This window comes from Trachypithecus francoisi, unplaced genomic scaffold (genome assembly GCF_009764315.1).
Source record: "Trachypithecus francoisi isolate TF-2019V2 unplaced genomic scaffold, Tfra_2.0 Lachesis_group8, whole genome shotgun sequence".
NCBI lineage: Eukaryota > Metazoa > Chordata > Mammalia > Primates > Cercopithecidae > Trachypithecus > Trachypithecus francoisi.
The window spans coordinates 83,971,750-84,093,645 of NW_022681473.1; the positions used below are offsets into that span (position 1 = coordinate 83,971,750).

A 121,896-nucleotide genomic window follows, 5' to 3' on the forward strand; every position below is an offset into this window, starting at 1 on the left:
CATGTTAGCCAGCCTGGTCTCAAACTCCTGACCACAAGTGATCTGCCCACCTCAGTCTCAAAAGTGCTGAGATTACAGGCGTGAGCCACCATACCTAGCCAAATATTTATTTACTATTGCTCCACACACAACAAATTGAATGTAGAAGTAGATATGAGAATCCACATATCATATATTTAAGCCAGGCATTAAAGAGATTTATAAAATACAAAATGCTAACCTTTTCACTAATTGTTTTGTTTGGAAATCATGGTTATTTTCTTAAACATATGCTATCTATGTTGGGATGTATGGATTTACTTATTTTTAAATGAATTAATAATATTTTTTAAAGTATCAGTTTTAATTTTTAATAGGTCAATATTAAAAATTATTAAATAGATTAAAGCCACATAAAGAAGAGCCCTTTGGGGTCATCAATACTTTCTGAGTGTAAAGGGATCCTGAGACCAAAATGTTGAAGGACTTTTGCTTTCTTGGATGGTTCTTGCATGTAGGGGTTTTTCTGATGGATGCCCTTGGTGTTGACAAGAGATTATCAAGGTCTTCACTGGTATCACCAGAACACTGAGCATTCTATATACTCCAGCTGCTTGCCTTTCCCTCTGTCTATTCCATCCTTAGACTGGTAAAACTTATCTCTGCTAAGCCTGGTGTAGTCTTGTTCTTCTTATGCCCAGGATGGGGCAGTTTGTAAAACAAAGTTTTTGTCCTTCAAGGGATAAAAACTCTTTGAATAGAACTCAGAGGGGTTCTATCTTCATCCAACTTCTGGATCCTAGGGTTTGTTTTGTAGTGGGTCTTCAGGATGAGTACCAGGAGGTGTCCTGGGTTGTGAGGAAAATTTTCTTGCGCTAAGCTGCCTGATACCAGGAAATAATCGAGTAAAACCATGCTTGAGGTCCTGTGTCTTTGTTCATGAGGCCTCCTTACCATTTAGTATCCCTTATTTCCATTAACATTGTTCTTATCAAGCTGAATTGTGATAAGAGCTGGTTCCTGCTCAATTTCTTTATTCTCCCTAGACTGGGAGCTCTGTGGGAATAGAGTCACATCAGTTTTCCTCCTTTCTGTAGCCTCTGTCCCTAGAACAGAACCTGACACATTGATGAGACTCGATACCTCTTCCTTGAATAAATGAATAAGGAAGAATGCCTTTGAACTAATTTATAAAGATTTTTTGTTCTAACACCATATTAACTCAGTACTTGCATTAAAAAGCAAATTACAAAGAATAATTACAATAGAAGAAACTAATAATTTTGAGAAATTGCTAATGCTATGTAGTAAGGGGTTGCTTTTGACATGGAGAAAAGCTAAGTAGTCTTTCAGACAGAATGCTAACAGCTCTGCCTGTACAAATGGCTTCTTTAAAACCAAGAGGACTTTATTGTAAAATGCTTTGGGCAAATGAACACTTTGATGAAGGTGTGTCCCTTCCACAAATGGTGTGAAAGATGACATGCCAGATGAGATCTCAGACCACATGAAAAACATGTGTAGGAAGAAGTATCCACATGTGAAAACTCTGTTCTCTGTCTATATGCCTCTTTCATTAGGGTTTATTGTGGTATTGACAGTTTATTCACAGGCATTTATTAAGCACTGCAGAGGTGTTGTTGGGGGATATAAAACATTGAGCAGGCATGACACCTGTTCTACAGGAGCTTGCTGGAGAGTTGGGGACACAAGTCCTGGGCACAGGGCAGCTCACACACAAACGATTGCATGGGAGTTGGACCCATTGTCAAGAGTAACATTCCATGGAAAAAACTGAGGGCCAAGTAATTTGGGATCTGGAAAAAGGGAGGCAGAACTGATATTATTATGGGAAATATTTGTAGAAGAGCTGGATTTAGATACATTCCTTGAAAAAGTGGAAGCTGCAGAAGGAAGAAAAATGATGGAATTTGAAGAAACTCTGTTGCAGAAAGGAACAGGAGTATAGAACACTAATGTGGAATTGACAAAACATCTGTTTGGCTAGAACATAGGCAGCATGGTAGGAAATAAATATGAGATTACAGAGATGTGGGCTGTGCAGAGGTGTGGCCTGCGTAGTTGGAGAGTCTTGACTACAAACTGAGAAGCTTAGATTGGATACAACAGGTAACTGGGAGGCACTAAGTGGAACACTGCCATGTGAAAAACAGAGGTTAAGAAGGATCTTCCTGGCACAGAAAAAAAAAAAAAAAGAGCAAAGCTTGGGAATACTGGAGTTTGGAGACCAATTTGGAAGTTGTGATTGTTTTAGAGCAGAGCTGTCCAATAGAAATATAACGCAGGCCACATGTATAATTGTAGATTTTCTTATAGAAAAGTTGAAATAGTCAAAGAGAAAACATGAAATTAATTTAAATAACATATTTATTATCATATCCCAGTTTTATCCCAGTGTTTAAAAATAAAAGGTAAACATGTAATCAATATACAAATTATTAATACAATATTTAACATGATTTCATATGAAGTCTTTGAATTCCAGTGTGTATTTATACTTACAACACATCTCAACTTGGATTTTAAATTTTTGGTGGAAATGCTTGATCTGTGTTTAGATAAAATTTATAAAATTTACAGTTGAAAAAGTAGATTCACATACTTAGGTTGTATCAAACATACTGAAACATTTCCCAATAACTGAATTGGATATCAGTTATTAAATTTAAGTTAATTAGAGACAAAAATTCAGTTTCTCCATTATACTAGCCATATTTTAAGAGCTCATCTAGCCCCATGTGGCCAGTGGTCACCATACTGAACACTCAGATTTAGAAGCTTGTCTTGGGGTGTTAGAAAGGAATAAGTGCTTAAGTGGAGGAAGTTTCCAATCAGATTGTGCCTATCTTGATGCACTCAAGAGCAGAGGGAGTAAATTCAGTCAGACAGAGAATAAAGACAGTCTATTTGTGTCTTTTTTTTTTTTTTTTTTTTTGAGACGGAGTCTCGCTCTGCCGCCCAGGCTGGAGTGCAGTGGCCGGGTCTCAGCTCACTGCAAGCTCCGCCTCCTGGGTTCACGCCATTCTCCTGCCTCAGCCTCCCAAGCAGCTGGGACTACAGGCGCCCGCCATGTCGCCCGGCTAGTTTTTTTGTATTTTTTAGTAGAGACGGGGTTTCACCATGTTAGCCAGGATGGTCTCGATCTCCTGACCTCGTGATCCGCCCATCTCGGCCTCCCAAAGTGCTGGGATTACAGGCTTGAGCCACCGCGCCCGGCCCTATTTGTGTCTTAAAAGGTTATATCATAAGTTTCCTGAAGACACAGACACAGAGTTCTGTTCACAGTGTTTTAATCTTTACCCAGCACAGCACTTGAAATGTTTGTAAGATACTAACTAACCTAAGGAAACCATTTCAATGTAACTCTTGAATTCTTTTCAGCCTTCTCAGAACACAGTAGTTTGTTCATATGTGTCTGAATTTACAAATCCATGTTTATCTTCTAGTCATTGTCAGCATCTGATTGCAGAGAAGGTATGAAAGTATATTTGATTTCACAGTTTCTGCCTGACTCTGAAGGGCCCTAAATTAGAGAACGTTGAGCAGAGTTTCAGAAAAGCAGGCCAAACAGAGCTTGAGTTGTATGTTCTTTCCTTTTTGCCTCTTCTAGTCCTTCTTCCATTCCTACCCTGTTTCTTCCTCCTTTGTGTTATGATTAATTTCTGCAATAAATGCATAACATTGTCTCACAGCTTTATAGAAGTCTAAGAACTTCTGATCTTATCCTATTATTTCTGCAGAGAGCCTTGACCACTGCTCTGTGAGAGGGCAACAGTAAGATCCTGACCCTGCAGAAGGTCCCTCTAACTCCTTTCTCGGTGTATTTGTCAGGGTTCTCTTGAGGGACAGAGCTAATGGTGTGTGTGTGTGTGTGTGTGTGTGTGTGTGGTGTGTGTGTGTGGGTATGTATATGTATATATGGTGTATATATGGTGGCTAATGGTGTATATATGTATATGTATATATATGGTATATATATACACATATATACTGTATATATATACACGTATATATATGGTGTGTGTGTGTATATATATATATGAGTTTATTAGGTATTAACTCACATGATCACTAAGTCCCACAATAGGCCATCTGCAGGCTGAGGAGCAAGGAGAGTCTGTCCAAATTCCAAAACTGAAGAACTTGAAGTCTGATCTTCAAGGGCAGGAAGCATCCAGCATGGGAGAAAGATGTAGGCTGGGAGGCTAGGACAGTCTCTCTTTTCACATTTTTCTTCCTGCTTATATTCTAGCCACACTGGCAACGGATTAGACTGTGCCCACCCAGATTAAGGGTGGGTCTGCCTTTCCCAGCCCACTGACTCAAATGTTAATCTCCTTTGGCAACACCCTCACAGATATGCTCAGGATCAATACTTTGTATCCTTCAATCCAATCAAGTTGACACTCAAGATTAACCATCACACTCAGTGACTAAAAAGAGTGGATGGGTGGCCCTGACACTCCTGCCAGGCCATTACATCCACTGTTGGGCCCAATTAAATAACTACTACCTGGGGCCTGCTATTGGCATTCACTAACCGGTTTCCAAGGCAAGCCTCATGGATGATATATATATATATATATATATATATTTTTTTTTTTTTTTTTTTTGAGACGGAGTCTGGCTCTGTCGCCCAGGCTGGAGTGCGGTGGCTGGATCTCAGCTCACTGCAAGCTCCGCCTCCCAGGTTTACGCCATTCTCCTGCCTCCGCCTCCCAAGTAGCTGGGACTACAGGCACCTGCCTCGTCACCCGGCTAGTTTTTTGTATTCTTTAGTAGAGACGGGGTTTCACCGGATGGTCTCTATCTCCTGACCTTGTGATCCACCGGTCTCGGCCTCCCAAAGTGCTGGGATTACAGGCTTGAGCCACCGCGCCTGGCCAGATATATATTTTTGTACTCTTTTTTCAAGGTTTTTTTTTAAACATAGGTTTGAATTTATAGAAAAATTGAATAAGCAGCACACAGAGTTTCATAAACCAACCTCCCTCTTTCCCTTACCTCCAGCACACAGTTTCCCCTATCCACATCTTGTAGTATTGTGATACGTTTGTTAAAACTAATCAATATTAATAAGTTAGTAATTATCAGCTAAAGTCCATAGTTTACCTTAGGGTTCACTCTTTGTGTTTTATGGTTCTATGGATTTTGACAAATGTGTAGTAACATATATTCATCATTACAGTCTCATCCAGAAGAACTCCACCTCATTGAAATCACCAGTGCCTCACTTTTTCAAAAAGCCAAAAGGACACTAATATTTCATGACATGTGAAAAGTACATGAAATTCAAATTACAATGTCTATAAATAAAGTATATTGGGATGCAGTCACACCCATTTGTTTACACATTGTGTATGGCTGCTTTCACTCTACAACACAATTAAGTAGTTGCACCAGAGACCATCTAGCCTGAAAAGCTGAAAATACCTACTATCTAGCCCTTTACAGAAAAAATTTATTGACCCCTGATCTAGACCATAAGTTCTGGAAAGTTCTAGTTGTCATCTCTCAGCACTTACCAAGGGGATTTGAACATAGTAGGTTTCTACTCTATTCTGATTGATTTAAGATACAGTGTCCCCTTGGAAATGTTAGCAATTATTTCCATAACCAATTTTCTCCTGGGATCCTAGAATCTCTTCTACCACTTTGCCGATGTGTCTTTATCACTTATGTCTTGATTTTTAAAAATGAGTCTTTAACAAGAGGTGTGTAGTTTATATATTCATAAATCATAATATTGTGGATCAAAGAATTCATTCATTTGTTCATATATTGTCCCTCCCTCCCTCTGAGAGTTTTTTAGTATTGGCTTTTTGCTGTGTGCAGTGCTGGGTAACAGAGAGGCAAAAAGCAGCCCTAGTCTTTAGGGAGGTCAGAAATGAGTATGGGTAACAGAATAAATAACAGCTATAACACAATGTGGTAGGTGCTGTAATAAGGCTCATGCACCAGGTAATGGAATCATAAGTCCAAAATCATAGAGCCACCAGTCATTTATTTAACAAGTATTAATATTTAGTAGGTACCTATTGAATGCCAGGCACTATGCTGGGTGTTGGGAATATGATGGCGGGGCAAGACAGATCTTAAAGAGCTTTCAATCCTAGCTTATATTTCTCATAAATTATTTAGGAGGAATTTTTGAGGCTGTCTGATACAATTTTCTTATCTGACAAAAAAATTCTTGCTACAATTCCCTTGGCAAGTGGCATTTACATTAATGTGGTCTATCACCAGTGATATGAAACTCATGGATTAATTTATATCTAATGTCGAACATTTGTAAATGTTGGTTATTCTGCTTTGTTTTGAGTGAAACTGAAGTAAAGATTATGTATTTCAGGGCTGAAAAGTGCCTGCTAGAAAACTTCAACTCATTTTTTTTTTCATGTGACCAAAAGATGCATTGACATTCACTAAAACATAAGCTTCAGGAGGATGAGATTTTGTCTTTTGTTCATGACTTTACTCACAATATCTACCCTAGACTAGAGTTAGGCACATATATTAGGATTAGTCTCTGAAATGAACATAGGAAGCTTTCTTTTTTTGTAGAGACAGGGTCTCACTGTGTTTCCTAGGCTGCCTGTAACTCCTGAGCTAAAGAAATCCTCCCACCCCAGCCTCCCAAAATCCTGGGATTACAGGTGTGAGCTATTGCACCTGGTTGAAGGCTTTTAAAAAGAAATCTAGGCACTTCTAATCAGCAGAGAGCCAGACATAGTAATTTATTATTTCTATTAATAAATAATGAAGTACACGCATGTGTGTGTGAACGAGTGAATAATAATAATCATATATTGTGCATAGAGTATGCATTAGGTTCTTTACATAATTTATCTCATTTTCTTCTCACAATAATAGAAAGTATTTGTTAATTCCCATTCTACTGATAGGTTGACTGCTATTTAAATAATTTGTCAAGGCTAACAGATTTGTCAAGTATTAAAGCTTAGGCTACAGCATTCTTTGCACCTTTTCGTCGCCAGTTGTTATTCTTGCCTGTATGCTGGAGATTTTAGGGTGTGTGGGCATTCCACAGGTTTGCTTCCACTGGGACAGGAGGGTAACTGGACAAGCACAGATAAAGGTTCACTGAGGAAATAGTCAAGCAAAAGTTGAACAATCTTTGTGGCACTATTGAGCTGGGGGGTCAATCCGGGGGGCCAATTGTAAGCATGCCGCATATGTTATTATAATAAGTATAGTAACACTGCTGTGGTAACAGACTATGGAGACGAATTCTTTGTTCACTTTACCGTACTTTACCTTACCCTTGCCCTTTTATGTATGGTAGAGAACTACATTTCCCCAAGTATTTTGTCCACTGGCTTCTGGGTGGCGAGCCCAGTAGGATGCATTGACCAAGATATTTCTGCCTCTCCTGATTAGCTTTGGGTGGCACTTCTGGCAGTGGATGCCTCCTCTGGGCCCCAACTTCTGCAAGATTGCCTCTCACTTTGTGATCCCAACTCTGACTGGCAGCTCCCACTGTGGTTGTAGCTCCAGCCAGACCATGCCAGTGTTTGAATTCTGACACCACCACCTCTCCTGTTGTCTATCAGGGCGTAGAGAGGGAACAGTATTCTGTTGCTAATCGCAGGTCTGCCTCAGCCATTTCATGGTTGGTTTCCAAGCCCTTTCATCTTTTGTATAACCAATTCCTTGTATTAAATCCCTCTGTTGAAAGACTTAGCTTAGAGTTGCTTCTCTTCCCTGGTTAGATTGACCTGACTAATATAAATTAAGCACCCGAATTTCAAGGGCTTAGTACAATACAAGTTTGTTTTTTGTGTTCATTGGGCAGCCTTCTACATGGTTCAGGGCCCAGGATCCTTGTCATCGTGACTCTACCTTTCTTTAGGGCCTTAGAACTCTCTCTTTTGCTCTGATAACAGAGGGGAGAGTGTAACAATCTCACTAAGGAGGGTTTTATAGGCCAATTCTGGAAGTGGTGATAATTATTCTGTTCAGATTCTGTTGGCCAGAACTTTGAGGGAGGCTGATACATGTAATCTTGCTGTGGGTCCAGGAGGAGAAGGAGACAGGTTAGGTGTCAGGGACAGTGAGTGTGTATTTACTGCATTGGGATGCTGAGAAGACTGTCTGAGTATCTGGTCGAATTGGCCTGTGGATGTGTAGATTGCTCTCTACTCCTTATTTGCCCTGTTTGCCTTTCTCATCTTGCTTTGTTCATACATAGCACAATTGAAATATACTTATTGAAATCTAGTACAGAGGGATGCCTACTCTCTGGGGGTGGGGATAAGTGTATATGAGTATGTCCTGAACCAATAAGTCAGACCAAAACATGCCTCCCAAGGTCTAAGAAATTGATACTTGATTAATAATATCTAGAATATCCTTTCATATACTCCACCAACTAGTGTAAGAAATACTCCTCTGTGCATTGGTGTGGTGCATGCTTTGCTACTCAGAGTGAATTCCATCAATCAGCAACATCTGGGAGCTTGCTAGAAAGGCAGAATTTCAGGCTCCAGTCCAGCTTCCCTGAATCAGAACCTGCAGTTTAACAAGACCCCAATGTGATTTGCATGCATATTAAAGTTTGAAAAGCATTAGTGCAATTCATAAAGTTAAGGCTTTGCTCAGCTAGTGTCACAAGCTTTATATGAGACACACTGTGCTAATTCCTGGTTTAGGGAAATTTTGTCCGAGTTCTCATAGTACAAGCTCATCCTGCTCTCTCTCTCTCTCTCTCCTCTCTCTCTCTCTCTCGCTCTCTCGCTCTCTCGCTCTCTCGCTCTCTCGCTCTCTCGCTCTCTCTCTCTGAGACAGGACCTTGCTCTGTCACTCAGGCTGGAGTACAGTGGCACAATCATGACTCACTGCAGCTTTGACCTCCCAGGCTCAAGTGATCCTCCCACCTCAGCCTCCCAAGTAGCAGCTGGGATGACTAATTTTTAATTTTTTTTGTAGAGAATAGTCTCACCATTTTCTCAGGTGGTTCTCAAACTCCTGGGCTCAAGCGATTTTCACGCCTCAGCCTCCCCAGAGGGCTGGGATTACAGGCATGAACCACTGTGACTGCCTGCTTTATCTCTTTAACAAGCTAAGAAATTGGACAACTGGAACATGCTTTTAGTATTTGTAATAACAGAAAGATGCAAGAAAGAAAAAGAAAAGGAGAGAGAGACAAAAGAAAAAGAAAGAAAGAAAGAAGAGAAGGAGGCAGGCAGGCTGGCCAAGTTCATCTAGCCAGAGTGGGACCTGGGCCAGAAATTCCCAAACTGTCCAGAGATAGAACTCACTGGGCAACTTCCCTCCTCTGAGGTCAACCCTTTGCACAAAGCTAATGCAGCTCTGGGCTCTATGCTTAAGTAACTTCAAACTGCCTATCTCTTGCTGCCAGATTTGGGCTGTGGGCCATGGGCCAATTCTTGCCCAACTGTCAAAAATTCTGATTTTAATTTCTTCCTGCCTTCTCTGCCTGCATGCAAAGTCCTACTTATCTTTTAACTTAACCTAAAAGCCGACTCTCTTGTAATTCTCTGAATCTAAAGCTTACCCCAGGCCTTCAGTACCCTTCTAAGTTTACTTGGCAGGGCATGAACCTCTAATCAGTCTTCCACTGCTTGTCTCCTCTTCCCCCTTTTTTTTTTTTTTTTTTTTTTTTGAGACGGAGTCTCGCTCTGTCGCCCGGGCTGGAGTGCAGTGGCCGGATCTCAGCTCCGCCTCCCGGGTTTACGCCATTCTCCTGCCTCAGCCTCCTGAGTAGCTGGGACCACAGACGCCCGCCACCTTGCCCGGCTAGTTTTTTGTATTTTTTAGTAGAGACGGGGTTTCACCGTGTTAGCCAGGATGGTCTCGATCTCCTGACCTCGTGATCCGCCCATCTTGGCCTCCCAAAGTGCTGGGATTACAGGCTTGAGCCACCGCGCCTGGTCCCTCTGCTCCTTCTTATAATCCAGGCTGGCCACTCATTCTTTCCCCTCTTTGCAGAGAGAAAGGTGCCAACCAGAATTCACCAGATGAATGCATCGCTCTTAGATGCTGTGTAGACAGCATAAAAGAGGGTCTGAAGAAGAACACAGGTGCTTTATTAGAGGCTTTTTGGAACCCTTAATGAAGTTCAGTAAGTACTTCAAGGAAGGCTTCTGTACAAGTAGAGAGAAGCAGTGAGCAATGAAGCAAATAATTCCATTCTTGTGCTGCTAGGCAGCCACCTTCTCTGCCTGTGTGCAGTACTTTGTTACATGCAAGATTAATTTGGCAAAGACAGGATTCTTTCCTAGTCTGTGTCTCCCGCAGGTGGCTTGGGGCAATAATACATTTATCCTATGGCTGTGTACATGAAAGATAAGGAAGAGCTCTAAAAATTGTAGCTGTCAATTCAGGGGATGGGGTTGGGGGTAAGGCAGCTGTGTGTGTGTGTGTGTGTGTATGCGCGCGCACACACATGCACACACACCCACAAGTGCATTCCAAATCTTATGGGCTAGAGCAGGAGGTCTAATGGGCTTACATATTTCAAGAAAGATTCCTTTGTGTTTCTAATTCATTTGCCTGCTGATAACTGCCTTAAAATATAGTAAAACCAGTTTCTTTCATTCATTCATTAAAACATTCATTTACACAGCAAATGTATTATGTCCTGCACACATAGAGATTAATAAAACAGTTCCTATCCTGCTTATAGACCTCACAGTCCTGCTTGCTTCAGCCTTACTCATTTATGAATTTGTCCAATTTTGCCTGTCCTGCCTGCATGCCACTCCTACCCTGTGAGGACTCTGAAGCCCCCTTTTTCCCTTAAATTAATAGACTTTATTTTTTATGTTTTGGAGAAGTTTTAGGTTCACAGAAAAATTGAGCAGAAAGAATAGAGAGTTCTCATATTCTCCTTCATTCTCTACTCAGCTTCTCCTATTATTAACATCTTGCATGAGTGTGGTACATTTGTTGCAAGTGATGAGTCAATATTGATGCATTATTATTATCTAAAGTCCATAGTTTACATTTGCATGCTTTGTCTTGTACATTCTGAGGATTTTGACAAATATATAATGTATCCACCATTATAATAGCATATAGAACTTCTCGCTGCCCTAAAAATCGGTCTGCAGCCCCTTTGCTGTCTTGCTCTGTCTCCATGCCTCCCCTGTCCACGCAATAATAAAGGAAGGTTACACTCACTTGGATTGAAATCAAAGTCTAGCATATATTTAGGTTACTTTGCTCCACCCCAGGATCTAGGCTGACTTATCACCCAGACACCACTAAATCTTCACCGAACTTGAGAGGAACTCTACCCTGCCTCGCCAGTAGAAAGACCCAGAAGGAGATGAGAAGCTGTGTCTCTAGGTTCAGAAAGTTACAAAGAATTCAATTCACTAACAGGGCAATTTAATTTCCTGCTGAGCTGCCCCAGGGAATTCAGGATTTTAGAAATGGCCTTTCTTTAATCTTCATGACTCATTCCTCCTGAACAAACCTAAGTTCTTTAATGGAGCGTTTTGTGTACATAATTTTACTGGTGCTACAATGTGTCTAATAAAGTGGTAATTTGTGGATGTACAAGGTATATGAGGCAACAGCAGGGGCCAGTTTGGCAAGCACCGAAGCCAAGCCAGACATTAACCTGATTTAGAAGCTGCACATTTCCCAGGCCTGGCTCAGCTAACTGCTGCACGCTGGGCACTGGGAAACCTGTGGTTGGAAGAGCCCTAATGATACATTTTATTTCCTTTTTAAAAAATCTTTAAAATCATTGTTCCAGGAAGGTCATAGTAATCATTCCAGCTTGCAAAATTGTATCTGAATTTGCTGACAACAGGTACTTCTGAGGTTAGGAGTGGAGAAGCCCTTCTGCAGAAGGGCATTGGTCTTTGGAAGAAAATGATAAAGCAAGATTCCCCATGGTCTGCAGGGCCACCCCTGGTGACTGTCTAGGAAGCCAAGACTGTCCTTGGTTCTCATCCAAGAGCTCCTCTGATGATGTTCTGCCCCCATTCCAGATGCCAGTGAGCCACCATCTGATCCCTTCTCTGTGCCTCCCCTACATGCCCCTGGCAGTAGGTACTCCCCCCATCATGGAGCTTGTTGTACTGATTGCAATCGTCTCCTCACTTGTTCATCATCCCCACTGCACTGTAAGTTCCTTACTCACTGAGTTCTTGTCAGTCCCTACAACAAGACCAGGCAAAGTACACAGGTTAGACGAATGAATGAATGAACTGAATGGTTGTGGTTGCTCTTTATCTCCCTCAATGGCATCCCTTGTGAAACAGAAGTCTCAATGCTATTCTTACTTCTTCCCTCTTCTGCATGTGCTCATTCTAGTCACCAAGTCCTATCTATTCTAATCCTAAAATGTGTGTGGAATCCTCATTGTTTTTTTTTTTTGTCTCTTCCTATGTTGAGACTTGGGCATCTCTTGTCAGGGTTGTCAAATAAAATACAAGATGCCGAGTTACATGTTAATTTCAGAAAAACAAATAATTTTTTAGTATATGTCCCAAATATTGTATGGGACATTCTTATGCTAAAAATTATTTGTTGCTTATTTGAATTTCAAATGTATTAAATTTTTTTATTGTGATAACATATTCATCATATTCATAAAATAAAAACTGACCATTTTAACCATCTTTAATTGTACAATTCAGAATTCAGTGGCATTAAATATATTCACAATGTTGTACAACAATCACCACTATCCACTTCCAGAACTTTTTTTTATCATCCCAAATAGAAACCCTGTGCTCTTTAAAAATAATTCCTCACTCTCCCCTATCTGTATCTTCTAGTAACAGCTGTTATATTTTCTGTCTCTATGAATATGCCTATTCTGATACCAATAAGGTATTCTTAATAGGAATCTTTGATGTCACTTAATTTGGCAAAAAAGAAATCTCTTCTCAAGGGAACTTTAATACTATTTTAATATTATTTTCCATGGATTTTATTTTCACAAACACCAAACTATAGAAATTTGCCAGCAAATAACTTTCATCACAGGAAATAACTTTTATTATATGAGAATATTGGCCTGGGAATATCAAAATCTATGCATGGGCACTATAAGAAAACTGTAAAATGATTTATATGTAAAATGACATTATATGAAATAAAATAAGCCAGCCACAGAAGGACAAATACTACATGAGTCCACTTATATGAGGTATCAAAATAGTCAGACTCATAGACACAGAGCAGAATGGTGGTTGCCAGGGGCTGGGGGCAAGGGAAAATGGGAAGTTGCTGTTCAGCAGGCATAAAGTTTCAAACAGACAAGATTATTGAATAAGTTCTGGAGGTCTGCTCTACAACATTGTGCCTATGGTTAATAGTACTGCATTTTGTGCTTACAAACTTAAGAGGGTAGATCTCACGTTATATTATTATCACAATTTTAAAAAACGACCAAGAGGATTTTAAAAAGAATATATTCCTCCTCTAAGTAGACTATGGCTAGATGAGAGGCATGTAGGTAGAACTGTAGACAGTGACACAAAAGTTGTATAGAGTAGGAAAAAAGACAAAAGAGAGCTCCTCCCATTACTCCCTCCCCATATTGTGGATGGGAGAATAAGGAAAAGGGACTCCTGTTGTGCTGGGTTGGTCAAATGTTTAAGCAGAGGCCAAACGGTCATCTATCAGAGATACTGGAGTAGGTTTACTGCACAGGGTGAAATGATGAAAAGATCCTATCAGCCTGGATGGATCCTGGCAGAGGGTTTGCATGCACAGACTTTAATGAAAGGACTACTTACAGCAGCATGGCAAGATAAGGAACAAACTAGAGAAGCTGAGGCACCAGAGACTAGCAATGTGAGAAGCACTTACCTCTGTCAGAGCCAAAGAGATGGTAGAAAAAAATAATTACCAGAGCCCAGGAAGAGCTGGGACTGAGTATGAAGAGTAGAGAATGAATTCGGTGTGGGCAAGCAGACAATAACAGCCTCAGCTTCTAGGAGTCTAACTCTTAAGTTTTAAGGACTACACATTCCAAGGCAAATAATTTATCCTTATCTTTCAAGCTTAAAATGGGGCCAGGAATATTTCGTGAACCATATTAGAGTGTGACAAAAGTTGTAACCATAGGTTTAGGGTTATTTTGTGGGTTAACCTCATTCCTGTCTGTAAGCATATGATAAAGTCACAATTTCAAGTCTCAGAAGGAATGGAGGCTCTAGAACCACAAATGTCAGCCACATATGTAAAAGTTTAGTAGTCACATTAAAAAAGTAAAAACAAGCAAAGTTAATTTTACTAGTATATGCTCTTTAACATAATATAGCTAAAATATTACCATTTCAATATGTAACCAATGTAAAATTATTAAGATTTAAAAAAATCATTCTTATTATTTTAAAAAATTTTCAGCACACCAGGGTTGCCAAGTAGATATTTTATATTCTTTTTTCTTTTTTTTTTTTTTTTTTTTTTTGTAATGAAAATTAAAGTTTAATTTGTTTTTCCCTGTCTCTGCACAATTTATTTCAGTGGGAGAGGTTTTCCTCAGATGTGGATCACCTTTAGTTAACAGTCTTTGCAATCACTTTAAGTAGCAAAACATACTCTCGGTTGAGAAATATATTAACACATCAGCTTTCATCATTGGTAAGAATCTCTCTACCCCACAGCTAGGGTCAACAGAGCCAGCCAGCTCGCCTCTGTGAAAGAGGGGTAGTTGGCTTCTCTCCTGTTGCTACACTGATATTTCTAGGAATGGGGCAGAATGAAGAAGGAGGGATATTCTTTTTTCATACTGAGCCTTTACATTTTATACTTACGGCACATGTCAGTTCAGACTAGCCACATTTCCAGTGCTCTAAAGCCACATGTGGCCAGTGGCTACCATACTGGACAGAGAAGCTCCAGATCCTGCCTTCTCTAGATTCCACAGAGAAGCTATGAGCAGGATTCTAAGAAGTTAGAGCTCAGACCTCAGACATTTCCTAGTGATCGGTTTGTTTTAATAAACTTTTTATTGATGTATAACATGCATGCCGAGAAGAGCACAAACCATGAGTGTGCAACTAGAATTTTCACAAACACACCTGTGTAATCAGCTCTAAGATGAAGAAAAAGAAAATTACCCACAGTCCAGAAGCGTCCCTTATGTTCACTACTGGTCACTTCTCAGGTCACTTCTCACCCACTTCCACCAGGATAAGCACCACTCTGACTTCTAACACTATATATTTGTTTAGATTGCCTTTTAAGTTCGTGTGTAATGGAAACTGAACATTGTTTTCTTTCTGGCTTTTTTGTGCTCAGCAATATGCTTGTTGTTGTGTATGTTCTATTGCTGTGTCACATTTCATTGTATGACTCTACCTCCATGTTTTTACCCATTGTATAAAGAGCATTTGGGTTGTTTCTGGTACTGCCATGAACATTCTTCCATATGACTTTTGGAGAACATAGGTAGATCCTGACTGCTTTTCTGTTACAAGAAATGGAGCCTTGCCATTGTCTGCTCTCCTGTCTTTTCTCTTAGGGTTTAAAACTGCAGTTAGTCTTTGTTAAGCTAATGGCAGCAATACTTGTTTTTGTAGAAAGTAACTGTGTCTCTCATGTTGTGTATATTTTCTTTCTTTTTTTTAGGTGGTAATTGTTTTGGAATTTATTAATTTGTGTTTAAAAAGAACTGCCAGGGGAGTCACAATAAGTTTTATTATATTTTATAGGCAACTTTCAGAAGAATAAATAAACAAAATGAACTGCTGGAAAAGGTTCACAGTAATAATCTGAACAGCTAGGAAAATACAGTTGACACTACTGAAACACTACCAAAATAATTCCAGGACGTACGTTTACTCCACAAAACAAAACCTGTTAGATGCTGTCACTGATGTGAACACTTAACTGCTTCTTACTTTTCTAAACACATAGTGGTATAATTAACAATATTGAATCACTTCTGTTCTTTCCTGAATATATATGTGTGTGTGTGTGTATATATATGTATGATACCATTACAAACTAATATATCTTCTCCTTAAATGCTTCTTACAGATACAACTTTAATATTTTCATTCAATAGTAGTGTAGTTTAAGAGATTTTTTCCATTCACAAGTTAAATGACAATCCACCCAAAGGAAATGATAGGTGATAGACTCGTGGTGCAAGTAAAGAGTTCGGGAATGCAGCAATGGACATTTTAAAAATACAAAACAAATCCCAGCACTTTGGGAGGCTGAGACGGGTGGATCACAAGGTCAGGAGATCGAGACCATCCTGGCTAACACAGTGAAACCCCGTCTCTACTAAAAAATACAAAAAAAACTAGCCGGGCGAGGTGGCAGGCGCCTGTAGTCCCAGCTACTCGGGAGGCTGAGGCAGGAGAATGGTGTAAACCAGGGAGGCGGAGCTTGCAGTGAGCTGAGATCCGGCCACTGCACTCCAGCCTGGGCGACAGAGCAAGACTCCATCTCAAAAAACAAAAAACAAAACAGATAAAATTCTTAGGAGGTGCAACAAAAGCTTTACTAAGCAGATAGACACAGAACTAGAATGTTTGGTATTTTACTGGTGATATCAATGGGACTCTAGATGTTTTCAAACTGAACTTGAACTCTCATTTTAGGCTTTGTATTCTGCTTTTTCCTATTTCATTAATGACGCAAACATGCTTCAGATCCCTGAAATATTCATTATAGTGATAACCTACAGGTCACACTTAAAACACTTCCAAATTTACTGCTGGGGAAGGTCTTATGATTCATGGCTTACATCCTGTTCCCAGGTAAAAAAAATCTTACAATTTTCTCAAACTGTTGATGTACTGATTAATACATAACCTACTGACATGGAAAAGGACACTTATTTGTTTCTAAATCATGAAATTTTACTGAGTGTAAACTTCATGATTCTATGTGAATGTCCTCCATTGCACATAGAACATTTTGGCTTGTATGTTGTCATCTGTAACCAATGAACGTAACCTCTGAATTATACCTTCCAATGAAAAAGGACAACTGTGATATGAGGAGCCCCCTTCTCCTAAACTTTCTTATTAAAACATTTCAAGTTGTTGGTCTGGGTGCTGTGGCTCATGCCTGTAATCCCAGCATTTTGGAAGGCTGAGGCCAGCAGATAGCTTGAGATCAGGAGTTCAAGACAAACCTGACCAACATGGTGAAACCCCATTGCTACTAAATACAAAAGTTAGCTGGGCATTAGCCAGGTGTGGTGGTGTACACCTGTAATCCCAGCTATTCAGGAGGCTGAGGCACAAGACTTGCTTGAACCTGGGAGGTTGAGATTGCAGTGAGCCAAGATCACACCACTGTACTCCAGCCTGGGTAACAGAGCAAGACCCTATTTCAAACAGACTTCAGAGTGTGCCTAACTTTTTTGGTGTGTCTTCCTGGGTTGATCTTCACATTTGACTTTCCAATAAACCTTAACCAAGTTATTTCTGCCCTAATAGCCTTAATTTTGATCAACAAAATGGTATCATGGGAAGGATTTTGGAATGACCTCCCTGGACCACCCAGCCAATTTCCAATCTTTGTGCAGGTCACAGAAATGAACTCATTGCATTTCCAAACTTGGATTCCCTTGCTGGATGCTACAGATGAGTTCTTCCCAAAATTAATGAACGTCCTGTCTTAGCCAAAGCTCTGGTTTATTGAAGCTAGTTTCCTGTTTGGCTAGGAAGTACAATGACTCTCCCGGAATGAGAGTTACTGCTGCAAATTCAACCTAAGGGTTTTTGTTGAATTCTAAGACAGGCTAAAATAGTCTGTAAATTGTTTTCCAAGAGGCTTGGGGCAAGATACCTTTTCCTTAATGGTCACATGAGGACACTTTTGCTCCACTACATAGCTCGTCTCACTCAAAACAACCAAAATGGAAAATGGGTCATAAGAATGAGGATGCACCAGCTGGGTTTACATAAAATATATACAGTCCTTCTACTTAAATAAGTGGATTAACCTAACCCGGGATGTTTATAAGCAATAATAGCCAGAGTAGGGATCTTTTAGATATGCCTAAAACAACTTCTTTACATACAAAATTAAAAAGAAAAAACGTGGTTTTAGAACAACACAAATTATATGTGAGACTTATTTCCAATAGCACCTAAAAGCCTCTAAACTTCCAACTGTTCCCCCTCCTTCTATGTATTATCTAAACTCATTCCTTTCAGTTTATTCCCTTGGCTACTATACATCTCTTAGGCAGAAACTTTGAAATTTCACAATGCACACATTTTCTTCTCTGAAAATCGCAAAGCACATTTAAATTTAAAACAAAATGAACAAAGAGAACAAAAATCTCTTGTTAAATTGTAACTGCCAGTGTTGGAAAAATGGTCTGGTGGGAGATGATTGGATCGTGGGCGTGGACTTTCTCCTTGCTGTTGTCATGATAGTGAGAGAGTTCTCACAATATCTGGTTGTTTAAAAGTGTGTAGTACCTCTTCCTTCTTTTTCTTCCTCTTGCTCCAGCTGTGTAAGACGTGCCTCCTTCCTTTTCCCTGTTTGCCATGATTGTAAGTTTCCTGAGACCTTCCCAGCCAATCTTTCTGTAAAGCTTGTGAAACTATGAGTCAATTACACCTCTTTTCTTTATAAATTACCCAATCTCAAGCAGTTCTTTATAGCAATGCAAGAATGGACTAATACAACATGCATTATTTTATATGTCATGTCTATATGGTGCCAAGTTGACTAGGTTCATGCTATAATCCCAGCACTTTGGGAGGCCAAGATGAGAGAATCACTGGAGCCCAAGAGTTTGACCCTAGCCTAGGCAAGATGGTGAGACCCTGTCTCTACAAAATATTTAAAAATTAGCTGGGGGGGTAGTGTGCAACTGTAGTCCCAGCTACTTAGGAGGCTAAGGTAGGTAGATCTCTTGAACCCAGGAGTTCAAGGCTGCATTGAGCTATGATCACACCATTACATTCCAGCCTGGGTGACCCTGCCTCTAAAAACAATAATACTAATTAAATGAATGAATAAATAAATAAATAAATGCTCACAAACTAGTAAGCCCAAATATTTTCCAGGTTCACATGACTTAAACCTTTACTAAACTAATTCTAAAACTTTTGGTAAAATAAAAACGTCTTTAAAATTGTTAACCTATATTTTTGCCTGGATTTATTAGTCAGATAGTTTTATATTTGTCTCTACTAGATATTTTAAGGTATCAGGGTTTGACATAAAAGTTACAAAACCTTAAGCCCAGAAAAAAAAAACCAAAATAATCTTTGTGTAATTTTTTGGTAGGTAAGACTTATTTAGAATTGTTGGTTTAATAAAAACAGCTGTATTTTCTAAGTCATTGACAACATGCCTGCATATTTCAAGTTCTTACTTAAGTAAACACCTGATATTTACAGGCTATAAAACTGGCTAACAGAAAAATAAAATAATGACTAGCTTTGTCTAATATCTCAGTTCTTATAAGTAACCTAGTTAAACTATTAAATTAGGTAAATATAAATGGAGTAAATGTTTGTAAACTTTTAATGTAATTTTAAATCTTTGAGTTATGTTAAATTAAATAAGATACCCATTAAATGTCTGGGTCATTTCCAGTTAAAAATTATGTTATAAGGAAATATGTTTCTAAAAATTATAAAATGGTTCTCATCTATAAATACCAACATGTGATGATAGACAAGTCAAGATTTCTTGCTTTCCTTTCTAGGAGTTGAGGTTTCCTTCAGAAGAAGAAAGTCTTTGTTTTGAGACAAAGTAATGGAGTTTATCAGATAGACAAGTGGAAGGAAATGCATTCCAGGCTGGGGGATCTTCAACCCCCATGTTGAAAAGCTCCTAAGCCCCACTGTACATGGTGGATTTGGAAACATACAAAGAGCACTTCGTGGTGGAGGATAAAGTTGAAGAGGTGTGAGGCTGGTTAGGTCCTCAGGGGCTGGATTAGGAAGGGTCATTTATGGCACAAAGAAGGCTGCAGGAGGTGGATCATCAAAAGATTTGTGTAAGAGAAAGATTACTCAGGAGCAGCATGGAGCCATGATGGAGGGGACTGGAGGTGCCATGAGACCAGTGAAGACATGGGGGCCATCTCCACACATGAGATAATGGCTGTCTTGATCAGCAGCTGTTGCAGTGAAGAGAAATGGAGCCAGAGCTGTCAAAGGAGCTAGCAATGATGAATGTGGCAGAAATTAAGGGGAGGGCATGTAAGAGGAAGCCAGGTTTCCAGCCTAGGCTCCTGGTGGTGGTACCCATTACTAAGATGGACACAGGAGGAGCAGGTTTGGGAACTGAGATACTAATTTAGGTAACATGAACCCCAATGTCACTCTTTGATAACCCCAGTGCTAGTGTTACTTATGCCAGTCTTTGGTGGTGGAACAACTCAAGTCAGACCAATCCTTGATGCAATATGAAGGAGTCACATCTCAAGGCCCCACTTTCCAATTTTTTCTAACAAGTAAAAATGGTGCCCATTCACTTTTTTCTTTTTTAATTACACAACTTATACATGACTATATGCTTGTTGGAAAAATTCAAGTAAAATAATTTACCCTTGCTTGGTTTATTAAATTAGTAATTCTCAAACTTTTGAACTCAGGACCTCCTTATACTCTTAAAAATTACTGGAGACCCCAAATAACTTCAGTTTATATACAGCTTTTGATATTTATCACTTTAGAAGTTAAAATTGAGAAGTTTAAAAAATACTTATTAATTCATTTTAAAAGAAGAATAATGTTAACATAAAACCCATTAAATGTTAGCATAACATTTTTATTTTATTTTTATTTTTTCCTTTCTTTTTTTTTTTTAATTATACTTTAAGTTCTGGGGTACATGTGCAGAATGTGCAGTTGTGTTACGTAAGTATACATTTGCCATGGTGGTTTGCTGCACCCATCAACCGATCACCTACATTAGGTATTTCTCCTAATGTTATCCCTCCCCTAGCCCCCCACCTCCTGACAGGCCCCAGAGTGTGATGTTTCCCTCCCTATGTCCATGTGTTCTCATTGTTCAGCTCTCACTTGTGAGTGAGAACATACGGTGTTGGGTTTTCTGTTCCTGTGATAGTTTGCTAAGAATGATGGTTTCCAACTTCATCCATGTTCCTGCAAAGGACATGAACTCATCCTTTTTTTTGGCTGCATAGTATTCCATGGTGTATATGTGCCACATTTTCTTTATCCAGTCCGTCATTGATGGGCATTTGGGTTGGTTCCAAGTATTTGCTATTCTGAACAGTGCTGCAATAAACATACGTGTGCATGTGTCTTTACAGTAGAATGACTTATAATCCTTTGGGTATATACCCAGTAATGAGATTGCTGGATCAAATGGTATTTCTGGTTCTAGATCCTTGAGAAATCACCACACTATATTCCACAATGGTTGAACGAATTTACACTCCCACCAACAGTGTAAAAGCATTCCTATTTCTCCACATCCTCTCCAGCATCTCTTTCCTGAGTTTTTAATGATCGCCATTCTAACTGGTGTGAGATGGTATCTCATTGTAGTTTTGATTTGAATTTCTCTAATGACCAGGGATGATGAGCTTTTCCCATGTGTTTGTTGGCCACATAAATATCTTCTTTTGCGAAGTGTCAGTTCATATCCTTGTACATTTGTTTAAGTTCTTTGTAGATTCTAGATATTAGCCCTTTGTCAGATGGATAGATTGCAAAAATTTTCCCCCATTCTGTAGGTTGCCTGTTCACTCTGATGGTAGTTTCTTTTGTTGTCCAGAAGCTCTTTAGTTTAATTAGATCCCATTTGTCAATTTTGGCTTTTGTTGTCATTGCTTTTGGTGTTTTAGACATGAAGTCTTTGCCCATGCCTGTGTCCTGAATGGTATTGCCCAGGTTTTCTTCTAGGATTTTATGGTCCTAGGTCTTAGGTTTAAGTCTTTGATCCATCTTGAGTTAATTTTGTATAAGGTGTTAGGAAGGAGTCCAGTTTCAGTTTTCTGCATATGGCTAGCCAGTTTTCCCAACACCATTTTTTAAATAGGGAATCATTTCCCCATTGCTTGTTTTTGTCAGGTCTGTCAAAGATCAGATGGTTGTAGATGTGTGGTGTTATTTCTGAGGCCTCTGTTCTGTTCCATCGGTCTATATCTCTGTTTTGGTACCAGTACCATACTGGTTTCGTTACTGTAGCCTTGTAGTATAGATTGAAGTCAGGTAGCATGATGCCTTCAGCTTTGTTCTTCTTGCCTAGGATTGTCTTGGATATGCGGGCTCTTTTTTGGTTCCACATGAAGTTTAAAGTAGTTTTTCCCAATTCTGTGAAGAAAGTCAGTGGTAGCTTGATGGGGATAACATTGAATCTATAAATTACTTTGGGCAGTATGGCCATTTTCACGATATTGATTCTTCCTATCCATGAGCATGGAATGTTCTTCCATTTGTTTGTGTCCTTTCTTATTTCCTTGAGCAGTGGTTTGTAGTTCTCCTTGAAGAGGTCCTTCACATCCCTTGTAAGCTGTATTCCTAGGTATTTTATTCTCTTAGTAGCAATTGTGAATGGGAGTTCACTCATGATTTGACTCTCTGTTTGTCTGTTACTGGTATATAGGTATGCTTGTGATTTTTGCACGTTGATTTTGTATTCTGAGATTTTGCTGGAGTTGCTTATCAGCTTAAGGAGATTTTGGCTGAGATGATTGCGATTTTCTGAATATAAAATCATGTCTTCTTCAAACAGAGACAATTTGACTTCCTCTCTTCCTATTTGAATACTCTTTATTTCTTTCTCTTGCTTGATTGCCCTGGCCAGAACTTCCAATACTGTGTTGAATAGGAGTGGTGAGAGAGGTCATCCTTGTCTTGTGGTGGTTTTCAAAGGGAATGCTTCCAGCTTTTGCCCATTCAGTATGATATTGGCTATGGGTTTGTCATAAGTAGCTCTTATTATTTTGAGATACATTCCATCGATACCTAGTTTATTGAGAGTTTTTGGCATGAAGGGGTGTTGAATTTTGTCAAAGGCCTTTTCTGCATCTGTTGAGATAATCATGTGGTTTTTGTTGGTTCTGTTTATGTGATGGATTATGTTTATTGATTTGCATATGTTGAACCAGCCTTGCATCCCAGGTATAAAGCTGACTTGATCATGGTGGATAAGCTTTTTGATGTGCTGCTGGATTTGGTTTGCCAATATTTTATTGAGGATTTTCACATCAATGTTCATCAGGGATATTGGTCTGAAATTTTCTTTTTTTGTTGTGTCTCTGACAGGCTTTGGTATCAGGATGATGCTGGCCTCATAAATGAGTTAGGGAGGAGTCCCTCTTTTTCTATTGTTTGAAATAGTTTCAGAAGGAATGGTACCAGCTCCACTTTGGGCCTCTAGTAGAATTTGGCTGTGAATCCGTCTGGTCCTGGACTTTTTTGGTTGGTAGGCTATTAATTACTGCCTCAATATCAGAACTTTTTATTTGTTTATTCAGGGATTCAACTCCTTCCTGATTTAAACTTGGGAGAGTGTATGTGTCCAGGAATTTATCCATTTCTTCCAGATTTTCTAGTTTATTTGTGTAGAGGTGTTTATTGTATTCCCTGATGGTAGTTTGTATTTCTGAGAGATCAGTGGTGATATCCCCTATATGATTTTTTATTGTGTCTATTTGATTCTTCTTTCTTTTCTTCTTTAGTAGTCTGGCTAGCAGTCTATCTATTTTGTTGATCTTTTCAAAAAACCAGCTCCTGGATTCATTTAGTTTTTGAAGGGCTTCTTGTGTCTCTACCTCCTTCCGTTCCTCTCTGATCTTAGTAATTTCTTGTCTTCTACTAGATTTTGAATTTGTTTGCTGTTCCTTCTCTAGTTCTTTTAATGTTAGAGTGCCAATTTTAGATCTTTCCTTCTTGCTCTTGTGGGCATTTAGTGCTATAAATTTCCCTCTACACACTGCTTTAAATGTGTCCCAGAGATTCTAGTATGTTGTGTCTTCCTTCTCATTGGTTTCAAAGAACATCTTTATTTCTGCCTTCATTTTGTTATTTACCCAGTAGTCATTCAGGAGCAGGTTGCTCAGTTTCCATGTAGTTGTGCGGTTTTGAGTGAGTTTCTTAATCCTGAGTTCTAATTTGATTGCACTGTGGTCTGAGAGACTGTTTGTTATGATTTCCGTTCTTTTGCATTTACTGAGGAGTGTTTTACTTCCAATTATGTTGGCAATTTTAGAATAAGTGCAATGAGGTGCTGAGAATAATGTATATTCTGTTGATTTGGAGTGGTGAGTTCTGCAGATGTCTTTTAGGTCAGCTTGGTCCAGAGCTGAATTCAAGTCCTGAATATCCTTGTTAATTTTCTGTCTTGTTGACCTAATATTGACAGTGGGGTGTTAAAGTCTCCCTCTATCATTGTGTGGGAGTCTAAGTCTCTTTGTAGGTCTCTAAGAACTTGCTTTATGAATCTAGGTGCTCTTGTATTGGGTGCATATATTTAGGATAGTTAGCTCTTCCTGCTGCATTGATCCTTTTACCATTATGTAAAGGCCTTCTTTGTCTCTTTTGATCTTTGTTGGTTTAAAGTCTGTTTTATCAGAGATTACAATTGCAACTCCTTTTTTTTTTTGCTTTCCATTTGCTTGGTAGATCTTCCTCCATCCCTTTATTTTGAACCTAGGTGTGTCTTTGCATGTGAGATGGGTCTCCTGAATATAGCACACTGATGGGTCTTGACTTTTTATCCAATTTGTCAGTCTATATCTTTTAATTGGGCATTTAGCCCGTTTGCATTTAAGGTTAATATTATTATGTATGTGTGAATTTGATCCTGTCATTATGATGCTAGTTGGTTGTTTTGCCTGTTAGTTAATGCAGTTTCTTCATAGTGTTGATGTTCTTTACAATTTGATATGTTTTTGCAATGGCTGGTACCAGTTGTTCCTTTCCATGTTTAGTGCTTCCTCCAGGAGCTCTTGTAAGGCAGGCCTGGTGGTGACAAAATCTCTCAGCATTTGCTTGTCTGTAAAGGATTTTATTTCTCCTTTGTTTATGAAGCTTAGTTGGCTGGATATGAAATTCTGGATTGAAAATTCTTTTCTTTAAGAATGTTGGATATTGGCCCCCACTCTCTTCTGGCCTGTAGGGTTTCTGCAGAGAGATCTGCTGTTAGTCTGATGGGCTTCCTTTTGTGGGTAACACGACCTTTCTCTCTGGCTGCCCTTAACAATTTTCCTTCATTTCAACCTTGGTGAATCTGACGATTATGTGTCTTGGGATTGCTCTTCTCGAGGAGTATCTTTGTGGTGTTCTGTGTTTCCTGAATTAGAATGTTGACTTGTCTTGCTAGGTTGGGGAAATTCTCCTGAATAATATCCTGAATAGTGTTTCCAACTTGGTTCCATTCTCCTCATCACTTTCAGGTACACCAATCAAATGTAGGTTTGGTGTTTTCACATAGTCCCATCTTTCTTGGAGGCTTTGTTTGTTCCTTTTTATTCTTTTTTCTCTAATATTGTCTTCTCGCTTTATTTCATTAAGTTGATCTTCAATCACTGATATCCTTCTTCTGCTTGATCAATTTGGCTATTGATACTTGTGTATGCTTCATGAAGTTCTCATGCTGTGTTTTTCAGCTCCATCAAGTCATTTATGTTCTTCTCTATACCGCTTATTCTAGTTAGCAATTCATCTAACCTTTTTTCAAGGTTCTTAGCCTCCTTGCATTGGGTTAGAACATGCTCCTTTAGCTTGGAGGAGTTTGTTATTACCCACCTGTTGAAGCCTACTTCTGTCAATTCATCAAACTCATTCTCCACCCAGTTTTGTTCCCTTGATGGTGAGGAATTGTGATCCTTTGGAAGAGAAGAGGTGTTCTGGTATTTGGAATTTTCAGCTTTTTTTTGTGCTGGTTTCTCCCCAACTTTGTGGATTTATCTACCTTTGGTCTTTGATGTTGGTGACCTTTGGATGGGGTCTTTGAGTGGACATGCTATTCCTTTCTGTTTGTTAGTTTTCCTTCTGAAAGTCAGGCCCCTCTGCTGCTGGTCTGCTGGAGTTTGTTGGAGGTCCACTCCTGACCCCGTTTGCCTGGGCTGCAGAACAGCAAAGATTACTGCCTGTTCCTTCTTCTGGAAGCTTCGTCCCAGAGAGGCACCTGTCAGACGCCAGCCAAAGCTCTTCTGTATGAGGTGTCTGTCTGCCCCTACTGGGAGGTGTCTCCCAGTCAGGATACACGGGGTTCAGGGTCCCACTTGAGGAGGCAGTCTGACCCTTAACAGAGTTCAAACGCTGTGCTGGGAGGTCTGCTGTTTTCTTCAGAGCCGTCAGGCAAGGACGTTTCATTCTGCTGAAGCTGCATAGCCACAGCCACCCCTTTTACCAGGTGCTCTGTCCCAGGGAGATGGGGGTTTTATTTATAAGTCCCTGACAGGGCTGCCACCTTTTTTTCAGAGATGCCCTGCCAAGAGAAGAGAAATCTGGCAGTCTGGCCACAGGAGCCTTGCTGAGCTGCAGTGGCCTCCACCCAGGTCAAACTTGCCAGTGACTTTGTTTACACTGCAAGGGTAAAACCTTCTACTCAAGCCTCAGCAATGGCGGACACCCCTCCCCTCAATAAGCTCAAGTGTCCCTGGTCAATCTCAGACTGCTACTGTGCTGGCAGTGAGAATTTCAAGCTAGTGGATCTTAGTTTGCTGGCCTCTGTGGGGGTGGGACCCACCAAGCCAGACCACTTGGCTCCTTGGCTTCAGCACCCCTTTCCAGGGCAGTGAACGGTTCTCTCTCTGGCGTTCCAGGCACCACTGGGGTATGGAAAAAAAGAACTCCTACAGCTAGCTCAGTGTCTGCCTAAATGGCTGCCCGGTTTTGTGCTTGAAACCCAGGGCCCTGGTGGAGCAGGCACCATAGGGAATCTCCTGGTTTGTGGGTTGCAAAGACCGTGGGACAAGTGCAGTATTTGTGCGGGAGTTCCTCAGGCTCAGTCCCTCATGGATTCCCTTGGGTAGGGGAGAAAATTCCCCAACCCCCTGTGCTTCCCAGGTGAGGTGACATCCCACCCTGCTTAGGCTCGCCCTCCATGGGCTGCACCCACTGTCCAACCAGTCCCAGTGAGATGAACCAGGTACGTAAGTTGGAAATGCAGAAATCACCTGCCTTCTGCATCGATCTTTCTGGGAGCTGCAGACTGGAGCTATTCCTATTCGGCCATCTTGCCAGCAATCTCCAACTAACATTTTTTAAATTAAAATTTTCCAAAAAACATTTAGTGAGAAGAGTGGCACAGTTAAACAATGGTGCAAACCTGTCCAAAGGTTTACCTCTGTCTTCAGCTTCTTGTGATGTCACGTGTCATATGCCTCTGGAAAACTTCAATGTACATTTGTGAGAGAATGAGAGTAACAAAAGAAGCAAATCATAGCTTTGTATCATTATGAAACTTTTTCTATGGGGGACAGGGTCTTGCTTTTTTGGCCAGGCTGGAATGTAGTGTGACTTCGACTCACTGCAGCCTCAACCTCCTGGGCTGAAGCAATCCTCCCATCTCAGCCTACAGAGTCGCTGGGACTACAGGCCACCGTGCTCGGCTAGTGTTTTGTGTGTGTGTGTGTGTGTGTGTGTGTGTGTGTGCGTGCGTATTTTTTGTAGAGATGGTGTCTCGCTATGTTTCCCAGGCTGGTCTTGAGCTCCTGAGCTCAAGAGATCCTCCTGTCTCAGCCTTGCAAAGTGTTGAGATTATAGGTGTGAGCCTCTGCGTTGGGTCATGAAACAATTCTGACTTTACATGTCCCCTGAAAGGATCTTGGGGACCTCAGGACCCCTGGACTGTACTATGAGAATCATTAAACGGTTTCATTAGGGGAGTGCTGTGGTCAGACTTCAGTAATTGGATTTCCATGGGATGCAGGGTAGCCTCAAGTGAGACAGCCAAGTCTGGCCCCCTGGTTCCTCACGAAATGTAGTTCTGCCTTGGAGCAGCTTTGTGGTGAGCAAGTCAGGCAGCTCTCTGGACCTCAGTGACATCACCTGGGAAATGAAGCGGTCAGACTAGAACATCTCCAAGTTCTCTTCCTGCTCTAAAATTCTATGCATTTATGAGCCTACTTGTGGTACATGCCCAGCACATATTTTTTTAATGAATGTATGAATAAATAAAGAATACATAATATTGTTGAAAGGGCTTTTGCATTTTATGGAAAACTGGACTAGAATGCAGAGGTCAACAACTCACATACCTGCAGGCTGGGTGCCCTGAACAAATGCAGCAGACTGTTGTGAGACTGTGGACTGTGGGGTCTGCGATGAACTGGAGGGATCATAGCCTTATTAAGGAAATGAAATTCAGATTTTTGTTTTTTATTAGATACTGCTTTAGACCAACAAAACAGGCTAGAGTTGGCCTGTGGGCTGTAAATTGGAACTTCTAAACTAGGTGGTTGCTTAGGTTCCCTCTGACTTGTAGCAGAGTCTTACTGGTATCTCTTCCTGAAAGACCAGGTGCCTCATGCTCCCTCTGTTCCTCCTTCCAGTCTTCACCTATTCATGGAAAAGCACCTAATAAACTCATCCATTGAAGGCAGCTGCAACCAATGAGACCAATGCCATGAGATACTTGCATTTTTACAGGGTTAGTCTTAAGCCAAAATTAGGACGCTATGACAGTGGAATTCAGGCATCAGGGATCAGGCCAGAGCAAGGAGCCTTGGCCATGCTCCAAAATCCATACTACATGTGTACATGCCCAAACCTGGGAGCTGAAGCCACCTATAAAGCTCTTCTCTGTAGCATGGCTGTGTACTTTGATCATCAGAAGCACTGCTTCTGGGATTCTATGCCCCAGGGAAGTCTCACCTAAGCAGCTCCCACCTGGAGCCAGAGACCTCATTTCTAACAGGAATTCACCTCCTGCAGCTACCCACACCCAGAAATGTGCTACAGTTAATCAGCATCGTTGATGCCATATAACAAGATTCCCCAAAGAGCTCTGCTCCTCAGGGTGGGATTTTAAAAAAGTGCTGGTGAACAGCCTGGTACCTTCCCAGAAAACAGGTTGGGAGTCTGTAAACTCCTTCCTGGGTGCCCTGTCCAGCTCATCTGTATTCTGCCAGTCTAGGTCACTGAAGTGTACTAAGCACAGCCCTATTGAGCCATTAGTAAAAGAACCACAGAAGGCTGGGAGAAAGAAGAGGGATGCTTTCAACTTCAAAGGGATGATCTAGAGTTTGGATTGATCTTCAACCAACCAGTCCTAGAAAGCGCCCTGATTTGCCAAATGCCTCCACACAGACATCACACTGAAACCTGCAGGTCTCAAAGAGAACTCACTTTGTCTTTAAGACTTTTTCTCTGGTCACTAACAATAAGCAGAAATGGAGATGTCTCCACTAGTACAAATGAATGTGAGTACAATCAAGGTCAATACAAAACAAGCTTCAAGGATCAGGGAGGACCCACCTATTTTAATAGAGTATTGGATACACACACAAAATTCTAGGTTCAACAAAAGAATTCTGAGAGTTCTAATGCAATGGAAATTGACCTGTACTGATCACCCACATATGCCTTCTTTGTTTCTGATAGGAAGTCTCAGGAGCAGTTTTTTGTTTGTTTTGTTTTGTTTTGCTTTGTTTTGTTTTGAAATAGGGGTCTCCAACTCTTGGCCTCAAGTGATCCTCCTGTCTCAGCATCCTATAGTGCTGGGATGGCAGCATGAGCCACCACTCCTGGTCATCTCGAAAACTTTTGGTTACTGGATTTAGGAGAAGTTATGACTATATGTCATGTACCCAAGTAACAGCACAGCTGGTTGTGAGGTTTGAGCATGGAGGGTGGCAGGGCATATTTAGGGTATGAGGGGGATCATGAAGGGGATCCCTGTCCAATGGAGGAGTGAATGAATGCCTGACCCTTTAGTCATAGAAAGAGGTAGTTGTGAGTCTCTGGGATCTTTCCTCCCCTTTGCTCTGGTTTCTCTCTTTGAATGAGAAACACAGAGTGCCACCCTAAAGAGTCCAGAGGTGTCACGCATGAAACACAATGGGAAAACCCTATGTCTCGACCACAGTGGCCAGATTGTGCCCACGTCTCCCGTTTCTCCCCCAACAAAACCCCCAGACTCTGGAGCCAAGATAAGAGCTAGATGCCTGAACCCAGTATTGCCCTGAGACCTGGGCAATAGGGCCCCTGTGCCAAGCCACAGCCCTCAGAGGGTCTTTTGTTTAAAGTGCTGCCCTGAAAGATGGTTTCCTTCTGAGCTCTGGGACTGTCTGGGCTCCTCTGGGCAGATTACCCTGAGACCAGACAGCAACCTTCCTAGGCCTTTGAAGATCTCCAGTAGCATTTTCCCCCTTTGGGGTGCTCTCTAACCCTCTAGCTTGTGCATGGGGAGGTGGTCATCCAGATGCCCTAGGAGCTCTAGGACTTGTGTTATTGGGTTGTTCAAGGGCCCTCTAGGCAGCTCCAGTTCCAGGAGGGTGGCCTTGTTGGCGGACGATTACTACTGGCAGACATGATATTTCTTTTGTAAGATTGGGCTACCAGAACTGTGCTCAGGTTGCTTATATTCACCTCCCACTCCTAGAGGTGGCTCTTCCAAGATCAAGGATCCTATAGTGCTGGGATGACAGGTATGTCATCCCAGAATAAGATCCACAGAACAAAGAGCACTGGGGGCTTGAATCACCTCCTGGGCTGGGAAGGGAGGGGAAGACAGAGGAGCATGAGGAGAGAGTGGAGGGAAGCCAGTTTCCTCTGTTCTTCTTTTCACTGTATCCATGATTGAAGGCTGGCTTTTCTGAGTCTCTGACACCAGAGTTCGCTTCAGGCTTGTGGGAGGTGAGGCATCATCAGGTACTTTCCAAGTGGAGGAAAAAAATGAATGCCTGAGAGTGGATGTTCCCCCTGGGCAGAGGTGTGGCTTCTTAACTTTTCTCAGAGAACTCAACCAAAGTGTCTTTCAGGACCACCCTGAGTTGTCCTGTTTTTTGTTGTTGCTGTTGATGATGACGGGTGAGGTTTCTAGGGATGGGACTTCTATACGCTCTATTTCACCTTGTAAAATATAAGCATGCTTCAGAACAGGCTGCTGGGCCACCTTCCCAGACACCTCCTGGGTGCGGTCTTGAGGTTCTCCCCGCATCATTCACCTTGGGTTTAACTTGAACTTTGCTGCAGTCATCACAATATGTAATTAATCTAGAAAACTTATTTGTGGTTTACAATTTATGTTCTTCACTAGATTATGAACTCTTCAAGGACAGGGACTGTCTGTCTCATTACCAGTTGACTAGAAAGGTGTTTGGCACAAGGCAGATGCTTGGTAAATATTCTCAAACAATTAAATACATTATTTCATCACAGCACTTTTATTTGTTGGGTGTTTGCCCATGTGCAGTCTCTGTGCTGTGCCTTTGCAATTCTTAGGTCCTGGTTATGTTGGAGGAAACCTCTTGTATGATGCTTATGTTTCCTTCCTTGAAAGGGCCTCCTGAGCTGGCACTGGCTTTCTGGTTAGCCCAGTTCCACTAATGCCCGCCAAGTGTGGAGCTCTGGTGTGTAGGCTTTGGAGTCAGAAAGACCTGGGTTTGAATCCTGGCCAACCATTTTCTAGCTGTGTGACTTCAGGCAAGTTATTAACCTTCCCAAACCTTAGTTTCCTCTTCTGTAAAACAAGGACAATAACATCTACCTCATAGGGTATTCTGGTTACAGAATAAAAGTGATACTATATGTAAAACAGCATGCCTGCTGACATACTGTAAATGCTACAGTTGTTAATATTATTTCCTCAGGGCCTGCTGAGCACCTGGTTCTATAATAACCACTACACAAAGAAGAACAAGATAATCCCCTGATCCAGATAAGAAATGGCTTAAGCTCCAGACCTGGGTGTGATGGTGAGGCAGCCTGGCCCTCAGACCTCAAATCTTGGAGCAGAGGCTCTTGGTAAGAGCAAGAGTTTAAAAACTGGGGATCCAGGGTACAGGCAACAGAGGCTGGAGCAGCCCCTGAGCTGCAGATTCTTTTAATAAATTCTTGAGACAGATGTAGTGGGAGGGTGGTGTGAAGACCTGGTCAGATGCTATTCTCAAGGAGTTTAGGATCTTTTAAAGGAGACTAACAGGTAAGCAAACAATAACATAAACAGGGATAGGCGTGTGGGCAGAGTACAGAGGAAGCACAGAGAAGGGAGTGATTAATTGCCAGGGGCTGGGCCTCCAGGAGGGTGTGGTGGGTGTGGCAGGAACCAAGGAAGGCTTCAGAGAGGAAAAGCCCAGGATGATTTGGGAGGATGAGAAGGAATTTAGTGGGGGTGGAGACTGGGGAGCACGTGAGGCAGGGGTGGAGGGTCGGGACACAAAATAGAGGAATGAAACAAAATGGTATGTTTGGGTGTTTTAAGGTTCTGTAATTAGTGTTTTATCTGGACTGTCTGGGTGGATGGGCTAAGCTGGAGGGGCATTTTGGAATCCTCCTCCAGTAAACCAGTCCTTCAACATCCCTGGCCCATATTCCTTTGCAGAGCATGGGTCCCACTCTGCAGCATGAAGCAGGTGACCATGGTCTCTAGGCCCCCCACCAATCCCCATTTTCCTCGTCTGGATGGGTTCTGTAGGGATGCTGGTTTTAGAGTCTTACCTCCACTATTTGCCAGTTGTGGGGCATTGAGAAAATAATCCGAATTTTCTAAATCTCAGCTTCCTCATTTGTAAAATAGGGGTAAAACTTGTGCACACCCTGAAAGGGCTGTTGTAATAATAAAATGAAATAAAGATCTAGTGCAGAGACTGCTACATAACATAGAGCCAGTGTACATTTGCAAGCGTCTTATATTCATTTGTTCATTCAGTCATTCATTTGCACTTGCCTTAGTTCGCCATTTCTCCAGTGCCTTTGATGTGTCAGATCTTGGGGACACAGGAGTGAACAAGACCCAGCCCCCGTCCATGAAAAGCCTGTGTTGAGTGTGTAGGGGAGAGCAGATGAAGAGGTGGTCACTGTACTGTGTGATGGGCTATGGCAGAGGCATGCACAGCACTGGTGGGAGCTCAGAGGAAGGGCACAACCATGATGATGACTAAATGTTGAGGAGTGACCCCAGTTCCCAGAAGTCAAATCAGGACCATCTCTAAAAGTTAAGTCAAGACCATTAGTCCTTACCCTAAAGGCCAGAGAAAACCATTGAAAACTCTCAAGCAGTGGAGAGACCTGGTCCTGTCTATAATCGGTAAGGTCACTCTAGCACCAGTCAGAGCAGTAGAGAAGCCACAGGGCTCCAGGTGGGGAATAACAAGGTACCATCAAGGGACTAGGGGCCCCAATGAGGTTTGAGAGCCATGATTTACTGTAGCAGGGCAGGGAGAGTGCTGGGCTGATGGAAGCTTGCAGTCACAGTTTGGGATATCAGAAGTCTTTTAAGGAGAATTGAACATATCTCTCAAAAAAGCAAAAAGTCTGAAGAATAGGAGAATCAATTTTGTCTCTTCCATTTTACTTATTTTAGAAAATGACACTTCAGCTAAGGCTAAGTAGAATATTATTCATTTGAATTGACTTCTCCCAGATCTAGCTAAGATAAATTTTTATTTAAATAGCCTGTATATAAATAAATTGGGAAAATGACACCCTATCCAATAAATGGTGCTGGGAAAACTGGTAAGCCACATGCAGAATAATGAAACTGGATCTTCATCTCTCACCTTATATAAAAATCAACTCAAGATGGATCAAAGACTTAAATCTAAGACCTGAAACCATAAAAATTCTAGAAGATAACATTGGAAAAACTCTTCTAGACATTGGCTTAGATAAGTAATTCATGAATAAGACCCCAAAAGCGACAAAAACAAAAATAAATAAATGGACCTAATGAAACTAAAAAACTTCTGCACACACACAAAAATAATTAGCAGAATAAACAGACAACCCACAGAATGGGAGAAAATATTTTCAATTTATGCATCTGACAAAGGACTAATATCTAGAATCTGTAAGGAATTCAAACAAATCAGCAAGGTAAAACCAAATAATCCTATCAAAAAGTGAGCAAAGGACATGAATAGATAATTCTCAGAAGAAGATATACAGACAGCCAACAAACATATGAAAAAGTGCTCTAGGCCGGGCACGGTGGCTCAAGCCTGTAATCCCAGCACTTTGGGAGGCTGAGATGGTTGGATCACGAGGTCAGGAGATCGAGACCATCCTGGCTAACATGGTGAAACCCCGTCTCTACTAAAAAAAAATACGAAAAACTAGCCGGGCGAGGTGGCGGGCGCCTGTAGTCCCAGCTACTCCAGAGGCTGAGGCAGGAGAATGGCGTAAACCCGGGAGGCGGAGCTTGCAGTGAGCTGAGATCGGGCCACTGCACTCCAGCCTGGGCGACAGAGTGAGACTCCATCTCAAAAAAAAAAAAAAAAAAAAGAAAGAAAAAGTGCTCTACCTCACTAATTACCGAAGAAATGCAAATTAAAAGCACAATGAGATACCACCTTATTCCTGCAAGAATGGCCATAATTAAAAAGTTAAAAAAAAAAAAAAAAAGATGCTGGTGTGAATGTGGTAAAAGAACATTTATACACTGCTGATGGGAATGTAAATTAGTACAGCCTCTATGGAAAACGAAAGGAAATTCCTTAAAGAACTAAAAGTAGAGCTACCATTTGATCCACAATCCCACTACTGGGCATCTACCCAGAGGAAAACAAATCATTACATGAAAAAGACACAGGCATATGCATATTTATAGCAGCACAATTCACAATTGCAAAGATATGGAACCAACCTAAGTGTGCATCAACTGAGTGGATAAAGAAAGTGTGCTGTAGATACACCATGGAATACTACTCAGCCATGTAAAGGAATGAAATAATGTCTTTTGCAGCAACTTGGATGGAGCTGGAGGCCATTATTCTAAGTGAAGTAACTCAGGAATGGAAAACCAAATACAGTGTGTTCTCACTTATAAGTAGGAGCTAGGCTATGAGGATGCAAAAACATAAGAATGATATAATGGACTTAGGGAATTGGAGCCAGAAGCTTGGGAGGGAGGTGAGGAATAAAAGACTACATATTCAGTGCAGTGTGCACTGCTTGGATGACGGGCGCAGTAAAATATCAGAAATCACCACTAAAAACTTACCCATGTAACCAAAAAGCACCTGTATCCCCAAACCTATTGAAATAAAAATAGAAGTTAATTTAAAAACATAGCCTACACAGGCCCACCTTGTCCTATTGCCCTTCGTGTCATTGCACTTCACAGATATTGCGCCTTTTGCAAATTGAAGGTTTGTGGTAACCCTGAGTCGAGTGTGAGCTGACAGAAGTTTGCAGTCAGAGTTTGGGATCTCTCAAAATGTATTTCTCAGTCTATTTGTGCCATATTTCCAACAACATGTGCTTACTTCATATCTCTGTGTCACATTTTGTTGATTCTCATAATATTTTAAACTTTTCATTACCATTATATCTGTTACGTTGATCTGTGATCAGTGATCTTTGATGTTACCATTGTAATTGTTTGGGGGCACCACACGCCATGCTCATATACAACAGCAAACTTAAGTGATAGATGTGTGTGAGATGACTGTGCCACTGTTGGGAACAGGCCCCCAAATTTGGCCATAAACTGGCCCCAAAACTGGCCATAAACAAAATCTCTGCAGCACTGTGACACGTTCATGATGGCCACGACGCCCACGCTGGAAGGTTGTGGGCTTACTGGAATGAGGGCAAGGAACACTTGGCCTACCCAGGGCGGAAAACCGCTTAAAGGCATTCTTAAACCATAAATAATAGTATGAGCGATCTGTGCCTTAAGGACATGTTCCTGCTGCAGATAACTAGCCAGACCCATCCCTTTACTTCAGCCCATTCCTTTATTTCCCATAAGGAATACTTTTAGTTAATCTATAATCTATAGAAACAATGCTTATCACTAGCTTGCTGTCCATAAATATGTGGGTAAATCTCTGTTCAAGGGTCTCAGCTCTGAAGGCGGTGAGACCCCTGATTTCTCACTCCACATTCTATATTTCTGAGAGTGTGTCTTTAATTCCTCTAGCGCTACTGAGTTAGGTTCTCCACAACGGAGCTGGTCTTGGCACTCAATTGACTGCCATTCTCCTGTCACTCTCTCTCCTCGGGCCTCTCTATTCCCTGAGACACAACAATGTCAAAATTAGGCCAATTTAATAACTCTACAAAGGTCTTTATGTGTTCAAGTGAAAGAGTCGCACATCTCTTACTTTAAATCAAAAGCTAGAAATGAGTAAGCATAGTGAGAAAGTCATGGTGAAAGTTGAGACAGGCTGAAAGCTAGGCCTCTTGTGCCCAACAGTTAGCAAAGTTGCAAATGCAAGAAACATTCTTGAAAGAAATTAAAAATGTTACTTCAGTGAACATATGAATGCTAAGAAAGTGAAACAGCCTTATTGATGATATGGAGAAAATTTTAGCCATCTGAGTAGAAGACCAAATCAGTCACGATATTCCTTTAAACCAAAGCCCAATTCAGAGTGAGGTCCTAACTCTTTTCAATTCTTTGAAGGCTGAGAGAGATGAAGATGTAGCAGAAGAAAAGTCTGAAGCTAGCAGAAGTTGATTCATGAGGGCTGAGGAAAGAAGCCATCTCCATAACACAGAAGTGAAGATGAGGCAGCGAGTGCTGATGGAGAATCTGCAGCAAGTTTTCTGGAGGGTCTAGCTAAGATAACTGATGAAGGTGGCTAAAATATACAATACATTTTTTTTTCTTTCTTTTCATTTCTTTTTTTCTTTTGAGACAGGATCTCACTCTGCCTCCCAGGCTGGGTGCAGTGGCAGGATCTTGGCTTACTGCAATCTCAGCCTCTTGGGTTCAAGTGATTCTCCCAGCTCAGCCTCTGGAGTCGCTGAAATTACAGGCGTGTGCCACCACGTTTCGTGAATTTTTGTATTTTTTGGTAGAGATGGGTTTCACCATGTTGGCTAAGCTGGTCTTGAACTCCTGACTTCAAGTGATCTGCCCACCTTGGCTTCCCAGAGTGCTGGGATTACAGGCATGAGCCACCACACTAGGCCAATAAATTTTCAATGTAGACCAAACATCCTTATAGTAGAAGAAGAGGACAAGTCAATGCCTGGTTTTAAAGCTTCAAAGGATAGGCTCACTCGTTTTTGTTTTTACAAGATGGGGTCTCACCATCTTGCCCAGGCTGGTCTCAAACTCCTGCACTCAAGTGATCCTCCCACCTCAGCCTCCCAAGGTGCTGGGATTACAGGCATGAGCCACTGTGCTTGGCCCAAGGATAGGCTAATTCTCCTAGTAGGTGCTAATGCAGCTGGCGACTTTAAGTTGAAGCCAGTGCTCATTTACCATTCCAAATATCCCAGGACTCCTAAGAATTATGCACAATCTACTCTACCTATGCTCCCTAGATGGAATAATAATGCCTGGACAGTGGTACATCTGTTTTGCAGCATGGTTTACTGAATATTTTAAGCCCAGGGCGGAGACTTACTGCTAAGAAAAAAAAAATTCTTTCAAAATATTGCTGCTTATTAACAATGCACCTAGTGACCCAAGAGCTCTGATGGAAATGTATTATGAAATGAATGTTGTTTTCATGTCTGCTAACACAACATCCATTCGGTTTCTCATAGATCAAGGAGTAATTTTGAATTTCAAGTCTCATTATTTAAGAAATACCTTTCTTGGCTGGGCGCGGTGGCTCAAGCCTGTAATCCCAGCACTTTGGGAGGCCGAGATGGGTGGATCACGAGGTCAGGAGATCGAGACCATCCTGGCTAACACGGTGAAACCCCCTCTCTACTAAAAATACAAAAAACTAGCCGGGCGAGGTGGCGGGTGCCTGTAGTCCCAGCTACTCCGGAGGCTGAGGCGGGAGAATGGTGTGAACCCGGGAGGCGGAGCTTGCAGTGAGCTGAGATCCGGCCACTGCACTCCAGCCTGGGCGACAGAGCAAGACTCCATCTCAAAAAAAAAAAAAAAAAAAAGAAATACCTTTCTTAAGGCTATAGGTGCCATAGATAATAATTCCTCTGATGAATCTGGGCAAAGTAAATTGAAAACCTTCCAGAAAGAATTCACCATTCTAAATGCTATTAAAAATATTTGTGATTCATGAGAGAAGGTCAAAATATCAACATTAACAGGAGTTTGGAAGAAGTTGATTCAAACCCTTATGGATGACTTTGAGAGGTTCAAGACTTCAGTGAAGGAAGTACCTGCAGATGTTGTAGAAATAGCAAGTGAACTACAATTAGAAGTGGAGCCTGAATATGTGACTGACTTGCTGCAATCTCACAATAATATTTACATGAATAAGGTGTTGCTTCTTATAGATGAACAAAGCTAGTGGTTTCTTGAAATGGAATCTACTGGTGAAGATGCTGTGAATATTGTAGAAATGACGACAAAGGATTCAGCATATTACATAAACTTAGCTGATAAAGCAGGAGCAGGGCTGGGAAAATTTATTCCGATTTTGAAAGAAGTTCTTTTGTTGGTAAAATACCATTAAACAGCATCGTGGGTTACAGAGTAATCTTTCATGAAAGGAAATCAATTGATGTGTCAAACTTTATTGTTCTTATTTTAAGAAATTGCCACAGCCACCTCAACCTTCAGTGACCACCATCCTGATCAGTCAGCAGCCATCCACATTGAGGCAAGACCCTCCACAGCAAAAAGATTGACTCACTGAAGACTCAGATGATTGTTAGCATTTTTAAAAAATAAGCTGTTTTAAATTAAGGTATGTACATTTTTTAGACATAATGCAATTGCATACACACTTACTAGACTATAATATTGTGTAAACATAACTTTATTTTATTTTTTTTTTTAGATAAGGTCTCACTCTGTCACCCAGGCTGGAGTGCAGTGGTGTGATCTTGGCATACTACAGCCTCGACCTCCTGGGCTCAAATGATCCCCCCTACCTCAGTCCCTTGAGTAGCTGGGACTATAGGTGCACCCCACCATGCTTGGCTAATTTTTTGTATTTTTTATGGTGACAAGGTTTTGCCGTGTTGCCCAGGCTGGTCTCAAACTTCTGACCTCAAGTGATCCTCTCACCTTGGCCTCCCAAAGTGCTGGGATTACACCTGTGAGCCACTGTACGTGGCCTAAGCATAAGTTTTATATGCACTGGAAAACCAAAAAATCCATATGATTCAACTTTATTTTGATATTCGCTTTATCGTGGTGGTCTGGAACCACACTTGCAATATCTTTGAGGTATGTCTGTACCATAATTTCAAATAAATATGATTTAACCCAGGATTATCTTTCTCTGCTATTGATGCATGGCGTCAAATTTACCATATCTGAAAACTGGTGAATGTTTTGAGGAATGGAGTGAATATCTAGAACTGGCCATCTCACGTAATAAATGCTTGATAAATGGGTTTCTCAACTTTAAAAAACATGTCAGAATAGTGTTCAACGGACTTGGAAGTATTTGTTAACATTATTACTTACACAGGTTACTTAATCAAATTTTAGACATTGTCAAACATTTCTTGTATGTAACTGCGCGTTTTCAAAAATGAAGGTTGACATTATAATTCACAGGTTTCCTAATAAAATTTAGACACTATCAAACACATTGGGCACGGAACTGTGGACTTTCCGAAATGAGTATTACAGAACACTGCATTGTCTCATACCAGTTTCTTTTCTTTAGCTCCTATGGCATTCAAATGCTCTTTGAGTAACACCTTTATTGTCCTAGGATAAGGAAGAATTTGAAAGAGCTTTCCAGAACCCTATTTCCTTGTTTTTGATAAACTCTTTCCCCTCCTTTGGCCCTCAGTAAGGAAGTTCTCTGCTACGAACAGAGTAAATGCACTGACTTCATCTGCTACAGTGACTCAGATTTCTTGACCTGATCTATTCTGCAGATCTAGTTTTTGAATCAGAAGTTAGGTAATGCCTTCTTCTGGGTTTTAATTACACGCCTTCAGTATCTTGGGCAGGAAAGTTAACTCTTTTGTCTCTTTGAGCTGTATCACTTATACCTTTTTTTTCTTCTGTGCAAAAAGGGGAGAATATGTCCTAACAATGCTTTTGATAGGCCCCAAACAGCCAGCTTCTCTGGGATATAAGCAACAAGATATTTGATGTGGGACATTTCCAAATTCCCCAAACTTTTTTTTTTTTATGTGAGACAGTCTCGCTCTGTCATCCAGGCTAGAGTGCAGTGGTGTGATCTTGGCTCATTGCAACCTCCACCTCCCAGGTTCAAGCAATTCTTCTGCCTCAGCCTCCCAAGTAACTGGGGTTACAGGTGCCTGCCACCACGCCCGGCTAATTTTTGTATTTTTTAGCACAGACAGGGTTTCACCATGTTGGCCAGGCTGGTCTCGAACTTGTGACCACAGGTGATCCGCCTGCCCTGGCTTCCCAAAGTGCTAGGATTATAGGCCTGAGCCACTGTGCCTGGCCTATTATTAATTAAGATGAATGTTAATGCAAACTGTGCTATGGGACATTTATAGGGTAGCTATAGTTTAAAGAAAAAGAATTCTCTTACTTGAGACAGGTAGAAGGCATGGCAGATAGGACTTTGGCAAAGAATAGTGGCAAGAAAGCCGAAGACTGTGGGGAAATGCAAGTCTGTGGATACACAGGTTGATACAGTCTCTCTTAGAGGGCGTGAATGAGGAAGAAGGACTTTAACACTTATTTAGTACCTACCCTATGCTAGGGACTAGGATAGGCACTTTGCAGACATCATCATTTAAAAAGTTCCTTAAGAATCCCTCAATCCTTCTTCTACAGTCTCTAGCTCAATGATGTTAAGTGATTCCTCCATGCCACTAAATTAGAAAGTGGTAGGAACTCACATTCAAACCCAGGTCTGACCAACTTCAAAGGCCAGGAGGCTGTTTCCTTCATTCCATGGCTGCTCCCTCAAGAGTAACTCTACATGGGGATCAACCTCTCTTCCAAGGTTGATCAAGGTCTCTATCAATACTGAGATTCTGGGACACAGATTAGAAGACACAGAAGAATGGCCCAGCCTTTTTCACCTGTTACTGAATTTTGTCTCCATGTGTCTGAAGGGTACTCCCCCATCATCATTTTCGTTTATCCCAAGAAAGGCAGCTCCCTGTGTGGAGGTGGTGGCCGCTAACATTTTGGCTGAACTGAGCAGTCAACCTTCTCATTTTTGCTGGTAGGATTTGAGAGAATATGGGGGAGATGGCACACGAGCCAATGAAGGATTAGTAGGGTTTTATGTTGTTGTGATGAACTTTGTGATGTTAGTTTGTGGTTTCATGTAGCCTCATAAAACAAGCTGGATGGTGATTATGTCACTTCCTCTACCGTCCCGGCAGAGATGAGGCCTTCTTTACTGCCTGGAGTATTTCCTGATGCTCCACTCAGGCCAGCTCACTTTTCAGATTTTAATGTGCTCCTGTAAGAGATGTGGAAAAGAAAAGAAGAAGAAGGGGTGGGGGAAAGCCATCAGCCCAAGTTGTCATACTGTCATCCTGGCTGACAAATGACTGATGTCAGAGCACGGTACCGAAACTTACAGAAACAGGCCTGTTGGCTTGGGCAGTAAATAAATAAGCCAGTTACACATTTCTTGGATGGCTGGTAAAAGTGTTGTTGTCAAAGCAACACCCCCATTGAGCTTGCTTTGCTTATGCAAGTCCTCAACCTCTGCCTCTGCCCCAACCCCAAGCTACCTGAGGAGGAGGAGCTGAGTGAGGGGGAGGGACCAACAGATTTGTCCCCTGTGCAGGCTGCCTGCCTGCTTGAGTTACATCCACAAATGCCTCCGAAGCAGCCGGCTGGCTGCATCTTTCTCCTCACATTCCTGGGTCTGTCTGGGCTGGTTGGCGCAGTTACCAGAACATACTACATTGGGATTGTGGAAGAATACTGGAACTATGTACCCCAAGGGAAGAATGTTATTACTGGGAAAAGTTTCACGGAAGACAAGTGAGTGAACTTAGGGTCCTCTTTGACTCCCAGGTTTGGCCTCTTTTTGACTCTGCATGGGGAAGGTTGTATTTCTTGGATACTTGTAATTGGGGTGAGTTTATCTAGACCAAGAGAAGATGTTTTGTTTTTTTTGCTTGAAGAGCCCTAGTATGGATGGGTATGAAATTTGGAAGGGATATTCATAGCTCCATATATTTGTTGAGCCACCTATTAACAGCCTTGCCTGCGAAGAGGCATATACACAACCAGGTGTTTGACAATTTTCACCAGGCACTATTAGTAACTTCTGGGGGATTCTGTTTGTTTATTTGTTTTTGTTTTTAAATGACAACACTTGGGATGAAGATTTGAGAAATTTCAAGAATTCCTTACTGTTAAAACACAGTGTTTTCTTAGTTTGTATTTTTGGAATGAAACATCATAATTGAAGATAAGTATGCTAAGCCATGTTTTTCAATATTTAAAAGAGAGGGAAGTCACAGAAGATTTGCCTGCTATTTTCAGAGTTTCCTTGAGTCTACTTAGAGATAGCTCTTTCACTGGTAAAAAGTTTATTCCAGCTCCAAGTCATTCATGCTAAGGGCAATATCTTATCCCAGAACCCATAGCATAGCTAGGTGAGATGGCGCCACGGTATTCTGTGTTCCTGATTTTTAATTTGGGGCAGAAAATAACCCTTGTTCCCTGCCCCCTCCAGGGCCTAATATCTTAACTATCTAGTTTGTTTCATGGATCTCCCTCTGAAGTCACCTCCTGACTCCAGAAGCTGCCATGCTATTTTCAACTTTGTGGTTAGTAGAACATCTTTTGAGATATTTTGGCAACCTCTGTTGGATATTTGAATGCCTGCTTCTTTTCTGATAGGGAGAACCCATTGCATTCAGCATCCATGTTCCATTTCCTAAAGATGAGTTTAGTTGATAAAATTCAGGAACAGCACAGGGCCTACCAATAAGTCTTTAAGAGCCAGGGCCCCTTGTCTTTGAGGAAAGACCAAAGATCCAGTTGGCTTGGAAATACAGCTTCCAAGTTTTCTAACAACACAAAGGTGGTATAGTCATGTTTTGTTTACCAAAGATAAAGCCTATGCCAGACAAGCTGCCAAGGAAGACTTTCCCTCAAGCTTTGTACCAGGAAATATAATGTCTGCAGGGCTATTTCCAAAGGAAACTCTTGTTTGCTTTCAATCCCACATCTGCTGACCATTGGTGGTGGTGTCTTTACTGTGATGAATAGCTATGGGATTGAAAGGGTACCCAAAATGCCAGGAGCCTTCTCTACAAATAGAGCTCTGCTATTCTCAGAGATGGCTCAGTAGGAAACGGTCAATGTGAGCAGCTACTGGGGATAAGAATGTTGAAAATGTATACACTGAGTGTAATGAATATAGTGTTTAAATGTGATACTGGATTGCCTTTCCATAAGATTAACATGCACAGAAATTCTGTCTTCTTCCTAAAATGCCCATGTCACTATAACTGTGTATGGGCATTTGTTTTGACCCAAAAATTCTATGAGGGATTTTTCAGTTCATTACTGCTTGCAGATATTTTTCTCATTTTATGAACCAGGAACCAAGGCTCTGAGGTTAAATACTTGCCAGAGTTTATAGAGTAAATGGTAGCACCAAACTCACATTGCTTTGGTTCCACAGCCTATATTTCTTTTCACCACACAACCTGTTTCTTGGTAAAGGTGATCCTTCCCCAGTAACTTAAAGCAACTTTCAGGGAAGCCAGGGATCACAGTAATAAGAACTTTCCAGAAAGTCCTAATTTTTGCCAAAGGCACATTTAGTCTCTTTTGTCACTCTTCCTAGAAGCATATTGAAAGGGATCACTGGCAGTCAGTGACCAAACAAGTTATCTGGGGTCATTCAAAACACCAAAGAATCATAAATACTCAAATACCACAATGCTGTTTTCACAAAGTGGGTTGCTGGAAGAAGTTGGGGCCTCTTTTGATCATTGCAACCAGAAGATGGTGCTTTGATGAAAGTACAATAAAACATAAAATTTGCTGTGGTGAAAAATAGGCATGATGAAAACAGATGGTTTGGCATCAGATTTGAGTGAGATGATGTCAAAATACATGGTCCCATATGAGAGTGCATTTGTTCTAAGAGGCGACTGGTGTGCTAAGGTGTCATATCTAGAATGCCAAGGTCCCCAAACATTTCTTTCTGGTATACAAAGGGACAGAGTTTGTGTCAGACTGACTGCTAACTCTTGGAAGGGAAATCCAGGTGAGTATGCAGTGGATATTGGCTTTTATCAGTGATCCCATCAGGATACTTGTTTTTATCAGCAATCCCATCAGTGCTAGTGGTCGTGGTAGGTGGCTCAGGCAAGTTCCTAAAAAGGTAGGGCTGTCATAGGTGGCTGACTTTGCTTGCGGACCACAAGATACACATCCTGGGTGTATGTGAAGATGCTGTGACTGGGACATAAGTGGAGTTCAGTGTGTGTGCTCTGTGTTGTGCCATTTCCTGAGGAGCAGCAAGGAGCCATCGTGGATGATGTAATCATGCCGCTCACTCAGCCTCCTGGAGGGTGAATAGGCTGCCTTTCCGAGGACAATCTGCTGTTTGGGATATTCACACTTGGACAAATGTCTGATATTTAAAGGACCAGGAGAGCCAGGTGCTCAGAATTCCACCATGAGTGGAAAGAACCTGAAATAGAAATCTGGAGACCTGACTTCTAGCACTTACTTTGCCCAACTTGGTGTGTAATCTTGAACATGTCACATAATCTCTCTGAATATCACTTTCTTTAATCTGTGTAAGAAGGGAGTTGAAATGTAATCCATAGAGTCACTTGAGAAGTGTAACGCCAAAGCATTAGAAATAATTTTGAAACTGAATGAAAAATATCTTACCTGACTTGCCAGTTCTAGAAAGATGTTTGCAATGGTGAATGAAAGGAGAGAGATGATTTGCAAATGTTCAGTCCTAGAAATTAGAGTTAGAGAAGACGTGGGACTGATTGTGGACCTATGTGACAATTTTTGAAGTAATCTGTATTTTTCTTTCTCCATTTTTTCCCCTGTCCTTTAAGAATCTCCAATTCCTCACTTCATACATGAAGCTTTCCCCCATGACCCTGGCTTGTTCTGATCTGTTTCCTTCCTAACCACTCATGGAGCTTGGGGTCTTTATCATGAACTTAGACACTACATTTTCTTCCCTCTGCATTGCCCTCTAATTGCTTGATGCACATCAGTCATGTCTGCAGCTGCAGTAAAACACCATGATGATAGATAAGAAGTTTGGGCATAAATTTAATAATCCCCCTTCCCTACATGAGCTTTGTCATTGACAGTATCCCTTGGAGGATCTAGCACAGGGCAGGCATTCAAAATCATTGAAGTAAAAACAAATCACCTTATCAAATGAGTTGTTCTGGTTGCTTCATCTTTGAATAAGGGGAATGGGCAAAAATCTGGGGAAAAAGATGGTGGGTGCCAAAGTTTCGGTAATGTAAAAACATTTGGAAACCAAAGTTACGCACATCCTGATGCACAAGGATGAGATCAGAAATGAATTGAAATCATTTCACTGAGACTCTGTAGCCCTTAGATGGTGCAATTTAACTTTCCTACTTGGCACCTTTGCTTGATTATAGGGTTCAAAAATATAATTGAGTCTATAATCACTAATGTTTCCTAGAAAGTATAGGATTTAGGAGTTAGATTCTATTTAGAAATATTTTCTCCAGATAAATATACTTCTCCTCCTCCCTGGAGTAAATGGGGGCACCAGGCTCCTTTGAGTTGCCTGGGGATGGTGTCAGTATTTTGATCTATTTATACCAGTCCTGCTCAGGCTCATAAAGTGCTTAATTAAAGTGTGCGTTTGGTGGTGAAACCTGGTCTTTAATGGAACTAGAGTGGGGTCATCTTATTTAAAGCCACAGTTCTTACCATAGACCCCATTAGACAATCAACACACATTCTGGCATTTTCTTCCCAGTGAAATGCAGGGTTTTCACAGATGCTAACTCATGGGTGGAACTGCGCTTAAACATAAATGAGGCTAGCCCCTGTTCAAACCCCAAGTTTGTAGGGTCTGTTAGTTGACCCAGCCACATCACTGCATCAGCCCAGTGGGTGGCAAGGGGCTTTGACTATTCTAAGAAGCAGGCCCTAGGACGGGTGTGAGAGAGAACTCACACATCTATCTGAAGAAGGACCAACTGAGGGGAAGCAGGGAGGAGACAGAGGTTTTTGTGAGCTTTGAAATAAAGAAAAGAATATCATCTGGTTAGTGCATAGTCTAAACAAATGGTAACTTTCAAACCTCAACTTCTGTCTTATCAGCACCAAAAATATTTTGTTTAGACTGATGCCATATGAATCTCTTGGAGCTGCTGTTATACCCTATATCAGTGAGTGATTGTTTCTAGCTGCCACTAGAGACTGGAGTATAATGTCTTTAACAAATTAGGATTTTGTATTCATTTGTAGAAGAATCCAGAGGTGGGCAGTCCAAGGCTGGTGGGATAGATGGTATAATAGGATCTCAGGGGCTTTCTATATTTCTGATCCACCATCCTTAGTTTATGTGCTTTAAATCCTATGTGGTTTCCCTCCTCAAGCACATTCATGGTCACAAGATTGCTGCTGGATCTCCAGCCGTCATGTCTATATTCCAGGGAGAAAGAGAGGAAGGGAAAAGGTAGAAGCAGAACAATTTTTGCTGCATCTGCCTTTTAAAGGGTTCTCACTGAAACCCTACCCAACTGATTTTACTTACATCTCATTGGATATGCATAGCCACAAAGAGAACTTGAAAAAATATAATCTTTCAGCTGTGTGCTTTTCTGCCTGAATAAAGATAGAATTTGCCTCTGACACTAAGAAAGAAGAGGAGCATGAATATCGCAAGGCAGCTGGCAGTCCCTGCTACCCTCCTGTACCTCAGTTCTCCCCTGTTTTCCAGGATTCACAGGCATCCTGTTAGTCCCTGTCTTCCTTTTCCCACCTCCATATGATGGGCCCCCAAGGCCTGGTTAGCAGGATCTGAAAGATAACTCATTGACAGTATAATAAGTTAGCTAAGTGTCACTGAGTATTTACTATGCTCCATGCATTGCTTTAAAAGGTTAGCACATCATGAAGTGGGGTGACCAATCTTCCGTACCTGAGAGGGAGATCAGGGGGCATCGGGAGGATTTCCCCAGCCAAGTGTAGCCCAGCCTTGGTCTGAGGGAGATGCCGTGGCAGACCAGTTTGCTGGTAAAGTATAGGGCTCTGGCATCAACTGTTACATTTAAAATTCTTGTCCTACTTTATGGGTGAGTAATTCAATCACTCTTTGCCTCAGTTTTCTCATCAGTAAAACAGGGATAGCGATAGTACTTGCTTTGAGAGTGTATTAGTTTCCTGTGGCTGCTATAACATATTACCACAAACTAGGTGACTTCAAACAAGAGCAATTTATTCTCCCCCAGTTATGGAGGCCAGAAGTCTGAACTGAACGTGCTGGCAGGGCCACACTGCCTCTGGAGGTTCTAAGGGAGGGGCCATTCATTGACTTTACCAGGTTCTGGCATCTGCCAGCATTCCTTGGCTGTGGCTGCATCACTCTGATCTCTGCTTCCATTTTCATATCATCTTGTTCTCTGTGTGTGTGTCTAGCCTATCTTTGCCTCTTACTTATAAGGACCCTTTTGATGGCATTTAGGGCCCACCCAGCTAACCCAGGATGATCTCCCCATCTCAAGATCCTTAACTTAATCACATCTGCAAAGACCCATTTTTCCAATAAGTTTCTGTGGATGAAGACTGTGGAGTTATCTTTGGGACTTAGGATCTGCAGATACTCAGACACAGTGCCTGCCGCTTGAGAGCACTTGATCAGCTCTCATGGTAGCTCTGCTGTCTCACAGGGTTCTCTGGAGAGCAGGTGCCCCGGGGAAAAGATGTTGGTTAGTCACATTTTCCTCTTTTCTAACAAAGCTTTACACTTGACCAGAAATAATCATAAATGTCATTGATTCAGCACCACTCTCCCCGTTGCTGCGTGTGGGGCTCCACTTCTTCTCACTGAATCCTTATGATAGCTCTACCGCGGTCACCAGTTTACAGCAGAGGAAACTGGGTTCAGAGAGGTTAAGTCTCTTCCCCATTTCACAACCAGCAAGTGAGAGAGTTGGGATTCAAGTTCATTCTCCTTCTCCCTCATCATGCCATTTGTTTTGAAAATGCCTTGTGTATGCGCTGAAGGGCTTCTGTGGAAATGAAGAGTGAAAAGCAAGGACCCAAGACATAGGTGGTGCCAGGGGACCCAGAGTGAAAGAATGTATATAGAAGCACATCATCCAGATGCTATTAAAAATTGTTAATCTAATAGGGAGGGTGCAGCTTCACCAAATTGAATGTGCAATCTCTGTCTCCACCCTTCCTTTTGACAAGTGGCACTTGTCTCAATCTCATCCTTTTTTCTCCTTGGTGAAGAATGTTCCTTCTCAAGCTCAGACAATATTTCTTGTCCTTATTGTGACATCTTATGATCTCACAGGTTGGCTCTGACCACACTCTCTGCTAACGTTATTTTGCAGTTTATCTTCATCCTGTATTTCCCTGCCCTCTCCACAGACATGTGGGCTCTGGACAGTAGAGTTGGCAGTTAACATTGTAAAACTGTGTGTTTATTGTCAAATGCCTATGTTTTGTTTCCCAACTAGATGGTAAAACTCTTGCATGCAGGGACTGAGATTAATACATCTCGGCCCCAGCTTCTAGTTTTATGTTCCAGACATAGTAGATGATCAGCAATTGCTCCAAGGAAGCGATCGGAAAACATCCCTCTGAAAGATGCAGGGGTCATGGGATTGCTGGTGTGGTTTACACCCCTGCAAGCTACGAACTCCTGAGAATCTAACCTGGAAGTCCAACTCTGCACTGTGTAGGGGATTCCCAAGGGCAGGTTTGTTCTGATAATGAGTAATGTCCCCTGCTTTTGGAAGATATCTCCCTCCACAGGATTTGCCCCAGGCACTTGGCAATGTAACGTTCCAAGTCCCCATCTTGTCTTTAAGGCAGTTGCTAATGTTAACCTTCCTGGACTCACTGGATTCCTTTGCAGCAGGAAGTAGACACCTCCTTAGCTTGAGTCAAGATGTTAGAATGCAGATTGAAAATATTCTTGAGGGATAGTGATTGCTCAGCCCCTCGCTATGGCTACGCAATGAACAACTGATGGCTCACCAATGTGACATTCTAATGAATATACTCCATTTAAAATGGAGGCTGCTTCATGGGGATGGCTCCCTTGAAGTTACTTCCTTACTTTGTTTCTCGGGCAAATTTGCATTTTATAGAACTCAAAGGAGCTGGAGTTTCTGTTCTACTGTTACAAATGCATAATATGTTCTCAATGGCTGGTTTGCTGTGTAGACACTAAAACAAACTGCTTTCTCTTCTCTTACTTCTATCCCTTCCCACTTCTTTTTTTTACTTTCAAGGTTTTTTCTCCTATTAGCTAAAAAAGAATAGAGACAGGATCTCACTATATTGCCCAGGCTAGTCTTAAACTCCTAGCCTTAAGTGATCCTCCTGCCTTGGCCTCCCAAAATGCTGGGATTAGGCGTGAGCCACCACACCCAGCCTCAATAAACTTTTATCAGTTACTGTAGTTTTTGTTTTGTGTTAAGTATCTTCCTAGGGCACCTTCACGGGTCAACCCTGTCCTACTTTTGATGTGGAGTCAGTGAAGGGGAAGAAGTTCTGGGACAAGGAGGAAGCTATGGGTTCTCTTCACTGTCTAAGCAGGAGGCTCCTCCCGCAGTAAAGGAGGACAGTGTCTTGCAATAATAATTAAATGCCCCGACCCAGAAGTGACACATAGCATTTCCACTCATAGCCCATTTGCCAGAACACTACGGCCCATCTAACTTGCAAAAGCAGAATCATTGTGGTCTTCTTTGGTTAGGAGGAAAGAAGAATTAGAATAGGCAAGCCCTGAAAAGTTCTACTACAGGAATCATTTGGTGATCTTAGGAAAAATACAGATGCCATGGTCTTGCCAGTAGAAAGTCTGATTCCATCGCCTGAGAATAAAAATTTGGCAAATGTTCCAAATGATTTTGATGCAAGTGGTATATGGGTGGACATTTGGGAACCACTGCTTTAGAAAACCCAACCCCAGGCCAGGCGCGGTGGCTCAAGCCTGTAATCCCAGCACTTTGGGAGGCCGAGACGGGCAGATCACGAGGTCAGAAGATCGAGACCATCCTGGCTAACCCGGTGAAACCCCGTCTCTACTAAAAAACACAAAAAAACTAGCCGGGCGAGGTGGCGGGCGCCTGTAGTCCCAGCTACTCGGGAGGCTGAGGCAGGAGAATGGCCTGAACCGGGGAGGCGGAGCTTGCAGTGAGCTGAGATCCAGCCACTGCACCCCAGCCTGGGCGACAGAGTGAGACTCAGTCTCAAAAAAAAAAAGAAAACCCAATTCCCCCTTGGGATGACTATTGGCTGTATAGGTGATAAGACTGATACATGTACAGGAATATGAAAAACAGTCAATGTATAACTCAGTGCCAAAATATGAAGCATATATAATAAATGCTGCAGTCCCTACAGGGACTCAGCAAACACTTCACTGCCCCTCCTGATACTTATTTTGTCTCTTATTTGGGTGTCTTTGCCAAATAACTCATGGTAAGACCTAGTCTTGTGGAGGTGATGGAGAAAGGTCTTGGGCAGAGGTGGGGTCAGGACATTTTAGCAGATTAAAAGCAGCAGTACGTATGTGAAGATGTGAGATGTGTGCTCCACATGCATTTGCATGTGTGTGTACTTTTGTGTCTTCATGTGCGTGGTGGGAGAACAGGGTAGAGAAGTAGAGTCCAATGTCCATCCTTCCCTGCAGGGCCTGTTGGAATGATAAGATCCTATGAATAATAGTTTTATATTATAGCTTTTTATACATCAGGCTGAACCCAGAGAGCATACCAGAGATTCTGAATTAATCCTTGCTGTGCCACCTTACTGGGTGACCCATTGTCAGCTATAAAACTGGGCAAATCTGAGGCTTATTACCAAGCTTGGGGATGACTCAATTCTTCCTCTGCCTCTTCCTCTTCCTCTTCCTTCTCCTTTTGAACAGCCTCTTTAATCAGGAGTTGTATTTAGGTACTTGTTAACAGAATCCTAAAAAACAGAAGTGGTTTAAATCGATTAAAGATTTATTATTAAAAGCCGGGCGCGGTGGCTCAAGCCTGTAATCCCAGCACTTTGGGAGGCTGAGACGGGCGGATCACGAGGTCAGGAGATCGAGACCATCCTGGCCAAAATGGTGAAACCCCGTCTCTACTAAAAAAATACAAAACCTAGCCGGGCGAGGTGGTGGGCGCCTGTAGTCCCAGCTACTAGGGAGGCTGAGGCAGGAGAATGGCGTAAACCCGGGAGGCGGAGCTTGCAGTGAGCTGAGATCCGGCCACTGCACTCCAGCCTGGGCGACAGAGTGAGACTCCGTCTCAAAAAAAAAAAAAAAAAAAAAAAAGATTTATTATTACTGCTTACATAAAAGAGAGCCAGAGGTTGGCAATCATCTGGGTCCCAGGTTCCTTTTGGCTTTCACTTGACCATCCCTAGGGTGTGATCCTCTTCCTCATTATCTCAAGATGGCTGCTGGAGCTCCAGTCATCATATCTACATTTCAGGCATGAATAAAGGGAAGAGAAGAGGATAAAAAGGGTGTCTTCCAGCTACACCTGGAGAAGTATCATTGAATGACTTCTGCTTAGATCTGATTGCCTACAATTATGTCACACGACTATTCCAAGTTGCAAGCAAGGACTGAGAAATGTAACAGCCTCTATTATAAAGGTCCAGGGTCAGGCATCCCAACTTTTATATCCCATTCTCTTGCACAGGGAGGTGTAAGTCTTTGCCTTATAGAATGGGAGAGGGCTAACTCTTGCTCCTGGGTAGACACATGCAGGCTTGGTGGATGCTTGGATACAAGAGACCCAAAGTGTTGATAGACAGGCCCAAGGCTTCAGCCTCAATGCCTGAGAGGAGAGTTGGCAAGCCAGAGACTGAGCAGGGATTCTCTTCCCTCCAACTCAGTGAGCAGATGCCATGCTCTCTGCTCCAGAGGCCAATCCCCTTGCAGAGCACAACTCAATCCAATAACACCCTTTGTTGTGGCAGTTTTGTTTTTAGAAATAGAAGGCATGCAAGAGAATGTTGGCCCCTTGGTGGCCAAACAGCCTGGGACTTCTTTTTTTCAATAAAATATGAGCTTGTTTTTAGTATTGAATTTGTAGGTACAGAATAACTGCCTCTCCCATCACAACAGTATAAAAGAGAATGAATGAAAGTAAAATTCTCATCTGTCCTCCCTCCTACCTGTGGCTTCAGTCTCATAATCTGGAGGCAACACTTTGTTTCCCTGGTCACTTTCCAGATGTATTGTTTGCATATAGGTAAATGTGCATCGTTACACACACACACACACACGGGATAATACTTTACATACGGCTCTGCAATTTGCTTTTTTTTTATTAGCGTCTTGGTGATCATGCCATATTAGTACTTGTAGACCACCTTATTCTTTTCTTATGGGTATGTGGCATGAATGCCATCATTTATTTACCCAGCTGCAGTTGAAGAACATTTTGGTCTTTCCAGGCTTTTGCTATCAAAACCATTCTCTAATTTTTAAAACAGGATTCCTGTCTTGATCACATTGTTTGGATTGGAAGCTGAACCTAGTAGTTGGGGGAGAGAAAGCATTGCTGCTGCCTCTGGGAGGTCTTGCCCCATGATTCCTGGGGTTCTTCTCTAGTCAGGCCCATCTCTGGCTTCTCCATGGGGGTTCTACACCCATGGGTTCCTTCTTGTCCCAGGACCTCCTCCCTACCACGGACTCCACATCAAGGGTGGGATAGGGTTAACCCTGGGAAGGTTAATAATTGGGTGCTTTGGGCAGATAAATAGCATGGATCTCCTTCATCTATAGGAGAGGCTGAGTACTGAGGAGAGGAGAAAGTGGCCTGGTGGTGGCCGTTCTTACCTCCCTTTGGCTGCAAGCAAAAAGCAGTCCACTCTACAGTTCACTGGACCAATTATCCTTGGAACAGATTTTTGTGGCCACCTGTTAGTATTCGAGCATAACCTTTGGGGTCTCTTTACCCACCTCCCAAACCCCATCTCAAACAGCTAACCAAAGCCTCCTTTCCAATGACATACAATGCTTACCCCACAGAAGTTCCAGAGGTTGCAATTTTCTCCACCTTCAATGTCATTTCCAGTGAATTTTATTCACCCTGCAATGCTTCCAGCTCCCCAGTGATGTTCCAGTACCCTTTAGATCTAAGACCCAACTGCTCTACCCCTTAATCTGGCTCAGCTGAAGACCCTGGGGGATTCTCCAACCTCTGAGGCCAGGGTCTGCTTCATTAAAAGAGGCTTTGTTGCTGATAGTTTTGACCTGGCTTATGGTTTTATTAGGTGGTTTGGGGCAGGCTGGATACCTCAGCTGGTTAGAGAGTGGGAGTGATAATCACTTTTTAGCTTGACTTTTAAACCTTGCTGTGCTCGCTTTAAATTCTTTTCTTTTTAATTTTGCTGTGCTGTAAGCTTCAGTTTACAAATTAGAAAATGTCAAAGTGGCTGTAAACCCCATTTGTTAGCAGGTCCCAACAGTTTTTGGGAGGCATACCCAGCAAACTGAAGCCTATAAGATTGTTATAATAGCCGGGCTCAGTGGCTCAAGCCTGTAATCCCAGAACTTTGGGAGGCCGAGACGGGCGGATCACGAGGTCAGGAGATCGAGACCATCCTGGCTAACACGGTGAAACCCCATCTCTACTAAAACATACAAAAAAACTAGCCGGGCAAGGTGGCGGGCGCCTGTAGTCCCAGCTACTCAGGAGGCTGAGGCAGGAGAATGGCCTGAACCCGGGAGGCAGAGCTTGCAGTGAGCTGAGATCCGGCCACTGCACTCCAGCCTGGGTGACAGAGCAAGACTCCATCTCAAAAAAAAAAAAAAAAAAAAAAAGATTGTTATAATAGGTAGCTAGTCAGGCATGAGCAGGGCAGGAGAGGGGTCTGCCTGACCAGGAATGTTAGGTAACCATCAGGCGATGGGCAGGCAGTTGTTAACTGTCTCTCTAAAATAATAATTGGTCACAGTCAGTGCCAGGGAAAGGCAGTCTCCGTATAGATAGAAGAAACCTGAAACTGGTGATCAGCAGCTTCCTGATAAGATCTCAGGAGTTAGGCAAATGGGCTCAAGCAAGTTCATTGAGGGGCAAAATAGCAGAGTTTAACTGGTATATGACCTTCCAGGGACATTCCACCGGTAAGGGAAGAATGCCTCACGTGAGCATGCGTACAGCTCTGGCAAACACACTGCACATGCTCATCTCCCAAGTGCTGGCAGGCCACTGCATATATGGACAACCCATGCCAAGGGAAGAATCAGGGGAGAAGGGACTCAAGAGCCTGGAAGTATGCCAACGTATAAAACCCCAAGTCAAAAGGTCAAACTGCGCGCTTGTCTTTCAAGTTGCCCGCTTGCCCCTCTTCCAAGTGTACTTTCTTTCCTTTTGTTCCTACTCTAAAGCTTGTTAATAAATTTTCATTCCTGCTCTAAAATTTGCCCCGGTCTCTCCTTCTGCGTTATGCCCCTTCGTTGAATTCTTTCTTCTGAGGAGGCAAGGATTTAGGTTGCTGCAGGCCCGTATGAATTTGCTGCTGGTAACAAGGTTCATATGTTGAATTTCTGAGAGATGTTCACTGGATATTTTCTGATGGGCATAAACTGTACCCTGGACCCAGGAATCATTAGATAAATACTTTATGTATTTTGGTTATAAGGAGGGCCTAGTAAATGAATATGGGTGGCTTATTCCCTAACCGTTGCCACTATGAGAAAACAATTCAGTGTGTGTTCTCCCCGTAGTAAGATATGGTGTCATCCAGGTGTAGAGAGGACTCGAAGACTCTGGAGTACTGTGTGGCCTGACCATTTGTGTAGGGCAAGAAGAGCAACTATATGCCTGGAGTGCCCCCAGCCTCATATCCACAGGAGACATCTAGTGTGGATCATGGCATTCTTCTCTCAGTGAACTCAACCTTGACTTCTTTTCTAAGCAATTGCCACCAATCAGATTTGGTGCACAAGGTAAAATTTATTGGCTATCCTGGACCTAGAGGGTATTCAAATATGGCAATCTATGCTTTTCAGCAAATAGAGTTTGCAACACTATCCCAGCTTTAGCTTACCAATATGGGGACAAACTCACACTTGTTTGTTTGCTTTTGAGTGCCAAAGCCATTAAACACCAACTCTGCCAGGCAAGTTGCTGGGGCTTAGGAATAAAAAGGATGTTTAAAGGGGTTTTGTCTTCAATGAGCTCACAAACCGGAGATGTGCATAACTCACTGTAACACACTTTGGTGAGTACCATTATTAGCACATGAACAGAGCACTGTGTATGTAGACAGGAGGAAAAGAGGAAGAGTGTGAACCTACCTCAAAGGGTGCTTGGCAAGTAGAGAATGAGGAAGACCATGGAGGCCCAGGAAAAAGAATGTGCAGAAGTCTTAAAATGCTGAAAGGACATGGTGTGTACCAAGAAGAAAGTGTCTGATCTGGCAGAAGCACGGGGACCTGGCAGTTGGGGCAAACAGGGAGGAAATGAGGCTGGAGAGAAAAGCTGTTGCTTCAAAGAGGACTTTTTCTGCTTTGGTTTGAACCTGTGGATCCTTCTCCCCAGCTTGACTCAGGTGCCCTTTCCTCCGTCTGCCTAAGTGATTCTTCCACCTTCTAGGGTTGTTCCCGTCTTCTGCTCCATGCAGGGATGGATTCCAGGCTACTCCACACGTTGACCTCTAGCTCTATCATCCCGAAAACCTGCAGGGTGGGAAAAGCCACCATTTATTACTAAGACTGCTTAGGAACTTTGGAGTAGCAGCTGCTTCGGAGTTTGTGCCTGAGTCATTGTATACTAACGTGATCATCTCTTTGAGGAAATGCAGATGAAGCCCTGAAAAGATCTCTTTATCTTTTGGATCTATAGTGTTTTTCCCAATCTTAATGAAGCTAACAAAGATTCATTATTTAATACAAGGGCTATCAGACCTGGCGTGACTCCATCAACAGAGGAATGTGGCTGTAAACCCTATTTGTCAGCAGGTCTGCACCTTGTCAGAAAGAAGGGAGAGAAATGCAGAAAAGATGACATTTAGGTAAAGAAAGATAATAAAACTTCACCAAAGAAAGTCCCAGACTAGACAGGCAAGTAGATGCCACCCTGGGTCACTGGGAGTAGGAGGCCCAGCTGAATCAGATACTAAGGAATAACACCCTCCCCCTGAAATCAGGCATGAAGTTAAACAGAGCCCTTCTGAGCATACAGATGTAATGACTCAGTGTTCAGAGGTGGAGGGGAAGGAAGGGGCTTGATCCAGTGAGCAGAAGCAGATGAGAAAAATCATGTGGGCAGGTATGATGAAGAGGAATCAGATATGGGATCCTTACAAAATTATCTTCCCAAGACACAGATCTGGTCAAATACATCAGTTTAAGAATCTTCAGTAGCTCTTAGTTGAAGATATAATTATATCTAAATGCCTTAGCCCAGCACTCAAATTTCTCCACAGTTTCACTCTTAGCAAATTTTCTGGTCCTATAAAGCTGCCTGGGACTTCCTGAACTGACCTCTAATTCTCTCACTTCAACACCTTTCTCAAGCTGTTCCTTCTACTTGAGCAAGGTATTGAGGTGTCTCTCCCTCTGTCCTAAATATCCATAACATGTTCTGTTCCTACAATTCTTAGCGTTTCCTTTGTGCAGGTAACGAAGGCTTTGTTCCTCTTGACTACAAACATACTTATTTAGAGATTGTACCTTTTTCATTATTGCACTCAAAACATCTGGCCCAGTACTCTGCACGCTATAAATCCTCAATCTGTACTTGTTGAAAGTCAGCAGAATGGTTTTCAAGCTTAACCAAGACTGAAACAGAGGCAATGCCCATGGGATCTTCTGGCAGAGTTCTTAAAGGAGTCATGCAGGGTGATGGGGGCAGCCAGAGTCTATGACAAAGGTAGGCAGAGCCTTCCCGTTGATCCCTCTCCAGAGTGGTCATGAAAGTATCTTTTAAATTTAATTTTATTTATTACTTTTCTTTTATACCACCACTGAAATGCCTGAAGTTCACGGAAGCCCTCAAGGGCTTGTTTCATTAGGGTGACACAATCATACATGAGTACAAACTTTATATACTTTGGTCCAGGAAATATGTCCACCTCAGAAGGAGCACTGTCCCTGGGTCTGTCTCTGGACAGAATAGGAATGCAACTGAGGTACAGTTAAAGGCTGAACCCCAAGGGTCAATAAGTTTATAGCTCCACCTGCTGATGTCTGAGGCTGGGGCTTGGGACTAGACAAGGGTGCCTGACCAAGGCATCTGCCTAGGATTCTGACTTGGAGAAGGGAGAGAAGAATCAGAGAGGATCATTGTGCCCTATGCTGAGGGAGGTGAGGGATGGGAAGAGTTGGTGCAGGACACTCTAGAGGAATTTGGGAAGCCTGAGTCATCTCACAGCTTTTCAGGCTCCAATGCCATAGAATAGAGCTTCTACAGTCTTCTAGATCCAACGGTCTACCCACCTTAGAATTACCCGAACACTCACGGTGGACCTGGAATGAACAGAACTGCATGAATTGCTCATTCTGGCCCAGAGTGGGTGGCTTGAATACTCTGTTAGACATTAATTCCTTTGGGAAAGGCTGGGATAGGTTTCCTTTGAAAACAATTGGGAAGGAGAAAAGAAAAACAGAAAAAATATTAGGGGCACAGAAAAGTAGAAAAGAGAAGAGCTTCCCGATAGGTGCTTAACACAGTTTTTGAATAAATTATACGAATGATTAAATTCTTGGAACTGAGTGAAAGAATAGAAAGTGAAAGAAAATAAAATAAAAACAGAAAAAAAATGAAAAGAAACAGTCATACGATGATGAAAACAAGTAGGAGTTGATTAGAGGGGAAAAAGTCAATAGCGAAATTTAAGAGATTAGAGAAACAAACAACTCTCAGATAAACTTCCTTCTATGGTGACCTGAAGCTCCAGACTCATGTCCCAGTTCCAAGTACACAAGAAAGAGATGCTTCACAAGTCCCTGAATTTTCTCGGATTTAACCAACCAGACACTGTGGCTGTCCCTGAACTAATCATGGTGGCCCAGAGTAGGCTGGCTGGGGGATGAATGATATCAATTGGCCTGGATCACAATTCTTGCCCTAACAACAGCTTATTAGAGAAACTTGGCATGCTCCTGGGCTAGCCTGAGGCACTTGCTCCATCGGTGGGACTGGGGGATGGAGCACCACCCAAAGCACAGAGAACGAGTGTGGGAAAGGTGTGTTCTCCCACTCTCGGCACACTCCTCACTCCTCAAAGAGTGGAGTGTGGGTGCCAAGTTGCCAAAACTTTAAAATGTCTTCTACATCAACTTTTTCTTTCTTTTCTTTTCTTTTCTCTTCTCTTCCTTCCTTCCTTCCTTTCTCTCTCTCTCTTTCTTTCTTTCTTTTTCTTTCTTTCTTTTCTTTTCTTTCTTTCTTTCTTTCTTTCTTTTTCTTTCTTTCTTTCTTTTCTTTTCTTTCTTTTTCTTTCTTTTACTTGAGTAACTCTTCTTTGAAAGTATACTGAAGCATTATTTCCTTAAGGAAACCTCCCCTGACCTATCTTTGACTCCAGATTAGAAGCCCCAGAACGTAATCTGTGTTCTCATAACTCTCCCTTCCAGAATAGGGGCTCCTTCAAGGCAGGGCTTTGTCTTTTTTCCTCCATATCCCTAGTACTGAGGTCAGGGCTTGATATAATTAATGTTTGTTGGATAACTGAGAGAGACTAAATGCACGGACACTTGTAGGAGTGTGTCTCAGAGTAAGATGTGGCCTCTTGCCCCCAAAAGGGACACAGCTACATTGGGATGACTGCACCCAGGAGTGCTGGAGCTTTTGCTCAAGCAGAAGCCAGTATTTACAGAGCTGGAGCTAGGATGGGAGCTCCATGCTAAGCACATAGACTGAGAGTGGGGAAGGGGGCTTCACCTCTCCAGGAGAAGATTGTCTAGCAACTCCCAAGCAGTGCTATTGTTTCACGCTCCCAGACACCAGGGACTGAGTCTGCCCTACATCCAGGTTCTCAGGAGGGCACCTGGTCATCTCAAGTCTTAGAATTCTGTTTTTCTCATGTCCACTCCTTTTCTTCTATTGCACCACCCCCTTCTGGTCTCATAACAGTCTCTCTGCCCCTCAACTTTGCTCTGCCTTTTGCTCAACTCCTCTAAAACTTGCACACCACTGCCATAGAATGGTCCTTAAACACGTGATTATCATGTCACCCATTTTGTGAAAAACCTCAGTGAGTCTCAGTGCTTCCAAGATAAATTTTAAATTCTCCAACCCGGAATTAAACTTGTCAGTCTATCTCTGGAACTTACATGCATCCTTATCTCTCATTCCTCACCTCCTAGACCTGTGCATCAGCCTATAATCTGCTCTTCCCATTCCATCTGTACTGCTTCCTCCTCACTGTACATCCGTTGTCCCACTTAGTGTCCTCAGTTTTCCCTTTCGTTATCCAATCCTACTTCTCCTTAATTCTTGCAATTGTCTGACCTCTTGTACCCATAGCATTCTTTTCCTTCTCCAAACCATTTTTTTTTTTTGAGACAGGATCTTGCTCTTGTCATCCAGGCTGGAGTGCAGTAGTGCAGTCTTGGCTCATCGCAGGCTTAACTTCCCGGGCTCAAGTGATCCTCCCACCTTGGCCTCCCAAAGTGGGATTACAAGCATGAGCCACTATGCCTGACTTTCTGCTTTTTTTAAAAATGGAGTCTTGCTCCGTCACTCAGGCTGGCATGATCATGGCTCACTGCAGCCTCGACTTCTCAGGCTTAAGTGATCCTTGTGCCTCAACATCCCAGGTAGCTGGGACTACAGGCGGCCCACCACAATGCCTGGCTGTTTTTTTGTTTTTTCTTTTGTTTGTTTGTTTGTTTTTGCAGAAACAGGGTCTCACTATGTTGCTCAGGCTGGTCTCAAACTCCTAGGCTCAAGAGATCTGCCTGCCTTGGCCTCTCAGTGTGGGGATTACAGGTGTGGATCACTATGCCTGGCCTCCCTGAGCTATTATGTTCCTAGAAATGTTGAGCCTATATCTGTTGTATCAATCATTCACTTGACGCTTAATCATCTAAGCCCATTATTTGATTACAAACTTTTTACACCATCTAGCCACATGCTGGGAATGCAGTAAATGTGCAATGAGTGTTAGTTAAATGAAAAAGCAAAGGGGAACACGTTGAGTGGAAAGTGGCAAATGTGTAGTGTGGCTTTAGAGTTCTTTGGATTTGTTTTAGTTTGGTTGTGAATACTACTCGTGCCCTTTGGCGTACCACTTAATTGCTGAATCTCATTTCCACATTAGTAAATTGAGGTTAATCTTTCCAGCCCTACAGAGATTACAGGTTATGGGGAACACCAAATGAGAGGTCATACATGCAATGCTTTATAAACTCCTAATGGTAAGCTATTAGGGCTTCTCTTTTCATTTCGATTACAAAATATTTTTCTTCTTACTTTTAGACTTGCAACCTTATTTCTCGAAAGAGGGCCCAACAGGATAGGTGGTATTTACAAGAAGGCTGTTTACAGACACTTCACGGATGGAACTTACTCCATAGAGATCCCCAAACCTCCCTGGCTTGGATTCCTGGGCCCCATCTTGAGGGCTGAAGTGGGTGATGTGATTGTCATTCATTTAAAGAACTTTGCTTCTCGACCTTACTCTCTGCATCCACATGGCGTTTTCTACAACAAAGATTCGGAAGGTAAATATCAATCCTCTATTATTGCGGTCTTGTCTCTATTTCATAAGTAAGGTAACTGTCAGAGTTAAAGAGATTTTAGGAGCACAATGATTACATGGATATGTTTGCCTCCTCTCTGTCTCCTGCATCCATCTGTCTACCTATTCTGTCTCACTCCTTTCTTGCTTTTTTTGTTTTTTGTTTTTCAGAGGTGTTCTCACTCTGTTGCCCAGGCTGGAGTGCAGTGGCATGATATCAGCTTACTACAACCTCTGTCTCCCTGGTTCTAGATATTCTCCTGCCTCAGCCTCTGTAGTAGCTGGGATTGCAGATGTGTACCACCATGCCCAGCTAATTTTTTTTTTATTTTTAGTAGAGAAAATATGGTTTCACCATGTTGGCCAGGCTGGTCTCGACCTCCTGACCTCAAATGATCCGCCCGCCTCGGCCTCTCAATGTGCTGGAATTACCGGCGTGAGCCACCGTGCCTGGCTCCCCTTCATGCTTTTTCTTTCCCTTATTTCCTCTCTCTCCTCTTCCTTGCTCTTCTTTATGTTGACACAAAACTCCTCAGTACCTGCTCCACCATGCCCCAGAAGCACACTAGCTTTCTTCCTTGTCACTTACTCATGCCTGATTTGCACATTGGATAAAGGGCAACATGCTCCTATCACCAAGGTGGGTACGGTTTTATCAACAGAAGCTGATCCCCACTCCTTGCTTCAGGCTGCTATTTTTGGTGCTGCCTTTGTGAAGCAGTCCTGTCTTCCTTCTTGTGTGTACTTTAGGTGTTTCATTAGGGCAGTTTCTGGATTCCTCCCTAATTGAAAAATATTAAACAACTTTCTTAGACTTTTGAGACACAAGTATTTCTCCAACATCAAAAATAATTTTTGCATCCTGTATTTCATTCTTGCTCATGACCTGGTGGAATGAGTCGAAAGGTGCTGTACCTGCTAGGTGACTGCTTCTGGGAAATGTGCCAGCACAGTGCCATTAACTCTGAGGCAAATCACATTATCATCAAAGGGGAGTTTCTGGGCATTAACAAATATTCCAAGGCAGCCTAACTTGTGTGGCAGCTGCCCCAGCCATGTCTCTGTAAGCAGCCAGAGGAGAGAACTCTGATGGTGAACATACAACTGGGATTGCCCTTTGTTCTGGACTCTCTTTTCCTCCACCTGGAGTGCAGCCAAGATTTGGTAGTTCTTAGTTGTTGAGGATGAGCACAAAAATTGTGCCAGGTGAACTTTAAGGTGTAACTGTGAATGCATTTTCTTTAATACAGTTTTTTTAACTTTTATTTTCTGTTCGGGGTATATGTGCAGGTGTGTTACATGGGTAAACTTGTGTCATGGGGATTTGTTGTAAAGATTATTTCATCACCCAGGCATTCAGCCTAGTACCCACCAGTTATTTTTCCGGATCCTCTCCCTCCTCCAACCCTCCACCCTCTGCTAGTTGTGTGTTGTTCCCCTTTATGTGTCCATGTGTTCTCATAATTTAGCCCCCACTTATAAGTGAGAACATGCGATATTTGGTTTTCTCTTCCTGTGTTAGTTTGCTAAGGATAATGGCCTCCAACTTTATCCAAGTTCCTGCAAAGGACATCATCTCATTCTTTTTATGGCTGCATAGTATTCCAAGGTGTATATGCATGACATTTTCTTTATCCAGTTTATCACTGATGGGCGTTCAGGTTGACTCCATGTGTCTTATTTATACTGCAGGTAGAAAGTAAAGCTGTACCAAGATAGTTGTTCCTGACTTTTCAAATATGGAGAAAATAGGGGCATCTTTAAGTCTAATGGTTGTCTTCTTTCCTCCGTACGTTTCTGGAGAGCATACCTTAATAGAGCTAATGGTGTCCTGAAAAATCATTTAGGCCAGTGATTCTAAAGCTTTATAGGGCCACAAATTCTTTTTTCAAAAAAATTGTGATAAAACATATGAACATAAAATTTACCATTTTAACCATTTTCAAGTGTTCAATTCAGTGGCATTAATTACATCCACAAGATTGTACAATCATCACCATGATCTATTTCCACAACATTTTCATCATCCCAAACTGAAGCTATAAAGCCATTAATCAGTACCTCTCCATTCCTCCCTTTTGTTGCCCCACTGGCAACTTCTATTCTAATTTCTATGTCTATGAATTTGCCTATTCTAGGTACCTCATATAGGTGGAATCATACAATATTTGTCCTTTTGTGTCTGGCTTATTTCACTTAGCATAATATTTTCAAGGCTTAGTCATACTATAGTATGCATCGCAATGTAATTCCTTTTAAGGCTGAATAATATTCAATTGCATGTATATACCACACTTTGTTTATCCATTCATCTGTTGATGGATGCTTTGGTTGTTTCCACATCATGGCTATTGTGAATAATACTGCTATAAACACTGGTGCACCACAGATCTTTCTGACCATCTGTGAGAGCCATGAGCCCTTGCACCAGAAAAATATGTATGTGCACAATTTTCTTTTTGAGATGGGGTCTTGCTGTCACTCAGACTGGGGTGCAGTAGTGCAATCATGGTTCATTGCAGCCTTGAACTCCTGGGCTCAAGTGATCCTCCTGCCTCGGCCTCCCAAGTAGCTGGGACCACAGGCACCTGCCACTACACCCAGCTAATTTTTCAAATTTTTTTTGTAGAGATGAGATCTTGCTATGTTGTCCAGGCTGGTCTCAAATTCCTGGCCTCAAGCAAACCTCCTGCCTTGGCCTCTCAAAGTGCAGGGATAACAGTCATGAGCCACTGTGCCCAGCCTGTGGACAAAATTTTGAACCCACTTTAAAGAGGTTCTCAGGGTCCCTGAAAACATTCTCAGGGTCCTTAAATTAAGAACATTTCAAATGTTGCTTACCCAGGAAACCTTCTCTCTATCCTGTCTGTAGGACTCTCCCATTTCAGAAGTGTGTTGGTTTATCTCCTAACACTTAATACTGGCCAGGCGTGGTGGCTTATGCCTGTAATCCCAGCACTTTGGGAGGCCAAGGTGAGTGGATCACCTGAGGTCAGGCATTTGAGACCAGCCTGGCCAACAGGCGAAACCCAGTCTCTACTAAAAATACAAAAAATTAGCCAGGAGTCGTGGCACATGCCTGTAACCCCAGCTATTTGGGAGGCTGAGGCAGGAGAGTCACTTGAACCTGGGAGATGGAGGTTGCAGTGAGTCGAGATCATGCCATTGCACTCCAGCCTGGGCAACAGAGCAAGACTCCATCTCAAAAAAAAAAAAAAAACCAAAACCAAAACAAAAGCAAACCCCACTTAATACTGGTATAGTAGACATACAAATGGCCAACAGGTATATTTAAAAAATGCTCAACATCACTAATCATTGGGGAAATGCAAATCAGAACTACAATGAGATCTCATCTTACCCGAGCCAAAATGGCTATGATCAAAAAGACAATAAAATGCCCTCCCCCAAAACACAAAACACAAACAACCAGATACTGGCAAAGACACAAAGAAAAGAGAACACTTATACACTGTTGGTGGGAATGTAAATTAGTACAGTCACTATGGAAAACAGTATGGAGATTCTTCAAAAAATGAAAAATAGAACTACCATATGACCCAGCAGTCCCACTACTGGGTATTTATTCAAAGGAAAGGAAATCAGTCTATCAAAAGGATATCTGCACCCCCATGTTTATTGCAGCACTATTCGCAATGGCTAAGATATGGAATCAAACTAAGTGTCCATCAGTGGATGAATAGATAAAGAAAATGTGGTATATATACACAACAGAATACTATTTGGCCATAAAAAGCATGAAATCATGTCATTTGCAGCAACATGTATGGAACTGGAGGTCATCATGTTAAGTGAAATAAGCTAGGCACAGAAAGACATATATAGCATGTTCTCACTCATATATGAGAGCTAAAAAAAGTGGATTTCATGAAGACGGAGAGTAGAGTGATAGATAACAGCAGGTTGGGAAGGGTGTGTGTGGTAGGGGGATGAAGAGAGGTTTGCTAATGGGTACAAACATATGGTTAGATAGAAGGAATAAGTTCTAATGTTCAATAGCGCCATAGGGTGACTATAGTTAACAACAATGTATTGTATATTTCAAAATAGCTAGAAACGAGGACTTGAGATGTTCCGAACACAAAGAAATGACAAATACTCAAGGTGATGGATACCCTAAATACCCTGACTTGATCATTTCACCTTCTATGCATGTAACAGAATATCACATGTACCCCATACATATATACACACATTATATATCAGTTTTTAAGAACTGGTACAGTAAAGGGGACCTTTTCTGTTTGCTTCCTCGTGTGTGTCTGTCTCTAAATTAGATTGTAGGGTTCCAGGAGCAGGGACCATCTTGGATCTTGCTGGGCATTGCTTCCCAGTACCTGGCCTAATGCTTGGCATGTGGTAAGTGCTCTCTCAACACTTTTTGTGTGCTTCCCAGATCTAGCCCAAGTTCATCAATACTCAGAGAGGAAATGTGCTTGGACCAAAATCTTACAGTTGATTAGGAGCTGAGTTGGGATAGACACAGGCTATTCATTACTATTCTATCTACCATTCTAGGGCTCTCTCCACTGTTCCACACTGCGCCTTTGCCTGTGCAGGCAGTTAAGCAGCACTGCCCATCCTGTGTGCAGATCTCAGCAGGCCACTGGGAAGTCTTGATTTTCAACCTTCCTGGGTCTGCCAGAGGGCTTCTTGTGAAAGTTTAGAGCAATGGCCAGGTCTTTAGTTATAGGCATGAGGGACCCTTGATTTGCTTCTTCTCACCACCATATATACTTTTTCAAAAGGTCTGTATTCATTGATAAACCTTTCATTGAGCACCCACCAGGTGCCAGACACTGATTCTGGGTCCCGAGGATAAAAGATGAATGAATCATAGGCTGTAGTAAAAAGAAAAAAATCAATAACCATAAGTATAAGGAGTTAATTTCAGTGCTCTTAATTCTGCTCCATTGATCTATATACTTATCCTTGGACCATTGCCACAATGTCTTGATTACTGTGAACTTCTAGTTAGTTTTGAAATGCAGTCGCATAAATCCTTCAACTTTGTTATTCTTTTCAAGGCTTTTTTGCTATTTAGGTTCTTTGCCTCCATATATATATTTGATCAGCTTATTAATTTTTACCAAAAAAAAATCAGCTAGGATTTTGATAGCACTTGCTTCGCATTAATTTGGTTGATAAATTGTAGGAAAATTCCATCTGCATTTAAAAAACAAATGGTGATCTTGCCAATATTGAGTCTTTCAATCCATGAACATGGAATTTAGGTCTTTAATTTCTCTCAATAATGTTTTAGTTTTTAGTTTACAAGATTTGCATTTCTTTTTTTAAATTTATTCCAAAGTATTTTATTTTTTCTGTTGATATTATGAATGGAATAGTTTTCTTAATTTCATTTTTGGATTGTTTGGTGTTAGTGCATAGAAATAGAATTAAGTTTTGTGTGTTGAAGTTATATTCTACTTCCTTACTAAACTTGTTTCTTAGTAGATGTTTAGTAGATTTGTTGGAATTTTCTGCATATGGACTTACACCATTGTGAATGAAGAGAGTTTTAATTCTTCCTTACCAATCTGTATACCTTTAATTTTTTTCTTTTGACTTATTACATGGCTATAACCTTTAGGAAAATATTTAATATTAGTAGTGAGACCAGATATTCTTACCTTTTTCCCAATCTTAGGAAGAAAGCATTTTGTCTTCCTCCATAAGCATGAGGCTAGCTGTGCATTTTTTCCAGATAGCTTTTTATCAGAAAGAAAGTTTCTTTCTTTTTTTAAATTTTGAATTTTTGTGGGAACATAGTAGATGTATATATTTATGGGTTACATGAGATATTTTGATACAAGCATGCAATGCATAATAATAACATCACAGTACATGGAGTATCCATCACCTCAAGCATTTATCCTTTGTGTTTCAGACAATCCAGTTATACTCTCGTTATTCTAAAATGTACAATTAAATTATTTTTGACTATTGTCACCCTGTTGTGCTAGCAAATAATAGGTCTTATTAATTCTTTCTGTTTTTTATATCCATTAACCATCCCCACTTCCTCCTACCTTTCCACTACCCTTCCTGGCCTCTGGTATCCATCCTTCTATTCTCTATTAGTTCAATTGTTCTAATTTTTAGTTCCCACAAATAAGTGAGAACATGTGAAGTTTGTCTTTCTGTGCTTAGCTTATTTCACTTAACATAATGACCTCCAGTTCCATCCACATGGTTGCAAATGACAGGATCTCATTCTTTCTTGTGACTGAATAGTACTCCATTGTGTATATGTACCACATCTTCTTTATCCATTTGTCTGCTGATAGACACAGCTGGCTTCCAAATCTTGGCTGCTATGAATAGTGCTGCAGTAAACATGGAAGTGCAGATATCTGATTTCCCTTTTTGGGGGTACATTAAAATGGGGTGTGTACCCATACCAGTGGGATTGCTGGATTGTATGATAGCTCTAGTTTTAGTTGTCTGAGGAAATTTCAAACTGGTCTCCATAGTGGTTGTACTAATTTATATTCCCACCAACAATGTACAAGGATTCCCTTTTCTCCACATCCTCACTGGAATTTTTTATTGCCTGTCTTTCGAATAAAAGTCATTTTAACTGGGTTAGGAGAATATCTCATTGTAGTTTTGATTTACATTTCTCTGATGACCAATAATGTTGGGCACTTTTTCATACACTTGTTTACCATTTGTATGTCTTCTTTTGAGAAATAGCTATTCAGATCTTTTGCCCATTTTTAAACCTGGTAATTAGATTTTTTTCCTATAGAGTTCCTTGTATATTCTGGTTATTAACCCCAGATAGGTAGTTTGCAAATATTTTCTCCCATTTTATGGATTGTCTCTTCACTTTGTTGATTGTTTCCTTTGCTGTGTAGAAACGTTTTAACGTAATGTGATCCCATTTGTCCACTTTTGCTTTGGTTGCCTGTGCTTATGGGGTATTACTCAAGAAATCTTTGCTGAGACTAATGTCCTGGAGAGTTTCCCCAATATTTTCTTGTTGTAGTTTTATAGTTTAAGGCCTTAAAGTTTTTAATCCATTTTGATTTTATTTGATTTTTGTTTATGATGAGAGATAGGAGTCTAGTTTTATTCTTCTGCATATGGATATCCAGTTTTCCCAGTACCATTTATTAAAGAGATTGTCTTTTCCCCAATGTATGTTCTTGGCACCTTTGTTAAAAATGAGTTCACTGTAGATGTATGGATTTATTTCCAGGTTCTCTATTCTGTTCCATTTGTCTATGTATCTGTTTTTATGCCAGTACCATGCCATTTGGGTTACTATAGCTCTGTAGTATAATTTGAAGTCAGGTAATGTGATTCCTCCAGTTTTGTCCTTTTTGCTTAGGATGGCTTTGGCTATTCTAGTTTTTTTGTGGTTCCATATAAATTTTAGGAATGTTTTTTCAATTTCTGTGTTGACTGTCCTTGGTATTTTGATAGGGATTGCTTTGGACAGTATGAACATTTTAACAATATCGATTCTTCCAATCCATGAACATGAAATGTTTTTCCATTTTTTTGTCCTCTTCAATTTCTTTCATCAGTGTTTTATAGTTTTCATTATGGAGATCCTTCACTGCCTTAGTTAAGTTAATTTCTAGGTATTTAACTTTATTTGTAGCTACTGTAAATGGAATTAATTTCTTGATTTCTTTTTCAGATTATTCACTGTTGTCATATGAAATGCTACTGATTTTGTATGTTGATTTTGTATCCTGCAACTTTACTAAATTTGTAAGTTATAATAGTTTTTGGTGAAGTCTTTAGGTTTTTCCAAATATAAGATTATATCATCTGCAAATAAGGATAACTTGACTTTTTCCTGGCCAATCTGGATGTCCTTATTTCTTCCTCTTATCTGATTGCTCTAACTAGGACTGGAGGAAATTCTTTTCTATTCCCAGTCTGTTGAGAGTTTTTCACTAAGTAAGTACTGGATTTTGTTTATTACTTTTCTATATCTGTTGAGATGGTCATGTGGCTTTTCTATATCTATTGAGATATATTATTACATTAACTAATTTTTGGATGTTAAGCCAACTTGGCAATCGTGAGATAAATCCCATTTGGCCATGGCATACAATCCTTTGTATATGCTGATGAATGCGATTTACTAATATTTTGTTAAGAATTTTTGTGTCTAAGTCATGAGGGTTATTGGTCTGTAGTTTTCTTGCGATGTCTGTATCTGATTTTGTTGTCAAGGCAATACTTGCCTCATAGAATGAATTGGAAAATCTCCACTCTTCTATTTTCTGAAAGATTTTGTAAAGTATTGGGATGGATTTTTCTTAGTATTTGATAGAATTTTTATATAAAACCATCTAAACCTGAATTTACTTTCAGGGAGGATTTTTAGTTACTAATTCAATTTCTTGTTATAGGTATATTCCAATTTTTTATTTTTATATTTTAGTTAGTTTTAGTAACTTGTGTCTTTCTAGAAATTTGTGTGTTTCATCTCAGTTGTCTAATATTTTGGCAGAAAGTTGCCTATATTTCCTTATGATACTTTTAATTTCTTTATAGTCAGTTATATCACCTCTTTCATTCCTGACTTTGGCAATTAGTGTTCTCTTTCTCTCTTGGCCAGTCTAAATAAAGTTGTCTCAATTTTGTTGATCTTTTCTAAGTACCAACTTTTGGTTTCATCTATTTTGTTTTTTCTGTTTTCTTTTTCATTGATTTCTGTTCCAATCTTTATTTCTTCTTTCTGCTTGCTTTGGATTTGTTTTTCTCTTCTTTTTCTAGTTTCTTAAGATGAAAGCTTAGGTTATTGATTTGAGAGGTTTTTAAATTTCTGAGATAGATGATTTAAAATCTAAATTTACTTTTTAAGCATGGCTTTACCTGTATCTCATACATTTTGATATTTTTGTCTTCATTTTAATTCAGTTCAAAATATTTTACAATTTCCCTTGTGATTTGTTCTTTGACCTGTGGGTTACTTAGAAGTGTATCATTTTATTTCCAAATATTTAGATGATTTCAAAGATTTCTTTCTGTCGATATTTAATTTAATTCCATTGTGATTGAAAAATACGCTTTGTGTGATAGTAATCCTTTTCAATGTATTGAAACTTACTTTATGCCTAGTATATGCTCTACTCTGGAGAACCATCCATGTGCTCTGTAATGAAGGTATATTCTACAGTCATTGGGTGCAATGTTCCAGAGACATCATTTAGGTATAATTGGTTCATAGTGTTGTTCAAGTCTCCTATATCCTTGCTGATTTTCTGGTTAGGTGTTCTATCAGTTATTGAGAGTTGAATATTGAAATCTTCAACAATTATTGTTGAGTTGTCTATTTGTCCATTTTTTGGGGGGAAGGTCTGAGTGTCACTTATTAACAGCAGTTTATACAGATCTGTTTTCAAAGTTCAGGCACAGAACCCTGGAGAAGAACAGTCTGTGAACAAGGAAGCCAGGAACACAGGATGTACACATCTTTGGCAGGCATGTTTAGCCCCAGAAGGATTCAATACTTCAAGTAGAATTCCACTGGATATTTGAAAGGGACCAAAGTTGAGGGTAGAAAGAAGTCTTCAGCAGGGCTCAGATCTCTGTTTAGGGCTCCTCTTGCACTGTCTAAGTCTATCCAAGTATTAGGACCCTGGGGGGCAAGAATCAGGCCAACCCATTTCAACAGAAGCAGATTCTTCAATCTGCACTCAGTTAGTTCACACTTGTTTCCACTGGTCCCACAGTTAAAGAGAATTGGCCTTATAGTAAGAGACAGACCACTTTCTCTCTGACCCTCTCTAGCACCTCACTTCAGCTGCATCTGTGCAGGAACTGCTGGGAAAATTGAGACCTGCCTTTTCAATTCAGCTGCATGTGCCTTTACCCTTAAATCTTCAATCAATGACAGGATGGAGGCTACCTGTGAACTCAGGCTGACAACTGTTCTCCCCAGTCCATCACACACATTGCCCTACCTTAGTTCTGCCAATTGCAGTACCTAGGCTGGAGCTACAGTAGACCTCAAATTGGGACCTAAAGCCAGTCTGCATAGGCACTTGGGAATTTTTCGTAGCAGGTGTGGATAAAAAAGTAAATGAATGTGATAATGTGAGAAGAGTGAAAGAGCTTCATTTGATAACTAGACATCTGAAGTGATTTTACTTTTATTTTATTCACTTTAAGCCAATCATGAAATTTCACAGTGATTTCTCAGGTAGGAGCAGAAGGAAGACAGTGTTAAGAATCAATGGGGCTGTGGCCCAGTTGGCCTGAGGAGGTACAGGCAGGGTGGGTCCTCACTGGGGCAGCTGGAGGGGCACAGACTGCCCTGCTAGAAGGTAGATGATGTTATGAGAGTGTGAGAACTGGTATGCAATGTCATCTGCACCTTCCGGCTTGTGCAGCTCAATCTGGCCATCACCTGTGGTGGCCAGTGAGTTGGCACTCAGCTCAGCTGCCTTGGAGACTCCCTTGGCAGAGAAGATGGCCCCCTTTTTCTGCTGCTCAGATTTTTCCACCACGAATCTGGCCCTCTCTGATTCCTGCTGAGCCACTGGTTTCACTCCTACCACTTCTGTGAACTCCTTCCCAAAGGTCAGATGTGTTAAGGATACATCATCCAAGATGAACTCAAAGGTGGTTGCTTAGTCTGTAAGGTCGTTGCTAACCTGCCTTGGAGACCAGCTCTCTCTGGGTGATCAGTTCTCCAGCATCAAAGTAAGCCATCAGTAACATGAGGATATTTTCACATCATCTAGGATGAGCTTAAAGGTGGCTGCTTGCTCCATAAGGTCATTGTTAACCTGCCTGGAGACTAGCTCTCTCTGGGTGATCAGTTCTCCAGTATCAAAGTAAGCAATCAGTAATGCACGGATCTCTTAGTGATGTACAGCAGCACACACTCATCATAGTCCTCTCCAATGCCGGTGAAGATGTGAGGAAGCTGGCTAGTGACAGGCTGGAAGACAATGTGCACTGTAATCTTGACATTCTGTAAATCTTCACTACCAGTGATGACTGGTGTGTTATGTGATCAAGAGTAGCAGTCAATGATAATTGGTTTCTGTACCAATAGGATGAGAAAGTGAGTTCCTTTCCCTACTGCGATGTCCTGTACTCCATGGAATCTGCCAGAGATTTAGCTCTGTGCTCAGTATCCACATAATATAAGGCAGAGCTCACCATGCCTCCTGTAACAGCTAAGACCAGGCTAAACTTGCCAATGGACTCTAATACTTTGGCAGCCATGTTTCCTTCTGCTGGACTCTTTCACAGCCAGCTTCTATTCCCTGTTCTTTAAATTAAGTCAGTTTTTCCTTCATGTATTTTGATGCATGTTTGTTAGATATGAATACATTTATAACTGTTATATTTTCCTGATATATTGACCCTTTTATCGCAACAAAATATCTTTGTCTCTAATAATATTTCTTGTCTTAAAATCTATTTTGTCTGTTATTGATACAGCATCTTACTTTTGCTATTTCAATTTTTTACTTTCAACCTATTTGTGTCTTTGAATGTAAGACACAATAAAAGCAGCATATAGTTGAATCTTGCTTTTTTCCCCCAGTGTGACAATCTCTGCATTTTGATTATGGTGTTAGACTTTTCACACTTAATGTAATTATTTATTAGTTTGATTTATATTTGTCATTTTGCTAATTATTTTCTATATGTCTTATGTCTTTTTTGTTCCTCTGGTCCTCTTTTACTGCCTTCTTTTGTGTTGAACAAATATTTCTTAGAATAATATTTTAATTTCTGTTTATTTTTTAGCCTATATATCATTGAGTCATTTTCTTATTGGTTTGCCTCGGGATTGTAATATGCACCCTAGTTGATCACTTTTACCAACTAAATTCTGGCAAAATGTAGAAGCTTTGCTCCATAAAGTTCCATTCTCTCCCCCTCCTTTGTGCTATTATTGATATCTATCTATCTATCTATCTATCTATAACACCCTTCTCTAAATAAATCCAACAATATATTGTTATATACTTGGTGCTTTATATTACTTTATGACTTTTAAAAAATAAAGAAAATAAAGGAAAATATATTTATAGAACCTCTTATATTAAGTCATATATTTCCCATTTCTGGTGCTTTTCATTTCTTCCTGTGAATTCAAGTTACTCTTTGGTGACATTTCCATTTATTATGGAGGTTGATCGTCCTTTAGTATTCCTTGTAAGGGAGTTCTGCTAGTAACAAACTCATTCAGTCTTCATTTATCTAGAATGTCTTGCCTTTAGTTTTGAGGGATAGTTTTGCTGGATATAGCATTCTTGGCTAACATTTCCTTTCTGGCACTTTGGGTATATCATCTCATTGTCTTCTGGTTTCAAATGTTCAGATGAGAAGTCAACCATTAATCATGCTGATGCTGCCTTGTACGTAATGAGTCGTTTTTCTCTATCTGGTTTCAATATTACCTTTTTCTCTTTCTTTACACTTTCCATAGTTTAACAATGATGTATCTGTTTGTGGACCTCTTTGTATTTATCAAATTTTGACTCATTAGGCTTCTTTGATGTGTAGGTTAATGTTTTTCATCACATTTGGGAAATTTTTGGCCATTATTTCTTCAAATATTTATCCCATACTTTTTTTGTTGTTCTCCCCTCTTTCTGAAGACAACTGTTATACACATGTTAGTAAATACATTGTCCCACTGGTCTCTGAGGTTCTATCCATTTTCTTCTATTTCTCCCACTCTCTTTTTCAGATAGGATAATTTCTATTGATCTATCTTCAAGGTCACTGATACTTTCTTTTGTCTTCTTGAATCTATTGTTGAGCTCCTCTAGTGAGTATTTTATTTAACGTATTGTGCTTTTCAATGCCAAAATTCCAATTTGATTCTTTTTATTATTTCTATTTGCTTATTAAGATTCTCTCTTTGTTGAGTTGTCTTTCCCACTTTTCTTTAACTCTTTACACATAATTCCTTTTAGTTGTTTGAATGTATTATTATAGCTGCTTTGAAGTCTTTCTCTGCTAAATTCAACCTCTAAGGACATAAAGAGAGATAGTTTCCACTGGCTGCCTTTTTTTCTCTGACTATTAATCACACTTGCCTGTTTCTTTGTGTTTCTCATATTTTTGTTGTTCTTGAAAACTGGATTTTTTAAAGAATGTAATGTAGCAACTCTGGATTCTCATTCCTTCATCAATTCTAGGTTATTTGTTGTTGTTTGCTTGCTTCTTTGTTTAGTAACCTGCGGGCTAAATCTGTAGATTATCTTTCCTATGGTGTGTGGCCACTGAGATTTCTGCTTTTTTTGTTATTTATTTTTATTTTTAAGTCTGGCTTCTGAGAGGTCATTCCTATGTGTGCTTAGCTCAGTGGTCAGCAAATGATTGGAAGCAGTTGTGCCTAAGCATCTTGAGCCAATAAATCTTATATTCTCTGCTAGTGGATCTGTGAGTGGTTAGAAAAACAATGCTGTAGAATCCTACTCTTCTTAGCTGATGTTCAGCAGTTTCAAGCATAAACATTGCTAAATGTTTTTATTCAATTTCTAGATACCAGAATGGTTTGTTATTTTTTAAATCAATTTTGTCTAACTTTATAGTTGCTTTTTTTGGGAAGAGAATTTGCTGACTTCTTTGCTCTCCTTTAATGAGGTTTTGTCTTTGCTATAGCTATAAGCTTGAAAGTCTTAAAGTCTCTGCTTAATTCAGCTTAGTGTTTGCTGTGAGCCAGACACAATGCTGGGTTGTGAAGAAGAGTAAATATACAGTTGTTGCTTCCAAGATATCATCCTAGGGAGGGGTAGAGAATGGAACTTAGAAGTAGGTTGAGCAGGTGGGGCTAACATTAGTTGAGAAACTATTTTATGTTAATGCCTGTGCCAGAGGTCTTATATACATTCCTTCATTTAATGATAAAATGAACTAGTGCTTTCTTGACCTACATCTGAAATATGCTTAAGTATTAGGAATTATTTAAAAATAAATTTTATTGGTTTTTAAATTTTATTTTTTATTTTATTTGTTTTATTTTTATAGAGATGGGGTCTCGCTATGTTGTCTAGACTAGTCTCAAACTCTTGGCCTCAGGCAGTCCTCACACCTTGGCATCTCAAAGTGCTCATATTACAAGTGTGAGCCACTGCATCTGGACTGGTTTTTGCTTTAATATAAAAAAGTATAAAGCAGGGGAAAATTGCACACAATCTGATTCTTTACATACTCACTAAAATTAGTTCAAAATAGAAAATTAAAGAGAAAGTACCCTATGAACATGGTTAGAAGTTCTTGGCTGGGCGCGGTGGCTCAAGCCTGTAATCCCAGCACTTTGGGAGGCCGAGACGGGCGGATCACGAGGTCAGGAGATCGAGACCATCCTGGCTAACATGGTGAAACCCCGTCTCTACTAAAAAATACAAAAAACTAGCCGGGCGAGGTGGTGGGCGCCTGTAGTCCCAACTACTTGGGAGGCTGAGGCAGAAGAATGGAGTAAACCTGGGAGGCAGAGCTTGTAGTGAGCTGAGATCTGGCCACTGCACTCCAGCCTGGGCCACAGAGCGAGACTCTGTCTCAAAAAAAAAAGAAGTTCTTAAGAGTAACGAGGTATAAGAAGAAAAGTTAAAGCCCTGCTTGCTTGTCTTTCACTCCAAAGGCAATAATCTTAAACAATTTCTATAAATTTTTCACAGACTTTTTTTCTATACATGTATTAGCATGTATGTATGTGTATATTCTTGCTCATTTATATAATAGGGATTATGTCATAACACTTTCTGTTTTTCACTTTTTACTTTGTCTTGGAGATTTTCTCATATTAGTACATACAGTGAGACTTCCATTTAACAATTGTGCAGTATCCCATCATATGAACGTATCAGTTCAGTATTGATAATTATTTAGGTTGCTTCCAGTTCATGTAATTTGAAAAAGGTTTTCAAGTATGTTTCTACAATACATTATTACAAATAAAATTGCTGGTTTTATATACTTTCTTTGAATAGGAATTGGCAAGCTGTCTTCTGAAAAATTGCATATTTTACTCTTCTGCCGTTTGTTTATGAATGAGCTTCATTCTCCCACGACCCCATCAATCCTCAAAATTCTCAAACCTGATGGGTAAAACAATTGTGTGAATTTTAAAAGCTCACACAGCCTAGAACATATATAAGCAAATAAATAGTGTTTTATACTTTCATACTGTTGATGTTATCATTGGTCAAAATCCATAATAAATTCTTTTGAAAATGACTTTCAGAACAACTTAATATGCTACCTATCTCCAAATCACTTCTTCCTTTCTATTTATACTTTATTTTTGATTCCCAATGATATTCTTCAACTTGAGTAGTGACACAAAGGCTCTGTTTGGGGATTCTCTCTCCTCATTTCAATAATAGCCTTCAATAACTCCTAATAATAATAAAAACAAGACCCATTAAGTAAATTGTGAACATAAGAATTTCTAGAACAATTGTTATTTATATTGATTTGTATCATATAATCAATTCAAAATAAGTGATCTCAATAGAAACTTCAAGACAAGTCCACTCTCACTCAACTCCTGACCCTCTGTATATAAATCTCTCCATATAGAAAAGAATCTTCCAAGACATGCATTTTATGCATAGGGCTTTGAACAAAGGCAGTGTAACGTAATGCCACTCAGTCATATTTTATGGGGTAGGTCTTAAAGATACAACCATGAGCAAAAAGAAGCCTGGTATTTGCTTTAATGCAGCTTACAGTCTAACATGAGATAGAGACATTAATCAAGCAATCATACACACACACACACGATATTTATATATGTGTGTGTATATGTATACACATATACGTACTATATATGTGTGTAAATATATATATAGTGTGTGCATATATACACATACATACATATACACATGTATAATTAAAAACCTAGGTAAATGCTATAAATAAATAAAATAGCTTAATAAAAGGCTACTATATATTAGGCACTGTGATAAGTGCTTTATAGATATTATATCCTACAAGTCTCAACAACTCTTAAGAGGTAGGAATTTATGATTATCACCACCTAACAGATAAGAAGCTAAGAGTCATAGAAGAGAAGGAAATTGCCCAAGCTGCGTACCTAACAAGTGATGGAGGTAGGATTCCTTTCCAGGCAGTCTAATTTTAGTGGCTGTGAGCTTAACCACTGGCTCTACTGCCCTTCTCTCAGAGTGAATGCATTTTAGAAAACTGACCCAGTCCAGGGAGTTCAGGATTGCCTGAGCCAGACCATGCTGGACCTTCTAATCTACATTAAACACATTTGACCTTCATCCCAACACTGATGGGAAGCCATGAAATGATTTTAAACAGGAAACAATAGAATTATATTTAAGATTTGAAAAGATCACTCTTGTGGTAGCTTGGAAAATGGATTAGAAAGGCAAGAGGAAGGGAAGCCAACTAGGAGGTTACTACAAAGTCCAGGTGAGAGACGATGGTAGTTCAGACTACGGATGTGATGATGGAAATCAACATAAATAAATGGATGAATTTGAGAAGAAGCAGAGATAGGACCCTGTGGTATTTTGGAAATGGAAAGAGAGGAGGAGGAAGAAAAATGCTTCCTTTTTGTTTCTGGCTTGTGGCTGAATATTGGTAGTGCCTTTTACTGGGAGTAGTGGCAGTGGCTGAGGACCGAGCTTGGGAGAGGAGAGCTAACACTCCCTGGGAAAGGTTGCATTTGCAATCTTCTTGAAGTTTACAAGTAGGGATGTCAAACAGACAGCTGAATGTCAGTGTCAAGTACAGAGGTGAAGTCCTGGCTGGAGATAAACATGGGGGTTACTTGTGCGTGGCTGATTGGTGGCACTGTGGGGATGAGCACTATCAGCTGGGGAGAAAGCACAAGGCATGGAAGGAAGAAGCCAGGATTATACTTTGAGGATTTCTGACCAAAAAATGGCAGATACAAGAGAGTGAACTGGAAAAGTGGACTGAAAAAAAGTGGTCAAAGCGTATGGTGTGATGCCACATGAGTCAAGGAGGGAGGGAGCTGACAATAGTATCAAATGCCGCTGAGATAACACAATTGTTTTAAATGTCATTTGAATTTAGTGGATGAGGGGCAGCTCTCTGGAGTTTTTTTCCTATGTCCTGTTCCTCTATCACATTAGATAAGTATCAAGTTAGAAAGCAGCAAACTACATTAATTTAACTTTAAGTACAAAGTTAGTTCTGTTCAAAACACTCTGTATACATTGCCTCATTTAGTTATTATATACACTGTAGGATAGATATCAACATTTCAGTTTTACTGATAGACAACAGAGACATTGAGAATTTAAGTAACTTGCCTCAAGTCCTATAGCAAATGAATTTTAATTCAGTTATGTTTGATTCCAAAGCTCTGGCCCTCTCTACTATAGCATGTGATCTCTGTGTTTTAACTACGTTTTATCTTTTTTTTTGGAAGGAGCCCTATACCCAGATGGAACATCTGGAAGGAACAAAAATGATGACATGGTTCCTCCTGGGAAAAACTACACCTACGTCTGGCCGGTGAGAGAAGAATATGCACCTGCTCCAGCCGATGCCAACTGCCTGACTTGGGTGTACCATTCGCACATCGACGCCCCTAAGGACATCTGCTCTGGGCTAATTGGTCCCCTGCTGGTCTGCAAGGAAGGTAAAGAACTTTGTTTCCAGGTAACTAGGGTGTTGAAGTGTGAATAAGATTCAGGTCTTATTTTGCCTACCTCCTTTGCTCCACACAGAATGTGCCTCTTCTTCCAATTTTCTTTAGAAATTCTAACATGGAAGATTAATCTGACACCATAGCAGAGGGCAATAATTCAGATTTTTGTCTAAGAATCATCACAGCATTCTGAGACTTTATAGTTATTTTTTAAAAATGATATTTCATAACACAATGTATAGAAAAGTGAGAAATTTAGTCAAATGACCAGGGATGCCTTTTGCTTCATTATTTCACCCAAATAATCATTTGCTATTTTATACCTTATTATTTGACTTAGCATGTCTATACTTTGTCAATAAAATGAACTCCCTTTAGAGATAGCCAGGCTTCCAAGGATGCGATTATGAAGATTTCTGTTTTATGGCTTTTCTATGGCTCTGTCATTTCTGTTAAAGCCTTTTGCTGATTTTATATTGTGGGTTATCCTTGTAGGTATAGGTCTTCACCGAACTTCACACTTACCTGACACTATTGGAAGGAAGCAAAGCTCATCTTGATTTAGTTCTTTCTCTCTACTCTTTTGAATGTGCCTGATAGGTATCCTGAATAGATATTCAGGGACACGGAATGATGTGGATCGAGAGTTTGTTATAATGTTTACTCTTGTGGATGAGAATCAAAGCTGGTACCTCGATGAAAATATCAAACATTTCTGCACGGACCCTGATTCAGTTGACAAGAAAGATGCTGTTTTCCAGAGGAGTAACAAAATGCATGGTGAGTACCTCCCATGTTCCCAAACATATACCAGGCCTTTTATACTATAAGGTACTACAACGGATACAAAATACACAGAAATGTTGATCTGAGTTTGGCAAGATTTATAACTCAGTGATGACCATGGTTACAAAGTGATACAATACATGGCACATGTTTGAACCTGAAACAATCTGAGGGGGACAAAGCAGTGGATACATGCTAAATTGGGCATGCAGTGTGGACAAAGCCATAGAGCTTTGGAGAAATGGAGGGATCAATGTTATATTGTAATTGGAAAAGAATTGGTGCCTGAGATGAGCCCAGAGCATGGGTGGGCTTAGACTGACTGGAAGGAGAAAGGAGAATGAAATCATCATCCTATAATAATCCTCTGTTTTGCAACATTGTGCTTTATCCAGTAACCATTATCTGAGCCGCTGCTAAATTTTAAGAACTGAATTATACATGGGGTTTAAATAAGCACTATGAATTCATTACATTTCCCAGGCATTCTTTACATCAACAAAATTTATTGAGCCTATACTATACATTGGACTCTGTATTTGTTCAAAATAGTGAACTTCTATAGTTACTTCATTAGTTGAGACAGGGCACTTACTCATGCCTGTTTTGCAAAGCAGTAGCTTAATGTAGCATTTTAAGATTTTCTTAGAGAGTTCTAGTGAACATAAAGGAAACAGTCAACCTACATATCCCATCTTATTTACTGACATATCTTCTCCTTCTATTGCTTGTCTCTCTCTCATAATTGTTCTAACCAAGTTATCCTCAATATAGTCATAAAATCGTAAGAGAAATAGAAGGAGCTGACGATCATCTGACATCTCCATTTTACAGAAGAGAAACTGAGGTCAAGAGACTATCTATGACTTGTTTAAGGTCAAAGTGATCATTAGTGCCCGACAGTTTCCTGAGAGAAGTCCCATAGCAAATAAATATAAATTTGGCCATGTTTTATTCCAAAGCACATCAAGGCATGATTGTCAGTATGTTGACTATTTCCATTGTATTGCATGCCTTCTCTTTTCCTTCTAGTGGTATTTTGGCAACCTTGTGTGTAGTGATTCTAGGAAAATATTTTAGGAGGAAAGGAAGTAAGGGAGAGAAAGAAAGGGGAAGGCAGGGAGGCAGAGAAAACAATGAAGGATGGAGTCAATGAAGACATAAATTCAAATCATTGCTGTGACCAGTTGTAATTCATAACCTTTACAAAATGGGAGTGATGATCTCAAATATTACAGAAAACTACTAACTGTGATTATTTAAGACTCACCTGCCCAAATAATTCCTGTTACTCTGTATTTATTCTTTTGAAGTGAAAATGTCCAACAAAATGAAATGAATTACATAAGCAAACATAGATTACATGTATCATAAAAAGAAGCCTGTCCAGGCACAATGGCTCATGCCTATAATCCCAGCACTTTGAGAAGCAGGTATGGGAGGATTGCTTGAGGCCAGAAGTTCAAAACCAGACTGGACAACATAGGGAGATCTGTTCTCTACAAAAAAAAAAATTCAAACAACAACAAAAAAGTGAGCTGGGCATAGTGGCACATGCCTGTGGTCCTAGCTACTTGTGATGCTGAGGTCAGAGGATTGCATTAGCCCGGGAGTTTGAGGCTGTAGTGAACTAAGTGCCACTGCACCCCAGCCTGGGTGACAGAGCAAGATCCTGTCTCAAAAAACAAAAACAAAAAACCCTAGTCTGTATGCTGAAGTAGATGTGTGTTTGCAAACAATCCTTCAAGACTGGAAAAGGGCCAGGTATGGTGGCTTATGCCTGTAATCCCAGCACTTTGGGAGGCCGAGGTGGGTGGATCACTTGAGGCCAGGAGTTTGAGACCAGCCTGGCCAACATGGCAAAACCTCTCTCTACTAAAAATACAAAAATTAGCTGGGCATGGTGGTGGGCACCTGTAATCTCAGCTACTGGGGAGGCAGAGGCAGGAGAATCTTTTGAACCCAGGAGGCAGAGGTTGTGCCACTGTACCTCAGCCTGGGTGTGACACAGCAAGACTCCATCTCAAAAGAAAAAAAAAAGAGAGAGAGAGCCTGGAAAAGGAGACCTAATCAAGTAAAGAAAAAAATTTTATTAAAAAAAATCTAGCCTATGGAAGATAATTAAGATGTACAAGATTTATTGATCAATTTATTTAAATTTACTAAAATAATTTAGAATTAATTTCAGCAACAATTGCCTTTTAACTCAGTTTGAACTTAAGAAGGGATGTTGTGCCTTTTTAAAGCCCTGAATCAAGTTCTTTTCTGAACTTGGTCAAGTCGCAGCTGCCATTTAGATGGTTTTAAAGTATTTGGTCCTGGACTTACGCCATAAACTTAATAAGATTCTGCCCCAGCAACATGTAGTAAAAACTGTTTTTCTCTTGGCTTTTTAAAGTAAACAAAACAGTTCTCATAAATCCCTTTTAATCAGTTCCTTTTCTTTCTATCTCACTACATGATTTTGACACTTCATTAAGTAGATACTATGTGCCAGTTTTTTTGCTAGGTCCTGATAACTGTTAAGATGAATAAAACAGGGTTTCTAGTTCCAAGGAGCACAAAATCTGGTGGAGACAGCAGATATGCCAGTGAAGGATTAGGACAGAAGGTGACTGAGCCTCCTGTAAATATGAGAAGCACTCTGTTTTCTTCTGATCTCATTATTGCGTTCTCACAGCAGCTCTGAGGCTGTTTTCAGTGTGTGCTGATCTTCGCTTTCATTGAGTGTTTTTTCTGGAAAAAGGCCAATAAAAACATTTCATTTCTCTTTTGGACAATATATATTTCTAAGAGCCAGGTTTTTCTGCACCAAAACCTTACAACAAATGGTCTGCACTGGTTTTCCAGCCATACTCAAGTATGTATTACCAACATTTCTGGTCCTGGTCGCCTCTGCAGGGGAGTCTCTTCCACTAGTGTGTTTCTATTTCCAGCCCTCAATGGATACCTCTTTGGAAACTTCCCTGAGCCTGATATGTGTGTTGGTGAATCTGTGTCCTGGCACCTATTTGGAATGGGGAATGAGATAGACATCCATTCCATCTATTTCTATGGTAACACCTTCATCAGCAGAGGGCATCGGACTGATGTTGTCAACCTGTTCCCAGCCACCTTCCTTACAACAGAAATGATAGCCGAGAATCCTGGGAAGTGGATGATAACCTGCCAGGTCAGCGACCACCTACAAGGTAAAAAGGACAAAGACCAGTTGATATGTTTAGAATGGTACAATAAAACCACACAGTCACCAGTGCTCATCCAATGCCTACTGTTAAATAGAGTCTTGTATGTATTGTATTTAATTAGGTAATAAATATACAGGAAAATATAATGGTCATCTCTTTGATATTCTATCAACAGGTATTTATTGACCACTCTGTATGAAAAAGGTGGAGAAGTGATTAAAACTTGATGAGACCTTCAAGGAACCTATAATCTAGTAGTTAGACATAGTTAGACACTCACAAAATGAATAAAATTTAAGGCAGAATGAGACAAACGCTCTTTGGGGGTTGTAATCACTACTCTGGAGCAATCACATGGGCTTCCTGAGGAGCTGGCTCCTAATATGAGCCTTGAAATATGAGTAGGAACTGAATAAATAAAGGAGGAAAGACTTTCAGATAGAGGAAGCAAAATGAACTGGGAAAAACACATGTTCTCTTTGAGCAACTGTAAGTAGAGTAATAAAGTTTTAGCACTGGAAAGGACTTTCTGAATAATAAGGACCGATCGCCCCTCCAATTATTTAATTTCCTTTTGAACATCTCTTGTGAGTAGTTATAGCAGCTCACCTCATCTCTGGACTGCTCTATTGGAATGTTCTTCCTCAAATTGAGATAAAATCCATTGACCTGTAGCTTCCTTCATGGCCTATCACAGGTGCATGATAAACATTTGTTGGCTTACATGCCTGTTGAATGACCTGGTCCTGGTTTCTTGGGACACCATACACTATGTCCTTTCTTAGCTGGACCATAATGTTCCTTACAGAGAAGTGATGACAGAAGAGCCTGGGGAGGCTCATCAGGCCCCTTAGCAAAGCTAAGGAGGTGGGGCTGTGTGATCCTTAGCTCTTTAGGCATACTAGTGACATAATCAGTGCAGTTATTTAGGAAGATAAATGTATGCATGCAAGAAGGACTTGATAGAGGAATTCTGGTCACTGGATGCTAGTTAAGAAGCATTTGACAGCATTAGAGTTCTAACATATAAAGGGTCTGCCCTCAGATGGTGAAATCAAGACAAAAAAAATATGTTAATGGAATAGACACAGAAGAAACAATGTCTGATTAAATTTGGATACTAACTTCACCTAGTCACTAATAGGTGCAAAGATCCAGCTGCTCAGGGCTGCTTTGATAACACATTCTTGTTCCTGTCCACCTTCCACAGTGAATCATAGCATTAGTCAACTGCAGTATCCCAATTACATTCAACTGAAAAATTAATCAGTTAATATGTACTAGATGCTCTTCTGGAAAAATAAAGATTAACAAGACAAGGTTTGTATTCTCAAAGAGTCTCATGCTGTTAAATCTGGGAAGAAACTGTAGATTTAAAATCAAGGTATTAGCAGCCATTTGAGACTAGTAAGATTGCTAAATTAGCCCAATAGTTGTGGACATAAGCTGGTATTTATACGTTCACTGAAATACAATATTTCTAAATTGCCCATGCCTTCAGAAAAAAGTTATTCTAAAAAATTAGAAAATATATATAATTGGAGGTTTTTTTAACAAGTAGAGACAGAGTCTCACTATGTTGCCCAGGCTGGTCTCAAGCTCCTGGGCCCAAGCAATCCTCCTACCTTAGCCTTTCAAAGCGCTGGGATTATAGGCATGAACCACTGGATCTGTCCCCTATACATTGATTTTAAAATCGGTAGTCCCATAATAGATATATTTTACATTCACATTTTGGTGAATATCTTCCCTATTTTCTATTTCTTAATATGTAAATATGTATGTATTTTGTAAAATGAAATCAGTCTATTGATACCGCACTGTAGCTAACTTTTCTCATTTACAAATATATCAGAAACACATTTTCATGTCGATGAATATAGAGCTTAGGTCATCATTGTTAATACTTTCAGTGTCCATTATAAGGAGATTACAACTTACTAAATCAACACTCCATTGCTTAACGCTTATGTTTCCCACCAATTTTTTTGCTATTATAAACAGTACTGATGACTATTATTTATAGATGTTTGCACTTTTGTCTGAAGATTTCCTTAGAAAAACTCCTAGATTTAGAATTCCTGGGTCAAAGAGTTTGATTTTTTTTTTAAAAGCTATGGACACACATTGCCACATTCTCTTTTGGAAATTGTTATTCTTCTACCCGAAGTGTACGAGTATGGCTCTTTCCCCATTCATCTACCAACCTGAGAATTATTAGTCTTTCTAATCTTTACTAATCAATGAACATAGTATCATTTGAATACTGTTAAGGTTTGAGTACTATTAAGGTTGAACTTTTTTTTTCCGTTTGTTTATTGGTCAATGTTATTGCTTTCGTGAATAAACATTTCTGTTCCTTGCTCATTTTCTACTGGAGATTTACTTGTTTTCATCTTTATTTGTAAAAGTGATTTACATATTAATGTTTTGTCATATGTGTCACAAATATCCCTCCTGTTGCCATTTATCCTTTTTAAAAAAACGTTCTTTATGGTCTAATTTTCTGTACAAAAGTCTAAATGTTCAATAGTCAAATCTATCAATGTTTTCCTCTATGATTCCTTTTGTGACATTTATGCCTCAGCTTGTGGTTTTCCTCTGTTCTGCAGCTGGTATGCTGGGGCAATACAACGTTGCTAACTGCAAAAGTGATATTTTCTACCCCAAGATGAAGGGTCAACAGAGGCGCTACTTTATAGCAGCTGAAAAAATTCTTTGGGATTATGCTCCTCAAGGCTATAACAAATTCAGTGGTCTTCCTCTAAATGCCTCTGGCAGGTAAGCACTCTTTGCTGGTGTTTCTAAGCCTCTGGTCAGAGAAGCATGTGTTAGGCTTTCTTTGTGATCTCATTTGCATTCCAACCACTGCTCTGATGAGCTCATACTGCATGGATGGCATAGTGCTGCAAAAGCACTGCTGAGAACTGGTAGAATATTTCTTGTTTTGTGACTTGCTGGCTAAATCAAAACACTAGATCATTCATTCATTCATTGATCAGAATTTCTTGAGTAGGTACTATGTGCAAACTCCAGTGCAAAGTACTGTTAGAAATCCTTTGACTCCTGATTTGAATGAATCATGTTCTCTCTGCGCTCCCATAGAATATACTATTTAAAAAATTAAATATAGCAATTTATTAGATGGATCTGGACTCCTGTGACTTGTTACTATATAACCATATGCAAAGATGTCTGTGAAGATATTAGAAAATGTACAGTATGATATTAAGAATCCTTTTTTATATTTAAGTGAATGTTTAAAAAATTCTCTTTGTGATCAATCAAACATCATTTGCTTCCTTAATTGTACATTTTATTCATTCATTCATTTATTCATCCATACATTCACTAATTATTCCACCAAACTGATGCACTTGAACCCTGCCTAAAGAATTTGTGTGAACCATATGTGAAAGACTCTGATATCAACATTCTCTGTTGACTAGTATTTCTCCATAAACAGAATAATGAGAATTAGCATTCAAAATTGTCTTAGAGGCCTTGTAGAATTCTGAAGTGCCTTCTGAAATATGAAAGATTAAACTATATTCAATCAATATTTAATGTGATATATGAAAGCACAACGTGCAAGATGACATGAGGGATACAAGGATATCTAAAGCAATAAAAAGCAGAGGGAGAAGTTGGGTTCACAGGAGTAGAGAGGTAACTGCAAGTTACAAATAAGAATGAGGTGAGTTGTCCTGGTAGTGAGTTATCTGGGTGTTCAGAGAGAGCTAAGCTAGTCATAGAGGAAGTGAGACTTCAGCAAGATCTTGAGGAGTGATATAATTTATCTAACTGAATAGGGAAGAAGGGAATTTTAGATGCAGAGGGTGATGCAAAACACCTATGGCATGGGGGGAATGAACAGATGAGACTGCAGTAACAATTTGCATAGAAGAACGGGCATTTGCACAGAGAAATAGAGAATTGGGGTAAACGGGGTATCAATTGCAGAGGTCCTTTAATCTTTTTGAACATTATTTGATTGGCAATTGGAAGCAATTGAAGATTTTGGAGCAGGTAAATGACAATTAAAATTACCATTTTGGAGATTAATATTGTATTAAGTGAAAAAGTAAGTGCAGTCTTGGCCATTAAAACTAATTTGTAATCACAGTCTTGGACATTATGACCATTTGGCTTACTTTTGCACTAATCTAATAGTTGTGTGTATATATGCTGAGAAGAAAAGTAAATGAGCCAGTATCAGATAGAGGATACAGTTCAGAAGTTCATATAATGGGCCACACCCAGTGTGATTAGGACATGAACTGGGGTCATGGTAGTGGGAAGAAAGGAAAAGAAAAGATGCACAAGGAGAGTAGAAAAGGAAGAGTGCCAGAAAATTTTACAAAGTAAGGATGAATGAGTTAAGGGAATGAAGGAGAAAAAGAAAATCTACATGGCTGCAGGAGTGATGGTACCATTAACAGAAATAAGGTAGTATAAAGACAGTATTAGTCAGAATTTATATTCTCATATTCATGACTTGGAAATTTGGCATTTCATGTATATGGTTTATATGGTAGCTCTCCATTAATTACACTATTTGATTGACTAGACACTCCATTTCTTAATAATGCCAGATGTCAAAGAGCTTACTAGATGCAGAGACTATTCATATTAACATCAGCAAGAGAGAGAGGGATGCTTATTCTGCAGAGAAACCGGTTAGCTCTTTGTTACTCTGTAGAACACCATTCTGGGACTCTAATATTGGTAAACAAGGAGTTTACTTGTGCCTGTTTCAGTTGCTGGACCTCTGGGGAAGAAAGTACAATGGCTAAGAGAGAAATGAGCTTGAGTATCATCCAGCCCTTTAGGGCTGGTTGACTATTCCTGGGAACTCTGTCGAAGCCTTTACTGTCTTTTCTGGGGAGAAGGGTGGGTGAGTGGACTAAAAGTGATAGAATGAAGCTCCATAATTAAAGCATTTGGTGGATATGTTGAGAAGTGTCCTCAATCGGGTTCCTATGTCTTTTCAGTGACTCTGATCTCTACTTTACACAAGGGGACAACAGAATAGGAGGAAAATACTGGAAGGTTCGGTATACTGAATTTGTTGATGCAACTTTTACTAAAAGAAAGAGACTGTCTGCTGCAGAAGCCCATCTTGGAATTCTTGGTACAGTAAAACTATCCCCCATGCATTGAATCCAGGGAGATGTTTTAGTGGGGCATATACATCCGCACAGAGTGACTCTTCTGCTCTACTTCTTTCTGTCTCTTTTCATTCTCTTCTCTCTCTTCTACTTGATATTTTTCAGGCCCAGTCATCAAGGCAGAGGTGGGTGATACCCTGTTAGTGACCTTTGCCAACAAAGCTGACAAGGTCTATAGCATTTTGCCCCATGGCGTGATCTATGACAAGGCATCTGATGCAGCCCCAAACCTAGATGGTAAGTCTCACTCTGGACTTAGGGAGCAAACAGGATGGGTTAGCAAAGCACTTAGAAATAAACAGATCTGCTTCAAATCCTGGTCCCTTCCCTTACCTGTCCTGAGTGCTTGGGCAATCACTTAAACTTTCTGAACCTAATTCTCTCCTGTCAAATGCAGATAACAATACTCACCTCATAGGGCTTTGGAAAGGGAGGGAAATAACTTAGGACAAGGTCTGGCCCATAGTAGGTTCTTAGGGAATGTTCATTTCTTTCTTTTTTTCTCAATAATATAGTAAATTGCAAAAGTGAGCTGCTTTCACAATCACTTCTTTTTCTCCAAGATGGAGAGCTTTTCAGTTGCAGGTTGCATAGGATTTTGCAGGTAAAGGCTGAAGGGAAAACCTGATTTCTAATGGTTTGTTGACATCAACATCTTACACATGGTCTTTGCTCTGTATCAAATCAACAAATATATTTATAAAAAATAGTAATATGTGCTTATCATCTGATATGGCCTCTCCCCATCACAGAGTACATGGCACAGGTTCTCTAAATGTAAGAAAGGTAGCTGTTGCCCATTGGCTGTGGGAACTCTAATCCATTCATGATACTGCTCTTGGGAAACTTCTAGTTCCTTGGTACTCATCCCTGTCACTGCAGCAGACACCCTGGATTCCTGGGATACTCTTAACACTCGAGTGTGATGCCAGTTGAGAATAGGTTTTGTGGTGATGGTGAGGGGACAGAGGAGAAAGGAATGGAAGAGAATTCCCTCTCCCTGGACCCATCCTCACCCTCTCTTGCTGCGGTAACAATTCCTATACCTGTCCTCTCCTCCTTCGTCAAAATACTCAAAATGGCTGGGTGCAGTGGGTCATGCTTGTAAGCCCAGCAATTTGGAAGGCTAAGGCAAGAGGATCTCTTGAGCCTGGGAATTCAAGATTACAGTTATAATCATGCCAGTGTACTCCAGCCTGGATGACACAGCAAGACCCTGTCTCTTAAAAAAATAAAAGAAAAAAAATGCTCAGAATGATTGTGTGTTTGTGTGTGCAGAAAGAACACTAGAACAGACAAAATGCTTGTGAACTCAGCAAACATATTCGGCACCTTTTTGCAGAGCACTGGATAAAATGCAGAGTGAGCCTCTGGCCTTGTCTAGTAGGAAAGATTCAATGTGTTTTTTGGCAGTATGGTGTAAGGGTTAAGTTCACAGTCTTTGGAATCAGACAAAAACTGAGTTTGAATCCCAGATTTGCATTTATCGTCTTTGTAACCTTGGGCATTCACTAAACTCCTCTATCTTGTAGTTATTTGGATGATTTCAGAGTTCAGTCTCCTATATTTCAAACTCTTTAAAGATAGGTTTCTTGCTTAATTCTTTTGGGTATCTTCTGCAAGACCAAGTATAATATATTCTACATAGAAAGCATTCCAGTGATATTTTATGAATTTTCACTAATTGTTGAATGGGCCACTATCAGTCTTTTAATATTTGTTAAGGCTGGCATTTGAGTCAGAAACTGTATGGGATTTATTAAGAAGATAATCCTTTGATTTAAACTTTCACCTCAATAAGCCAGCAGACTGTGGCAGTGGCCTCCTCTGGTAGGATACACAAGAGAAAAACACTCTCCTGGTACAAAATTCTTCATCATCAGAGGGAGACACCCAGGGTTGGAAGACCCAGTCTGACCAATATAATGTTCTTGCCTGTTGCTTTGAATAATTGTTTTGTTTATATCCTCAGGATTTGTGAAACCAGGGGCGCATGTTAAACCAGGTGAAACCTTCACATACAAGTGGACAGTGCCTGAGAGCGTAAGCCCAGCTGATGGTGATCCTCCCTGTCTGACCTATCTTTACTTCTCAGCAGTTGATCCAATTAAGGACACCAGCTCTGGCCTGGTAGGGCCTTTGCTAGTCTGTAAAAAGGGCATCCTCAATGCTGATGGGACACAGGTAGGTAGGCCATTGAGTGTCACCAGTTCTTCTCAGGGCTGTATGTGGGAGAGATCCGCAACAGAGCTAGAGATGAGACAGGAATAGTCAGTTACAAAAAGCGATTTATCTTTCTGCCTCTTGAAGTAGACTTCTACATAATGGAGATTTTATTTTATTATCTGGTGAAAATTTAAGATCTAAATTTGTAGTTACAAATGCCCACTCAGGAACCTAGAATCTCCGCTTGTTGTGGTTAGGATTTGGCAGGCCTCTTTTTCTGTGTGCTGCTTTTATTACAGAATCTTTAGAGATCCACATGGGACACTAATTGGAATTATCTTCTTGAACAAGGTTTCTCAAACTTAGCCACCATCAGAAATACTTGGGGACCATTTAAACATCCATTATTCAGATACTACAGACTAATTAAATCAGAATCTCCAGATGATTCCAATGTGCAGCCAAGGTTGAGAAGGAACAAGCAAGCATTTAGATGACTCTTGCAAGTCCCAACTTACAGATTTGAATGGATCAACTGATTAGTGTAGTGAAGCAGAGCCTTTCAAGCTATGTCTACATGATATTAAACATATTGATGAAAAGAGAAAAATACAGTCATTTAACCATCTATTTTATCCATCAGAAATAGCAAGGACATTTATTTAAATGGTATATTTTATAATTTTTGGCATTGTGCAACTCCACTTCTGGACTCAAAAGAATTTCCAGATTTAAAAAACACAAAATATCTCGATCCTATTTGGATTTTCCTTTTTCTACGTGAAGGAACAATCCCAGAAATGTCTACTGCATGTGTTATAAGACAATGTTTATACTGTGCCTCAACAAGCACACAAGGCAAAGCAGAATGATTATCCATATTTTAAAGCTGAAGAGGCTCAGAGACATTGAGTGGAATTCCAGGAAATACACCTAGTAAGTAGTGAAAGTTGGCAGTAAAACACAGGACCTTGAACATCCAGCTCTGTCCTTTTTCCAATGCATCCTCTCGCTTCCTCTCAGCTAAATACCTAAGCCAAGGAGATTAAGTGCCAGAAAATGTTTGAAAGGTAGTTCTGATTTTGCCTCTGCTGTATCCATTTAATAGTACCTTTGAGGTTTGCTGGAAGCACCTCATAGTCTGTGGGAGTTGTTGCCTAAGCCAAATACTATTCATGGTCAGTCCACTTACACAAAATTCATGAAAAAAAAAAAGTAACCTGAAACATCCTATACCCATAACTTGGCTGAGAGAGAAAACCATTTGGCCAGATGGAAAGGTTTGTTCAATTCAAGAGTTATTACTTATGAAATACCTACTATGTGCCAGGCCCTCTATAAGCAAAATGGTCAGTCCTCTTCTAGGCATGTGGAGAGATGAAAATAGAAAGAAGTGTTTGCATCTCTTTGCAGTAAATTGTCATAAATTCTCGCAGTGGTGAATGGTCAGGTGACAGAATGTCGTTTACTAAGACCCCTGGTCCTCCACAATAACCATTCAGTCAAACTCCCTACTCCCACGCTGTTTCTTTCTTTGAATCTACCTCTCTATATATCTCACACTTAAAAAAAAAAATCTGACTTATGAAAAAGTAGAAAAAATTTGCAAAGAATCCTCATATACCCTTTACCTAGATTCATTAACATTTGATCTCATTTGCTTTATTATTATCTCTTTTTGTTTTTATGGGTTTTCTTCTGAACTGTTTGAGAGTAGGTTGCAGACATAATATCTTTCAGTGTGTGTTTCCTAAAAACAAGGACTCTCTCTGACATAAACAAAGTAAAATTATCTGAGTCAGAAAATTGACCTTAACATTGTCAAATCTACATACATTTAAAAATGTTGCTGATTGTCTCATTGATGCTCTTTATAGCAAAAGAAAAACATGTTTTTCCTGGTCCCAGGTCTGATGTAGGATCAGGCATTGCGTTGAGCTGTCTCCTCTTTCCCCAATGATTAATTTCTTTTTTTTTCTTTTTTTTTTTTTTGAGACGGAGTCTCGCTGTGTCACCCAGGCTGGAGTGCAGTGGCCGGATCTCGGCTCACTGCAAGCTCCGCCTCCCGGGTTCACGCCATTCTCCTGCCTCAGCCTCCTGAGTAGCTGGGACTACAGGTGCCCACCACCTCGTCCAGCTAGTTTTTTGCATTTTTTAGTAGAGACGGGGTTTCACTGTATTAGCCAGGATGGTCTCGATCTCCTGACCTCGTGATCCGCCTGTCTCGGCCTCCCAAAGTGCTGGGATTACAGGCGTGAGCCACCGCGCCCAGCCTTAATTTCTTTAAATTTTTTTATTTTTAATTTTTGTGGGTACATAGAATATGTATATATTTATGGAGTACATGAGATGTTTTGCTATAGGCATGCAATGCATAATAACCACATCATGGAGAATGGGGTATTCATCCCCTCAAGCATTTATCCTTTGTGTTACAAACAATCCATTTATATTCTTTTAGTTATTTTCAAATGTACAATTAAGGTGACTATAGTCACCCTCCCCATGATTAATTTTATCATAGGGCACCAGGCATGATTTTTCTAAAGTGCAAATGAGATCAAGTCACTTTCCTGTTCTACACCTCTGGTGGTTTCCCATCACACCCAGAATAAAAACCAACACTATTTAGACATGCCCCAGCCTCTTGGTCCCACAAGTGGGCACCACGCTTCCTCATGCCCACTTATTCTCCACCCACATTCTGTTCCTCTCACAGGTCAAGCTTGCCTTTGACTTTGGGTCTCTATACTAGGCTCCTTATGCCTGGAATGTCTTCCCCTGACCTTTGCATGGCTAACTCTTCTTGTCACTCCTCAGAGAAGGCTTCTCTGATCACCAGGTTAAGTCAATCTCTTTTATATCACCTGATTTTGCTATCACTTACCACCATAAGATAGTTTCCTTGTTTATTTATTTGCTTATGTGTATAGTATGCTTCCTCCTACAAGAAGATAAGTGCAATGGAGCAAGGACCTTGCCTATCTTATCTTCCTTTCCTAGAACAATGCATGGCACATTGTTGACATTCAACAAATATTTCTGCTTGAATAAATGAAATACAGGGTAAGTACTCTTATCCCCAAGGTTAAGAAGTTTAGTTAGCAGAAAATGCCATATTACACACATCTTAAACATTGTGTGGCCTGCAAACAAACACTGAAAATTCCGGTACGACCTCATTTGCAAAACTCATTTTCCTTATCCACATTTCAATACTCAGAGTTGTGTGATGGGTTATGGTTTAGACCTCTCACCTTTCTTCCCTGCTGCTGTGGGAGCCTACTATATACTAACTTATATGCTTTTCACAAAATAGCTGTGTACTGCAGACACCAGCCACTACTCAGATGTTCCATATATATATATATATATATATATATAAAGAGACACATAGATATTTATTATGAGAAATTGGCTCATATGATTATGGAGACTTGTAAGTCTCAGCACCTGCAGGCTGAGTCAACAAGCAGGAGACTGAGAAGAGCCAATGGGGTGGCTCCAGTTAGAAAGCTGACAGGCTCGAGAACCAAGAAGAGCCAACATTTTAGTTTAAGCATGAAGGCAAAAAGAAGACAATGTCCTAGTTCAAGGGCAGTTGGGCAGGAGAAATTCTCTCTTACTTAGAGGAAGGTGAGCCTTTTGGTTCTCTCTATTTAGGCCTTCAACCAATTGGATGAGGTACAATCATGTCAGGAAGTACAATCAGATTTATTCAGTCTACTGATTCAAGTGTTAATCTCATCCAAAAACATCCTTCCAGAAACACCCAGGATAATGTGTGAGCAAAAATCTGGGCACACTGCAGCCCAGTTAAGTTATACATATATTCACCATCACACAGGGTTCTGTCACCTTCCTTCTAATGTTTTCTTGGGCTAATTTCACACCCTCATTAAACCCAGTTACTCTCCAAATACCTGTCAAGCAATGAGGTTCTTCAATGCAACTCCTTTCAATTGTTCATTGTACTGTGGTCAATTGCAGTCTCACCTAATAATAACAGCACTGGGTACTTAATATTTGTCAGTTGTTGTGTTGAGTGCTTTAGCAAAGTCATCTCATTTAATCTTCACAAAAAACATGATGTGGGGACTACTATTGCCCTCATGTTGCAAGTGAGGGAATTAGGGCTTAGAGAGGATAAATCACTTGCTCCAGGCTTCACAGTGGGTGAACAGAAGAATAGCATTAGAACCTAGGTTTTTCTGTTCACATAGCCCATGATCTTTTAAAATACATTTTGATCTTTTATGTTCTTCAAATTTTTTACATTTTATTCCGAAAACTTTAAGTCTTCATTGTTTTCTTCTGTAACTCATGCTCTTACACCACTGCCTTCTAAAGCATCACGTAATTAAGGAAATAACTATATATAAGGGAGAGTAGGAGCAAGGAGTACTCACACCGTTGATGAGGAGTTAGGAAAGCATCACAGAAGTGGGCAGCTAAGCAGAGCCATGAGGTTGCTTAGTGGTTTGCAAGAGAAAAGGGTGGCAGACTATGAAAGCTGAGGAAATACGTGCACGAAGGGTAGAGGGATGCAGAACATAGCAAATGCAGAGGGCAACAAGGAGCTTGGCCTTGCTTCAAAGTGCCAGGAGGGAAGAGTCAAGAGATGACGCCGAACAGGTAGGCAGGAACCAGAACACCATGAGGTGAGACTGTACTGTCCAACATAAGGAGAGAGATATGGTCAGATGATATTGTTGAAGGTCCCTCCAGAGCATGCAGGAGGATGAAGGTGGCTTGGGTGGGGAGCGTCTTAGAGACAGGAAGGCATTGAGGGATGGAAAGGATGGTCACCTCCATTCTTCACAGAATTAGAAACAACAACTTTAAAATTCATATGGAACCAAAAAAGAGCCCATATAACCAAGACAATCCTAAGCAAAAGGAACAAAGTTAGAGGCATCACAGTACCCGATTTCAAACTATACAACAAGGCTACAGTAACCAAAACATCATTGAACTGATACAAAGTCAGACACATGGAGCAATTGGACAAAATAGAGAACTCAGAAATAATACAGCACATCTACAACCATCTGATCTTTGACAAACCTGCCAAAGGCAAAAAATGGGGAAAGGATTCCCTATTGCATAAGTGGTGCTGGGAGAACTGGCTAGCCATATGTAGAAAATTGAAACTGGACCCCTTCCTTACACCTTATACAAAAATTAACTCAAGATGGATTAAAGACTTAAATGTAAAACCCAAAACTATAAAAACCCTAGAAGAAAATCTAGGCAATACCATTCAGGACATAGGCACAGGCAAAGATTTCATGATGAAAATGTCAAAAGCAATTGTAACAAAAGCAAAGCATGACAAATGGGTTCTAATTAAACTAAAGAGCTTCTGCACAGCAAAAGAAACGATCATCAGAGTGAACAGCCAACCTATAGAGTGGGAGAACATTTTTGCAATCTATCCATCTGATGAAGGTCTAACATCCAGAATCTACAAGGAACTGAAACTAATTTAAAAGAAGAAAAAAAACCATTAAAAAGTGGGTAAAAGACATGACCAGACACTTTTCAAAAGAAGACATCTATGCGGCCAATAAAACTATGAAAAGAAGCTCAATGTAACTGATCATTAGAGAAATGCAAATCAAAACCACAATGAGATACCATCTCATGGCATTCAGAACGGCAATTATTAAAAAGTCAAGAAATGGCAGATGCTGGCAAGGCTATGGAGAAATAGGAACACTTTTACACTGTTGGTGGGAATGTAAATTAGTTCAACCATTGTGGAAGACAGTGTGGTGATTCCTCAAAGACCTAGAACCAGAAATACCATTTGACCCAGCAGGCCCATTACTGGGGATATACCCAAAGGAATATAAATCATTCTGTTATAAAGATACATGCACGCATATGTTCATTGCAGCACTATTCATAATAGCAATGACATGGAATCAACTGAAAAGCCCATGTCTTTTGACAGACTGGATAAAAAATTGTGGTACATGTACACCATGGAATACTATGCAGCCATAAAAAGGAATGAGATCATGTCCCTTGCAGGGACATGGATAGCGCTTGAAGCCATTATCCTTGGCAAACATAGGGCAGGAACAGAAAACCAAACAATGTATGTTCTCACTTATAAGTGGGAGCTGAACAATGAGAACACATGAACCTAGGGCAGGGAACAACACACACTGGGGCTTGGGGTAGGGTTGGAGGGAGGGGGAGCATCAAGATAAATAGCTAATGCATGCTGTGCTTAATACCTAGGCGATAGGTTGACAGGTGCAGCAAACCACCATGGCACATGTTTACCTATGTAACAAATCTGCACGGACTGCATCTGTATCCCAAAATTTTAAATTAAATTAAAAAGAAAAGAAAACCTAGTCATCTCTCTTGGTGAGCTCTAAAGGAAAGCATACTGCAGCAATCTGTGATGCTGTGTGGTCAGATAAGCTCAAATAGACTGTTTAGGAATACACACAGTGGGAAGTCATATCCACTGTCCCCTCACTGCCCTCCCAAGTTAACATAATTTAGCTAAGTCTCATCAGTTATATGAATTCATTATTTCACTCAGAAATGTATACTGAGTGCCTGCTTTTCCAGGCATTTTTCTTGGTGATGCAGGTACAGAGAGGAATCTAAGGTGTTTCTACCTTCAGGAAACTCACATTGCAGTAGGAAAAAGTTAAAAAAAAAAAAGACTTCATAAATAAAATACAGTTTCAGGTAGAGATAAGGGCTATAAAGAATAAAATAGGGTACAGTGAGTGAGTTTCTGGGCAAAAGATGGTGATTAGTTTAGAAGGGTGGTTAGGGAAGACCACTCTGAGAAAATGACATGCAGAAAAGTGAATTGAGGAAGGGAGTTCCTCAATTCATGTTCCACAGCACACGGAAAGACCCTGAGGCAGGAATGAGGTTGGTGTGTTCATGGAAGGGCAAAAGGCCAGGGTGCCTGGAGCAAGCTAGGAGGTGAGTACAGGGAGATGCAGTCAGAGAGAGAGAGGCTGGGCCAGGGCTTGGAGGTCAGGGTAAGGAGAAAAAGTCAGTGAGGACCAGCCTGGTAACAGAGGCCAAAAGAGCAGAAAGTCTTCTGAGCAGGGGCTGATTTCCTTGGAGGAAATCATCCATCCATCCTTGGAGGATGGATGTAACCAGAAAGACACGTTTTCTGGATGGGGAACAAATTCATCAGAGCAATATTCAGTATCCTGATTTAAAAATGACCTGGGAACTCTATAGCTGATGTTGATCTACCCTAACTTATTAATACTTTGTGTGAAATTTGAAAGGAAAGTAATTCCGTGAATTCCTCCAAGCTGCACTTTTTATGTATTCATTTCTTTCTTCTCTGTAGAAAGGAATAGACAAGGAGTTTTACCTACTGTTCACAGTCTTTGATGAGAATCTGAGCAGATATTTTGATGAAAACATTCAGAAGTTTATCTGGCATCCCTTCAGCATTGACAAAGAAGATAAAGAATTTGTGAAATCCAACCGAATGCATGGTATGACAAATGACTTTCCCTCCTGTAAATGAAAGGCTGACTTGCATTCGAAGTGAAAATGATTGGTGTGTTTTAATTATCTTAATTTGGGTTTCTTGGATATTGTTCTTGGTCACAAGTAAATTATTTCATGCCTTCAGCTTTAGATGGTATAGTGAAACCTCCCTATCTCTCAGAGATGTGAAATTTAATACTTCTAGAACACTTTATCAGCCTTAGATGAAGGAACACAAAATTTAAACTAGCGGCCCTGCGTGGTGGCTAACACCTGGAATCCCAGCACTTTGGGAGGCCAAAGTGGGCAGATCACGAGGTCCAGAGACTTAGCCTGGCCAATATGGTGAAACGCCATCTCTACTAAAAATACAAAAATTAGCTGGGCATGGTGGCACGCACCTCTAGTCCCAGCTACTCAGGAGACTGAGGCAGGAGAATCGCTTGAACCTGGAGGCAGAGGTTGTAGTGAGCCAAGATCGTGCCACTGCACCCAGCCTGGGTGACAGAGTGAGACTCTGTCTCAAAAACAAACAAATAAATAAATAAAATAAAATAAAATTTAAACTAGCCAAGTTCACAGTACATCATAAATGTAGAAAATTACTGACAAACTACTCTCCCTTGGGTTCACAATAACATCAAGTTGGAAAACCAAAGTGATAATAGGAGATAATCATTACATAGCAAAGTGTCTGTAATTAAGTAGTATGAATGACTTAATTAAGTAGTATGAGTGACTGGTGAGTGTTAATTTGTGAAATACCATCTGTTCCTATCCCAGATCTTCATTTGAGAGGAATTACTTAATTCTCTCTCCCTGTCTCTTTTTATCAAGTGTTACAATAGCAAACCACCTGCTAATTGCTTGTGAGTAACACAGGATGCTCATTACTCTTAGGCATATTACCTAAGGTAGCAGAGTAATGAAAGTCCAAACTCAGTGCCTGCAAGAGTGTGCAGTCAATAAAAGTGCCTGAAGCAAGTAACATAAGACAACAGGTGCTAACCTGCTTGTTTTAGGACCCAGCATAAAATCCATTTATTGCCTTTTAAAGCATTATGGAAGAATAACAAAATAGCCCTTAACCTCCTTTCCTTGCATGGAAGTGAAAAATAGTCCAAGGTTACAAGTGCCCCATGGCAACCAGGTCACAGACCCTATGGTCCCAGATGCTCATTTCCAACAGAGTCCCCTCTTGTGCCAATGGAAAGCACGGAGTAGTGCATTTTCAGTGTCATCTTCTACAAAAGGTTTTGCTGTAACTGAATAGGAATATTGCTTCCAAACTTCTCAGTAGAGAATAAAAAGGGGAAATTAAGGTAGAAATAAGGAAATATAGCAGTTTCTTGGTGGAGAAGCTAAATTGTAAAAGAAATTTATCATGAGAGGTCTTCATTTAAAAAAATAGTAAACAACTGAATGAACTACGTCAAATCCAGCCCCACCCTATTTTGGCAATGTGAAACTACTTTCATATTTAGAAATACAGTATGTAGTCCAGGCACAGTGGCTCGTGCCTGTAATCCCAGCACTTTGGGAGGTCAAGGTGGGAGGATCACTTGCGTCCAGGAGTTCAAGACCAGCCTGGGCAACATAGTGAGACCCCATCTCTACAGAAAATACAAAATTAACCAGGTATGGTGGTGTGCACCTGTAGTCCCAGCTGCTACTCAGGAGGCTGAGGTAGGCGGTAGGAGGATCTCTTGAGCCTGGGAGGTTGAGGCTGAAGTAAGTATAATGGCTCCACTGCACTCCAGCTTGGGCAACAGGGTAAGACCCTCTCTCTCTTTCAAAAAATAAAATAAATAAATAAATAAATACAGGATATATCGTTAAAACAAAGTTCAAGGAAAATAATGCACCTTAATTCAAATGTCACATTGATTATAAATTAAGTTCTAGCTTCAGTCTTGCTTGCAGGGAGTGGAAGGAAGAGAGCAACAAAGCCAAAAAGAAAGGGCCTGACATGGTACACAATGCTTTGTGTTGTGTTTATTATAGAGCCTGTATTCAAAACATGTTTGTTGAAAGAAAGAATCGATGAGTGAATGTTGTAGAAAAAGAGGCTTTAAACAAGCATTCCAAGGCAAGAGAAGATTCTTCACCAGCCAGTCAAGGACTGAATTTATTAGCACCTTGTTTTATACTCAGATCTCATTAACATTTGATGGATAAGATTTAGATCATTTATTTGCAAAGATATTATCAAAGTTTTTTTTTTTTCTTTTTCAGAAAATGTGGTGTTCTTCTCAGAAGCGCCAGAATTTCTTGGAATTTCTACTAATAATCCCAGATCTGAGTACAATTACCAAGCACCACTGGTTCTGCAGGCACAGAAATATTAGGATAGTACAAAAGTAATTGCGGTTTTTGCCATTACTTTCAATGGCAAAAACTGCAATCACTTTTGCACCAACCTAATGAAAAGTAGTTTTATTTGATAATGGGATTATAACAGAAGGTCATTCATGTGCATGATAATAGTTCTGTCCTGCTATAGGCTTAGTAGAGAGTAGGAGGGGGGTAGAAATATTTTTTCAAGAGACATCAAGCATGAGACACAGTTATGTGCATTCACCAGTTGGACATTGCTGTTATGTCATGGCATTCATCCCCATAGGGTGAGAATGTGGTTTCTAAATTCTTCTCAAGGATTGGGGTTGATGTCAAAGATAAAAACAATTTGCCACTCTGGAAGCACAGAGGGTCTTCATATCTAACTAATCATTATTAATAAAGTCCCTCCAGTAATTGTGTTGGGGTAAAAAAGTACAAGTTATCATAAAGCAAATTTATTTACTCAAAGGCTAACCTCATATAAGCTTAAGTACTCCCTAAGAAAAGCCCTCTCCACTGAATACACATGCACACATACTGTCGATTAAAAAAATATTTCAAATAATGCTGAATCCATGTAATCAGTAAAAGCGTGTCTGATAACTTCTAGAATCAAATGCAAAGCCCACTGGCAAATGAGGGTCTTGTAGAATTCAGTGAATTAATAACTGAGGAAGAGACATTTAACAAGGGAGATCATAGGAAATAACCTCAAAAGAAAAAGATTTTCATAGCAAGAGCCTTAGAGAAGAGTATGGGGAAATTATTTCATAAACAATCTGATTTATCCCTTAGTCATTCTTAGAACTAGTGTTCTTGCATATGTGTTGTTAAAGACAACATTTTAATAATTTCCGTATATTTTCATTATTCATTGTTAATTTTGGTCTCCATTTTAAGTGGATTCACCATGTGGCTTTTCCCTGGTACTGTTTATTCTCTGAAAACAAGGATCTTTTGTAAACAGTTGACATATTTGAAGCTCCCCTGCTCGATACACACTGATAATTTTTCACTATCTTTCTTCCATTTAGCTGTTAATGCCTACATGTACGGCAACCAGCCAGGCCTAAACATGTGTAAAAAAGATAGAGTTTCCTGGCATCTGATTGGATTGGGCACTGACACCGACATGCATAGAATTGTTTTTCAAGGGAACACCATCCACCTACGAGGGACTCACCGAGACTCCCTGGCCCTGTTTCCCCACGTGGCCACAACAGCATTCATGCAGCCGGACCACGCAGGTAAACTTGCTGGGTCCATCTCAGGTGACCAGATTTCTACCTTCAGGCTCATCCACTTACAGTCCTCCCGCAGAAGAAATTGGCAGACTTTGTGCACTTCAAGTGGTGTAGAAATAGATATAGTCTTGATTAGAATCAGAGAATCCTGAATTATTAGTCCAAACACATAGTATAAGGGACAGAGGGGAAATATCTAAAATAGCATCCACAAAACAGAAGTGGAAGCCCTCTAAAGTCTTTGCTGCATAAATCCTAGGAGAATGTTTTGATTCACAGTCCATAAAAATTCAGCCCTGATAAAGTGGACTTGTTTTGCTCTCATTGAGCATGAACATAATTTCAGTTGCTTCTCTGAAGCATCTACCAGTTATGGACATCCCAGTGGACACTTCCAGATTATAGATGTAGGCATAATTGCAGCCTGGTCTCTCTTCCATAGGTACTGATAACTGCCTTTTGATTGGGGGGCTTCTGTTTTCATTCTGTTGGGCACCCTTGGTTTTCTCACAGGGCAATCTGCATTGGGTCTGGAATTTATGGAGACCCCTGTATAATGCCAGTACCTGGAACTTCTTCTCTTAGAGATTCCAAGTTGATAAGATAATTGGGGCGTTTTCATAAAAGATCTAGAGCAACACATGGTAGCATACGCTAATCATGCATGAAAAGTGAGGAGAACAAGCCCTATAGATATTGAACATGTTTTTCCAATCCCATTTTTTCATCAGTCTTAGCAAGAAACCAATATGCTACCTAAGATGAGTACTTGCTATTTACTAATGGATGTTCTACTTCTTTGCTTTCCACTGGAACTGCAGTTTAGATGTCTTCATGTCATCAGTTAAGAACTTAAGGTTTGGGCTTCAAAATCTTTGCCTAAGGACTGCCTGAGACTAGGAGCTCCATAGTCTTTTCTATGTGAACTTTTCCTAGTGTCCAATCTCTGTACATTAGTATAGTTGATCAATTATGAATTACTCAAATCAAGGGATGCCTTGGACACAACTTTTTTTTAAATACACTCTTCAAGACCAAAGAGAGGAGGGGATTGGGAAATAGCCAAATCATTTTAATCCATAGAAATAGGCACTCAAAGTTAGAGCTGCCCAGAATGATTTTAGAGATGGAGCTACTTATTCTAGTGCTTTGATTATTACTCCATATGTCCTATAGGTTTCTAAAGAGCTTCACAACAATGTTTTCCAGTTTATGTTTGGTGATAAGCATAAATCTATGACTGCTTAAAAGCTTAGCCATTTTACCAAATTCCTGTCCCTTACCTATAAGTCAAGAAGGAGGGTGTTCAAAAGTGGGTAGAGTAGACTATAGGCTGCAACTCAAACATTTCCATGTTCTTCTATTTTTATTATCATTATTACTAATTTTCTTTTCTTCTTCATGCTACCTTGTGTAAGATCCTCTTTGTTCTTAGAGGAGACAATTCCTCAACTATTGAAGTGCCATGATCAACACATAAACAATAGGCTGCCTGGAAAAAAACAAATGCAGAGACAGTCTTTCCAAGTCTGTCTTCAAAGGTGTCTTCTCTGTGGTTTTGTATAAAGACCCTTCCTCATGTGTCCTCATCAGTGCCTGGGTGTGCGTGGGTACCCACTTAATCAACCCATTGAGTTTTTGCTCATCTAAAAGGAGTAACTTGGCGATGGTTAGACAACAGACTTACATGTATAGCAAGATAGAAGATACCTCTGTACATTGTAGAAGGTTAAAGAAAGGCACACTCCTCCCTCACCTCTAAAAACAGAGGCTACTAGAGAAAGGGAAGGAAGAGTTATTGATCTGATATTTTCATTGAGAGTGAATATCTTCAATAATTTTATTTGTCTTATGTGATTTTTATGGTGAGTTCAGTTAAGAAATATCTATCTGATGCCAATGCATCTAGAAAAATCAATCTAAAAATTACATAATTGTTGGTAGACATGATTGTTGGTATTATGTAGAAAAATTCAGTTGATTGATTTTCTGTTTCTGTTTCCTTTTCATTTGGCATTACGTAGATCTACCACTGGAGATGAGAAACTTCTTTGCTCAAGGGCTTAATGAAGTAATACACTTGGCTTTACCTTACATATTTATTGCACTTTAGAATTTATGAAATCGTTTAGGGCAAAATACTCATCAGAAATGTGGCTTAATTTGAACCTTGTCTAGGATAATCGTCCTACTGGTAATTAGTTGTTTTTAAACTGGGCTAGGTTAAGATAGTCATTGGTGGTTTTCCAGGAGTGACTGTCTTCTAATAGGTGTGTATTACAGGGGAGACCCAGAGAAGTCATTTCTTGGTAGCAATATTGTAAGTTTCTTTTTTTATTACAAATGAATTTTGGACAGGATCTTTCTCCCCACAGAAGTAAATATATTCAAAGTAATTTATTCCCCTTGGGGTCTGATTTTAAACTACTAGGCAACTGGTATTTTAAAAATCCACCTAACTGGTTATTTTGGAATAAAATATGCAGGTTTGCTAAAAACAGACCATCACCAACAAAAATACCGAGCACCACACTCAATGCCGAGCCATTTCTCTTGCAGGTATTTTTAAGGTGTTTTGTGCCACCATGCACCACCTCCTGAGAGGCATGGGTCAGATCTATGAGGTCAACACCTGTGACAACAGGGACCCTTCTGAGCAGCCACACGGGATGATAAGAACTTTTTACATCGCCGCTGAAGAGGTAGAATGGGATTATGCCCCTAACAAAAACTGGGAGTTCGAAAAGCAGCACTTGGACGCAAGAGGGGAAAGGTACCACAGGCGCCGCCGCCAGGGCTCTTCAGTGGGATCGCGCATGCTCCGTAGGTCTTTAGCAAGTGTGGCTCTCTACAAATTCCCAGGTTGTGTCTGCGCTGGTCACTATCACATGTAACTGGGACTCCTGAAAAATGAAAGTAGAAGAAAAGTTCTCTTCCCTTGGAAATCATACAGTCTAGAGTGGAAGTCTACATGCATTTATTAAATACCTACTATATGCTAGGCATTGTGCAATGTGCTGGTAAAACAGTGTGGAGGATAGAGAAGGTCCTTTCCCACACAGAATTCCTGGTCCACGGTAAGACTTTAGAACAAGTATATGGAGTGAGGCAGTCACTATGAGAGGGGAAGGGTAGAGTGCAGCAGGAGATATGACAGAAGCACACAGCCCTGTCTTGAGGAAAGGTAGGGAGAAGGCCGGTAATCAGGGGGTGCTTCTGGGAGGAAGTAGTCTGTGAGTTGGGACATGAAGAGTAGTCCACTTGAAGAGGAAGGAAGCATGTTTGTGGCAGAGGGAACAACCTATGTAAAGGCCTGGAGGTGAGGGAGAGCACATCATGTTCAACAGAGTAAATGTTTAGAATGACCAGAGCACAGAGCGTAGCGGGCCATTGATGGGAAATGAGGCCCAGGAGGTGGCAAAGGCAGATAGTGAGGCTTGAGAGTCAAATTGAGGAGTTTGGCAGTGGGAAATCATAAAAATGCTTGAAATCAACATGATTAAATGTATAGCTTAGGATCCCTCTGACTGCAGTGTGGAGAATAGAGGGCAAGGAGGAGTACAGGTGGCAGGGAGAATGGTTAGGAATAATTCCACCCAAGAAAGGTAAGTGATACAAGTGGCTGAGATGAGAATGCAAGCTCCCTCAGTGGAAGGAGATGGAAGGGGTGGGTCTCACTGTATTTTAGAGATAAAATTAATAGATTTAAAAAATCTGTCTTTTGTGATGATCTGCCTTGGCAATAGATGAAATGTACTATACATGTACGGTACACATACAATCTATCCTCGCTATTTGTAGATTCTGCTTTTGCAAATTTGCCTACTTGCTACAATTTATTTTTAACCCCAAAATCAATTCCTGTGACATTTTTGTGGTCATTTGCAGGTACATATAGGGTGGCAACATTTTATGTTGCCTGATGCACACATTTTCAGCTGAGGCCAAACAAGGAGTCTCTCTGCCTTCTTGTTTCAGCTCTCATACTGTAAACAAAATCCTTGTTTTCACACTATTTAGTGCCGTGTTGTTTGCATTTGTGTGCTTTATGTTGATGCTTTCACTGTTTAGAATGCCACCCTAAGCAGAGTGCTGAAGCAATGTCCTGAATGCAAGAAGCCTCTGATGTGCCTCATACATGTGAGAGGGACTTTGTTCCTGCATGAGTTATAGTGCTGTTGGCCGTTGAGCTCAGTGTTAATGAACTCAACAGTGTTAATGCTGTTGAGCTCAGCAATATATATTAAATAAAGTGTCTTTAAAAAGAAACAGACATAAAACAAGGTCATATGTTGATCAGTTGATGAAAATATTGTGACCAGAGGTTTGCAGGAACCTAACCCTATATTTCCCCTAGGAACAATGGTTCAGTCTTTATTAGTCCAGTTATCACAATGACTTCTAGAACATAACTAGGGTGAAGAACAAGTATCAACTGTATCTATCTATATATGTATATGGGTGTATGCACAATACATGACTACAGTCCTTCTTGAGATCTTTCAAAGTGGAAAATATTACCATGTACAGAAAGGTGCAAATGAAATCTGGAGAAACTCAGGGTGGTAGAGGGTGGATGTGTGTGTGTGTGTGTGTGTGTGTGTGTGTGTGATGACACACACAAGCAGATGCATGTGTGTAAGGTTAGATGGTCCCAGAAGAGAGGTGCAACCTCAAAGGATCCTTAGGAGTCTCTGAGGTTGGCCCTACTCAGTGCTTCGCAGAAGATTACAACAGTGATTTCCAAGGGTGGGCCATGAACTGGTGCTGGGCTGCCCATATCAGAACTCAAGGAGCTTTAAAGTGCAGATTCCTGGCCTCACTCCCAGAAAGTCTGGTGCAAAAGGCCAGCTCCCCAGGGAGCACTTGATCACAGCCAGGTTTGGGGAGCACTTCTCCAGAGTACTCCTGAATCACTTAGAAGCACTCAAAGCTTTTCTGCTTTCTGACAACTTTAATTTCTGATGCTTCTGATTTGCAGACACGGAGATATATTTATGAACCGCACTGAAAATTGGATTGGCTCTCAGTACAAGAAGGTGGTTTACAGGGAATACACGAATGGAGAATTTGTGGAGATCAAAGCCCGACCACCACGAGAGGAGCACTTAGAACTCCTGGGTATGGCACAGATTTCAGGCGTGCACTGTCAGCCCCAAGCATGTGCATACACACACACTCATGTGTTCTGTTAGACTTGTGGCTGAGAAAGGATAGAAGAAACAGAGTAGCTTGACTGCATTCCTCCAACTGCAATATTTTCCTGCTCTACCATTATCAGGGAGTGTGCTGAGTGCTCAACTCATATAAAAAATAGTCATAATAAGACTATCAGATAACACACAAATAGGAATCCATGACATCGGGGCAGTCTAACTTGTGTATGATACCCTAAAGCTTCTTTCCAACCCCTATACTGTGCCAGGAAGTTTTAATTTGAAATAGTTTGATGTGTCAGAACAGCAGGCAGAATGTTTCCATAACTTCCTAAGGTCCTGGGTTATCCATGCACAGTGCTATTGCAACACACCATAAACATATTTATGACAAAAGAAGAGCTCCTATGTGAGATGGGGCCAAGGGAGAAAGGTCTGGCTTTCTCCTTCCTGAAAGGTCCCTCTCAGTTCAGGAGGCCCTTATTCATGGCCTTCTCAGAACCTGAGCTGCCGGACCTGGCAATGAGATAAGCTCTTCCTGCTTTCCTTCTCCACTTTTCTTCATGCGAAGTCACCAGCTCTGACCCCATCTTGGGGATAAGACCTTAAAGCAGAGGGCAAATCTAAGGGACTTTTGGAAATCCTGCTCCACTTTTGAATGCACAAGGTAACTTATATAAACAGTATGGTCTTACACAGTGCTTTCCAATATTAGAATGAGGCCCTACAACTCCTAGCTTGATAAATTGTTAAATTAAATGCCCCATCCATGTAATACATGTGGAGGTGTAGTAGACCCCACACATCCACAGTCTACTAACATTCACAGATAAGCTTGTTTGTCTCATCAAATGAGTGAGTCAGCCCTGATCGAGACATTCATTCATTTGAGCTGTGATGTTGACAGAGCTTTAAAGACACTGAGGTGCTAGTCCTGCTGAGGGGTTTGAGGTGTGCCTCTAAGGCTCTTTGGTTTGGTTCTTCTCAGCAAAATGACACAAATGAGTTGAATTCATGAGAGGCAAGCCCATCAGCACTTCAACCAGGGAAATGTGAAGCCTATTTACTCATTTTTTGCAGCTCAGGGAGAGGCTTGGGCTCCTCAAACTGGGCGCATGGCAGGCACACTTCAGTTCATTACTATTCCCTGATAGCGACCTCTCACGCTCTGAATCAGTACCCATTCGCTCTTACTCATCAGTAGTCATTTGCTCTTACCAACCAGTATAGCAAGGCATGTGCAATTCAGGTGGTAATGAGTACACAAATAATGATTTTAACATACACATACATAGGCACTTGTTTCTAACTATAACCAAATGTATTGTTTAAGAACATGCAAAGCATTTTCTTCTTTTTTTCAGCCCAGTCCACTTGCCTTTGGGTTTTCTTTTCTAATTTTGCCATTAAGGGGAAAAAAAATGAGTGATTTTTAGAACTTCCTGATTCATGTTAAATATTTTAAGAAAATTTTATTTATTTTAATTTAATGTATTTATGTTTTAAGAAATTGAGAGAAAATTGAAAATAATTACAGTCCAACAAATTTTAGATTTACATATACCTTTCTCAGAAAAACAATTAAAACCATGGCTTGAATCAGCAAGGAATTGATATGTGTGGCCAGACCACCAACTGTGAGTGTATCTCCCTGTGAATGTAGAATGCACCAAATACCCAAGAGAGAGCCATAGGGATCAGGCACTTCTGCAATGGGAGTCTACTCACCATGAAGCAGTGCACAAGTCATGCTGCTACAGGCCCTCTCAGCCAGGTGTAGGCTCATCTCCATTGGCACACAGCCTGGTTGCTTCCAACAGAAATGCACACATCAGAGGAGCTGAAGAGTGCTTGTCTCCTTGGGTAAACAAATATTGAGAAACAGAGTTAGACGTGCATTCATGAAGTCACTGTATTAATCATAAATCAATACATAAATGATTTTATTTCACTCTAATCTTTCAAATTCCTTTTATACACATTTCACTGGATCTTCATTATTATTGTCATCCATTTACCAGATAATGAATAATTTCAGACTTATCAAAGGTTATACACAGGGAGATTACAACTGAAAGTCACCATATCATGTGGATATGGCTTTTCCTGGAGATGATTTCTCAGTAGTAAAAAGTTAAGCATTTACTGAGTACTTATGGTGTATCAGTGCACTGAAGTAAACACTTTTACATACATTATCTTATTCAGTTCTTACTATAATCCCACACGAAAGTTATTACTAAACCAATGTTACAGATGAGGAAACTGAAACTCAGACAGATTACATCACTTACCCAAGGCCCCTCTAATAAATGAAGGAGGCAGAATTTAAACCCATTGCTAAAGACTACATGATATTTAATACCACACAATGTTGCTCTCTAAAACAAAGTAGATTTATATATGCCTTTCTCAGAAAAACAACTAAACTATTTTATTTGGCTCACTACTGCCTATATTTAAATTACACTAATGTTGAAAGAGCAATAATAATGCACACAGTCCTGTGTTTTGCCTTTAGGCCCAATGATTCATGCCGAGGTGGGCGACACCATCCTGATCATATTTAAGAACAAAGCCAGTAGGCCCTACTCCATCTCAGCCCAGGGTGTGGAGGAGATGGATAGTGGAAAGCAATTCCAAGTGCCCATGACAAAACCAGGTAAGTTGCGTCAGAGATCTGCTCCATCTTGAAGAAGAACACTGGAGTCAACTCTCTTCTGACCTCAGAGGGGTCTTAAAGAGCTCATCTTAATGTCAGTGTGTTTCAACCATCATCTAGTCACTCTGGTATGAGATCATCATTCATCCAAGGACCAAATGTTTAGGAATTTCTAGGTCTCCATTAGGAACCTCCATTAGAGACCCCATTATCAACATCCCCCACCAGAGTGGTACAATTGTTGTAACTGATGAACCTACATTGACACATGCCCTAAAGCCCATAATTTACATTAGGGTTCAGTCTTGGTGTATACACTTTAAGGGTTTTGACAAACGCACAACATGTATCTACCATTGTAGTCCTATAAAGAATAGTTTCACTGCCCTAAACATTCTCTGTTCTCTGGTGTTTGTTTTTTCCTCTTCCTTAACCCCTGACAACCACTGATCTTTTTACTGTCTCCATAGTTGTTCTTATAGTAGTTCCCCCTTATCACGGTTTTGCTTTCCTTGGTTTCAGTTACCTGAATCAAACTTGGTCTGAAAATATTAAGAAATTTTGAGATAACTTCAATTAGAGACTATAAAAAGATATTTTGAGAGAGATTACATTCACATAGCTTTTATTATAGTGTACTGTTATAATTGCCATATTTTATTATTAATTGTCAATCTCTTACTGTGCCTAATTTATAAATTAATTATAGGTATGCATGTATAGGAAAACACATAGTATATATAGGTATGGCACTGTCTATGGTTTCAAGCATCCCCTGGGGGTCTTGGAATGTATCCCTCCTGGATAAAGGGGGACTACTGTAGTAAACATAAAAATTAACATATTAACTGCCTTCAAAATGAAGCATTATCCTGTGTATTTAATTACATTATTTCATTTAATCCTCACAACAATTAGAAAACTATGATGATCAACCCACTTTCCAGATGAGCATACTAAAGGTTAGTGAAGTTAAGTAGCTTGTCAAATGCAGGAAAAAGGAAGTCATAGGGTTGAGATTTGGAACTACGTCTCTCTGATTCTGGTTCTCACCAAATCTCATCTGCCCACTTGAGAAGCTTTTAAAAAACACTAGCACCAGAGTCCTAGATCCCAGACGCTCTGATTTCACTGGTCTGGGGTGAGGCCTGAGCATCAAGAGCTTACAAATATCCCTGGTAACTCCCATAAGAGGTCAAGGCAGAGGTCCTTGATGACTAAGATGTGCTCAAGGATGGTTCTTGGGAAGAAGATACAACATTTAAGGAGGAAAAACAGTAAGGTATAAAATGTTCTTATTTCCTGAATACACACCAGTTGACAATAAAAAAGGGAAACTAGAGGGAAGGCTGGAGCCTGACATGACAAATCTGCCATTTCATTTTGAAATAGTAGAAATCGAGATGGGAGTTTAATAAGAACATTTGTAATGAATGAGTAATTCTCTCCAACAATAAACATTAATGAAATATGTAAAGACCTGCTTGTATTTCTTCAGATAAATTATCTGAAACACAGGTAATTCTAATAAATTTTTTCCATTTCATTTATTACAGGAGAAGTAAAAACTTATAGATGGAATATCCCTAAAAGATCTGGTCCAGGGCCTTCTGATCCCAATTGTATTCCATGGGTTTACTATTCAACAGTAAACTTTGTGAAGGTAAGGTGGAGAGAGCAACCGAAAGGTTTAAAATAATCTGGATGAAAGTTGACTAAAATAATCTGGATGAAAGTTCATCACAGCTTGGGTTGGTATATGTGAAAGCGTGTAATGATTAAGAGCAAGGGTCTCACACTATGGCCCATTTACCAAATCTAGCCATGCTGGATTTACGTTTACATTGTCAGTGGTTGACTTGAGTAGCTGCAACAGACTGTATGGCCCACAAAGTCACAAATATTTACTATCTGGTGATATTCTTTTTCCAAACAAACAAAAAAAAGTTTGCTGACCCTCGACTTAAAGTATGGGCGATAAAAACAAAATCCCGATGTTTCAGTTACCAAATTTAGAACTTCAAAAGATAAAAGGTTTGAAGCAAAAGAGGATATGTAAATATATAACAATAAAATAAATATAACTTAGAATACAATTTATGTATGGTTTTGGATGTGTGAAATCTGTTCATTTTAAATGCATTACCAGGGCTACTAGGGCTCAGGAAAAGAAAGTTCACTTTAAACATAGTAACTGAAACTACAAAACTATTTGAATGATTAATGATCTAACTTTGAAATAAAAGGCAAAGATTCAATATTGAATTTGAACCAGATATGTGTATGTAAAACAACCACAGTCTTTAATTGCATGCCATAAACCAAAGTCCAATCTAAAGCCATTATCTGATGTAAAATGTAAGCTTTGCCTATTAAAGAAAAAAAGGAGGGATTATCTTAACCTCCCTCTTAGGTATTAGATGGCTTGTATTAATGTCCTTGAGTTGTACTGGACAGTTCTAGAGTTCAGAGACAGATATACAAGGCACTTGAATAAATAAACTTACATATGAGAATTATGGGGAAATCCATATTTATTTATTATTTTATGCATCACAACAAATATTTATTGAGCACTTGTGATGTGCAAATGACCCCACCAAATACTATGAGAGATGCAGATACTCCTACCTTTTTTTTTTTTTTTGAGGCGGAGTCTCCCTCTGTCGCCCAGGCTGGAGTGCAGTGGCCGGATCTCAGCTCACTGCAAGCTCCCCCTCCCGGGTTTACGCCATTCTCCTGCCTCAACCTCCCGAGTAGCTGGGACTACAGGCGCCCGCCACCTCGCCTGGCTAGTTTTTTGTATTTTTTAGTAGAGACGGGGTTTCACCGTGTTAGCCAGGATGGTCTCGATCTCCTGACCTCGTGATCTGCCTGTCTCGGCCTCCCAAAGTGCTGGGATTACAGGCGTGAGCCACCGCGCCTGGCCGATACTCCTGTCTTGAAGAAACTTATAACTTTGTGGAGAAAATAATACATGTCCACACTTGTAACTGTAATAGAGCTCTGAATCTGGTGAATTCTGTAGGAGTGGCAGACTAACTAAAGTACTATAGAAGGTTTTGGAAAGAGAGTCTAGGAAGAAAGAGCATTATGAGCACAGCTGAAAATAGGGAAGTAGAGGGAGTGTTTGGGACATGTTGAGAGTCCCATTTGCCTATCATAAGGGGTCCAGTAGTAAATCAAGGGGTAGCCTAAGCCAGAAAAGTTCATTAGGGGAGCACATGGAGGGCTCACGGACCTGCGAGGATTTATATTTAATTCTGCAGGCCATGGAAAATCACTGAAGACTTCTAGATACGGGAGTATAAAGATTACTGTGATGGTGTTTAACAGGATGGTCTGGAGGTGGGGTGAATCACAGCCGAGAGAGGAATCAATTTCTAGTCCAGGGTGAGGTATTATGACCCTATACTAGAATGGTGGCAGGTGGAATGAAATATTATTAAATTACTTAATGGCTCTTTTAACTCGGTTTTTCTTCCAGGATACGTATAGTGGTTTGATGGGTCCTCTGATTACATGCCGAGAAGGAGTATTGAATGAAAAGGGAAGAAGAAGTGACATTGATTATGAATTTGCTCTCTTGTTTTTGGTATTTAATGAGAATGAATCCTGGTATCTGGATGACAATATTAAGAAGTATCTCAACAAAGATCCACGAGATTTTAAGCGCACTGATGATTTTGAGGAAAGCAACAGAATGCATGGTATATCCAAAGTTTAAAAAGAAGAAGCCTATGTTGAGATAAGCTCATAGGAATTCCTGTAAATGTAGGAGGCTCCCAGCATCCTTCTCTGAGCCTTTCCCCCTTCCCAGGGGCACCTGGACTGAAGAAAGTCCTCTAATGCTTTCGTTCAGACTGAACCAGCCTAGCCACTGATTGGCTGGCAACGAAGTCATTAAGGCTTTGAACCAACTTGTAGGGACATGTATTTCTGAATGCTGGGATCTCTAAGCTCTAAGACTGTGAAGTAATTCTTTAAAAACAAATAATGGCTTATTGTCATATTTTTATAAGAATATGCCATAACTTCCATTTGATTAAATTTAAGGGCCAGGTTTGTCTCTGGGATATGAAACACTATCATCAAATTTCTGTTTTAATGTATCTGTGTTACTTAATTCTGTGTAATTTAAGGTAGTTTGTTGGTGGGAATAATGTGTTTGAATTGACACATCCAGTTTCTCACCAATTGCTATTTTTGACCAAAGTGCACAAAAAGATAGGCCTTGCCCAAGGTCACAAAGCTAGTTATTAATATAGATTAGAATATAGTAGCCTGATTCCCATTCAGCTACTTTTTCCCCTACCAGTTTTGCTTTCTTCTCCTAAAGATTTTTTAGTATGGTCTCCATTTTTAATGAATGCAGGTCATTTGGTTGTGCCACAATGCACAGAATCAAAAGTCAGTAGACAGCGGAGGAGTGGAAGTCACCATCATGCAAACTCAGTTTGCTTTGGTCATTGTTTGGTCATGAGCTCAGCCCGTGTGAAGTTCTCTTTTATTTTCGGAGATTCAACCAGGCTTAAACTATTCTCAACAAGTGAAGTATTAAGAAAATACCTTCTAAGTCACTCAATTTTGATTTATTTAAACTTGTTTATGCCTCAGTTTATTCTCTGTAGAGTGGTATAAATCTGGCTACCTCTCCAATGAGCCTGTAATTTCCTTCATAAAGAGATTATGCTGAAAAAACAAAACACTGCCACCAAGATATGGCTTTAAAACTGCTATTTCTTTGTTCTCGCTCTCTTTGTAGAAGGATTTCTCAGTAATCTGAATTTTGGGTCTAGAATGGTGGGACACTGCTAGGGGTGAGTGAGATTGTTACATGTTTACTAGACAGATGAAAATATCAGTGACCTAAAGATCTTCTGGAAACATTTAAAAAATCAGCTTATATTTTAATTAACCAAAGGTTATTTTCTTATCACCCTTTTAAAGCTATTAATGGAAAGATTTTTGGGAATCTCCATGGCCTCATAATGAACGAAGATACAATGACAAACTGGTATTTGTTAGGGATAGGAAGTGAAGTGGACATACATACCATCCATTATCATGCAGAGAGCTTTCTCTTCAAAGTAAGTATAAGTAAAGTGCTTTGGTAAAGACTTTTTTGAACTAACAAATTCAGTGTATTTCCAGTGGAAAATAAGAGTTACTTGGCAATAATGCTTGTGAGGGGAGGTGAAAATGGAACAGAATAATGTGATTGTACCCTTTCCCTGGTGTATATTTCCTTTTTTTTTTAGACAGAGTCTTGCTCTGTCACCCAGGCTGGAATGCAGTGGCGCGATCTCCGCTCACTGCACCGCCTCCTGGGTTCACGCCATTCTCCTGCCTCAGCCTCCTGAGTAGCTGGGCCTACAGGTGCCTGCCACCATGCCCGGCTAATTTTTTTGGTATTTTTTAGTAGAGACGGGGTTTCACTGTGTTAGCCCAGGATGGTCTCGATTTCCTGACCTCGTGATCTGCCCGCCTCGGCCTCCCAAAGTGCTGGGATTACAGGCGTGAGCTACCGTGCCCGGCCTGGATGTTTCTTAATATGTGTATGTATATTACTGTGCTTATAAAAATCTCTCCAAGCCTCAGGTGAGAGTTTTTTCATTAGTGATCTGGGAATAACTCTGACCACCCTGGAATATACTGTTAATATTGTATATGAAAGTACTGACACTGACAGCATTTGTCCCTTTTCCTCACCCTTCTTTTTTTCTTTCCCTTTCCTTCTCCCTACCCTTTTCTTTTTCTGTGTGATTAGCTAACAGAATAGCTCTGTCTAGTAAAGGAGCTGTTTTGAGCTCTGGCCTGAGCCCTCAAACTTTACCTTGACTTTTGTCCTAGTGAGCTGGGCTGGACCATGTGTGACCTTCTACCCTCTAGCATCAAGCTATACCATTTGGGTGGCGCTCCCTGTATAGCAGAACCATCTGGGGAACCATGTAAAAACCCTATTGCCAGGCCTTGCCCCAGACCTGCTGAATCAGAATCTCCAATGGATAAGGTCCAAATAGTCTGTCATCTGAAGTTCTCAGTGCTGTCTACAAGGAAGTGGAATAGAAAAGAACAATCACATCCAATGTGTGGAGAAAACTGGAACTGGTCTTTCCTAGTTAGACAGGAATAAATGGTAACTTTAATAAAACATTGAATATCCTTTCTCCTCTGTATATTTCAACATTGTTTAGGACACCAAGTATTAGCCTGCTATGATTAGAGTTTCACATATTAAACGGCTATGCTGCGTTTCAGAATTTGGCTTTTTTAAAGTAAGTTTCACATATTAAATGGCTATGCTGCGTTTCAGAGTTTGGCTTTTTTAAAGTTACATTTTAAAAATTATATTAAAAATTTATAAAATTCAATAACATATATAAATGACAAAAGTTTACATATATACTTTAAAAATGAGATATAATTTACATTGAACACAATTCGCCCACCAATTTAGTGTGTAGTTCTCTTTTGATAAGCACATACAGTACTGCAACCAACAGCAATCAAAATACAGAATACTTCTATTTCTCTGGCAAATTTCCCCATTGCACCCTCTAGTGTCAACTACTTCCCCATACTTAACACCTGGCAACCACCGTCTCTATAGATTTGCCTTTTTTGAAAGGTTATATGGAAATCATAGTTTGTAGCATCTTGAATCTGGCTTGTTTGATTTAGCATAGGCATTCAAATTGCATCCATCTTGTTATGTGTATCAGTGGTTTGTTTCTTGTGATTGTTGAGTAGTATTCCATTGTATGGATATAATGCAGTTTGTTCATCCATTCTCCTGTTGAGGAACATTTGAGTTATTTCCAAGGTTGTTTATTACAAATCAAGTCATTACAAACATTTGTGCACATGTTTTTGTGTGAACATGTTTTCATTTTCCTTGAGAAAATACCTAGAAGTAGGATTGCTAAGCCATGTGATGTGTATGTTTGATTTCAATAAGAAACTGCCAAACTCTTTTCCAAAGAGACAGTTATCATTTTGCATTTCCAAAGAAATATATGAGAGCTCCATATGTTGCACATCCACATATGCAGTTGGTATTTTTAGTTTTTGTTTCCTTTTTTTCCTTAGGCATTCCCTCGTTGGGGAGGGGATATAGTGGTATCTCATTGCTTTTCATTTGCATTTTCCCAGTGACTAACGATATTGAGCATTTTTTTCATGTGTTTGCTTACCATCTGTCATCTGTAAATCTTTGGTGAAGTGTCCAAATTGCAAGGCCATTTTTAAAAATTGGGTTATTTGTTTCCTTATTGTAGAGTTTGAGGGCTTTACATATTCTGGATACAAATCCTTTTTCAGCGATGTGACTCACAAATATTTGCTTCCAGTTTGTGGTTTATCTTTTCATTCTCTTCACAGCTTTCAAATAGAAGTTCTTAATTTTTGATGAAGTACAATGAAGTGCAATTTTTCTTTTTTTTCTTTTACAGATCATACTTTTGGTGTCATGTATAAAAAATTTTGGCCTTACTGAATGAAGGTCACAAAAAAGGTCTTTGTTTTCTTTTAGAAGTGTTATAGTTTTAGATTTTATATTTAGGGCTCTGATACATTTTAATTTTCATATGTGGTTCAAGATATGAAATAAGGTTCATTTTTTTTCATATGTATGTCCAAATGTTCCATCACCACTCATTGAAAAGATTATCTTTTTTTCCCCACAGAATTGACTCTTCACTTTTGTCAAAATCATATTGAACACATATATGTGGGTCTATGTCTGGGCTGTCTCTTCTATTACACTGGTTTATAGTCTGCCCTTTCTTGAATGTCACAATGTTTTGACTACTTTAGTGTTACAGTAAGTCTGAAAATCAGATTGTGATTGTTTTAGCTATTCTAGATGTTTGCCTTCCCAGATAAATTTTAGAAATACCTTGTTGATTTTGATTTTTAAAATCCTGTTGGGATTTTGATTGGTATTGCACTAAATCTATACAATGGGTTGGACAGAACTGACATAACCACATTGAGGCTTCCGATCCATGAACATGGTATATATATCGTTTACCTCGTTTCATCAGCATTTTGTAGTTTTAAGTATAGAGATCTTGCATATATTTTCTTATATTTATTTATAACTAAGTATATAAAAGGCTTTAGTAATAGTGTAAATGATAGTGTTTTTATTTCAATTTATAGTTGTTTATTGCCAATATTTAGAAATATAATTGATTTTTGCATATTGACCTTATATCCTGCATCTTTGCTAAACTCACTTTAGTTCCAATAGTTTTCTGGTAGATTTTAGGGGGATTTTCCATGCCGACAATCATGTTGTCTGTGAACAGACATGGCTTCATTTATTTTCAATCTGTATGTCTTTTATTTCTTTTGTCTTATTGCACTGGCCAGGGCTTGTAGTGCAATTTTGAATATGAGTGATGAAAGTGGACATCCTCACTTTGTTCTTAATCTTACAACGGGAGCATTTAGTCATTCACCTTTGAATACAAAGTTAGCTGCAGCTTTTTTGTGGATCCCATTATCAGGTTGAGGAAGTTTCCTTCTAAATTTGCTCAGAGTTTTGATCATCAACAAATGTTAAATTCTATCAAATGGTTTTTCTGCATCTATTGAGATGATCAGATGCTTTTTCTTTAATCCATTGCTGAATTACATTTATTGATTTTGGAGTTTTAAAACACTTTTTCATTCCCAGGATAAACCTTACTTGGTCATGATGTATTATTCCTTTTTGTGGAATTGATTTGCTAGTATTTTGTTATGAATGATGGTATCTATGTTCATGAGGAGTATTGATTGTAGCTTTTTTCCCTTGCAAAGCATTTGTTTAGTTTTGGTATCACAGTAATGCTGGCCTCATAAAATGAGTTGGAAGTGTTCTTTCCTCTTCTATTTTCTAGAACAGTTTTTTTACAATTGGTATTATTTCACCTTTAAATGTTTGGTAGAATTTGCAAATAAAGCCATCTGGAATTTAATTTGTTGGAATATTTTGAAGCACTTGTTTCTTTAATAAATATAGTGCTATTCAGGTTATCAATTTATTCTTGAGTAATCTTCAGGAGTTTTTGTCTTTTAAGGAGTTTGTTCATACCATCTAAGTTGTAGAATTTATGGATAAGAGGTGTTTGTCCAGTATTTCCTTTTTAATGTGTGTAAGATATTAGTGATGTCCTCACTTTCATTCTTGGTATTTCTAATGTGTCTTTTTCCTTTTTCCCTTGGTTAGTCTGTCCAGAGATTTGTATTAGTTATCTATTGCTGCATAACAAATTACTCTAAACTTAGAGTAATTCTTGCATCAGGAATCTGGGAGTAGTTTAGCTAGTTGGTTGATTCAGAATCTTTCATGAGGAGGCAATCAAGATGTTGACTGGAGCTGCAGTTCTCAAAGGTTTGACTGGAGCTGGAGGATCTACTTCCAAACTTACTGATATGGTTGTTGACTAGAGGCTTCAACTCCTGATCATGTGGATAAGACATGAAAACTAGCTTCCTCCAGTGAGTAATCCAAGAGAAGGGGGCGAGAGAGTATCTAAGACAGAAGTAATGATAACCTAATCTTGGAATTGGAATGCCAGCACTTCTTCCACATGCTATTGATTGTACATACCAATACTTACACAATGTAGGTAGGAACTACAAAGGTTATGAATACCAGGAGGTGGGGATCATTGTGGGCCATCATGGAAGCTGGCTACTACAGAGTTTATTGATTTTATAGATCTGTTCAAAGAATCAGTTTTAGATTTCTTTGACTTTATTGTACTTCTATTCTTGATTCCTGCTCTTTCTTACGTGCTTCCTTTTGCTTACTGTGGGTTTTATTTGTTTTTGCTCTTCTTTCTCTTCTTGCTGTTCTGAGCAAAGAAGGCTACTAGCTGTTGTTTTTTAAAACGTTTTTGCAGATAGATAAATCTTACCGAGAAGATGTGTATGATCTCTTTCCTGGGACATTCCAAACCATTGAACTGTTTGCAGATCACCCAGGGACATGGCTGCTACACTGTCATGTGTCTGACCACATCCATGCTGGCATGGAGACAACCTACACGGTCCTTCGTAACACAGGTACTGTTGTCTGTCAGTGATGCCAGATGATGGCACCAAGCTTCCTGTAGACCCTGAAAACAAGAGGCATGACAAAAACCCAGATATAGCCCTCAACAAGCTCAGAGTCAAGTAAGAGAGACATATATGTAAATATGTAACTATAATCAAGTATGCTATGTGCCGTAGCAGAATGCAGAGTACAGGGCTTACTGGCAGCAGTAGGAGGGAATGGGTAACAGTTGGAGGATATGAGCCAAAGTTTCACAGAGGCCATGAGGCTCCAGATAGACTCAGTGGGTGAGCAGAAGTGGGAAAGACAGACGGGACAGGAAAGCATGTACATGGGAATGAAGTAGCACAGTAAGAATCCATAAATGATTGGCAGATGCTGATGGAATAAGTCCTTGCTGGTGAAATGAAATGACTCATGTCATGAAAAGAATCCCCTTCTGTTGTTAATAAAACAATCAACTTGTTCTCTTTGTGCAGACAACAGGATTCCTTACTCCACCACATCTCCTGGAGGGGCATCTCACTCAGCCACAGTGCCATCTAACGGTAATGATACCCTCTCCCCATGTAAATGAATCAACATTTCACTCCTCAAGAATGGCAGGGGCCTGACAACTTTATCTTTTTCACAGAACGACCTGGCAAGGAGCAGCTCTATTTCTTTGGCAAGAATCTGGGTCCAACAGGAGCTAAGGCAGCCTTGGTCATCCTTTTCATCATTGGACTCCTCCTTCTAATCGCCACAGTGATTCTCTCTCTTAGACTCCGCTCTGCAATGAAGCAGAGAGATTACCAGCAAGTCCAGTCCTGTGCTCTCCCCACGGATGCTCTGTGAACCATCTGGTCTCCCTCAACAGGAAAGGGTGATGTCACACAGCTGGCCAGATGGCAGCCAACAGGGAAACTGGACCAAGGCATCACTCACCAAGGAAGGTTGACACTGTATCCTGGATCAGCCTTCTGATCCTCTGAAACATCATCCAAAGCAATTTGCTTTTATTTATTTATTTTTAAATGGGCTGTGAATAATCCTCAGGTATAAAACACAGAAAAAGGAGAATGGGCATGGCTGAGAATGTCAACTCTTAGTCTGTTCTCTGGATGGATTCACTGAATGGGAGACCCTCTAAAAGATATCTTTATATTCCATCTTTTATAATTCCTGGATTAAACAGTGCTTTCTTAGCTAACCACCAAAGTTTCTAGATGAAGAGCTTCTAGAAAAAGTTAGAGTGCCTCAGACATTTAACTGGAAGGGCACTGCTTTTTCAACATTGTTGCATAACATGCGTCCCTTTGTTGTTCTATGGAAAATATCTTTCTTAGGAGTTCTTGGAAATGTCTAAGTCAGTGTCTGCTGATAGAATTAGACCAAGTAAATCTTTTGGAGGCTTTAACCAGCTCTCCTGGCCTTTTCCTCTTTGATATAAATAGCCTGTGCACTGCTTGTTATAAAAAGCAAAGTTATAAGCTTTTTTTTTAATTGCTGCTGTTTTTATTCAAACCTGTAGAAATACTTGAATATCTACATGTTTTTACAATATGTTTTTATGTTTGTACTTTCAAAAATGAAGTAGAGAAATTGTATTTCTACTTCAGACTGTGGGAGGGCTGAAAGTTGTAAAACAACATATTAGGCTCTCCCTTTATGAAGCAGGGACTCCCTGAGAGTTTAGAGCAAGTTCTCTATAAGGGGGAAGCTTTGCAGGAGGCAAGTCCGGGCTTGAATTTGGAGTTTGATTTTTCAGTCAGTTAGAGGGAATCTTTGCAAGTCTCCATCGTCTATGAAATAATAACATTCTCATTGTATGAGAAACACCAGGAGGAATTTATCAATGTAGGTGACTGGATAGGAGAAGGGACCTCTGAAGATCCTACATTCCGTGCCTTTTAAAGATATACCCCTTTATGGAAGGAGAAGAAAAGGAAAAGGAAAGGTGAGAAAAGATAATCTTGGTGGCAGATTCTCTTAAACCATTAAACCAGCTTTGAAAATTAATAAATAATTTCCAAGGTTTGAATGCAAAAAAAATTATTGAACAACAAAACTCAACCCATTATGAGCAATCTACACTGTCCTATGCTTAGACATTAGGTGTAAGATTGATAAAAGCAACATTATTTATTACAAGACTGAGAAATTGCTTTTAGCTCTGGGTGAGATGCCCTGAGATGCCAATGCCAGTGCTAGATGAGTGATACTGGTATGCCTGCCTTAGCAGTGGGTCATTTGAATGTCAAAGTGAATGACAAGGAGCTAAGAAATATTCTGGTGGAGGGGCCTTTCATACTGTCTCATCTTCATCTTGATGAGGGGAAATGGGTAATTGGATAGAAGCTATAGTCTTAACATAAAAAGATACAAATGCTAATAGTTCTGTTCATAGTTTGCTTGAATGTCATATCAAACAGCATACACAAAAGATTTTGAATTTCAGTCTGCTAACCGTGGACAATGTGATTTCATAGTACATGTTCTACAGTTTTCATACATGTGTAGGCTGCAATTTCATAATAATTATGGTAAATGCCTTATTTATTACCCACCTTAGTAAGACAAGTTGTTGTGTTTTTTTTCTTTTCAGTTTATTTTTTTAATGAAAACAAAACCACAAAGTAGTTTGATTGCATCATTTCTCGTTTTAATAAAGTTTCATATAACGTGGCTATTTGCATGGTTATTTTCACTTAAAATTATCTATCACTGAACTAGGGGAGGTGATTAAAGGGGAATTAATTTTTAGATATTTAGGGGCTATGACTATGCCAATGATACTTGTTAGAGGAAAAGAAACCAAATAATGTATCTCCACAAATAATATGACTTCTCAAACATTGTTTCCTCAAACATAACTACATTCCTTGTTCTCAGCCTCACTCTTGAGAAAATCAACTCAGCCTTCACTTACACACACCTTTCCCTCCTGTTAAAATACAAGTGTCCCTGCTCCTAGCAGGGCAGTCTCTTCATTTGACTTTGGGCCTCACTACTTCTTGCTTTCTCAAGGACTTCATTACCTTGGGTATCCATTTTTCCTCCTCCATCTTTCTATGAAATCATCAGCAATGTCCGCCACTAAAAACAGAAAACAATGAGCTGTCTTCTTTATAACCCCCTCCGACCCAGTTTCTCTCTTCCTTTTATAGCAGACCATGGAGGTATTCACACTTGGTGCCTGTACCACCTCACCCTATGAATTCCTCAGCGCATTCTGATGACTTTCAATCCAGCATGCCCAGCCCCCACACCCCAATCTGCTGTGGTAGAGATC

At 40.2% G+C, this 121,896-nt stretch overlaps 1 protein-coding gene, 1 long non-coding RNA gene and 1 pseudogene across 3 annotated transcripts; 2 read left to right on the top strand and 1 right to left on the bottom strand.

Moving 5' to 3' along the window:
- Positions 1-30,673: 30,673 nt before the first annotated feature.
- LOC117081180 lies at positions 30,674-38,650 on the top strand. The gene is made up of 3 exons (XR_004436120.1): positions 30,674-30,728; positions 31,685-31,838; positions 38,499-38,650. It is a non-coding gene; the product is annotated as an uncharacterized LOC117081180 (long non-coding RNA).
- A 3,027-nt stretch (positions 38,651-41,677) lies between these two features.
- On the top strand, positions 41,678-121,289 carry HEPHL1 (hephaestin like 1). 2 transcript variants are annotated; one of them, XM_033207843.1, is made up of 20 exons: positions 41,678-41,856; positions 60,477-60,721; positions 78,140-78,352; positions 78,962-79,141; positions 82,084-82,338; positions 84,948-85,116; positions 87,330-87,469; positions 87,612-87,743; positions 89,479-89,690; positions 97,021-97,171; positions 100,541-100,777; positions 103,310-103,523; positions 105,732-105,871; positions 108,428-108,568; positions 110,125-110,231; positions 112,056-112,278; positions 113,519-113,658; positions 118,468-118,630; positions 119,102-119,170; positions 119,257-121,289. In XM_033207843.1, the coding sequence occupies exons 1-20, from the start codon at positions 41,687-41,689 to the stop codon at positions 119,457-119,459; spliced, it is 3,504 nt and encodes a 1,167-aa protein (XP_033063734.1). In that variant the 5' UTR covers positions 41,678-41,686; the 3' UTR covers positions 119,460-121,289. The 2 variants fall into 2 exon arrangements, with proteins under 2 accessions (XP_033063734.1, XP_033063735.1); XM_033207844.1 differs by having other exon boundaries at positions 41,687-41,856; positions 100,541-100,753; positions 119,257-119,459.
- On the bottom strand, positions 70,930-71,967 carry LOC117081650 (annotated as a pseudogene).
- Positions 121,290-121,896: the final 607 nt, after the last annotated feature.

Coding starts and splice junctions, on each gene's coding strand:
- HEPHL1 (XM_033207843.1), top strand. CDS start 41,687: ATGCCTCCGAAGCAGCCGGCTGGCTGCATCTTTCTCCTCACATTCCTG. Junction 82,339..84,947: donor GGTCAGCGACCACCTACAAG/GTAAAAAGGACA, acceptor TCTGTTCTGCAG/CTGGTATGCTGGGGCAATAC. Junction 87,744..89,478: donor TGCAGCCCCAAACCTAGATG/GTAAGTCTCACT, acceptor TTATATCCTCAG/GATTTGTGAAACCAGGGGCG.